The sequence below is a fragment of the Enoplosus armatus genome, chromosome 14, assembly GCF_043641665.1.
Source record: "Enoplosus armatus isolate fEnoArm2 chromosome 14, fEnoArm2.hap1, whole genome shotgun sequence".
NCBI classification, from domain to species: Eukaryota; Metazoa; Chordata; class Actinopteri; order Centrarchiformes; family Enoplosidae; genus Enoplosus; species Enoplosus armatus.
The window spans coordinates 5769058-5905349 of NC_092193.1; the positions used below are offsets into that span (position 1 = coordinate 5769058).

Sequence of the window (136292 nt, forward strand, 5' to 3'; positions counted from 1 at the left end):
ACTTGCGTGACAAGACATGCTTAGCAGCAATGTATTCAATAACAATGTGATTGACCTAATAACTATGAAATAGTTATTAATAGACAAAATGGGTAAATTAGCAAATACAAAGTGGTCACGTGGTGATGAAAATAGTAAGGGCAATATACAGTAAACCCATCCCAAGCGCCATCTAGCGTGTAGAATTACCCTCTACATACATTTAACTAAATAATCCCATGACATCCTTTTAACATCAAAATGTGTTTTGAGGAATAGACATTTTAGGAAAATATTTATTTCTGTTTTGGGATTGATATTATTCCCTTCCTATATTTTTTAGTGATGTGTATTTAAAATGATTTTGGCTGCTTATTTGTAAGCTGACAGGAGGAAAACACAGAAAGTAAGACGGGGGGGGGGGGGGGGGGGTGATATCAACTTGGAAATAAGTAATTCTTCTGTAATAAACAATATTTCTTAAGATGTATGGAAGCCCAAGAAAAGAAATAAATTGATGACAAGAATGATAACAAAAGAAGTCAAAATTCTAAGATAGTAAGTCATAAACTCAAAAGTAAGATATTCTGAGTAATTTTATAAGATAATAAGTCAAAATGTTGTCGTAACCCATACCAAGTCAAAAGTATGACACAAAAAATACTTTAAATTCTAATTATTAGATGAAGAGTCAAAAAGATTAGATATCGCTGCTGACCCCTCCCACCCCGGACACCATCTGTTCGACCCCCTCCCCTCTGGCAGGAGGCTGCGATCCATCAGGACCAAAACTGTTTCTTCCCCTCTGCAGTCAACCTGACAAACTTAGATTGACCCCCCCCCCGACACAAACACAAGTTACACGTTATATTAACGTACATCACCCCTGTCCCCCCTGCGTTACATTAACGCACCCACCCCCTAATGGACACTTATCTGGACACTTTACTTTATTTTGGTCACTGCACTGTTTGTTATTTATCTTATCTTATTATTATTTTTTTTTTATTCTTATTCTTATTTTACCTTTTATATTCTACATATTTGTTGTCAAAACAATAGCACCTTCAGACCACGGCAAATTCCTTGTAATGTATGTTACTTGGCAATAAACAGTTTCTGATTCTGAGATAATACGTCAAAATGTTGACTTTTGTTAAGAGAGTCAGTCAAAAGTTTGAGATAATAATTCCGAATTTCAACTTTTTAGCTAAAAAGCCCTCATCGGTACCTACTTTACAGTAAAAACATGACAGGAATATATTTGTAATACTTAAATTGGCCAAGAGGGGGCGCAAAAACTCCATTAAGGTGACAGGGACCGTGCTTTTATTTTGAAAGTCACGCTAGATGGGCGCGTGTTGCCGCTCGAGTCCTTCACTCGGCAGCAGCTGAGGTCAGAGACAACCGGCTGAACTACCGGGAGCAGAGCCCGTGGAGGAAACCTCAAAATGTACCGGTGATATAATGTTTACTTTCGGCTTATCACATTCAGTTAGAAAATAACCACCAAATTGACGAGTTTATTTGTTAGACTGTTTAATTCAAGCTGGTTTAACACATTTAGCTAACACCACTAGCTCTTATTAGCCTTGTTAGATAAGTTAGCCGTTAGCCGCTCAGCCAGGCCAATAACACTTGAGAGCTATCATTTTCTAACCATGTGCTAATATGATTAACCTGACAGACTGTTTCAGAGCTAGTGTGCTGCTTTTATTCACGTCCGCGTCCCTGAAGACATATTTTAAAACTCTTGAAAGAAATTGCTAATTTACTGGAAGGTGTTTTTGGTATTGTGCTACTGAATGAAAGCTATAAGTTTAGATATTTGAGTCTTTGTAAAGTAGTGATAAAAATAATCAGTATCAAGACAAGGCACGTTTATTTGTATAGCACAGAGGCAATTCACAGTGCTCCACATGCAAATGTCTGATCCTTGTACTAATTAATGTCTTAATTTATAAAGATAACTTCGAAACTAGTTTGAATCTTGATTTTATAGATTGCTAATGGTTTAATGCAGACATTCAGGAAAGGACCAAATTAAATACCCAGATCCCTGCCTCTTTAGCATTGTTATTGTTTACTTGTCAGTAGCATATCCATATTTTTAGGCACTCTCTGTGTCTGTGCTTCTGCAGATTCTCATGCAAACTATCCTCTCAAGATGTGGGACATCATTCATGTTTACAAAATGCAAACTTGGAATTTGAAAACATGTGAAGAGACACAAAAACTTTACTTAATGAGCAATGTTAAATGTTTGAGACAAGAATCAACATTTTCTTTGGGGAAGACTCTGCATCAAATGGGATAATCATCCATGTGATGAGCCACATGAGTCTCTTGTGCAAACTTAATTGGATGTTGCATGTTGTCTTGTCAGGTGGATAAACAGCGGCTTAAAAGATGTGGTCCTATAGTGAGCATGCAATGCTATGTTTGCAGAAAGATAAAGCCTGTAATTTTCATGTACTCAGACAGCCGCTTTGTTCAGGCATGTATATAATGTAAGGTAAGGTTGGGAGTATACTCATACCTTTGGTTGGTGTCATACATTTGACAGTCTCTCAGTTTTTTCCTGATAGTTTTCATGCAAGATAGAACTGAAATTTTATGTAATCAGGAAGTACGATAACAATATATAAGTGGTTGATACTCTACTCAGATCAAGCAAGCAATGCCACTTGCACATACTGTATGTCAGAGGCTTTATGTAATAACATCAGGATCTGCCAAGGTTAAATCCTAGCACTCACTCCTGTCATCTTCCTCAGCTCCAGCAGAATGGTGATGAGGACAAGATAGTTTCCACGTCATGGATAGATCGCCACAATGACACATGAGACCCTCACAAGCTCCCAGCTGTCTGTCAAGGCTGCTGCCCTGCGCATGGTCGACCTACCGCTCTCCGTGTACGGCTCTCTGGCACAGGTGAGGGTGTGTTTGAAAGTGGTGGGTGTTGGTCAACAGCCTTGTTATTGGGAGTTCTTACTGTCTGGGTCACGAGAGGTGAGGCTGTTGATGGTTCTTTCCCTTTTTCTTAACTGTATGTTGCTTCCCTTATCCCTAGACATTTACAAAGTTGTAGCAGTATTGCAAACATTGGCTGTGTTCCTGTTTCTATTTGATTTGCATAGTCCTAATATTGGCCTAAACAAATAATTGGACCAAAATTCGTGGGTGTTGTTCCTCGTAATAGCTTTTTTTGTAATACCTATTAATACTATTTTAAGCAAATATCTGTTGCTTGTACAACTTCAAAAAACAATACAGAGATAGAGTGCCATAAAACTCTTAGTGTTCTGGTATTTGTTGTAATACTTGATATACCATTTCCCAAAACACAATTATGTTCTGACATTTCCAAAAATATGTCACTGATTTATATCAAAATATCCACACTGTCTCCAACATGGCTGATGTCTATTAACTGTTTTACTTTTTTCCTTGAGTGCAATTAAAAACAAATCAAATGTTTCCAGGAGCATTGAATCCTGTTTTATTTCTCTTGGCTGGAAGTGTTCTAGCTCAGACATTTATGGCAGTTTACTGATAATGTAAGAAATGTATTAAATTTGACTAGCCCCACCATAATATTATGCTCCAAAATCTCAGACAGTATCTAGACTCATATCATAGTTAGTCATAGTCATTATCCAGTTAAATGTGAATCGGAGGATTAAACACGAGTTGCATGACTTCACAAATATGTCATTTATTGGACATACCTTTTGGTTATTGGTGAGCTTGCAGTGTTTGGTTGTTTGGAGAAGGGAAGGTGTAGCTCCTGTAGTCACCTGTTTATTTACATCTTCATGCTGGTAGAACCTGCTCAACAAAACCTTCCAGCGCTACTAGTAATCAAAAATTCCAAAGGCTTTCGTTTAACCAGTTTTGTCACATGATGTTTCTTTTTTTTCCCATTTCTTGTACTTTATTAATGTCATTGTGGTCAGAAATGTATCTGCATGTGGCAGAGTGAGTTGTCTGAAGGTCTGATCTGATTGAATTTGGCATCTCCATTCACAGTGTTCCCTCTAAGCCGGTTAGGAGAGCTGTTGGCTGCATCTGTTTAGATGTACAGTACTACTACCTGTTTGAGCAGTTCAGCTCTTTAACACAAGGCTTTGTGTGTGCATGAAATGGGCGTAGAGTAAGGACAGCCAGAACTCAGTGTCTGGCTCTCCATCACCATGACTACTGACTGCACTGTTACTGTAGGTGTGAATACTGTTGTAAAAGCTTATGAACAGTCACTTCAGTATCATGCTAGTAATATTTCTTCATGGATATTTTACCAAACTAGGAGCCAACATGTTATAAAAAATCTACTTAAAAAGAGAACAGTGTTGAATGTGATCTTTTTGAAAGGGGCAAATCAAAATCGAAAATCAAAGTGGGTACTTGTAACTAGAACACAAAGTGCACACATATCATAGGGCCATTTGGAATGAATGGCCCTACAGTCTTCTGTTTACAACAAAATGTAGAGCTAATGCAATTCATACTTAGCATGTGCACAATTAAAGCACAAATTAAAATGGCTGATTGTAAATATTAATATATATAAAGAAGTACTCTTGAACTCCCTTGAATATTTTTTCTTTGTTGGTCTTGTCCTCCTGGATAGTCACCAATATGTTCTCATAGTGACCCTCATGTTACAGTGTTTACGAGTAGTGTGTGTGGCCCGAGTCACGTAGCAGATCTGACATCGTTATGGATCTGGTAGGAGCATGCAGCAACATGTGGCAGGAACAGAGGCCTGCAGAGCCTGTATCGCCATTAATCATCCCTGCCCATTTAGCAGCTTTTCAAAAAAGTCAATATTATGGCTGTTGTCATAGCTCCAAAGTCAGTATTATGTAATCTCCAGTTGTTGGGAATGTGCAGCAGCGGTGTCTGTGTGGATAATCTCCCTTGCCATTCAGTGTTTCTATCTATAGACGGATGGGGGCTACGCACTCTATCTGAAATTTGAGTCTTTAAAATCTAGACGACAGGCTGGTCGCTGATTCTCGGCGCTGCTTGTTATGTCATCAGTACCCACTGTATTTTGAGTTTCATCAGACAGGAAATGTGTTCTGTCAAGTTTTTTGGTATTTTCTAATTCCCTCGGTGAGGAAAAGGGGATGTGATAATTTAATAACAAGATGTGAAGCTACAGAGGAACATGAGCCCTGCCCAGACAAACTAAGAAAAGAAACCAATCTGCTGCTCAGGCTTCTTTTGAAGACACACACATTTAACTCTTTCTCCCTCTACCTGTCCTCCAGGTGAGTGTCAGCGCAGGCACCAAGAAGCTGGTGGCAGCCACTGCCTTCGGTGCCATCTCGCTCCTCTTCCTTGCGCGCCGCTTCCAGAGGAGGAAGGGCAGAAAGAAGGCTCACTCCCCTCAGTGGGAGCAGGCTGGCTTTGAGTTTTTCTCCCCGGCCTCAGCACGGAACGGTACATCTTCCTTTTTCCTCTCAACCAGCAGCTCACTGGTCTGTGATCTCTGTTAAGGATATTAGCCCAGTTGCTGGTTTGTGATGTAATCAGACTGCTCCTGTATTACCTTGAACTGTAAACAGCAGGCTCCAGATAAATGCGTTGCCTCATTTAATCTCAGTTAGGAAGATTTACCACTGATTAGAGTCCCAAAGAGAAATTAACAGAAATGCAGGATTAAATGGAGTTAAATGAGCAGTTGGTCAGGGCAATTCAATCTTTTTAACTACCCTGATAATGATAAATAAATTGATGACTTTTTTTGTGTATGAATTTGGCTTCTTTTTTTTTTAATCTGAGCTGGAAACAGCTCTCAGCAGCAGGTGAACCAGGTCGTGGTATTACAGTCATCAAATTATCAAACATGGCTTAATCTACTGTGTAATCCTGCTACATGCTCATGTAGTGTGTTTGCTGTATTCTGATCTTTCCATTTAGCATTATCTCTGAACTATCATCTCTGTCTACCCAGATAACACCAGTCAAAACATCACTCTCTCCCTCAACTCCAAGAATGGCTGCTCCTCTGGTCTGGTTCTCACTACAGGAGACTACAGGAAGCTGTCTGGGTCTCTGCTGAGCCTGGCCTCGGTAAGACAAAGGCATAGTTTTAATGGAAAGAGTATTATGTTAGTAGATAGTTTTATCCAAAATATCAAAACATAATGCAATAATGAGGGACAATTTTTAAGGAAGGAAAAGTAGAATACAATTTACTTATGCGAATGTGTGCGATCACGCCGACTGATATACTTTCCTCTGTCCAAACCACTTTGGAGAAAGGTCTGGCTTGTTTTTCTTTTTTCTGGGCGGAGCTGAGCAAAATAGTGTCGGGGTGTTGTTTTGGTGGAACATGCGCACGTGGGGAGGCGAGCACCTGCATGAAAATGGTTAAATCTCCACTAAAGAAAAGGCAGCTTAAAATAGTGTGTGATATATGCAATACAACGTTTACTGTTAAAAAAGAAAAACATAACTTGTTCATCAGTGTCCTAGAGGGGAAGCCTTCCTATGCTTAAGTTCTGGAGGAGCTTACTGGACCCGTTAAAACCACCAACGATCCAAAACTTGCCATTGTCAGCATGTAGACTGCTAGCTCGAAGGTTGTTGATGTTGTTTCACGTAGCGACTTTGAAAACAGTAACACGCAGATAGCGGAAGGGGAGGAGAATGGCGACTAGACTTATCCCAGCAGCCCACATCTGGTGAGACAGACTGATACACTCGATAGTGAAAAACACAACTGAAATGCTGAGTTGATGGGGTTGACCTACACTGTGTTTGTGGTGAGGCGCTGCTTGGAAGTTAACCGTGGTCTCCTTCTGGGTCTGTGCAGGTAAAAAGCATGAACTCATCCAGCAGCAGCACCTGCGCAAATGAATCCACCTGTTGGGACAGAGTGGGGGAAGCTGATCTCTGCAGTGTGGTCAACCTACCTGTCACCACACCTGAAAACCTGTACCTCATGGGTAAAGCCACACTATGTCACCTCACTGTGTTTGTAATAAGGAGAATGGACCACGTAATAAATGTGTTGAAATAATTGAAGCATTCAGTCCATCATACTCGTTGAATTTCTTGTAATAATCACTTTTTGGTGAGTTGCTTTGTTTTTGAAATGGAGTTCTTGATTGTTTTGGGAGACTCTTGAGTTTATGTGATGTGTATGTGCAGGTATGGATTTATTTGAGGAAGCTCTAAGGCGGTGGGAGGAAGCGTTGACATTCAGGAGCAGGCAGAGCGAGGACGACGCCAGCTGTGCGTCCGTCAAAACTGGAGCCGGAGACGCCATCGCTGAGCAGAGCATGGAGGTGAACACAGAAACACACTCATCATTTGAAGATATGAATTCCTTACATTTAACACTAATTGCCATGCTTAATTAGGATAGAAGTGAAGGACTTAGCCAGACAATGCTTTTTAGGTTTTAACTTATGTGGAGTTCACATTTCTTTTCTGTCTGTGTATCCTTTTATATCAGAGGAATGAACTGCCCACAGAGACTCCACGACAGGTCACACATATGAATAACCAGCACTCCCACCGGTGTCACAGAGTTTGGAACAGCTAACTCATTAGCTCTCTAACCTGGAAGGGTTTTTGGATTAGTGCGGGTTAAATAGTTAAGCTTGGGCACCCAAACAGACGTCTAGTCTGCTGCTCAGTCTTATAGGGTATCCCCTTCTCTCTTGTGCCTCTTTAGAAAGTTTATTAAAAAGTCAGTCACAGGGGATTCTCAAGAAACAACTGAGAGAGTAAGAGATCTTAAGAGTGAAACAGGAATAAATGCAGTCTCTTTATTTTACTTCTCCCCCAGTCGGCACTTTTCAAAAGGGAGTTGTCAATTTAGTAATGGCATTCAGAATATACGATTTAATTTTAACCAGGCCTGTTTTGTAAATCATATTTGATGCAATTATGTAGTAAACTGTGCACTCTTTATGGGTCATTTCTCCTGAATTAGTTTATAAAGGTAGGTTTTAGGACCTGGCTTTATGAGCCATATTTCCGTATGTCAATTTTAATGTTTTTGTGCGCAGGACGTCATCAGTGCAGAGTTCATCCACAGGCTGAAGTCTCTGCTGCAGAGGGCTTACAGCCTCCAGGAGGAGTTTGAGGGAGTGTTGTGCATGTCGGAGCCCTCATCCCACAGCAACAGCATGGGTGAGTCACTGATACAGTCATTTCCATGATCCACACAGGATATACTACTAAGTCCACCTGTTATGCAACACATTACAATGATTATTCTCCATCACAGATAAAATGGCAGACGTTTTGGCCAGAGAGGAGCTGGACGACGCCTGTCTGAGAGACAGCATCAGCATCGCCTCCACTGACTCCTTTGTGTCTGCTGCTGAGGTGAGAGAAGAACTCACCATCATAGCTGTTTTTATTAATTATCTTACTCACTCACTTTTTGTCCGTCTTTATTTTTCCTACAAAGAACATCCTCTCAAACCTTAGTAGTGTCATAGATAAGAGGCTTCGTAATCCCACAGGTGAGCTCCTGAGTTTCATTAGAAGAGAAACAAGTAAACATCTAAATCTCAAACCGTCTGATGCATCAAATCTACGACCAGCTCACAGCAGGAGTTTGATTCAAATAGCTCTTCCTGTGAGTTCACCACCCGGTGTTTACCTGTACGCAGCTTAACTCTTTTACTCATTAAGTCACTGTGGGGGCTCAGGCTGTGAATCCGGTGCTACTGGTGCACTTGACCCACAAAGTGCAAAAATAAACTGGTTAAGAATGACTGATTTGTTTACTGAAGCGACCAGATAAATTCCTTGAAATGAAGGGGAAATGTTCAGGTAAAGGCCGCCTACTGAAAGCTAAAGGTGCTGTGTATCTCTACGAGGATTGGGTATTAATTATTATGTACATTCACATCATTTGATGTAAATAGTTGTTAAGCTACTAAACTTTCTTGGGCCTGAACCAACAGTTAAGTAAATACTTATTTTTAAAAAGCTTCAAATGAAGGTATTTATCCCCTCAAACCTGTTGAACATGTACAGACCAGTAAAAGTTAAACAGGTGGAGCTGGTAGCAGTCAAACTGGGTCACTCGCACTCTTACAGAGTCACTATAAATAGACCTTCAACATTCTTCAGGAAACAACATACAGCTCGCAATTACTCTGCAGCTGTTTTCACTGTAGCTTCCACTCACCACAACAACAACAACAACATGGAGAGGCCTCTGTCTGCTCGCGAGCTGCTTTCTGATACTGTTCAAAACGGCACAATTTGATAACTAATAACGGTAAAAGCACAGAGGTCAGACATGATTCAAGAAGTAAATCTGTAATCCAGGACAAGGTGAACCTGCATTTATTTTAGATAAAGATTAGACAAGAAACCTCGGGTTCAGCCTTTGAGACCAAGTTGACCCCAATGTTTAGCACCGTGATTAGAATACAGATGAACTTTACAAATATCTTTTCTTTCTCTTGTCTTAAACATTTTGTCAGAAGAAAATACAGAAACAGTGAATAAACGATTATTGTGGGAGAAAAGAAACTATCCGGATCCCACTTTTGTTTTTGTTGTTTTGCCTTAATATTAAGAGTTTTTTGTATCTCTCTTCTTCAGAGGTTTTGGTGTCAGCCCCCAGAACCTGAAAGCTTTTTATTTTTACGTGGGTGTTCAAGAATCATAGGAGGACACCGAAGGACATAATGCACTATGAATAAAGAGCATCACTTTCTTTTTCTAGTGGAAAGATTACACAAACATGAAGCCTTCTTTCTGACAGGAATGGGATTGAAATCATTATTTAATCCACAATAACCTCTGCTGTCTGTCTCTGTGTCAGCTGACGGAGCACAGAGAGCTGAGGAGTGTCCTCTCTCTGGGTCATCACCCTTTCTACGAGGAGGCGCTGCAGATGGCCGAGGATGGCAAGATCTCCTGCAGGGTGCTGCGGTAAATACACTAATGACTATAACACACACATGAAATACAGCGAGCCTACATCCTGGAACTGTGTTGAAAGTTCCTTCATTTTAATCTGGTCTTTTCTTGACTTTCCTGCGTCAGGACTGAGATGCTGGAGTGTCTCGGGGACGTAGATTTCCTGGCCAAGTTGCACTGTGTGCGGCAGGCATGTCAGGTACAGTATAACCTTATGAATTAAAAGCCATCATAATGATGTAAACATAGGGAAACTTGTGTAATAAGTGGATTGAATACACCAGAAAACATTTTAAAAGCTGATTCACTCTTTCAGCCTTCCAGAAGGTTTTCAGCTGTTTGTAATTGGTGTTTTGTATAAAAACACAATTAGTATTCAGATGGAAATTCAACCAAAAAACAACCAGGAAGGAATAAAGTCACTGGAGTTCATTTAACTCACTAACTGAAAGCCACTTTGTGTAGAATTTGAATTTCAACGCCCTTCATTTCAAGCGAAAAAAGGATCCATTTGAGTAAAATGTTTGTGTTGTTTCTCCAGCTCATTCTGTGTGAGAGAACGACCAGGATGTTTCTGGCCGACACGGGAAAGAAAATACTGTCTTCCATTATTGTTAAAGCACAGAAGGTACGACTGAACCTAGTGAGTAATAAGATGCATCTTCAATGAGTGCTTCCCCTTCCTGACGGTTAGCATTTGGTTCTCAGAGCCCGAAGAGATTCGAGGAAGAGTTTGAGGAGATGATTTCCTTCCTGGAGCACACGGAGCACTGGGAAAACACAGAGGTGGAGCTGGCCACACGAGGGGTAAGAGAGCTACCTAACCAAGTTATTAAACTTCACTATAAAATGTCTGATCGCAAACCTCTCTTCTTTTCTTTTTTTTTACATTATAACGTTTCATACTCATCCTCACCAGGTGAAGCACTTGAACTTCTATGACATAGTGCTGGACTACATCCTGATGGACTCATTTGAGGACCTGGAGAATCCACCGATCTCCATCCAGAACGTGATCAACAACCGCTGGCTCAACAGCTCCTTCAAGGAGACGGTGAGTCAACACATACAATACTTGAACAGAGTTTCTCTCAGCCATCGGTGGATCACTGGCAATAGCTATATTCTTTATAGTGTACTACTTAGATGATTATACCACAATAATGTATAGTAAATATTTTACAGAACAATACAAAGACCCCCTAAACAACAGCGCTGATTGTATAAGTGCATATAAATTGTAGATGTTGGTTTGAAAATGACAAATACAAAAAGCTAAATTGAAGGATAAAATGAACAATACTGTTTATGGGTTTCTTGTATCATTAGTCTGCATGTGTTTCACAGGCGGTGGCCTCTAGCTGTTGGTCAGTGATGAAGCAGAAGAGACAGCATATGAAGGTACAACAGCTTCAAACTGTTTCTGATGAACTGGAACAGGACTGCTTTACCTCCTATAGACACAACACTAATTGCCTTGTGTGATTTATTCACCTACAATAATTAATAGACAACAGACAACAAGTCCTACATTTTATTTATTACACAGACAACCAGATAACGGCTATGTTTTGTAGTTCAGGACAGTTCAGTAACCTCTGCTCTGTGTCTCAGGTACCTGACGGATTCATCGCCCATTTCTACGCTGTGTGTGAACAGATCAGCCCCGTTCTGGCCTGGGGATTCCTGGGACCCAAGAGCTCCCTGCATGACTTCTGCTGCTTCTTCAAGGTCAGAAAGTAACGTGATAATGACTCAACTCATGTTTCTACCTCAGCAAGCTTTCCTTTTTCATACCTTTCATTGTAGGACACTGGACACCGATCTTAACTTTTTGTAGATTTTCAGTGGAAAAAGTAGTCAAATGGATTTAAATTGGATTGGAAAGCAGATTTGCACCATAATTTAATCAAAAAATTGTTTCCAATTCTTTCTCCAAGATGAAACTGTTCGTCATACAGGAGAAACTACGTACAAAAGAAGTCTGAACTTCAAATAGCATTTTTCATAAATCTGGCTTTGATCTGTTTTCAAATATTCAAAATAATACCACCCTGATTTATTCTTTTTCTTTTAAACATGAAAACTAAAGAGATCAAGCTCGCTCAGTATCCTCACCAAGAAAAGATGAATGTGTTCAAGTCTACAGAAATACTGAAGAACAGCATCTTGTGTATTTAAAGTGCCTCATTGACGTTTCTGAAGCACCCGTCCTCTGAAAGACTCACAAATGCTTCTCTTGCTTCAGGATCAGGTGCTGCACTTCCTAAAGGACATTTTCGACCTGGACAAAGTGCGTTACTCTTGTGTGGAGAGTCTAGCGGAGGACATGCTCCACCTGCTGCACCGGCGCTCTGAATTGTTGCTGGCGTACCTGGGAGCCGACTCCCTGCGGCACGTCAGCGGCTGCAGTCTCCCGCAGGTGCAGCTGGTGCCCAGCGCCCTGCTGGAGGCACGAGTGCAGTGAGGGACGGGAACTCGTCTCCAAACAGACCCCGGGTCATCAAACACTACACTCGTGGAAATCTCAGCATTTATTCTGGGGTGAGTTCACACCGACTGTCGGACCAATCACATCTCCCATCATGTTGTGTGCCCTCACCGAGGATCCATATAACTGTATTAGACGTCTGCCTTCACACCTGGTCATTGCCTCCTCTCCCAGCCCCCCTTTTCACTGTGCCATGGCAGTGCACGTTAGTTATAAAATATCATAGCAATAATATCTGTAATTTAAATTTGCTGTGGGACTAACAGGTAGGTGTTACGCTGTGTAAATGAAGGTATTTTACTATACAGCTAAATGATGCAGGATTTATTTTTTAGACGTCGTAGTTTTACCTGTATACATCAATAGATATGTGATCAGCTTCAAACATGCAGTAGTATGAATACCAATGTCGTGTAATCAACTTTACCAGATAGAGATTAGATTAGATGTATTTCCACATCCGAATGAGCATCAGCAATGCAAAACCATTAAATGTACTTTGTGTTTTGGTTACAAGCACATGTTGCACAGGGAAATCCCTGAACAGAGGGACATGCAATGTAAGATGTGTTGACTTGATCGGTCATTGTTACTTAAAAGGGAAAGTTTTTTGTTGTTTTTTTTGGCACCAGGACTCAAACTTTCATGCAATATCTAAAATGAAGCCTGGCACATGCATCCTACAAGGCCCTTAATCCCTTCGTACCGTCAGCTACAGGAAATAAAAGATTATACATCAGTGTTGCATAATCTTACAGCTGTTAAACAAGTTGTGCCACTCTGTTCTTCACGTCGGGCAAACACGCAAGAAGCCTTACTATCAATACACATACTCGAGCCTCGTCTTCATCACTGTACGTCAGTCTGAAAATCACTACAATGCAAACTATTGTCTGCTCTGCTGATCAGTCACTGCCGTGCACAACATGAAAGCTTTGAGCAGCAGAGTTACTGCGCGAATAAACAAGTCGAAGAGTTAATTCCACAAAAGCTAGAAACATTTTGGGGACATTGTCAGTTGTCGTCAGCCCTTTTTACAGGATTTCTGTAAACACCCACATGCAGATTAGTACTTCTGGAATCTTCCTAAAGTAATTCCAATGTAAGTGATGGGGGATAAAAAGATCTGTGGTGCAAAGTAACGAAGTACATTTACTCAAAACTCCACTTAATGTTATTCTGAAACTGTCCATTCTGCATAAATAGTACTTTTTACACTGGTACTGCTATGACCACCGATCACCAGATTAATCAACTATTGATTTTTAAAGCAAAACTGGCAACAACCAAATAAGCTCGCTGGTTCCAGATTCTTAAATGTGAATATTTTCTGGTTTTCTTAATGGTCTATAGAGGCATTTTAACATCACCATGGGCTCCAGTAACTTATGCTGGGCTTTTTGTGCTACTCTATAGATTAAATTATCAAAAAGAAAGTTAGTTAGATGGTTTTGGATCTACAGACTAAGGATTTTGTCCCCCAGCTCTTTAAATGGAATCACATTAGAAAGGGACCTTTACACGGCCGGTATCAACAGGAGGAACATAAAGCTTCAATGTTCTTATGGTCATGAGTATCGTTTCAAGAAAGACTTTAAGATGGATCTTATTTCAGGGAAGAAAGTTTTACATTTGTGAGTTCACATTGTGTATAAATTAAGTAAATAAAGACGATAAAAATGTGTTGAGTTTTTGTTGTATTCTTCTTGATAATGTAAAATAAAACTCAAGTAAACAAGTCTGTTATTTGTTACAACTTTATTAATGAACATGGCAACATTTCAAAAGTCAGAACAGTGGATTCAAAAAACAAACAGTAGATTTGATAATATACACAGCACATGAAACCTTTTTACCTCTAAGGCATGCTCCTTGTTTTGTCTTCTACACCCCCACGAACTCTGTGTTGAAACACTGAGCATCTCACATGTACATACAGAGTGAACAGCCTCAAAAAACAAACAATACGTGACCCCCTTAACTACAGAGAAGTGATGTTAAACTGATTACCCCAAATTTACTGCCAATAAAAAGTGCATATGTAACTGAAAGTACATTAGTTCCTGTCCTCATCCAACTTTCTAAAGCACATTCCTATTGACTAAAAGTTACTGATGAAAGCATTCAAGCGATAAAAGAAACCAACAGACAACTCTAAATACACTATGGCATCATGGTTAAAGGAAACAAACAGTCTATCCGAGCTGGAAAAACATGTATCTGACCAACACTTTGCAATCACAGAATTTAAATTTCATTGCGTTGCTGTTTTACCTTATTACTGGAGCTCTTGAACGGTCTACGTTCAGCAGTGGGATTGACTCAAAGGATTCCTCCTTTTGGGGACAAACTACGACAGGGCCTGATTCTATGACCTAAGCTTGCAGCATCCTCCAACACTGTGAGCGAGAAGTGAAGGCAGCAGCATTTCAATAGGAGATTTGCACTGCACTTGAGGGCAGATTCACACCACGACAGAAATTAAAAATCATGTATTTCACCGTTGTTTTTTTTGTGACCTAGCGGTTGAGCACATTGCTGACTTCTGACAGCAGGTTTGCATGGCATGCATTTTAGTACACCGGTGTCAAAGTTGTCTAGAGCATCGATATTACAGTCACTGTCAGACTTACCGGGATGCACAGATAAAGCTATCATCAAATATTATGCACATACGACAATGACAACATTTCCTCAGTGAGCCTATGCAACAACTTTTTCTGGGTAAAGTCACTTCATGTAACAAGACATCATGCAGTTCATTCATGAAAGCAGATCTTTAAAAAAAGGGCTGTTCATACTTAAGATATCCTGGACATTTCTTTACGACTAAGCATAAATGCATTGAGGCATGTTAAAGACACAGGTAAGCATTTCTTTGCATGTATATTGGTCATGTCACTGGACAAAAACACTGGTTTCCTTAGGTTTCGCTTACCTGTGTTATTGCAGCAGAACCTAAGGTGCAAGGTCTGGGACGACACTGCAAAGATCAGATATATTGCACTGTTTGCCATCAGTGAACAATGCAGTTTGTTTTTCTTTTTTTACTATAAAATTAACAGCCTTTCAACAACAGTGCTCATTCAGAAAATGTCACAAATCAATTACTGAACTAGTCAGAAGCTCTTCCACTACTAGCATTCCACATGCTCACATAGGACATTAAAGTAATAACAGCAGAAACCTAAGCATGCTACACTGGAGTAATGCAGTAAGCAATAAATGGCATTTAACATAACAGTCTCAACTAGACAATGGCACTTAGCAGGTCAGGAGTTCAGAAACGCAAAAAAAACCACATGGACATCCTTAAAAACAGTTCCTACCAGAAGTGTAACAGAGTGCTGATATTCAAACCCTCAGTTCAGAAATCCCAACTGGCACTGAAATGCTACCTACACAGAGTCTAACAAGCTACACAAAAGGTATCGACATAAGATTCAAAGTCTGAATGTTGTGCAGTCAGTGGAATCACACAAGGGGAAGTAAGTCTCAGAAACATGTGGTACAAGAGTCTAAAGTACTATTCCTCTCCTCAGAACATTTCATACTTACCGAGAGACATGGGGGAAAATGGCATTTGGACAAAAAAAAAAATCACTACATCTTTTGCAGTTTATAAAGCATCAAAAATAGGGTATCTCTCAAAGTCAGTCACAATTTTGTACTTACAGTATAGGAGGGCTCAACTGAAGGATGAAGACTGCTTAGCCACCCCCGACCCTACAACATCTATGTTCTCATATTGGATAAACACTAACAGAATGGGCACAGTAATAATAAAAAAACGATTTTTGCAATGTTTTTATATTAAAAAAACATTTTTAAAAAACAAATTTATACATGAGAGTTAGTTCGCAATTTGAAATGGGCAAGACACACGTTTCAATGCATTTTTCGATACAGTGGCAATTTACCTGACTGTCCTGGAAAAAGAACAGCACAAAAAGTAAAAAAAAATGTATATAACACTAAAAATGCAACATTTCCTGCAACCACGTTTTTCTGGAGGAACATGTTAAGAAGGATACTTGCTTACCGCTTTTCTAAACTTGCCTGTGGAGGAGGAAGTTGTCTATCAAGGCAAAATACAGTGCATACTACCTCAACAATGTCAGCAAACCAAGTAAAATTCAAAAGAGTGCCACAAAGCAACGCAGTTAATGCATGAGTTACGGGATACGACTTTCTTATGACAAACATCGGTCTACTGCTACAGTCAGAGCAATGTCAGCAAACAGAAGTGTATAAAAAGTGTCTATCAACAAGGACGTTTGTTGGTCTGAACCACTCGGGATCACTGCACGCACATAATGTATCTAAGAGCCTTATAGACAGTTGGAGAGAGACAGGACAGCACAACTTTAAGTCAACCTTTTTGGACAATGAAACCCACACATAGCCTGCATTTTAACCTTTTTTACCCCCTTAAAAAAACAAAACAAAAAAAAAAAAAAAAAACATACAGAAACTCATCACAACCCTTTTGGTTTAAAACCACCCCAACTTACCAACACAGGAGGTTTCAGTTTGTTTTATTGCAAAAACACAACAGGCAATAGCATTTTAAAACTGAGATGATTTACATGGTAATGTCTACAGTTTAATAAACATGAGTTCTAACCACATTTAATGTAGATACAGGGCTGGAATGACCATATGTATAATTACCTCACTAAAAACAAAGCATTTACAAGAAAAAGGAAAACAAAACAAAAAATGAAAGAGGACGTGTTCGCCGGGTAATCTGCCATCTATGTGAAACACTTTCAAACCAAGGAAATTTAAGATCTTCATCAAGGCGTCTGCATCCAAACATTTAACAAAGGATTTTGTTTCGACAATGTAGCATTTACTTTATGTCCACTTCACATTACTGGCCCTGTGCAAAGAAATACATAGAAGATACATTGCATGTTAACAGCAGAAACAGTGGACGCAGCTTCCCAAAATAAAAAGCTAAAAACCTGTGTAGGGAGGAAGTGGTTTTGGTTAAGTTTGTGAAGCTGCTGCAGTCACTGGAACCCTGTAAAAGCCTGAGGGAGCAAGGGGGGTTAGAGCACAAAAGAATTGGGTATTCAGTGGATGTGGCGGGCAGATTCTTATAGGGGGTGTACCTGAGGGGCTTGTGGTGCTGCACCCATCGTCTGAGGGTTGCCTGTGCCGTAGTAAGCGGCCTGCTGACGGTAGTACTCCGCCCAGGCAGCGCTGTAGTCTGGCTGGCCTCCAGGTTGGGAGGCTGCTGCTGCAGCCGCTGCTGTGGCCTGAGGGGCCGCTTGACCTGGAGGGTAAAAACAACAGAGAACCCGTTAGTGCATAGGCCCGTCACTTGAGGTTATTAGATGTTTCTTATGTAAATGCTTTATCGTTGTTTACTTTAGTGTGGACAATAACCAACAAGTCAAAATAAGTTTTTCATTCAAACTTTACATACATCGCGACATATTCAGCAATAATTAGAGTTTCAACTGCTTCTAATCTCACAGTAACAGTTAAGTGTTTGTAACATTTATGAGAAGGCGAACGAACCCACCACCACCTTCTCTTGGTGGCAGGTCAGAAACCTTCTGCCTTTCTGTTGGGCGGCTGAGAGAGCAGGTACTCTACTACAGAGGGCTGCTAGAGGAGCACAGCCGCCCTTAAACATTAAAAAACAGGGGAACACTTCATACTACTGTACATCAGCCATTTTATGGATGTTATTCTTTGTTAAAGAGGCAACTCTGCCTATAACTAGTGTCTCTACTTAGGGACATTCCTATTTCTAGCTAGGACAGATTCTGAATCACACAAGTACAATGTTTCTATCACACATCCTTACTTTTAAAACACCAGAATCACATTTAATTCCCAAATCACTTTCCTCACATATATTGCAAACTGTGTTGCACTGTTTTGAGGTTTGACTGAAATATTACTACCATTGTTGCAACTCCAGTTTCCTGATCTGATTGTTTCCATCATGAAAACATAAGGCAGCGCTGTCATAATGGTGCAGTTCAGTGGTTTAACCTTATAAATGTACAAAAAGAACAGTTCAATGTATACGTTACAACTTCACTTATCTGTAGCTGAGCGATCGAATTTGAAATTAAGGCTTCAGAATGGGAAGTAAAATATTCAGTAAATGAAGTGTGATCCCTGTATGAAGAGTACAAACCTTGTTTCTTGTAATACTCCTCCCAGGCTTTCGTGTAGTCCTGAGGTTGTTGACTCTGTTGACCTGCAAAGAGAAGGGAAAAATGTGTCAATGCATCCAAATGTTGAATGAAATCAAACAACTTCACAACATTGATCCTACATTGCATCATTTAAACTCTACACACATTCAGTAGCAGTAACACATTCATGGCACGTGGCAAAACTCTGCCATCAGTGTTGATAAAACCCTAAGATAAGTCTACATAATAAGCTTCTCTAAGCTCATAAAAAAGGTGGTTCTGTGTCGACAGCTCAGTCCTGTAAAGTGTTGCAGTCTAAACAGCACAGGCGTCAAATGTCAAACCAAGTGGAGGCACGCTCCACAGCAGGCCAGCAATACTGAAAAATACCCAGACCTGAAAAAGAAGCCGATTGAAAGCCCAGTAGCTGTTTAGACTGTCTTGTGTTAATAGGTGTACACTGAAGCTACGTTCGTATACCCATTTTCTTGTAATATTCGTCCCAGGCCTTGGAGTAATCTGCCTGTCCACTCTGACCTGCAGCCTGTGGGTCACCTGTTAAAAAAAACGGTACTTGTAATTAGTGAATCATTCTCAGCCGTTTGTCCTCCACCTGCCTGCGTCGAGCTGTCAGCCTAGGGGGGGGGGGGGGGGGGGGGGCTATCCTGTCCTGGGGTAATATAAAAGTAAAAAAAAGGGTGCTCTGCAAGAGCAAGGTCATTTAAAAGGTGAAACCAAACCAACTCGTCTCCTGTTAGCGACACCAGGAAGACACGAGCATAGTACACTTCTAAAGTAAAGCTAGTAAACTACACTGCTCTACGCTTGTCTTATTGGTTTCTGCTCCTTCTAGAAGCACAGACGCTTCTTCTAATTGAGAAACGCTTCAGTTACCTTGGCCGTTGGTCTGAGTCGTGCCAGGAGCTCCACTTGTCGGGGTCATGGGAGCTTGCGGCTGCTGGCTGTACTGAGCATAGTAGGCTGCCCACGCTGCTGCGTTGGCATCGGCTGCGGCTTTATCTGGACACAATTCGGCTTTGTTACCAAACAAAGGCCAAAATTAAAAACTGTAAGCTTTTTCAATTTCCATCAAATGTGAAATGTACCAGCTGATAGTGGGTACTTACTTGGATCAGGTTGTCCCTGTTGCCAGTGTGGGTAGCCATTGCCCCATCCCTGAGGCTGGTATGGTGCAGGTGGACCACTGATGAGAGAAAATGAACCACCATAAACTTGGGACGCGTTTGTGTTTTGTCTATGATTGTATAAAACTATGGTCTCCATTGTGTTACTCCAAAGTCTTTGTACGTGTTCAGGTCTCAGATAGTTTAGGGTTAGGGTTATACATCAGCTTCTCAGCGTGGTGCATGAGTTTTCATCACGGACCATACACATTCTTAACTGCACCCAAATGACTTTGCCGTGTCCATTAATTCTTGTTATCTCAACAAGCTTAAAAATATGTGGTAAAAACAAACGGCCACTATACTTACTGTGGTCCCGGAGGTCCCTGATTATATGGTCCAGGGTTGTACGGACCCATGGGAGCACCAGGGGGTCCAGGTGGTCCAGGAGGACCATGTGGGCCCGGACCTCCATGTGGACCAGGGGGGCCGTGTGGGCCTCCCATTGGAGTGACTGGTCCCTGAAAACAATCACATCTCAGTCAGTAAACAAGCTTCCAAGAGATAAATGTCTCCATGGGGGTTTATAATCAAACTGTAATGTCATACCCCAATTTTCTCCTCCACCAGCTGCCTGGCGTAGTCGATCTGTTGAGGGGAGCCCCGAACTGTGAACATTTTGATGTTGGGATCAGCGTTGGGTGGAGGATTCCTCTGTAACTCGATCCTGGCTCCAGACTGTTGGCTGATGCCCTTGATTGTCTCACCACCTGAAGAGTTCAGAAACAAACATTTACCTCTAATGAATTCACCAGGCTCCCTCCTTAAGAGGAGCCTGGAGGACTAAACAGCAGACTGAGTAAACATCTAGTGGCCCTGGAATACTAAGTTTTGTTTGTCTATGGGTCTTGTTTGTCCATTTACTTGGTTTTGTTTTCAATTTCTCCTTCTATCCACATTGTTTTGTCTAAGTCTCCTGATGTAATACTTTTTTCTTCATGTAACCACAAAATGAATAATCATCAACTTGGGACATGTTTGTTGTGTCGAGTAATCGTCCGATTGTATAAAACCATGGTCTACATTGTGTTACTACAAAACCTTTGAATGTGTTCAGGTCTCAGATAGTTTAGGGTTAGGGTTATACATCAGCTTCTCAGCGTGGTGCATGAGTTTTCATCACAGACCATACACATTTTGTTTTCAATTTCTCCTTTTAGCAACTTTTTATCCAAGACCTTGTTTGGTTTCCACTTTGTTGAAAGTTTAAGTAACATAGCCTTCCAATAAAAAAAGCCCTGCTGCTGAGCGGTCACTTGCCTTTTCCAATGATGAGGCCGGTCTTCATGGTTGGGACAGTGAAGGTAAACTCCTGCAGGCCACCAGGGGGGCCCATGTTCCAGTTCCCCTGCCCACGACCACGACCTCTGCCACCACCATGTCCTGGAGGCCCGCCAGCCTGGACGCTCCTCAGCAGGTCAGATATGATTTCTGCTGCGTGCTGAGCCTGATCAGGGGGGCCCATGATCTGTGCTATCCTGTCTGGTGTGCTGCCATCATCTGGAGAGAGAAGATAGGACGATTAGAGACTATCGAGACAGTTTGACGTTTGTCTAGTAATCGACTCGATTGTATATAACTATGGTCTCAACCATGTTACTCCAAAGTCTCCGTAAGTGTTCAGGTCTCAGATAGTTTAGGGTTAGGGTTATACATCAGCTTCTCAGCGTGGTGCATGAGTTTTCATCACAGACCTAAATGCCTCTAAATGACTTGGCCAGTTATTTTCATAAATGAGCAACCTTATTCACTCACCTGGTTTAAACTGAATCCTGACGCCGGTGTCATTCTGTATTTTCTTGATCATCTCTCCATTTCTGCCAATAACAATTCCTACTGCAAACCGGGGAACGGGAACCTAAATGACGGCAGAAAACAAAACTTAAGTAAAGAAATAGATTCAAACCCTGGTCTCCAAAATGATAAATTAAACTGCTTATAACAAATACTCACATCCAAGGTATCTCCTCCGCCACCGCCTCCCCCTCCAACTCGTGAACCATACTCGCCCCTCTGCTCCCTGAAGCCTTGATCTCTGATCAGTTCCATCACCATCTCTTTGGCTTGCTGAAAAGACAGTACATCTCATTACAGTACTACTCCACTGGTCTCCATGGAGACAAATAATGTGGCATAAAAAAAAGGACGTGTCTACTGGGGCTTACTTAACAAAAGGGGTGAAAGCAGAGATAGCTCATATATAATCAAACATAAAAAAAAGGTACATCTTAAGCTATCAGAGACTAACTAATGTTAGAAGTGCAATGGGCACACGGGCGAGGACCCACCTGAACTTTGAAGGGTTCTCCTGAAATGCGGAGAGGCTTGTCTGCACCTGTGTTTTGGGGTCCGTCTTGGATCATGACCATCTTCACTCCAGCTCTTTCCTACAGGAAGAACAAGAAACATGCCATCAGAGTGTTTGTGCCAAATGAGTTCCCTGCTTAACAGACCATCTGACTGTGGTCCCTATATCACCCTGCTACTCAAAAACTGACTGGACCCTCACCTGAAGGCTTTTGATGGTTTCTCCTCCCTTCCCAATGACAAGTCCTGCTTTAGAGGCAGGGACCATAATCTCCTGGACAGTCATTCCTGGGCCGTCGTTGTGGTTGAATGCTGGAGCCGGGCGGCCCTTCTCAACAATCTCTGTTAGTAGCCTCTTTGCCGCCCTGGTGGGAGAAAAATGATCAGTCTGAAATCCTTGACAAGGACCCAACAAAAATGAGACACTTTGACACCCACTATAGTAGCAAATATATGGTACACAAGAAGTCATTGTGGGGTTTTTTCTCCCTCACAAAAAGCATCAATCATTTTTGTAATTTTCCCAACATGTCTACGGACAACCCCGGCTCCAAAAATATGTACATGCTTTTAATACTAAAGGTTTTCGCCATTAAAACTTACTGGATGGACTCTGGTGCTCCTGTTAATGTCACAGATCTATCTGGCATCCCTGCACTGTCTACAACGAAAACACAGAAAGAGCAGTTAATGCAAATGTTACAACAAAACAATGTAATTTCTTAGTACTACTGAGATCCACAATATCAGCAAAGAGATCTAAACTTACCAGGTGCAATCTGTATTTTGCATCCAGACTCCTGCTGCAGACGTGATATTTGTTCACCTCCTCTTCCAATTACTAGGGGGGAGAAGTGTGTCAGCTCCAAATATTCAATATCAACAACACTAAACTGATGTTATTGTTGTGTTGGAACAAAAACTTACTGAATCCAACCATTCCATCAGGAACCTTGAATTCCTCTGATATTGACCTGAGAATAACAGAACAAATCAATGTGGGCTTTGCAATAAAAGTGGATAAGTGTGGATGACCAAAATATTTAAATGTAACTCTGGTATCTACCTTGGGGGGCCACCCATTCCTCCCATTGAAAAGGCTGGGGGAAAAAAACATTACAATACATTAAGGGGGTTACAATATATACAAAATTAACCCATGCACCATACTTCCAGTTCATGCTAATTTTAGGCCAATTACTTTAGATGGGGAATCATCAAAAATGAGGCATATTTAACTACAACTATGTCATCCAAGTCACTTACCGTCATTTGTAGCCACTTTCTTTGTCTCTGGTTGGTCTGTGACAACATGACATAATAACCAGCATAAGTATTTCTTATTATACCTATCATTGCATTACTAACACAGTTCTTCATTCTGTAAATGGCCTGAAATTTAAATCATTAGGGACAGAGGGTGTTGAAAATAATTAACTACAGAAGCCTGCATAGCTACAACACATTGAGAGCTGGAATATTCTCTCAATTGCCAGTTTATTAGGTACGCCCAGCGAAACCTAATGCAGTCCTGCAATTAAATTCTACCTCCCTGAAAATTGAATGTTTGATTTTTATTAAACTGCTTAAGAGGAGTGCCTTTACAGTCATTTTGGATCCAGGGTGTGAGTAATAACCTGGACACTCATAATGAAGCTTAATTGCACGCTTTAAACTTGAGTGTTTTAACAAAGTGAAACTGAAACCGACAATGACTCATTCTGCTTAAATTGTATAATGACTCAAAATCCCAATCACCCACTCCCACATTTTTAAAATTAAAATCAAGAGATCAAACATATTTGTTCCCCAATTATTTTCATCACCAGGTACTGATCTGAAACAGCTGTGAGGACAGAGTGTGAAAATATCATCCAACTCTAAACACATGCAATAACTGTCAAACTGCATATGCTAAAACTGAAAACAGCAACAACATGAAAATGAACTGCTCGTATGGTTAGTAGTAATGAATATAATGTTAAAACGTATTGGTGAAAATGCACATTGATATAAAGACACATTTACTGTATATTTAATTTAGTAGCAAATACAATTTAGTAGCTGCTAAAAAACACAGGCAAGCATTAACTATCAAGACTTGCATTGAATCGATTTGAGTCACTGACCGATATTCAGGTTAGGCATGGGAAAATACCCACCAGCGTCCTCCAGGGGCCTTTTCTGGCCTCCGTAGCCAAATTCATTAGTTGGGGGTGCTGCAACGCCATCACCACCGATTTTCGCCGCGATCTGAAACACAAAACAAACGAAGAAAACATAAACTTAGATGATTTCTATGGTGTTAGTGTTAGGTGTGTTTAGACGGGCACGCTGGCTGGGGCCTACACTTCTGTCCGGAAGTCCGGCCCAACAAAGGAAAGCTTATACTTGCACTTTAGCTGATCGGTTAACGCTAAAAAAAACTTACAAATACTGGGTTCCTCATAACTGATTCCATCTGTGTAATTTATTCAGTTCAATATCCGTATGCAGCATGGATCGCTCCTTTTTTCGCTTCTGCAGTGTGGCGCACCGTCTACGTTAGCTAGTCATCGTCCACTAGCTTAGCTTCGCCTGCCGTGGTGCCGTGTGTAACAGCACAAAGCCGCGAAACTCGATGTTTACTACTTACTTCGAAATTATTTTTGGTCAAGCTGATTTAGTAGTCGTCTTACCTGTCGTGCTCGCTGTAGGGCGTCTTTAAAAGCGTCGTTCATTCCGCCACCGGCGTTAGAGGACGGGGGAGCCACGCTGCTGTAGTCAGCCATATCTGCTGCTCTTCTCCTCCTCGGCGCAACAAGATGGCGGGTTTCATACACGGGATGTAGACGGGAAAACTCGCGGTCAAATCTTGTCTCGCGATATACAGTTTCGCGATATCTTCCAAACAGTTTTGTCTAATCTGAGTCTTTCAACTGCCAATGTAGTCGAGTAGAAGTAGCATAAAATGAAAATACTGTAGTAAAGTACAAGTACCTCTAAATTGTACTTAAGTACACCACTCTAGTAAATGTACTTATTTACTTTCCACCACTGACTAATTTCTCATATTATCTGAGATCAATACCCCTTTGTAGCTGGTTCTTCAACAAGAAATAGTTTGTCATGGCAATTGTTGATTGTTATGCTTTAGTCTACACTTCATAACATTGTTATAGCGTTTTCTGTGTGTTGTAATGAGTATTACAAATTTCCATCGTCCTATATTTTTATTTCCAAACTTGGCTGCATATATAAACACGCACAAATATTTGCACACCTGTTAAGATGCATTCAGTTCAAACTCATTACAAAGAAACAAAGAAACTCATGACACTGTTTAATGTTACATGGAAAAGAAGGTGCCTGCCTGTTATGAAATGCAAGTTTATTGCACAGTTCACACGTCTTCATTTACACAGCAGAGTCTCAAGTGGGCAAGTACACTTGGTCACATTGTAAGTTTCAAGTCAACCATGCATCAGCACTCTTGGTCAGCGGTAAACCTTAACTCAAGCTTTAAAAAAGCTACAGTTGATTAAAGGTTGGATCACAGGAATCACAGTTATTATTGGACACTCAAGTAACATTAGAGTTCACAGTTTTCTACGTTTCTTTGTGTTCCTGATCAAATCCTATAGAAATGCAGCACACAAAGAAAGCTACTTCTTTGCTACATGTCAAGACTCTGTTGAGGAAAACACATTTTCAAATGTTCTAGTCAAAGTGTAGTTTATCAGAGCACATGGGATAGCCCTGACGAAGCTGGCTCCCATTCCATTATAATATCCTCTAATTCCACGTCTTTCATATATCCCTATGAGTCCTTGTAATACACCTGAAGCCGGACGTGAATCTGAGCTGAAAGCTGGAAAACGAGACAAATGCAGATGAGTAAAACATCTCAAAGTGTTAAAAATATTCTCAAATGTGTCACAGAAAAGGTTTACAGGTTTACCTTGTGCTTGCTGCTGAGTCCTGATCACTGCCAGTGGGTAACTGGTCATTTGTCCAGAAGCAAAGGCCACAAAACTGAAGAAAAACAGTTTGGAGTCACTGTTGTAGGCTGGATCACTCTTTGCCCAGTTCATGATTGACTGCAAATAAGAAGCAAATAGTTAAAGACAGTATCTGTGACATGAACATGTATTTGATCTTTGAGCGTTGTTCTGTCTCACCTGGTGAACCGCACACTCCACACCTGCGTAGGGGATCATGCAGAGGATGCTCGGCTTGAATCCTCTGTAAAAGGAAGACATCGACTCGTGTCTGTAAATAGATCGAGCGCATGCTACAACACCGTTGTAGGTGCCGGCTTGCTGCAGGTTCAACCTCACCTTCAGCACCTGTAGAGGAGATAAGAGGAGAGGGATTATTAAAATTAACCTCCACTGATACACTAAACACATTCTACATTTTACACATTTTTATGATATTCTTAACAATTAAAATGCGAATGAGGTATTTTTTCATCTTCTTGTGCACATTATAGTCACCCAGCATCTCCTACATACTACATTTAAATTAGCAATCTGTAAGAATCTATATTCTAACAATGTTCGTACAGGGACAGGACAGAAATGTTAAAGCACTCAGACCTGCCACTGATCTCTGATACCTCTAAAGGGTAGAAGACAGCGTGAGCAGCAGCACCGGACACACAACCCAAGCCAAAGCGCTGCTGCACCGTCAGAGTCTCCTGCGTTCTGTTTTGGGTGTACACCTTCATCTGGACAAAGCAGAGAAGCCCTGAGTGCGCTTGTCAATTAGAAATAGGAAACTGGTGCATCAATAATTCATACTAGAGAGTCTGTCTGTTACTGCGTGCCTCACCTGGGCGTAGATAAGACACTGTAGCGTTGACTGTGGTGTTCCTTTCAGCACATTGACGGCGTTGCCTTGCCACATCGACCGCAGACCACCTGCCCTCATCTCCTGAAAGCCTTGAGAGAAGGCCTTGGATCCACGAACCTACAGAGCACACAGGAAATACTATTAGTACTACTATAGGCACTACATTTGTCTGACAGCTTTAGTTACTCGTTACTTCCCAGATTACAGCTGTTCATACCCTTCCTGTCCAGTGAAAACCATGTTTCTCCAAATTTGGTGATTCTGAATGTTAGCAATTAGAACAAGTTACACTGTGAGATGTGGTTGAAAGCCCTGAAAGCTAGTAAGTGCACCTTCTATCGTAGATTATTTTGTTAAATAGGCTTCATGTGAGGTCTCAGATCAAGAATGCTCTCTGTTAAGTCAGGAATAAGTTATACAGTAAATGGTACTAATTCATTCTAGTCACCAATCACACAAAACCTGTGCAAGTCAGAAGCTCAAAGCTCATTGTGCTTCCATGGATTCTGTGTAACTGTCACTGTGAAACTTACATTGCATTGCATATCAAATTAATTTAATCTACTGTTCCATTGAGGACAATCAAAAAAGTGTTGCATGTAACAATTCTTCGATATTTGTTTGCGATCAAACATTCATAAATTCATCAGATCACGTAAAATTAAATAAATCCACTCATGCACTTGATAAAGTAGCACCTGGCAGAGGAGCTGACCTGAAGTTGGGTCTTCAGGCGGTCGATGGGTGCCGTTACACTTCGGGATACAGCGTCTGCCAGTCCTGCTGCGAGAACAAACGTCCTCCACGCACCAAAACCAGACACCTCTTCAGGGAACTCGATGGGCATCGCACGGCTCTCACCCACATCGAAAACCTGCAGACGGACGAAATGAGGAATCTGTCATCCTTTAACACCTCTGCTCTGCTGAAGAGAGAGTGATGCTGCCAGAAGGTCTTACCAGACTGTGTTTCCACGAGGACACCAACTCCCTGATGTTGTCCACAGGGTTGAGGATGACATGGTGCAGGAATTCACCCCAGTCCACCGTCATCGAACTGTCCTTATCCATCCTGGTGTTCGCAAAAACAACGGCCACAGCAAACACTCAGCGTGTTGATGGTTTGTTTCATCACAAACTGCAATGAAGAGTCTAAATGACCGGCTGTGTGTTTCATCATCAAACTGTGTCATCGTAGCATAACTTTACAAAAAGGCATACTAATAAAGGTTTTAAAAGTTACTAGTAATGTCTTTATTGATCAGTAATAAGTAACTGATTTGTGACAGACAGTAATAAACTATTATAATACATAAACACACAACTTTGCCAGGTAGTGAGTCCAAACTGGAGTTTTACAAACCATTCGTTTATTCATTAGTAACTGCAGCTTGATGGCTTATTGTTGTATGTAACACTTATTTTACTTGCATTATGATGTGTATCACTGATCCGTAAGCATGAATAGATGTAAAACAATTTATAAAGTAATCTGTGACAATTATCAACCCTACTAGTATGCCTTCTTGTACCGTGATGCCAAAACCTTTACAATATGACACCTGTTTAAAAAGAGCATGTGAAATGTGTTTTAAACTCAGTTGAACCAAATACTACATCTGTGAAGATTTAACATAATTTATATATATGTTTGTTTAAATGCAACAATGACTCCATGAGGTATGTGGGCAAAAAAATCTTACATTTGAATTATTTGTTTTGCATTCGGCTTTGATATGACCACTCCTAACTCCTTAAACAAACATATGATGTCCTCCTGGTCAATCACCCCTGATCAGAGAAGAAATTCACACAATTACAAACAGATACTGGCACTACTACTTCCTGTTATACTCTGCAAAGTGTCAAGTGATGACTGTGCTTAAGGTCTGATACTGTAAACTCTATGAGTGCAAGGGTCACAGCCTGTAGTGCCGCGCAGTGTGTCGTCTACTGTGTGTACCATAAACAATTCCTCTGTGACCTTGAAATACAGTTTATTGTCAAATAATTAATATTTATGGTAGTTTATAAATCATATGCCCAGGTAGGACTACTCAACTTCTACATCAGTAGTAAAACACAGTATGTTGTTTAAAGGAGAACACAATCGGAGGTGTAACAGATTCAATTTAATCATGACATAGTGCTCAGTTTGTATCCAACAAGGCTATTGTACTTCACAGCATTTTCTAATGTAATTTCATATATAACACTTTTCAAGAGGTAAGGCTCTGACCACTCACCACACTTGTTCTTGTCAAGGTCGTGAAAGTAAATTTTCCATTTCCTCTCTCGGTCCATCATGTAGCTGAGGAACTCTTTATAATCCAGCATGCCATCTTTGTCTTTGTCATAAGAATCAATGATATTCTAGGAGGAGAAGAAACTCTTCCATTAGCAGGTTTGTGGTGACATTAGAGCCTGACACACACACACACACACACACTACATGCTGTTATTCATTAAAATTAAGAACAAGATGATTAAGAATATTACCTGGACCTTGCCATCTGCTGAGAGGATCCCATGCTTCCTCATTTCGTTGTGGAGCTCCGCCACCGATATGAATCCATCCTTGTTTTGGTCCAGTTTATCAAATAAACCACGAAACTGATCCATGGCTCATTTAGAGACAATTCAACCTCAGACTAAAGATTAAGATGTAAAAAAACAAACAAACCCTGCAGCCTGCTGCGGGAGAGAAATAGTGCATTGATAATAATCCGGGATGTCTGACCTGCAGCTCTGCTCTGACGCTGACTCATTGGCTGAGCTCAGTGCCAATGCAGCATGAGCGCTTTTAACACCAGCTCAGAGAAGAGCTCAGTTTCTCTGTGGGACAGCAGGTGGCGCTGTGGCTGTTTCGTCTTCATCTTCAATCATCACTGTGCCCCCCTCCTCTACTTGTGGACCTGCTGACTGAGTTTTCAGAGACAGAAGGCGGATTGAAAATGTGTATCATTTTGAAATTGGGGGGAAAAAACTTCCATTTATCTACAATTAGCACAGTACGTTTCTTTTCTTTTCTGATACTTTATTTAGATTTTGTATTCTATATCAATTTATTGTAATATGTTATGAATTAGGCTGTTTATCTATTGGAAAACTTGAATTACAAAAAAACACCAACGTACAATTAGCTTCTTGTATATATGAGATTGTTTCGGTAGGATTTTATTCTGTTATAAAAACAACATGATTGTTTCCACTGAGGCGCCAGCTGTCATGACGTCATGTTTACAGTGTGTACAGTGAATGACGTGCCTCAGCATCAGTTCCTCTACAAACCAAACAATCAGTCGATTAATGGACAAGATAATCATCAGATTAATCCATAATGAAAATAATCATTAGCCAGCAGCCCCATACATATGCATGAGTAATAATAATCTAATGATAATATATCTAATAGTATAACAGTCACAGGGGACATTTGGTACATTTTCCTGATTATACTTAAGTAACACTTTCAATGCAGGACTTTTACTTGTAGCATATTATTTTTTACAGTGTGACATTAATACTCAGCAGCTAACACACACACACACACACACACTCAGCGGGTCTCTGCTCACCGGAACCAGATTCATTTCTTGTGTTGAACTTGACGTTGGCGCTGTGGATGCAGGAGAGGGAGCAGTCAGCTGTGGCTATTTAAAGAGGTTCATCCAGTCACGGATAAATAACAGAGGGTCCTCGGCGTTGACTAACCGCCTCTAAATGGTTTTCATCCCGCACTGTGTATCTGTCTGCGGCTTTTTGCTGTTTATTAGTCCGGACTGAGGCCGATCCACTGCTGTGACAACCATCCGTCGACCAGTCGACCCAGTCCAGTCCACCAGCTCTCCTCCAAGGGGCAATTCTCCTGTTCAAATTTTATTTCTAATTTTCGGGGATACGTGAGCAATGGGGAAAGATTACTATAAAACGTTGGGCATCTCTAAAGGAGCCACAGACGAGGACATTAAGAAAGCTTACAGAAAACAAGCGCTGAAATGGCACCCGGACAAAAACAAGTCTGCAGCCGCCGAGGAGAAATTTAAGGAAATCGCCGAAGCATATGAAGTCCTCAGTGATCCGAAGAAAAGAGAAGTTTATGATCAGTATGGAGAGGAAGGTAATGTGTTTCTCATAGCTCTGAATTACATTTCTACCCTTGAGTGAGGGTTTTTAATTCACCTTCAGCATACCGTTATAAACCCGTAATAAAGCCTGGATGGTTGGATGTAAAACACAGCTGGCTTTAATTCAAGTCCCTCACTGCAACCAGCAGGCCTGGAAAACAGCTGTTCAGGAGCTCATGGGCCTCCAGTTCTGTGCAATTTATTGCAGGATTAGCTATTACACCATATCTGCAGTTATAAGCCTCTGTTATAAGAGGAATAAAAGGCCTGACAGCATTTCCACCACAGATTTTGTTAAAAATCTGGGTGTTGTTATTGAATAAATAATATATTTTGATGATGTTAAAGCCTTTATGTACAATATGTTGTACCTACAATGTAGTATCTGAACACAAAGGTTTCATTTTCAGTCCAGATGGTTACGGGTGGGAAGCACGTTTGATGTGAGGAAGGGAGAAGCACCACAGATAATCTCTTCATACGTCAAATTAAAGGTGGCATATTGTGCTTTTCATGGATTTAATGTAGCAAACGGGTACATGCTGAACATCTTCACAAAGGGCTGGTAATAAGTGAAGCAAGCTGTTTTTTTCACCAGGTAGTAGAGCCCCAAAAGGAAAACATGAACCCGGAAATGTGGACAATATGGCTCCTTCAAAGGCTCACTCGAGTCATGCAACAGATAGAGCATCTATATGTGTGCTTTATTGGTGATGATGTAACAGAAATATTAGTTCTTTAACATTGCCACTGGACAACCCCATTACCTGAGAAGATTATTTACTGTAATATCTCAAAAAATGGAAGATCTTGAGACTAACTTCAGAATTTGTCCACCAAAGACCCAAGTTCCTTACTGTCCGATAAAAAGCTCCACAATTTGATCCACTTTTGTACTGTAAAGTATTTTAGTCTCCCGATACAGATACTAGTGCTCTCTTTATGCCAAATTTAAAATCTGTATATCACACTTTGTGTAACTCAATGTAAAACCATCTAATGTTTGAAATTTCAGCCTGAAAAATCACATAAACACTTATTCGATTAATCGGCTCATTGTTGCAGCTCTAATAAACTGTACTCAGTGTGGATTGGTCACTTCATGGCTGGTACCAGATCGGCTTAATAAGGTCAGTATCGGGTCTAAAACCAATCTGGTGTATTGGATCGTGTATCATTGTCAAAGAAGGCATCACTCGTGGCAGAAAGCTCTCCCACTGCTGAGTGTTAATGTTGGGATGACTGATGAATCATTTCTGTTGCCCGTCAGGTCTCAAGGGAGGAAACGGGCCCACTGGTGATGGACAAGGCACCACCTTCACCTACACCTTCCACGGGGACCCTCACGCCACCTTCGCCACTTTCTTCGGGGGTTCAAACCCCTTCGAGATCTTCTTCGGGCGTAAAGCCAATGGCCGGGACGACGAGGACATGGAGGTGGACGGAAACGACCCCTTCGGCTCCTTCACCAGCTTCAACCTGAACGGATTTCCTCGGGACGGGCACATCGGCCCCGGAGGGCAGCAGCGCCGGAAGCAGGACCCGGCCATCGTCCACGAACTGAGGGTCTCCCTGGAGGAGGTCTTCCACGGCTGCACCAAGAGGATGAAAATCTCTCGCAAAAGGCTAAACCCAGATGGCAGGACCATGCGCACTGAGGACAAGATTCTCACGATCGAGATCAAGCGAGGCTGGAAAGAGGGAACCAAGATCACGTTCCCGCGGGAGGGAGACGAGTCACCCAGTACCATTCCTGCTGACATTGTTTTCGTCATCAAGGACAAGCCACACCCTCACTTTAGGCGGGAGGGCTCGAACATTGTGTATCCCGTGCGCGTGAGCTTGCGACAGGTGAGGCGATTTCTATTTTGGCACCCACTTTGACTGAGAGTAGAAGTATTAATAGAGTCTGATAGATGGATTAGTCACACACGTGGGGGACTCAGCACAAGCTCACTTTTAGTTTCGAGTGCTGCTTTAAAGCTCTGATGCTCCAAAAAGCCTGGTCACAATCAATAAGCCATAGGTAGTCTGCCTCAAAAGTGTTTTTCCCTGGAAAGTACAGGCCTAGTGAATGAGCATAGTACTGAAGTACACACACACTTTGGCTGCGCACTTATGTAATCTGGATCATCAACATTGAGAAATAGGAGCTGTATCTCAGGGAGGGCGGAGAGGCGGCGCCCGCCCACTTGCACACAGTTCAAGATGTACTTATATGGGTCCTCCTACGCTCAGAGATGGATCTCACTGCCTCAACTCGGAGTTTAAATCACCTTTTAATCACATTAAACGTTTCCAATCAATGCCACTCAAATCGAATAGAACAGTTCAGCATGAAAGTTCATTCTTGACTTTGGTTTGATAAAATAATCTTAACTCAAGGGACCACTTAGTCTCCAGCCTTTTTCAGAGCTTTCCCACAGGATCTCAGTGTTTGTTAGAAGAGAAAAATAAAAGACAAGAGACAGATCAAGGATTGTGTCCAATGCCGAAGATGATCTTTGAATAGAGAGATTACGACCACCTGTTTTCACGTGATGACAACTGAGCCATCTCCACGACAGCTGAGACTGCTGATGTGGTCTGTAGCAGTTGAAAGCTCTGGAAAAGCTATTAAATGAACCTTAAATTGTGATTATTTTGTCAAAATAGTTGCATAATTTGTTCAGTGTTCAAATATCTAAAATACAGAAACACACTCTGATGGATTGGGGTCAATTCCAATCAGACATGTTTGGACCATTTCAATGTTAACTGTCCAACAAGGAGCACAAGCTTCAAGGGTATTTACAGCTGAAGAACTGTCAAAACCAGACGTCAGTATTGGCGTAAAAGAAATCCAGTATTGGTCAGGAAGTCCATCTGAAAATGGTGTTAATAGATGTTTGCATTCTGAGATCAAGGCAAAAGTGTGTAAATATGTTTACAGCAGAGTTGGGCAATAATTCAGAGCTATCCTTTATCAACTTTCAGCTGAATTGTCATGATGTTAAATGAACCATATTACCCAGCACTAGTTTACACACAAAAGAAGCTTTTTGCTTTAATCTCAGCCAAAGAACAGATTCACGTGTTATTTTTGCCCACAGTCGATCATGTGTGGGTTGTTGTTCTCCTGATTCTCACTCCATATTCCTGTCTTTTCAGTCGTTGTGCGGATGCTCGGTTACCGTGTCAACGATAGACGGGAAGACGTGCAACATGAAGATCACGGATGTCGTCAAGCCTGGCATGAGAAAGACTGTTGCCGGGCAGGGTCTCCCCTTCCCCAAAAACCCAGAGCAGAGAGGGGACCTGGTGGTGGAGTTTGATGTGAACTTTCCTGAGACGTTGCCCGGCAACGCCAAGGACGTCCTGAAACGGCATTTACCAGCGTAGGACGAAGGACACGGACTGAACGAGGGGGAGATAACCGCATGACAGCGCTCACCCTCGCTACCAAACACACTCACACAAACACACACACACACAGAGGGACGGCTCTGACAGTTCACAGATGGACCCCCTGACGAATGTGCAATTTCTATTTTTGAGCTATGTGGTGTTTTTATAAATACCATGCATGCTGCCAAGGTGATATAAGTGCAAGTGAAAGACTGTCTGGGTTGTTGATATCTGAAAGCACACATTGTATGTATGTGGGCCTTTGCCACAATCACTTTATCTTTTTGTTAGTTGGAAGTATTAGGTAGTGAATGAGTCTAAAGTTGCCAAAAATAACCATCCCAGTGATCCTGGGACAAATTGCAGTGCCAATCAGTACATTTTCTTGCTCTCATTTAGATTTGACAGGCTTCATTACTGACGTTTTCCTAACTGTCATTCATGTTTATTCTGTCATGTAGAGATACAGGCCTCAATTTGGAGGCTGTTTTAAAATGTGTGTACAGGTTATTCAAGAGGAAAGTGGTTGAATGAAACTGGATTGTCGTGTGCATTTTAGAAACTTACATGTGAAGATACTGAACTTGAATTTTAAAATAAATATTTCCACATGAAGCGATCTTCAGCTGTTGTTGTGCAGTTACGGAGATAAATAAACAGCGTATTAACAATAATCACTTTTAAACCATTAATGCTGTTTAGGCCTATTTATAGTCAGTCTGCATAGAAATATTACACAAAATGAGCACCTGAAAAAGGTTCTTTAGAGTTCTATTTTAATAGTCAAACGTGGAGATTCAGTTGTAAGCCTTATAAAGTAAAATGTCTGATGTGCAAAGATCACATTAAAAATACATTGACTGAATTTAATGCTTACTAATGGTAAAACTATGAATGTGTAAATATAGCTGTCTGGTCTCAGCTGCTGGCTATCAGCTGCCAACACAAAGGCCTTTACATTTTCCCACCAGGGGACGCCACATCACTCATCATGGGCGCAGGGGCCCACAGAGGCGGGGTCCTTGTTGGACAGAGAGGGCCACTTCGCTGCTGCCTAGTGCTTGTGCTCCATTAAAGCCATATATAAGATAGTTATCAGAATCAGCTGTATTAGCCAAGTATGTGTACACAAACAAGGAATTTGACTCCAGATTTAAGTTCCTCTCAATGTACTTACACACAGAACAATTTAGAGGAAAATGTAAATAGACATACAGCTAAAAACAAGGACAACAAAGCCGAACAAATATAGGTACACATAAACAAAGAACTATTGTGTACATACATAGAAATAAGTGAAAAATAGGTGTATAGATGGTAAGTGTCATCAGAAAGGGAGAGCTGAAAACTGAACAAATAAACAAAAACAGAAAAGGTACCATTGAGTGCGGCACAGAGACTGCCATCTTGTACATATGTCTTATTACATGGCTGTAATTACATACACATTTTAATTTAATATCACAAATGAGTATCATATTTTTAGCATATTTTGGAGAAGTTGGAAAATATCTATCTATCTATCTATATCTTGTTTAAAGAAGAATGTTTGGTTATTTTCTCGGAAAAATGATGAACAAAAAAAAGATGGAGACCTCGAGGTGCACAAACTGCTCCTTTTGTGTGTATAAATCACACGTATTAGACATTTGTGCAAATGATGAGTCACTATAATCCAGGGATAGTAAACACACCTGCTCCTTGTCAGTATGTGAGTTTGCCAGCCTAATCTGAATCTTTATGGCATTAAATTATGGTATCATTAAATGGAGTATAAAGCAAAAGCAAAACCCAAAAGCAATGGTGTATCCTGGGGGGCTGGATTTGTAGACACACACATGGATTTAACTCATCCTTACCCAAAACCCTGACCATGAAACCAGCTTTACATATGCTGACTCTCAGCATGTGTACCCCTGGAGAATCGTTTTAAAGTGATGACCCCCACCTGTGATGGTGCACAGGTGCACTGGGACTGAACCTCCAACCGTGTTGAGCCCGGGTTCGTCCCACTGCGCCTGCGTCCCGCCGCACGCCGAGAAACAAACAGAGTGGCTATTGTTAGCCGAGTACCAGCCAGCAGGTTGTGTCAGAGTTTATCCCGTACTCACCACCTACCTGTTGAATATTCACACCATTTATTAGCCAGCGAGGGGCCGAGACGCTGTCGAAGGAGAAAGTCAAATGTAAAAGCTGCGGGCAGGTGAGGAAAGGAAAAGTGCTCGCGGAAGGAAGGAAGACATTGAGGAAAGCTGGGAGGAAAGGAGGAAGTAATAAGGACAACACGACCGTTGGGCTTTGAACTCAACAGGTTAGCTACTTCAATGTTATAGCAGCGGCTCGGACTTTTTAATTTCCACGTCGAAAAACAAACGAAGACGACAAAAAAATGCCGTTGGGACCATGGAGGAAGAAAAACAAATCGACGAAGGAGCATTTGGTGGACAACGAGGAGGTCAGCGGCGGACACGCAGGTGCCGGGAGCTTGGCTAAATCCGCCGTGAACGGAGCGGGGCTCCCGCCTCCACCTGCCAACCTGCGGCCCAAACTGGTCTTTCACACGCAGCTGGCTCACGGCAGCCCCACCGGCAGGATCGAGGGATTTTCCAACGTGAAGGAGTTGTACGCGAAAATAGCAGAGGCGTTTAATATAAGTCCACCTGAGGTAAGAGCTCACCTGTTGTCAAAGGAGTAAATCAAGTAAAAAAAAAAGTGATTTAGTGTTGCGTTCAAGTGTTAAACATCGGTTTTACACGAAGACTTGAAGTATTCTCTCAGATTGTTTGTTTGTAAACTTTTACAGAAGTATAAGCAGTGGTGGAAAGTAAGTAAGTACATATTCTCAAGTACTGTAACTTACTTATGTACGATTTCTAGGTACTTGTACACTACTTGAGTATTTCCATTGTATGCTGCTTTGTACTTGACAACATTTTATAGGGAAATATTGTACTTTTTACCCCACTGCATTTATTTGGTATTTGTGGCAACTGGTTTCTTTCCAGGTTAAGATTATGATATGCTTATAAAATACAATCCATTGTTAAAGATTAAACCAGTGGCTCCAAACCTTTATGGCTTGTGACCTCTTACAAATATACCCCAAATGGGACAAGGGGTCCCAACAGTGTGTAGTTGGGGCCCCTTGACCCATTTAAGATGTCTCTGAGTTGTCAGCAATTACACCAAATTTCTCTTTAAACCTCACAGATGGTTTCATAAAGTGATCCACTATTTATCAAAGATGCCGCTCAGGCTGATTCATCAGTGTCAACAATGTAATAGTGTAATATATAATGATATGTCAGTTACAGGGTCAGTTCCTCTGCAGAATTAGTACTTTTACTTTTAATACTTTAGTACATATTGCTCATAACACTTACATTCTACTTAAATACATTTTTAAATACTTTTGCTTACTCTGTGGTAACACTACTTTTACTTCAGTAAGGAATCTTTAATACTTCTTCCACCCCTGCACACTTGCAGCAAACAGTTTTAAAGTGGCTTTTCTGAGAGATAAGCTCTGTGGAACTTTGATTGTCTTGTGTCAAAGCGACTTGGAGTTTGTAAAGGCACGCCCTGCCAACTCTCCCAGCATACACACCTTCAACCATGCAATATTGAGAGAGATCTGTGTCTACCGTGACTGGATACCTGACAAATTAATTTCACCTCTATTTTTAGATACAGTTTTTTTTACCCATCCAGCAGGGAACAGGGAGGCAAGAGCAGAAGCTGCATGTCTACGAGGAGGTCCCGAAAACAAAAGCAGGTTCTGTGACCTCCTCTTAGCCCAAACTGCTTAAGCTCCTCTTTTCAGAGGAAAGTGTGAGTGGCATGTTTGGCTTTTGTCAGCCTGAATATGACTAGATAGGCCGGTGGGGCCATCTGTTATCGGCCTGGTGGCTCAGAGATACAGTGTTTGTTGTCATGCACCAAAATGACAAGGCAAATTCCTTGAATGTGAAAACTTACTTGGCAATAAACCTGATTCTGATTTTCTATGGGTATTTGTTCCATCATGTCTGTTGATAACACTCATTAGGACTGCTCTGTCTCTGTCTAGACTTGTTTTTAGTACAGAAACTGCCTCACGGCGTGTTCTTTCTGTTCTGACAAGCACAATACTACAGAGGAGCTAAAGAGATTTGAGATTTTAGCAGATTTTCAGCAGGTTGTGTTGGATTCAAACCTCCGTCTCAAGCTGCAAGCACACATACTAAAGCGTCTTTGAACAAGACATTGATCTTGTACCATCTCTAGCAGTACTGTTCAGTAGCTGATCTTGACCTCTGCCAACTCTGAGAGGACAAGAGAGGATCAGTACTACAGGGATCAATAAAGAATCACATTGGTGTTTATTTTTGTAGTTGTCATATCATGAGAAAAGTTCCCTGCTGAAATAATGACCCAAATCTTGCCAAGCAGGTAGCAAAAGAAAAACAATGCAAATGTCAACATATCAGTCTGTCCCGTTAAGCAGTTGTGTCACATGCATTCTGAGCTGCCCTGTTCAGAAATGTGACACAAACAGAGAGACAGCAAGACAGACAGACAGGCGGATGGAGTGTGATGTCACAATGTTAGTTGTTGGACTCCACAGTTTTTACCACAGGAAGTCCCTCACGTCCGGATCAGTGGGCATAGCCTCAAAATCTAACCAGATAACTCGTCCCAGCCACAGCCAGAGGCGTCCCAGAGGACCCAGGGGAGCAGCTCTGTCCAGGGCCTCCTCCCTCCATAAACACCACCAAACCTCCCTCTGCTGCATATGTGACTGTGGTGCCCATGTTGACTGGACGTGACCTGTGATATCAGCGCTGTCATATGAAAATACTTGTTATATCTCCCAACAAAACACAGCTTTTCAGGGAGTCTAATCTACCTGCAAGAAGGGCTGGGTACTGGTTTCACTACTGATACCCAAATTATACTTTTTTTCCTCAACCTACTGAGATATTTTGTCCACCCAATTTAAATCTGTGAGGATAGACTATATGTGAGAAACACCTCTGTCAATGTAACGCAATACAGTTCAACAGCAGTACAAACGACAGCCTCATAAAGTTGAATTAACAAGTCCCTAAAACAGTTTGAACAACCGCACATTATAAATGTCATAAAGGCTTTATTGCAGGGCTGTTGTATTAGATTGCATTAGTTTTAGCTAGGTGTACCTAATAATAAACTGGAATTTGTCTGACAAAACAAATTTTTTTGGGGATTAAGTTTGAAGTTTAATTTCGTATTGATACTTGTAGAGCTGCAACAAGTAGTTGGTTCACCTGTTTGTCGATTGACAGAAAAATAATTAATCTTTCAAGTGATTTTTTAATGAATAATTCTCCGGTTTCAATTTTTCTAATTGGAAGATTTTCTTCTTTATTTTTGTATCATTGGAAATTAATTTTCTTTGGGTTTTGGACAGTTCGTCATCAATTTACATTAACATTAACTTGGACTCTGGGAAATGTGTGTGACGGGCATTTTTCACTATTGATAATTGATAATGAAAATAATTGTTAGATGCTGCTGGGTAGTGCTTCAAATTTTCGATTCTTGTGCCGCTAAGATACCAGAACAATAATGTGTTTAAAACCTTACTTTAAGGAATATGAACATATTTTTCTGCTAAGCCTTGTTCTCATTTAACAAAACGTTTCAGTCTAGCAGTATTAAATGTTGTAATGCAAGCAGCTGAACAAGAACTTTCCCTAAATACAATTAACTCACACGCCTATAAAATACCTGAAATACCTGGTAAGTGAATAGATAAACAAGGCTAAGAATCAGGTCAAGCATTTGATGCCAACCTTCGACACTTGATAGTTTGATACTCAGTGCTACGGGTACATTTCAGTCAGTACTGTGGGTCAGCACTCGGCTCTACCTGTGGGTGTTGGTGAGGAGCAAGTGGACGGTCGAGTGCTCGACATGTTATTCATTACAGAACTGTCAAAAGCAGTCTGCACTCAAAATGTGCTGAGAAGACAAATTTCCCACTGAGCATCAGACATATTTTGAATGTGCCATCTGCTTTAGCTCTTGTATAGACTTGAATCTTTATGGGGAAGTACTGGAAGTAACTGAGCTGTAAAAACATTAAAACATCTCACAAACAGCTGTAAATAAAATGTGATTTAAATATGAACCAGAGACCTCCATATCAAGATAACGCTATAATTTTGGCGCATCCCAGAGAGGATATAATCTAAGATGGCTTCAAACTAAACTTTCTTTCTTCAATCTTATGTGGTTTCATCAGGTCATCAGAGTAAAATTACTGATTCAGTCAAGACAGATGTTGCGGTTTATGCTAGCATCATTGTGAGTTTAAAACACCAAAAGTGAAGGTCTTACAGCTGACTTTCTAACTGTAGCACCTGCCTTCAGATAAGAGGAGTCCCTGTGAAGCTGGATCTCATGGCGTCCAATGTATTAAACCCAACAAATGTCAGAGGTTGTTTGATAAATCCTTTGTTGCAAATCTCATCTTTGTACGTCCAGTGTACAATTAATGGGGCGACCTCATAGTCTCAAGCGCTGAAAGTATAGTTTTGTTCCTTTTTCAGAAAAGAAGTACTGTATTGAAAGTATTTAAATCCTACATGGTTTCATTTTAAACACAATGTTTTTTAAACATGTAATCAGTGTAAACGTACTGATTCAGTTATGACAGGTGTTACGATTCATGCAAGCATCATCGTGAGTTTAAATAATTTGTGTTTATTTCAATTTTTTCTCCCTCTTTTCTGGTTTAATTTCCTTCAAAACAGCAAAAAAATAGGAGTTAAGAGTTTTTCAACACCTGGAAGCAATACTTAAAGTGATCAAAATATGCTTGTGAACAATGTCAATTCTGTGGCATTCTGATTAAAACGGTAGTAAATTTAGTAAAATCAATTCACATCTGTCGCTTCACTGGAAGTCATAGACACAGCTGAGCAGTCTACTCTTATAATCCAGGATGTCTGCTGTGAAAATGCAAATCATTAACACTCATTGAGGAACTGTTCTATCATGCTGCGTCTTGAATTTAGCATAAAGTAAACTGGAGGACAAAGTAGTGGCACATGGAGCCACGCAGACACTATAGCTGCTGTTGTTTGTAAACCAGTGGCTCTGTGATGCTGAGGTTACGTGAGTGCTTGGCTGAGCCTGATATGAATTATGTAATGAACAATGGCGTTGCCTTCCTTGTATTAATTTTCCCTAATAGGTTAGACGGTTCCTTCCAAACAGACATCACATTGCATGAAAGCATGTCTGAATCACTGTGAGCATCTTTTGTTGAGCCTTCATTAGAAACTGGTCCTTCTGTTACACTGAAGCTCAGAGTCACTTTATTTAGGAAGCAGAACTGGCGAAGAGGAATTTGTTTGACATACAAATAACAGTAAATACAGCACAGTAGACACACACATTATTATGTAAACCCAGTTCAGTCTCTGACATCTCAGCCAGAACGCCATGAACATAATGTTGCAGTCTGTAGATGAAGAATTGCATGTTTTTATGTGTTCTTTCTGCTCAGGTCAAAGTCTGGTTATTGGCCCTACAGCTGTAGAGTTTGAGGTGTGGCTCCGTAACTTTGCTTCTTGTCCACCTGTTGCGGTGAGCATGCTCCCCGCTCACCAGAAACACATTTGCCTACAGTTTGAATATCTGGGCTGCAGTCATGTGACAGAAACCACACGTCTTGGTTTTGTTTTGTGCGGGCTGTTGTGCTTCCACGATTGCAGCCAGACATTTCTAAATCGGGGGATTAGGTGAAACAATCTCATTTGATGGAGCTCGAGTCGGCTGCTTGTATTAGCCGGGCTCCTGCACTCACGTCCTAGATGTTGTAAAAACCAACCAAGTGTCAGGAGGAAGTACAGTTAAGGCTACCCAGTTGTGTATGTCACATACTTTGGATGAAATAGGTTGTCTTGAATAGTGGATTGTTTTTTTTTGCTATGCTATGTTCTTTGCTATGTAGAGAATGTTAAGTGAGTGTTTTTCTCACCCATCAAGATGTGAGCACAAGAGCCGTAAATCTATTTTGTGGACAGGTCTGAAACAACACCCAGTTCAGTGTAGCGAACACTTCAGGGCATGTCATTTCTAGGGCGAGGCAGTACAACTGGAACAACATCACAATATTCAAAGTATTTTCCTGATAACAATATACACTCACTGGCCACTTTATTCGGGAAACATATACAGTCTAATGCAATCCAGTACAACAGCCTATTCTACCTTTACGAAGCCTATAATGGCCATATTTTGAATTATATGTCAAATGTCATGTAAATTACAAACAAAAACATTAGGAACACCTCTCAATATAATGCAGTCCTGTTTAACACCACTGCCAACTACAGCATCAATAATAAACATACATTAATACCTCTCTTAAAGTGTCAATCAAAACTTTAATATCTTTGTAGACATAGAAGAGTTGGCCGAGCTGTTGCATTAGATTTTACAGGTGCACCTAATGAAGTGGCCACTGAGTGTATATCACAATATAGGAAATGTAAAAAGTCTGCACACATGAGAAACAAGAACTTCAGTGACTCATTTTGTTAGTTGATAAACAGAATTTGTTTATAATCTTTGTTAAGTTGATGGAATTTTGTAAAACGATAACAACATATATCCATATCATCACAATATGATTCTATAGTAATCAAATAAAGTTTATTTTGTGACTTACAACAATAAAACAGAGAAAAGCAGCAAATCCTCACATTTAATAACCAGAGAAAGCTCAACTCAACAACTCGAACAAGTTTCAAGAGTCTGCTGATTGAGTTCCACACTGAAATGAAATCAATAGCTAGAAAAATACATAAACAAAACAGCTGATCAGTTTATGTGATGTGCTGAAAATGGGCTAAAACATTTAAATAACAATTTAAATAAAACACAAGTAAATGCTTAGTGGGATTATTTTATTGTATTAGATGTTTATTTATACGTCTAATTGATACAACAAACCTTCGGTGTTCAGTGTCTTAAATGTCTTTTTGACCAGTTAAAACCACCATTAGAAAGTAAACAGGCTCAGTTATATTCTATTAGTGCCTAATAACACGTTCTGAAATGATTCCAGTGAACATGTAGTTACGAGTAATGGTGCTTCATTACACATGTGACAAGCAAATGAGCATGAACTCTCCCTGTGTGACTGTGTGCACATCACACGCCTGCGAGAAACAGACCCCAGGTGTGTGTGCGCTCACTGCTGACTGGACTCAATCTGGTTTTATAGAGATTTTAAGTGGTTGTTTACCAGCAGCGATGCGGAGGAAAGCGTTGTCACGGCATCACAGCCTGCAGAACAACAACAACAACAACAACAACAACAGCAGCAGCAGCAGGTTTTCAGAGGCGAGTTCAGGTTTCCTCCGGCCTCTCTGAGGATCGATGTGACGGTGGAGACAAAACAACCACGGATAAAAAAAAGAGAGAGAACCTATATGTGTTATCACCTGTCTGGGATGGGTGTGGTGATGTATCGGAGGAGAGTTTGACCTCTGGTTGTTACACAGGGCTGCAATAAATAATAATAACTGCATTATTTTATCAACACAGCTGTAGTTTAATTCTCATGGATTCCACAGTTTTCTTGGTGCATCCAGAGGAGTGTTTTAGTTTAAATCAGGCTTATTTTCATACATTTCTGTTCATAAAAGTGGTTTAAATAAGTCTGACTTTAGTCGCCGTGGAAACCTATCCTACCAGACTAGCCTGGTCCTGGTTGGGTCAGTTTTTCAGGCTTAGCTTCACCGGGGGCTAAACCAGTGTTTCAGTCAATCTAAGTGAGTTAAACTCAGAGTTTTCTCCCAAGTTTCTCTTCACTGCCTCCGAATGGAGGCTGTTATGTCACAAACCAAGCATGACAATCCAACTGAACTTTAGTTTAGTCTTATTGTTCTGCTATAAAACGAATGACCCGCCAGCAGTCCTATTAGATACTTTCAACTTGTTTAATGTCACGTCTTGCACATCTTGCATACACTATACTCTCCATATTATATATTCAGTATGTGCTGCTCTGTGGATGTGAACATCACACTTTTGTCTTTACACATCTGTCTTCTTCACTGTGAGTTGACGTTTTGATGATCAGTGCTTGACGTCTCAGGTCATGAAAAAGATTCATCGGTTTCATGAAGAGCAAATGTGATCCTGGCTGAGTTTGTCATTCAAGACAGCCTTTTCATAACAAGCTGCTGCTTTTCTGAGGCACATTTTTTATGAAACACACCTCGGCCTCTTAGAGAGTCTCACATCCGCAGTTAGGTAAATGATTACACTGGCTTAAATGCTGATGAATGTGATATCCTGCTGAAAACAGAGCCACACCGCAATACACACAGCTTACATCAGCATTCCCTGTTAACTACTAAAAAACACCCGGCCCAGAAATAGAAAAAGCAGCAGATGAAGACAGGAAATGAGAAAAACATTATTCCACTGTTACACACGAGTAAATCCCTGGTGTAAGCATGATGATCTCTGTTTAATCTTTCTAACCCTCCTTTCTGCCATTTAAAGATCTGTTGAAGAGGCTGTGAATGGACAGCAGATCAGTTGCCAAAGAAACAGGTTTCCCGAACCTTTTAGTCAACAACTCAGAGGGAGAACCACTTAAAGCCTGTATTTATCTAGCCTTTACTTTCTTCAAACAGGCAGGGGAAGTGATTACTGTAGAGAATACATGTAGGCGGAGATTTCAATACCAGTACTTGTATTATAATATTGTACCATGTCTGCTTGACAATTCGCTCTCATTCAGTTGAATTGCAGTATATTTTTAGAGCCGGAGAACTATTAGCACCTATGTGAAGAAGTGAACAAACCTAATGATTATTTTTTCAATGAATAGATTTATCGCTTTGCCAAAAAAATGGCCCTTAAAATTCTCCAGAGCCCAAGGTAACATCTTCACGTGTCTTGTTTTCTCTGACCAACAGTCCAACGCGAAAATAGGATTATTGTGTCGATCGGTTCATCAATTAATCCACTGATCGTTTCAGCAATAGCGGTTAGATCAAAAGCTTTGTTAAAACTAGAAAAGAAGAAAAAAAAAGTCATTTCATGGTTTTCCCAGGAAATGAGTTAGCGGAGGTGGTAAGTGTTGGCCACTCGATATTGGAACGTGCTGCAGAAGTATTCAAATCCTTTATTTAAGTAAAAGTAAAAATACCACAATGTGAAATATATTCCATTACAGGTTTAAAAGGCCACTATTCTGAATTTGAAGTAAAAAGACTGAAGTACTCATTATGCAGAGCGTTATATTATTGTATTACTATTATTTATGCATCAATGTGTAAAAATCATTTCAATGTTGTAGTTTGTCACAGTGGAGATCATTTTAACTATTTCATATACTGTTGTGTATAAAAATGCATCATATATACTATGTGTGTAAAATCTTGATGTACAAAGTAACTTGATGTCAAATGAATGTATTGGAGTAAAAAGTACAATATTTCCCTCTGAAATGTATTGGAGTAGAAGAAATATTAAGCAGTTTGAAATGGTTAAGTACAAATACCTCAGAATTGTACTTAAGTGCAGTACGTGAGTAAATGTACTTTGTTACATAGTACTTAGTACTGTGCCTTGATGAATTACTGCGAAGCAAATGTATGAGGTGATTTAATAAACAATCACCTGCTGAGCTGAATCAGACAGATCCTGACTCATCTCCTCATCAGTGTAGTTACTAGATGACGGTTTAAACAGTCGCCTCATATATTAAATATGTGGCCTTCACTGTGTGATATAACTCCATTGCTCGTTTCCCCTAAAGCTTCAAGTCCCCCTCCGCTGAGGACGGACTTTACAGTGAAGAAGGGGGACGTCTTGTGTCCACCAGTAAACATTTTAAATGAAAATATTTGTGATAAAAAGAGAAGCGAGAGCCTCATGCCTGCAGTGCTGGAGGTGCTGACAACTGCAAGATGGACACGTAATCAGAAAAAAAACACCACAAGTGTTTGTGGTTGAGACTTCGCACTCTCAACCAATACACATTACAATCAATGGAGGAAGGATTTTTTTATTAACACTCGCAACAACAGTGTGTTTCGTTCAGCTCTTCAGGCCCAGCTCAGGAGAGAAGATCCATGATCATATTAGTTTACGGGTTGAGTCTGTATGACAAACATTCTGCATTTCTTGTGCAAAAACTATATGAGACACAAACTATTATTATTTGTCGTAAAACATGTCTGGAGTGAATCTATTTTATAAAAACTTAATTACTTCTGACGTTAATGGAGGTACTGGGTGCCTCCATTATAAAATACTGCGGGTAACCCTGCATTTATACAAAGTAGTACAAGTAGTACAAAATCAAACTCAATTTTAAGTCTGATTTTGTCTGTTTTTTCTCCTGTCATATGTTTCTATTCGTCTTTTGAAAGCACTGACCCATGAATACTCTGTCTTGGGTGATGCTGAACAGATTGCGGTGACTCTCCTTTCACTTGCCCTCTCCCATGTGGTTATCAAGGTTTTGGTCCGTGTGGCGCAGGCAGTGGGAGGTGTAGTATCTGTTGTTGTGAGTCAGGTCGTTAGAGGAGAGGCAGTCACTGCAGTGTGTGACGCTGCTCCCTGCATCCTAGCTACACCCGGCGGTGTGAACGCGCTGCGGCTGTCAGCCCAGCAGGAGGAGAGCAGTGCCGAGAGCTTAATGTAGTCGGCAGCCTTGGTAACGGGTGTAGGCGTCTGCTGCTGTTCCTCCCACTCGCTCTTGAGTAATGCCCTGGCCTGGGGGGGAGGCGACGGAGGGGAGGGTGTGGGCCCTGTTATGGAAAAAGAAATGAAGAGAGCCATCAATTCAGCTACAGTACACCCCTCCCTTGCCTCCTCGTCTCCTCCATACTCTCTTTGCCCCTCTCCTCTAGCGGCCTCCCTCCATTATGATCCCATTCTTTTATAGTCTGGTATCCCAAGGCAACGCATCAGGCCATGTCTGCTGCTAATGTGTGTGTGAACAGCGCCTGTTGGTACACAGAGGGGGAATAAAAGAGGCCCAAACAAGGCAGGCCTCGCTGCCAGAGCCTGATTGGTGCACAAAGGTCATCCTCCTGATGAACCAGTACGAATCAATCCCTTTCTAGCATGCAAACCCGGAAGACGGCCACTAAATCCCGGCTCTGTATTTCTCAAAGCCCTATTAAGAAGCTGATCCCACAGTAGACGTTGGATGCAGAACTTGCATATGGGCATAACTGAGTGGGTTTATCTGAGTAAATAGAAATTAAAGTAGAATTTATTAATAGCTTCACTGACTGTCTGGGGCAGAATAAATGATTCACATCCACCGGTCTCCTCCTCCGGGGTTTCACCGTCCACTCTCTGTTTAAAGTACCGTTTAAATCAGGCCACTTGTGTATCGTGTTCCTGGTGATCACATTTCCCTCTCTGTCCTGCCAAGAGGTGGCAGCCGCAAGGTGTGAAGCCAGATTTCTACATTTCTGGCACAGGAGGAAATATCACCGTCACCCCCCCCCACCCACTGTTCCTGCTTCATCACAGGCTGGTCCAGGCTCAGCTCCGTTATACTGCACAGACACAACACACACTGATGAAACCGGGGGGTTGGAAGAGGACATAACTGCCGGACTTGGCTGCTGCAATAGAGACAGAGCTCCCTGATGACTCCTGTATTTAGCATACTGAGGCAGTGCTCTGTCATCTACAGTTTTATTTTTGAATCTGGCTCAGTTTTCAGGCTGTGACTAAAAACAGGGATTCTTTTTTTGATTGTGTATAAAAGATGCAGATGCTTTTGGGGCTTTCCTTCCCTGTAGGGCCTCTTATTTATTTATTTATATATTTATTATTCTTTTTTTCTAAAAGACAAATGATTAATAGTCTGTTTAAATTTTATTCAGTGCCTATTAGAAAGCTTTTATATAGTCAAAGTCGTTTTTAACAACTTTTCTTTAGCTCAGTTTAATCAAATGTGTGTACTTTTTATGTGCACATTTGTAATGCACTGTATCTGCCTGCTACATGTCTGTGTGTGTACAGATCCTGTTCTGCACCCTCAACACCCACAAGATTGACATGGACAAGCTGCTGGGGGGCCAGATCGGCCTCGAGGATTTTATCTTCGCCCACATTAAAGGGCTCAAGAAGGAGGTGGAAGTTTATAAATCTGAAGATGCTCTGGGCCTCACCATCACCGACAATGGAGCGGGATACGCTTTCATAAAGGTACGAATAAACAGAACTTCTCACCCTGAACACGCCAACATCAACCTTTATGTCACCTCTTAATTCACAGTGATGTCCAGTTACATAACATACTAATTAAATACATCAGTAGGCAGAAAACGAGGCTTGTTTGACAAAGGAATTAACTGGAATTAATTCAATTGAATGAAAAGGAACTGCTGTTGTGTTGATTGTGTTTTGCTTATTTGGTAAATTAAGTCGCATTAAGGGTTAGGATTCATACAAACGGTGAAATGCAAGTTTAATAAGTAAAGTGAAATATTAAAGTGTTTCCTGCTTTCGATTGTCTTTGATTCAGGATAATTAATGACCTTATTGTGGACATCAGAGTGTGTACGAAACAGCAGCAGTTGGTAGACGTTTGGCACTAGATCGACTTGTTTGCATGACTGCCATATTTAAAGTAATCTTACAAGCTTGCTTTCAAAGTGGAAATCATAATTCAACTTGGTATGTTGCCTCTGTTGATGCAGACGGGCCTAATGAGCTTATTTGGTCTCAGTCATCTCACTCCATCAAAACAAAGTGCTCACATGTGCCATCATGTGATCCGAAACAGCACTGCATCCAGATGATCCCTTGGGTCAGTGTTGTGATGCTGTCGTAGTATGTGAACTATTAAAGAGATGCTGTATCTTTGAAGACAGTTTCAAACGAGTCTTGCCGACGTTTACGGATGAATTCATATTTTCCCTTTGATGTCGGAGAATGAAACTACTATATATCTTCTTCATCAACCAACAACAACTTGAGAACATGAATAGCCTAATGCAGCCTTTCCAGACTGTTTGTACACAGTCTCATGCAGGAAATTGTTGAGGTTGAGAGGTTTATGGAGCAAAATGTGGGTCAGGAAGCATTTACCATCTGCCTGAAAAAGAAAATGTATTGAAATGAACACATTTCCTATAAAATGTTCTCTCTTCCGATGGAGAAAAAAGACCAGGAAAGTATTATTCATATTCCAAAACTCTCCATGCAGTACAGACGCTCCTAAGCGGATATATTTGCATCACAAATGTTTGTTTCCTTTTTTTTTTTTTTTTAAAGCTTTTGAAGTCTCGCACAGAAATAAACTGTGTTATTTAGCTTTCCATGGAAGCCTTTTTAATAACTATTTTTGTGTTCTGCCAAGTCAAGTGGTTTCGCATCAGTGAAGAGAAAAGTGATTATCTGGTATAACATGCTGAAAGAGCAAATACAGTACACTCATCAGTATTGCCTGGAATATTTTGTACACACACACACGTCCTCGGTTTGTTTGCTCTCTTATTTTGATCTGTATTTTTGTCTTCAAACAAACCTCTTTTTGTATGGCACTTTTTTTAAATATGTTTGTCTCTGACTTCTTCAATCCATTTTCTGCCCCCCCCCCCTGCATGGCAGCGTATCAAAGAGGGCAGTGTTGTGGACGGGGTGAAGGTGATCTGTGTGGGCGACCACGTAGAGTGCATTAATGGACGCAACATCGTCGGGACGCGGCATTACGAGGTCGCCCGCATGCTTAAAGAGCTGCCCAGAGACAAAACCTTCACGCTCAAACTGGTCGAGCCGATGAAGGCCTTTGGTGAGTAAGAAACAAGACACAGAAGAAGTATAGGTGACGTAAACACATCAGCACGTTACATAACTGACCCACATGGTGAAAGGACGACAGACTCACCTTCAGGATTCAGTCACGAGACACATCTTGTGCGGGCAGAATCTTGTGCTGCAGTGTTTCTCAGCATGGGGATCTGGACACCAGGACACATGAGTCATTTTGTGCATTTACAGAATCATTTGCATGATAAGAAAAACAAAAAAAAAGATGGAAAAGTGTGTCCATGTGCTTTAAAAAGGTCAAATTATACCTTGGTATAATTGGTACAGGACCACAAATAGCTTATACTAACCATAACTGGCGATTTTTATAATGTTCACTTGTGGTTTTACGTGGCTGAACACGTCAGTGTATCGTCGCTTTTTGGAACTCTAGCATGGTTTGCTATCAAGAGCTGGAGCTGGTGATCTACCAGGAGTGACTGTGATGGTCTAAAGTTCAGCAAGGGGACAGAAAACCTGACTTTGTGTAATATTGTTTCCCCTCTGATTGACAGAAATGCTTGAGCCCAGGTCAAAGGGTGCCAAACCTGCCAGCGACAACAAGATCGGCACAGGGAGGGGGACTCTGAGACTTCGCTCCAAGGGCCCAGCTACTGTAGAGGAGGAGGTAAGTGTGCAAGTGTCAGTGGAAGACAATACGTTCTCCATATTATTGTACTCTGACGTTTCTATTGTGGTTGTTCTATACTGGTAGAGAGAGCTTTTCTTCCTTTGGACACGGACACGAAGTTGACTCTGATATAATCTTAAGGGTTCTCTCTGTTGAAGATTCACAAAATATGTTACATACTCAGCATCCACATGTATTACTTTCCGCCTTCATCAATGAAATCTGGAATCATAAATCTGTCAAACTGATCTAATCACATTTTGATTCATCAAAATTTGCAACCTGGGAGGTGTTGTGCAACAAGCCAGCGAGATTCAGTAAAACTGAGGAACTGAATGATTGAAACCGAGTTGTTTGTGTTTTCTAGCCAACAGAGTTTGAGGAGAAGGCAGTGAAGAAAGTGGATGACCTCCTGGAGAGCTACATGGGCATCAGAGACACTGAACTTGGTGAGTTTAAATATTCACACCTGGGCAACTCTGATGTACGTTCATTCATATGTATTCTCACTGTGCTGACGATGACCCAGCACTGAGACATCAGAGAGATCGGAAGATGATTTGCTTCTGCATTTTGTCATATTGAGGTTCCTGCAGAATAATTATCTAAGGTTAAGGTTAAGTCTTTCTAGAATACATGTATGTCAAGTTCCAAGTAATTTTTTATGTCAGAGGTCTTAAAGAAAGTAGCTGATATCTTGCATACTAATTAGTCTCGAGTGGCCTCATTAATATTAATTTCGAGTAAATGATCAGATGGGTTAATATCCAGTTTCAGCCAAGTGATTCAGGCCTCAGGTGTGTTCCCCTGAAACAAAACGGTATGTTATCATGCCTCTCCACTCTACTCTGCAGGCCAGTCCCGTCGCAGTCTGTGGAAATAGTGGATTTAAACGTTGGTTTTTATTATTCAGGGCAGACAGTAGACAAATGCTACGTCTCAGTATGAGTTATGAAAAGCTCTTCAGTTCCTCTGAAGTGTTCTGCTCTTCTCTCTCCAGCTGCTACGATGGTTGAGGTCGGCCGCGACAAGAAGAACCCGGACGAATTCGCCATGGCGTTAGACGAGACCCTCGGAGACTTCGCCTTTCCCGATGAGTTTGTCTTTGACGTCTGGGGGGCCATCGGAGACGCCAAGCAGGGAAGATTTTAAATTTGGTCCTGCCCCACCAAAACACACATACATACACACTCGCGCGCACACACACACACACACACACACACACACACACACACACACACTCCCCTCCTTCCCCAACTCACCTCTTAATATCCTCAGAAGCAAACGGCACAAACGGGGGCGGATGAAGTGTTCTTCTGAAGGTGTAGCCTTGCACGCGGATGGAGCGTCTTAAAGCGTCGACTTCAGTCAAGTGGGTTTACATGAGGAGTTTAACATGTCAGCGTTTCACTGTAATCTTGTAAAGATATCCATGAAATGTGGAATGCAGATTCCAACGCTGGACCTGCCTCCTGCATGCTGAAGAGTTGGTGATTAATTCCAGATGTTGTTTAAACCTTTTGTACACCCCCTGCACCCCCCCCCCCCATCGCTACAGCTGCATCTTAAAAGCTCATGATGCTCATGAGTCAACAGTGGTCTATTGCACTGGTTATGAAACTTAAATTTTAGAAGAATCACTCAGTTTTAATCACACTTTATCGCTGTGTCATTTTGAATATACAGATGTATCACGCAGCTTTTTATAGGCTTTTTTTATATGTGAAAATGCTGCTGATTTTACAGCAGCAGCATTGTGTAATTAGTGTAATTATAGCGATTTGTAGCAATATGTCTCTTATTTCCCTCCAACCTTTTAAAATCTTTTTAATGTCCTCTCAGTGAAAACATGTTGGGGCTTGGGCCGCGGTCACATCCCTAATGTTCGTTAACTTTGTGATTTTCTTTGTAAACTCTTCTCTGTGCCCTTCCACATCTCAGCTCGAGCCTTTCGTCCGTCTTGTGAGAGATGGAGCGAAACAGAGAACAGAGGCTTTTTTCTTTGAATGCCTTTTAGGTTTGACGACACACATTCCACCAACGTTCCTCATCTTTCTCATGTTGTCATAGTCTGTAAACACTGTTAACATGTCATGAAATGAGGCTTATTTAGAGATGCACGCTTCGTTTTTTTTCCCCCTGTAATTTATTTTATCATGAAAAATCATATGCTGTAAGACATTTTTTTACTCTGAGACATGGCTCAGTATGAAAGAGAGTTCTTTCCTAAATAAGCCATTTTGAAGGTCGTGTCTGGAATGGGATCAATTGCAATTCAATGTCTTAAATAAATGCACTCGCATTAATGTAACTGCACTATTTAAATCACCGTCAAACTGAATTTAAATAGTGTCTTGATTAGTGTCATCTACTGATGTTAACTGTTCGCAGCAGTTGCATATTGTTTGACAAACCATAAGGGATCACTATTGTTGGATAGACAATAAAATTTGATATACTGTTATTACAACTGTGTCATGAATGCATCTGGCTCACAATGACATGGAAACAAACACGAACAACTCACTACAACAAACTTTATTTGCACACTTGGCTGTGTACATGTATAAAATACATCAAGACACTTCACCAATGTTTTCATCCCTCATTCAAAGAGTTTAACAAGACCGTAAGAAAGGGAAGAAAAAAAATGAACTGAGTGGTGTCACTTCACGAGCAGCAAAACAAACTCAGAACAGGAAGAAAAACGTATGTAGATATAGCTAAATAAGTACACATAATTTGGCAGGATTAAATGAATAATTCATATTATTTTAAAGGATAATAGAAATCAGAAGTACAGAGCCCATGTCGCAGTGCGTGGTAAATATTGTGACAGATAAAATAACATACTGTAGAGGATCTTTGGAAGCACATCACTGTAGGTGTTGAAATATTTGTCTTGACTAATATGAAGTACTATATCATTGCTGTTGGCTGAAAACTCTACTGGTTAAAATGAAGTACACAGTCATCTGCAGTGTGTTGGTGAAACTCAAATTTCATGGTCGTCTAGTCACGAGTGTCGTGAAAACTTGGCACTTTCCAGATGTGAAGTTTCCACCCAACAGCCGCGCATCTAAGTGAGAGTTAATAATGAGTTAACTTGGCTAGCTGGAGTCGGTTATGTCCTCTACAGACAGTAAGTACAGTACATGGCATTTAATTAACAGTAGATTACAAATACACACGTTTTAAAAACAAAGACAGGAAAATGAGTAGTCGTGTTGGAAAAACCGTACAGGACAAAAAGAAGTACCGAAGCACCGACGTCTTTTTAATAGTTGGCTTGGTTTGGTCAGTGAGATGCAGCCCACTGTCTAACGTGTGAGTATAAATAGTGAAAGGGGTTGTTTGTTTGGGGACGTTACAGGGCGGTTGCTGACACACAGGCTCAGGTAGAGGAAGTGTAGCCCTTACAGCCTGACGCCCGCCTCTGCCTCCTCACAGCTCATCTCCGGTGTGACCCTGCTTGAAGGCGTCGCCCGTCAGCTTCTCCTGCGCCTCCTTCATACCGGACACGACTGAGCGGGATGGAGGGAGCAAAGGCAGAAAACACACACCTTTAATCAATCAACCTCCTTAAAAGGGAATTTACACCTCAAGTTGTCTTTAATCCCAGCTATCATTCTGGAAGCAGCTACATCACATTGTAACATAACATTTTCTGTAGGTAAATGATAATAATCTGGATTGTTACCTTGTTCTGCGCTGCTGTAGAAGTACTTGTAGTTTGGATTTCCGTTCTTATTAGTGATTTCAGGATGGACTTTACCGCTGGGATCTGTGAGGGGGTAAGAAGAGTCCAAATAAAAGGTCTGGTCAAATTAAAGTTAAAATCCAAACAATACAGGGATGAAACTAGCCATTGTTTTCTTTATGAATTAATGACTATTATTTTTTCTCGATTTATTCATTATTTGGTTAATAAAATGTCAGAAAATAGTGAAAAATGCTCCTATCAACACCCTAAAGCCCAATTTCACACCTTCAAATTGCTTTTGTCCAATTAACTGTCCAAAATCCAAAAAGGTTTTCAATTTATTATGATAGAAAACTAACAAAACCAGCAAATATTAGCTTTTGAGAATCTGGAACCAGAACATTTTGGGCACTTTTGCGCAAACAAATTACTTAATTAAATATCTGTAGTAATCGACTAATCTTTTCAGCTTAAAAACTATAAATTAGTTGTGCTTGAGCATGGACATATTTCTAAATGTAAAATGTCAAAATGTTTACTGTTGTATTTAACATCACATACAGGTGATATCTGAAGCCTTTTCTTTAGTCCAATCAAAGGTTGACTCTTTCTACCTAACACCTGTAAAGATTTGGAATGTGTCCGATTATTTTTATCTCTGCTGCCATGCCACTGAAACTTAAATCCATCCCACTGAAACTGTATCAGACGCTGCGTGTTATTCAGTAAGAGTAACTGTGCAATCAGGAATGTTTACATGAAGGTGGACTCAACCCCCTCCGTACCAAGGAAAAGAATCCGAGGAATGTATCCACCATCGGGGCTCAAGGTCTCATCCTTTGGCTCCTCGTCATCCTGTTCAAATAAGAGATAACTCGTCATTTACAAGCCTGGAAACAAAGATTTGTAACCACCTAATAATATGTGTTAATGTTGTCATAAAACACAGAAGTGCAAATGAACAGTTAATATTTCCTTACCTCCAGGTTGATCATAACAAAGTTGTGTGCAAGTTCAGAGATTTCCTTGGACTCAGCAAATTTGGGCTTCAGTGCTGATGTAAGGCAACAAAATACAATTAATCATTATCTTGTATTTCCATCAAATCCAAGACAAATCATATTGATTATCATCACAATACAGTACTGGCCCTGCTATTACCCCAAGCAGCTTTAATAATCATTTCCTGTTTGAATTGTTTGTCCACATTACAGATGGTGATTTGGCCGAGCTTGTAGGCTCACTGATGTTTATTCATCTGCATATGATATGCTTCTTTTTTTATCTAAAGAGAAGAATGGCTCTTATGTCTCACTTTTAAAAGTTGATGTAAACAGTCAGCTAAGAGAAAATATTCATGTCACCTTGAATTTAAATATTGTAGAACTGTTTTATCATTAAGGTCACAAGTTATGCCTTTTACCTGATTTCTGCAAAAACTACTTTCCCTGAAGTATCGTTTATGTACATACAGGAGATAAGTATCAGAGAATATCACTTTTAACAAAACATCACAAGATTGTTGGATATCAATCTTGTGACCTGATTGGTCACACAGTCCAGGCAACCAAACCTTTACCTATTTTCAAGGTCAAGTAAAGACATTTTGACATGTCACAACAGGAAAAGCACAGGTGTACATAATAAAATGAATGACGGCTGAATTGAATTTAGCTGCTCCGGTTTCAGGGTCCTGGTATTGTGCATGCTGGCTCAGTGTCGTGACTTCCTGGGACACTTGAACAGAACTGAGCCATCGTTAATGTTATTAGTAACACTTGCCTTTCCTGCTATGAAAAGTCAAAATTTCTGGAGGTCTGAATGGTCAAAATGGAGGGAGGACTGTTTTACCTTTGCAGGCTCCACACCAGCTCTTGTGGATGATGAGCATGATTGGCAGCCCGCTGTCGATGCAAACACATGAAAACATTTGTCAAGACCAAAACTGAACACAGGCTGAAAACTAGTAACTCTCACTTCAGTTTGTCAGTAAATAAAAATATACACTCAGCAATGTGTTATCTTTGAAAAAAACATTTAGTTACAGGCAGCTGCTGATAACTTGTCAGTCTGCTCCAGTCATTAGTTTCTTTAAAAGCTGTTTTAGGCCTCGGGGGAATAGTTGTACAAAAGGCGGCTCAGCAGGGTTACAGGAAGCATTTGTCATATTTCAGCTCTCAGTGTGAACTCACCTGGCCTCAGCTTCCATCTTGCCATCATCCAGCGTCCTCCAGTGGATGTTGTCTCCAAACCCTGTGGGGGAACAAATTAATGAGCACACCAGCATTGTGTAACTGGTATTATATTTCTACAACTGGGTGGGTCTGCCCTCAATACACCACCAACAGAAAGAACTGTGAGGAAACTATGGAAATTGCAAATGAATGGTGGTAATTTAATATCAAGCTGCAGGGAAATATCCACTGTAGGTTTATATGGCAATACAGCAATAGACTGTATTTTTGGCTTTATCGTTTTACATTTGAAGGTAGTTACATGTTACATGTTAATCTGTGCTTGAATTGGAACAAAACAATGTACCATTACAGAGCCAGCAGCTCTGCAGTGCATGTGGTAACATTGTCTGGTATGACTACTGTACATTTTATAGTATGTGAAATCTATTTCTGCATAAAGATACATTTATCAGAAGCATGTGGGCAAGCAATTCGTTTTTGAAATAACTGAATTCCCTTCACAGTGGGAACTTTAATGTACAATATATGGCTAGAGGATGCAAGCTTTCAATGTAGTTGTCCAGTGTACAGAAATATCTTCGCAAGTAGGTGTCAATAAAGCCAATGAAACATACATAATTAATTGGAGTATTACAGACTGCCACTAAAGTCAAGGCCGTAATGTTCGGGACTAAACGTGAAGGCAAATTAAAATGTCATCTTGACATTGTCGGTATGTGTGTGCAAAGGGAAAGCTTAAAGTCTCACTTGACTGCAAAAATTAGATAATTACTTTTTCAATCTAAAACCTATTTAATGTCTTCTGATATCAGTAATAAGAAAAGTCAGCTTTTGCTTAAGTAAGCAAAAGTACAAAAGTATTAGCATCAAAATGTACTTAAAGAACCAAAAGTAAATATGCAGAATGGCCAATTTCAGAATAATGTATATTATAATATTAGAATATACTTACTGATGCATGAGTGCAGCTGGTAAAGGTGGGGCTTATTTTAACTACTTATTTTAACTACTTTATCCACTAGTCTAGTCTTGACTTATTTTAACCTTTAACAATACATCATATTTTATTTTGTATTTTTAATCTGAATCTGCAAAGTAACTAAAGTTACAGAATAAATGCAGTGGAGTAAAGAGGTACAATATTTGCCTCTGAATTATAGTGGAGAAGTATAAAGTAGCATAAAATGGAAATACTTCAAATTACCTCAAAATTGTACTGCTGGACAGTTTCTTTCGTTGCTTGTAAATGATAACTTGTGCCATGCACCTTAATTCATGTATGTACGGTTAGATTTTATTTGAGTATGTATATATATACACACTATGCACATATTTATTTTATTTTAAGCACTAACCATCTTTGGCATAAAAATGTCTTTCTGGATGAATAAAGTTGTCTCATCTTAATGCAATCTCAGTGGAATAATCGTTAACATTAAACTCAAAGGAAATAGTGCATCTGTAGAGAGGCGTTAACAGTAAAACAGTCGGTTAACCTGAAAAACTGGAAATTCAGAATTCAAGTCTGGCTGACAAAGCACAGCTCGTCACCCTTATTAAACTACCTGTCCAGGACACAGACTTTGTGATCCAGGATGCTGATACAAAGACAGCTATCCCAGCCCTCCTCTGGCTGTGGTAACTAACACAATCAATGACCAGGCTACACATAGCTATCCTGCTAACACTCGCGTCAAACATAAACTCACCTTTCCCGCTGGCTGCCTCGACAACCTCTTGAAAACACGTCAAAGACAATAAAACGTGCAGAGTGGAAAATAAGACGATGTTCACAAGGGACGTTTGCATTTTGACTGGCCTGTTTTTCCTCACAACTACGGCTGGAAGCTAAAGACAGAGGCTGTTCGTGAACCAGGGACCCCGGAGGTATAACCGTAACACTTCACAATAAAAGTCTGACTAATAACGTTGTATTGAAATGTTGTGTGTGGGCGTGCGCGCGCGCGTGTGTCAGATGCCTCCACCCCCTTCCTCCTATTGGTCAGCAGTGTCTGTTCCTATGACGTCATATCCCCACCACCGCGTGCTCCTTGTCTGCGGCCTCAGCCGGTCAAGTTAGACAACGAAATGTCAGACAAAGACCGGAAAGTACCGGGAAAACAAAAGTTTAAAAGCTACAAGATATTTGAAAAATAAACATATTTAGGTATTTCACATATTAAAACCCACTTGAATATATTATAACGGATACTTTCGTCTTTACCATGAATATGGTCACTGCATACGTCAAAAATGTACTGTTGTGTGACACATGGCAATTTTATTGTGAAAAATTTAATAGGACGTGTGTTTTATTGCTGCTGCTTGACGCGGTTTTAACCTGCACTTCTTCAGCCTCATTAGTACCGAGAACAGTTCAACTGGCTGTCATTAAATTCCTCTTCAAAGGTAAAAAAAATCGTTTAATTTTGTATCTAACATCTGAGCCGATGTGTTTTATGATTCGATTTGAAGTTGACCATAGCTGTTTGCCTAGCCGGAAACGAAAAGCCAGTTCGTTTATCTTGATTCTTTAGCCACTGTGCTAATATTAGCTAAATTAGCCGTCTAGTTAGCAACCTAACTAGCAACAGTTACCCTTAGATATAAATGTAATTTTAAAATTTGTCTCAAAATACTTTTCTTTATCATATTCAGTTTATGTTGGTCAACATCGTCAGTATGGCCTCAGTATAACTGTCAGTTGATCTGTTAGCAGTCTGCTAGCTCAGTGCTAATGTGTGGAAATGAGGATTATTGTAGCTGTGATTGCTTAACTTGCCCTCTGTCCAGTAATCGCATGTGCTCCCTTAAACTACTTGTTTTCTGTATTTTCTGTTTGTCATTTGCTCTTATGTAAAAAGCATAAACATAACTCGATGTTGTTGTTTTTTATTTTAAAACAGAACACTATGAATCAAGAGAAGCTCGCCAAACTTCAGGCACAAGTCCGGATAGGTGGAAAGGTACAGCTACTATTTTGGACATACAATTAAATCTCTTGTAGTCTGTTAATTCAATAATATTGCCAAATGTCAAATGCCCAGTGTTGAAATCTCAATCAGGGCTTTCAGTTTTGTCCTGTCGCTGGCTCAGTTGTTGCTCATTTTAAGGAGTGTGATGGCATTCAGCATCTACCAGGTCTTTCCTCCTGACCTCAGCATTCCCTTTATGGGGGAGAGCATTGGCCCCTTCGTGTGGGGCCTCTGTGGCTTTGTTCAAAAGTATTGTGAGGTCTTCAGCCTCACACTAGGTGGCGTTATTTGTTATTTTTGCAGTGACAGGGGCCTTGTGTCCTTTTTCCAGACTGCACCACATCCTCTAACACAACCACATTTACTTAATCCATATTTTACCAGAAATAACAAGAAGATCCCACACACTGTCGGCCACTTGTACTCACAAAGAGAGTTACTTCTCAGTTAAGAGTTTATGATTCTGGGCATTCGTCAATTAGAATTTATGGTGTGCACGATCTTTGTCGCTACTTGAGTAGTAATACTCTGGTTGAGTAAAAACAAAATGTGCTTTAATTAATTCAAAATAAAAGTCATGGACCTCTTTTATTTAAAAAAAAAAAAAAAAATGGAGGTCATTGATGGGTTTGACTTTTGGACTTCTGGAGCCTGCGTTCAAAGTAGTGGAAATTAAGTGAAACAATTAGAAATAGTAAAAGCAAACTAAAGTGTCTAAACCAATTCAAGACAGAGTACTTTTCTTTGCTGCAAATGACCTTACAATGTATTATGATTTGCTGTGTGATTACCAAGTCCCTTTTAACTTACGGAGAGTCTTATTTCTAGTCATGTAGCCACAATAATAAAGGATTTTTTGTACTTAAACAAAGTTGTGTTGCTTGGACTTTTGGGGAATCACTTCCCTTTCTTGCGGACAATATTTAGCTTACTCATGCATCAGGAGCACCTACTTTTTGTTTCATTACTGTCAGATCCAAGTAGTGCTTCCTTCACTGTTTTTCATTGCAGTCATCCACGGCCTTTAAAAGAATTGACAGCATTTGTACGACATCTGTACAGATTTAGCCCAAACACTGTTTGGTAGAAGTGCACTGCTTTAGTAAAAGCTTATGTCAGATTGCGGACTTTAAAAACAGTCTTTAAAAACTGCTCTTTTACAGTGTAGTATGGGTAATTTGTTTAATTGAAACTGCTTCATTACAGCTGTTATCTAGAAATGAGTGAATAACGTGTCCAAGATAGAATGGAAACGTTTCCTAATGTGACCCTGTGACTGCATTTGACATTTTGGTTCATTCAGTCATCTAATCCTTTTTTGGCATCCACACCTGTTCTTTCCTCAGGGAACGGCCCGCAGGAAGAAAAAGGTTGTTCACAAAACGGCAACAGCTGATGACAAAAAACTCCAGGGGTCACTGAAGAAACTGGCAGTGAACAACATTGCAGGGATCGAAGAGGTGAGCTATCAAAGGAAAACTAATGTCAGTGTTGTATTGTAGCTGCACTGATTTGACTTTCTTCCTGATCAGGAAAGATAAAACACAGGGAGAGCCTAGCGTTCTCCACTCATGAAATCTTATTTATTTTTAGAGCGTTTTATCCAACAAGCTCCCACAAAGTGTTTCAGATAAATCAAAACACAAAAAAACAGATACAACTTGAGGATAAGACACTAACCTGATGCCCAAGATTAATTTTGTCTCATTCATTCATGTTGTGGCTCAATTCACCTTTTGTATTTTACAGATTAGGATTCTAAATACAAATTAGAATGAGATCTAATTCAAGGCACTTTTTACCTGTTAAAAGCTTTTATCCAAAGTGAGGCTCTAAGGATCATATTCTGTAATGCCCTTAGAGGCAAATTCGTGATTTTGGGATAAAATCTTGTGTCAGGTTTTATTGGCTCTAAGTCCGACTATGTGTGCTCTTTCAGGTGAATATGATAAAAGATGATGGGACGGTGATCCACTTCAACAACCCCAAAGTGCAGGCGTCTCTGTCTGCCAACACCTTCGCCATCACTGGCCACGCTGAGACCAAGCAGCTGACGGAGATGCTGCCGGGCATCCTGAGCCAGCTGGGAGCCGACAGCCTCAGCAGCCTGCGCAAGCTGGCCGAGCAGTTCCCACGGCAATGTGAGCGTACACACACGCTGAAACACTCATAGTCACTTCACAATGTCAGGGGTCTCTGTGGTCGTGTAATATCAGGGATATTCTTAGAAGTTTGAGAGGCGTCAGCCAACTCATCAGATTTTATGAATACTTAGATGAGCAGGTTGGGTGTTTGTAGTGAGAAAAGCAACCACCTTTCAACCACAGGATCAGAGTGCTGACATGTAAATGACCCCGACATTAAAACAGAATCACAGTAGAATATGCTGCCTTTAACATTTAAGTGTACTTATGAAGATTTGTGTGACAGCGTTTTGTTTGTTTAGAATCACTGGAGAACCAGAACAGGTTAAATCTGTAAATGTGAGCTGGAGAAACTGGTTATAGCAGCGACGAAAACTGAAGAGAACAAGGACTGTGAGGAAAGAGCAGCACCAGAAACAAATTAGCTGATTATTGATAAAGGTGCAGGTATCCAGCACACTGCCCGAGCATCTAGATGATTCAGTTTGAAGCAGTTGACCTTGGTGTTTTGCATGTAGATGAAAATAAACCCAGTGAAGCAAACATAGGAAATAGGTGCAGCTTTTCCACATGGCAACACAACGAATCATGTGACATTGTAGACAGTTGTCCAGTGAAAGCTGATGAGCAGGTTTTAACCAGTACACTATCCCAAACAGTCTCATGATAAGGTCGTGGAATTGTAGATGTTGTAATTTTTATTTTACGGAGCATTTCAGTCCATGTTGACCAGCACCTCAACACCTTTTTTTTCTTTTGCGAAATTGTTAATTAAAAAGTTAAAGCAATGCCAATTTCATGGAATTTTACAAAGAGATTTTGTTGGAAAACAATGGGGCGTGTTAAGTCTTGTTAACATACATCTGCAGTAATTATCACAGAATCTACTTTTGCCAATTTTCAGCTCAACTTTTGATTCACTCATTTTTTTTCTTTATATATTTTGCAGCGATGGACTTGAAAGCAGTCAAGGAGGAAATTGCAGAAGAAGAGGACGACGATGTACCAGGTATAGATGCAGATAATTATTGAATTTTAAGTGTTGATCATCATGCTTATGGTAAAACTCCCGTTAAACGTCACTTTATTAGATTATGATAAAGGGTTTGTTTCTCTATTTGGTGTTGTGAAGGACTTCTCCGACTGAAGAGTTAATATAAACCATTTGAAAACGAGGATGCAGACTAAATTATCTAAAGCCGAAATGGTTTATAACTCTTCAGTTGCAGAATGTTAGAAATAAAGATGTTTTTTGACAATAAAGGATTAAATCACTCACTGTCCTTTCACAAATTGGTCTTGTCACTTTTATCAATCGCCTGCTTCCAGAACAAAATCCTGATGTACTTTGTTGTTTTCTGTCTTACAGATCTTGTGGAGAACTTTGATGAAGCCTCAAAGAACGAAGCAAACTGATGAATCCTTTTTTTCCCCTCCATCAACCGTTTTATTTTTTACCTCTTACGGACTCACAAAGGGCTTTTCCTCTTGTGGGGAAACGGTTGTTAAAGGTGCAGTGCATCATCTCCGGAGACGTGAATCACTTCGGTTTAGCCTGCCACAACAGCAACATGCAGATACAGTAGGTTTTAATTTCAGTAGGCTGTGATATTGTGGACACGCCGAGAAACGAGGATCTGTACGACTCTCAGCACCCAAAGGACTCAAACTACTCTAGAAATAAACTTTCTACATGGTTAAACGTGGCTAGTATTTAAGAGATTGTTTATTAAATTACAATGAAAGTGAGTGAAGAAATTCACTTAACGTTATAGTGGTGATCATAAATTTAATAAAACATTTTTGGGCAATTGATGCTTCTCTTTATTACTTGACTTCTCAGACTTGTTTTGGCCACTAGAAGAATACTTGTCACCTCAATGCCAGCTATTGGGGAAACGCAAGGTCAGCAGTATTGTATTTTCCTACGTGTCTGCTTTGATGAGCACATTTGAAGTAGTGGTTGAGGCCTTTATATGTAAAGTATTTGTAACTGATGCTCATTTTATAAATAGAATAAAGAGTTACGCCTATAAAAAGCCTCACACTGGGCCTCTTCCTTTACACTTCCTTGAATTCATAGATAACTGAGCTCTTATGCAACACAAAAGTCTGATTAAAAACTTGACGCATTTTCACTACAAACGAACAATTACATTTTAAAACTAAAGTTTATTTAGTTAAAACCACACAACTCCTTAAATGTTGCATCAGTTTGATAAATTTGCTCATTAGTTATGTTGCTGTAGCCCGCTTTGAGGATTTGAATTAGTGTTGAATGAATTCAGACGAAAGAACATCAATCAACGGTGGGGGACAAAATATTCAGAAGTAGCAATAGAACAACTACTATATATAAACGTATATATTCTCCACTACAAATAAAAGTCCTGCATTCAGTACTTGACTTAAGTAGAAGTATAGTATTTTCAGCAAATTATACTAATAAAAGTATCAATTTTAAGTATCATATACTGTTGGGTAGTTTGATACACACCCATGCTTAACGTGTTGGAAACTGATCACAGGTTTTGTGTGATAAATCTTAATCTGCAAAGTAATTAATAACTACAGCTGTCAAATAAATGTAGTGGAGTAAAAAGTACAATAATTCCCTGTGACAGGTAGTGCAGTGCAAGTGTGAATTAGCAGAAAATGGAAATACTCGTGTTAAGAACAGTACTTGAGTAAATACTTTAATTTATCATATTAAGTAAAAAGTCCAGACTTTGCTGTACAACTCCACAAAGGTGATGGATTACTTTCTATAGTATATTTTTATTTTGATTTAATACTTAGTTTTTGTCTGTTAATCACAGTAAATACGTTATTCTATTACGTCACCTTGGGTTCCGGTAACGTTAAGGGTCTTTGCACATTGATTTAGCTATTTCACAAAGTAGTTATGAATCAATAATGAAAATAACAGTTAGTATTGGTCTTGATTTTCATCACTAATTACTGTTAAATTTATGATTAGGTGTGTAAGGAGGGGTTAACAGAGTTTGGGTGGGTTGTGCACACATCACTACAACCCCGCCAACACTGTCACATCCCGTTTCATTGATCACCTCTGACGCTGCTCTGCTGCATCGTGCTGATCAATGGGCCGCTGCTGTCATTCTCTGCACAGCTCAGCGGTTGAGGTCTGACAAGGTTACCGGGGATGAATGTGCCATTTTGGCTCAAGTGTGTCGTGCAGTGAGCGGGACGGAGCTGCGGACCCGCCCCGGGGCTCACCACACCACCTCCAGCCCCGGTTGAGCCAAAATGTCCCTGCTGCTGCTGCTGCGGCTGCGGCTGGACTACAGTGCAGGAGCTGCATGGAGCTGAACCGTTTTACAGCTGCGTCAAGGCAGACAGTCACAGCTGCATCACAACCGGAAACTGTGTGTTGACGCCTTGAAAATAAGAGCTCATAAAGAATACTTTTTGTTAATGAATAATGAGATTAGAGGTGTAAAAGAGGAATCGGTTTTTATTGGGCTGATTAGATGAGATGTATTCAAAATAAAGCTTTTAAATGCTGGCTGTAGAATGTATAAAATAGGCTACATTAATTCTAGTACTGTGCTCACAATTTTGAGGTACTTCAAATGTTATGCTACTTTATACCTCTTTCACTACATGCTACAACATGAAAATGCTGCTTACACATTGATGCATCAGTAATAAAAATCAAATGAAATATATCATTTAATACAGAGAGGGGCCATGCTGCATAATTAGTACTTTTACTGTTGATACTTAAAGTATTTTTTTTCCTGATAATACGTATGTACTTACATAGCTTCCATGGTTTAAGACATATAACAAATGCTCTGCTTTTAATAACATTTTTTCCCCACAAAAATATTTTTATACATTACTCAAAAGTACTAAGAACAAGATGTCTCATACTTCACTCACACGTCTATTTTCAGTGTACGTGCACTGGAGACTTTGAATAAGTTTCCCTTTTATACATCACACATGTGTAAGTTGCACACTGGACCACAACTGGCTTCCAAACTATTAGTTGTTATGTCACAAATTCATCTTGTACGTGCGTGTCTTAAACTCAGATTTAACGTGAGCACAGGGGATTTAGCAGGTGAATGTAAAAACATCCTTCTACTTTAAAAACAACATCATTACATTATTATACATCTTTCTGCACAGCGAAGGTCAAATAGCCAAGTGAAGTAACAGTGAGCAACATGAGTGGAGGTGGACTTAAAGTAAGATTATTTTAAGATTATTATTATAAATGTGGGTTTTATTTTGAAATATAACCGGAAGTACAGGGTTTTCACTCTGGTCGTCTTGACGTTGCTCCTTATTTTTCCCAATATTAAACCTTGGGGGAGGGATCCATGAGTGCTGTCGCACAACTACGGTAGACTACAGGCTGTACTTTCCGACTTGCGCTGTTTGAGTTGAGCAGGCAGCGGAGGGTCTACACGAGGATACTCAAAAATAGCTTTCAAAGGCGATTAGGTATGACGGATACTAACGGAGGGGTTCCGCGGGACTCTACGTAAAGATGAGGATTCCTCCGGTGAGTAACTGAATTTGTTTTCATGACATTTCACAGGTCTGTTGTTGCTCTAACGTTACAACCCGCCATTGCAACGGCAAGTGTTAACTAAGCCGAAGTCAGTGTGGATGGGTGTTGTGGTATTTTATGGTCTGTTTAGCTAGCTAAGCGATTAAGGAATACCGAGAAGGTGGTGTTACGGTAACACTATTTTACGTCAATTACACAACACGTTAACGTTCTCCCTAGCTAAACATTCATTAAAAACGTTAGCAGTGCGACGGGAGGCAAAATACTACCAGCGACTATGAGAAATGGACTGAGTTAACCTGAGGAGGAAAGCTTTTTTAATTCCTTTATAACCGTTAAAACTGGCCGTTAGCCACAAAGCCCACCGAGTCAGCGACGCTGTGACTGTCCGTCAGAGCAGCAAGTCGCTGCCGTCACTCGGCGCACGACTACCCGCTGAACCGTTGGAGCAAATACTAGCTACTTCATTCCCCTGATACAGCATGCTGCTATACAGTGGCATTATTTGGTATCTCAATTGTGAATATTTACCATCTTGTTCAATCGGCTTGGTGATAACTGTTTTGAAAACTTACTCGTGGCCTTTAACGGATTCGGTGTGGACGTTAAATTCAGCTAGCAGTCCAGCTAATACAACTATCCAAGTTCTGGTGCAAACAAATCTCAACTGCTGTGATTTTGTAGCTGTTCAGTTTTAACCTACTGCGTTTAATAACACAGAGTAGTTTCCCATGTGTTTACTCAAGTCTACATGTGAGTAATATTTACCATCTGAGGCTGTGCATGGCCTGTAGGCATCAGGAAACAGCCACAATGCCACTTATGTTTGCATAATCCAAGCTAATGGTCATCTATCTTCTCTTGAGAGTTGGTTTAGTGAGGTTTGTAGGTGCCATGTCTTTTGCGTTTACCTCCATCGTTTGGTCTCAGGGCCTCAGTCAAGTTCTGGAGGTGGACTCATGAAGAGATGGGCCCATCCCAGTGCCACCTTGAATAGTCATCACCAGTGAGGAATTTAAAAATGAATTTGTCACAGAAGAGAAAGCCAGATCAGATGATATCAAAGTGTATTCTCTTGTAATTCAGTGCAACATTCACATTACTGGAAAGGCTTAGACTTTATAACACATAATTTTAGTCTGATCTCACTTGGCATGACTCCAGCCTGGACTGACTGATTGCTGGATGTGGAACATTTACATGACATGTGATCAGGCGAATACGATATCTCACTACATCTTCAGGTGGTATTAAAACTGATTGAGTAGACCTATCCAACAGGCTCCCATGCCAAGACTTCCCAGATGTAGGTTACTGTATGCTTTCAGAAAGTATTAGTCTCTCCCTTATGGCAGCCCAGCAGCCTGTCTCCTTTTGCAGTTTTTTTCTGTCTTGTGGTGGTTAAATGTAGATCAAAACATAAGGGAGAAAAGAAGATCATAATAGCTTTTGACACTTGCTGTGAAGCAGAGCAGCTCTTTGTAACAGGAGGACAGCTAGTCTCTTCTTTACCTTTCCTTCTTCAAATCTCTACAGATTTACCTTTTCAACCTCTCTTGTCAAAGAAATTATCTTTTTTTCTTTGACGGAGTGTGACCGTTTGGAGCAAACCTGTGGCATGTTTTTCTTTCATATGTTTTTCTTTTATTTCATAAATCTCTTGCAGTACTTGGAAATTACAATATTAAAAAATACTTTCTGGAGGAGGTAGGACAACTCCCAGTGTACTCCCAGTCAGGGCGTTGAACATTACATAATAATGTGTCACTCAGTCATGCGATCATGTTGTTAGAAAGTGATGTCAGTCCATTCTTAAAGAGAGGAAGTGATCATTTTAGGTTTCCTGTGTTCACCCTAAAGTAGACGGCGTCTGGAGCGCAACGGCGGAGTCGGGTATGGATCTAAAAATGATGTTTATCAGCATGTGAGCTTGCAGCCCTGGGAAGTTTGTAGCACCAGAAAAAAAGGGAGCAGTGCAGAAATTTCTATTCACATGGTGCACAGTCATTATCACTTTCATAAAGAGAAGTTACAGATAAAAAGGGTTTCCCCTAATACAAAACTCATAGTGAGTCATGCAGCAGTTTTAAATGTAGGGTTCCAACTAATAATTATTTTCATTTGTTGTCTATAAATGTCAGTAAGTAGTGAAAAATTCCAATTATAATTTCCCCAGAGCCCACGATGATGTCTTCAATTTGCTTGTTTTGTCTGACCAGTATTCTAAAAGCTAAAGATTTTTAATTTACTGTCTCATATGACAAAGAAAAGCAGCAAATCCGCCCATATCAGAATCAGAAATACTTTATTGATCCTTTATTGATCCCCAGGGGGAAATTATACAATAATAACATACCATATGAGAAGTTGAAACCACAGAATATTTGGCCCTTTTTGCTTGATACATTTTCTGTTGATCGACTAATCAATTAATTGTCTAATTGTTGCAGCTGTAGTCCAAAACAAATATACTTAGTTTACTATCATATATGACAAAGAAAACCAGCAAATCCACACATTGGGAAGCTTGAACCAGAAAATATTTTGCATTTTTGCTTTTAAAATTGACTGGAACAATTGATTGATAGCTGCTGATTATTTCAATTTACCAACAAATCTTTTCAGATCTATTCACATGTACCATTGTCAAAGCTCTGTAGCTGTTAGCAGATGTGCACTACAGCACACTAAGAAAAATAACCTATCGCTAGTACCTCCCTCCTTCGCATCCAACTTGGTGATGTTCTGGGCCAGTAAGTATACAACTTAAGAGACAGTATCTTAAGACCGGCCCTAAGTTTGACTAACAAGTGAAACAATTTTTAGCAAAAAGTACGCAGGTGCTTTCAATAAAGACACTAAAATCTGACGGAAGGACACCCAAGTGTAGTAAAATAAGGAGTGCAGCGATGTCTACCCAAACACCCTCCCTTATGCACTAAATCAGCCAATAGTAGGCCTCCAAAGGTTATGCGTCAAGGCTGCATCACACCATTCATCATGGTTTAATGCTCAGCTTGTCGTGATTAATCCCTTTGAAAGCTTCCCCCTCATCACTCATTGAAACATATGCTTCGGTATATTGAAGCGTGCAAGATTGAAGCTAAAATGTATTTGCCCATGATACTAATTACCGGCCTGTTGACAATATCAGAAATGTTAGCTGAGATATTATTTGTATTGAATTAATTAAGTAGTGTTTTGAGCATGAATGTTCATTCGTGACCTTGGTATCAGAGAATTACTGTACATTTGATAGTATTCACACGTTTTGTATTCAAGAAACTTGATGACTTCAACTTGTTTTTGTTTATATCATCAGATATTTCCAAAACGTATTTTCTTTGCTGGTAAGTGTGTGGACTTCACATCACCTGGCGACTCTTAACCCGGTTATGATTCCTTGTGTGCTCTCTTAAATACTTTAGGAGCTGAGACCAAGTCTGAACACTTAGGAACATTTATGCAGGACATGTATTCTTAATTTGAATAAGAAATCATACGTCACTCTCTGAATTTAGCCGTATTTAAGACCGAACTTTTACTCTTGGCTGGCTTTATACATATCGGCCCAGCTTTTTTTTTTTTTTTTTGACCGATATTTTGACTTGTCAAAGCAAGAAAAGCACAGGTGGAATTGATAACATTAATGATGAGATATTTAAGGGGCCCATGCCAGTGAGGCAGCATGCTACACTACTAGAATCCTAGAAATAGTGTTCTTAAATGCTGTTACGCCATTATTAAAGATATTAGAACTGTAATTTTCTTGCTGTGACATATCAAAATGTATGTTGTCTTGTAAAATAGGGAAGTATTAATCAACTAAACCAGATCCAAAATGTAGTAAATTTCTAAATATATCGCACAACCAAACTACACTAATGATTGTAAGGGAAGTCCACCTGATTGGTGAGGAAGTGAATGCAGCTCCTTCACAGGAAACAACAACAGGAAACAGTCTTGTTCTGACAGCGAGGACTTAATGAACTGCTTTAGCATTCTAGTTTATCCGAGCTTCCTCACTGTGTACGTCCTTGTCTTATTTAATTTTGCTGCCATGCCAGGATGTCCAGTCAGGCATGGTTTATCGTGTTAGTAGTCTGTTAGGCCATTTCATTATTAGCATGTCTGGCTTACACTGGAGGCTGGAGCATGGCTTTAGTGAATGGGGATCAACTGCAGTTCGCTTGATTTAAAAATAGAATAGAGACCGTGGTCTTGTTTTCAGTCATGACAACGTTATGTGTTATACTTCTACACCAATTTACAAAGTTACGCCCTTTTGCGTACATGTTTTCTGCTATCGTTATATCAACACACAAACATGTAGAAAATTAGAAAGGCCACATTTCATAATTCATTGTCTGTGCAGTGACTTGAGCTGAAACAATTATCCTCATCCTCTCAACACCATGAATGTCTGCTCCAAATCTCATGGCAATCCATCTAACTGTTGTTAAGTTATTTCAGTCTGGACCATAGTGGTGGACCGACCAACATTACCCTCCCTAGAGCCATGCCACTAGTATGGCTAAACATATTAAACCTTTACTGATCACGGCTTCACAAGTGTGAAGAACTCCTTGTTTCAGTGTTACATATTATAAGAATTTTGGCAGTTTGTCAGATTCAGAAAGAATTTTAATACAATATGTGCTGTTAAATTTTGATCGATGTTAGTTTGTCTTTAGTTGTAAAATAGTTCATAGATCATTTAGATAACCATCAGGTGAGCTCCACTGGCATGCACCAGCTCGATATTCTTGTTTTACTTCACTTCACATATATTTGCTTGCATAGTTTTCGATCAGTCATTAGTTGAGAAGTTGGAGCGTGTTCATACAAGATCATGCAGCTGCAGGACCGTTTTCCTTTAGTCGTACAGGCTCTCTGACTGCAACACCCTCTCATGCACATATGTCTCCTTTAAAGCATCTTCCCAAGTTTACATGTCTAAAAATACAACTCCTTCACGCACTTTGACTAAAGATGCATTATTCAATGCCTCTGCAGAGTAATTAAATCTTAATCAGGGACGGGCTCCTGTCCTCATGGAGGCATGTCTGTGTGTGTGTGTTTGTTCACATGTGTTTGTGTGGGTGTGTTTTTGCGTGCACAGTCCACTGAAGCTTTTCAGGCTCATGTGGTGCGAGACGATTTAAGAAGCCTTTCATTCAGTACAGAGGAAAACCTATCTGCTAAGTTAAAAGGTGCAGAGGCTGGACGAGGTTAAACTTTGGTACTTAGATGTTGCTCCCATTCACTGGCCGGTTCAGGTGATGTGAAGGTAATTTACTCTAACCAAACTGGATCATCTTGTACTCTTCAGTTTCAGTTTTTTTCCCCTGTTGATTTTAAAAATACCTGGTTGTTTTCCTGCTTTGTCCTGCTGAGGAAATTTCAGTGCGACTTGCCCAACACTTGATATGACTGCTCATGTGTTGTTACATCAACAACATTAGTCTCCAACTTGGAGTTGGTCAATTCTTTCTATGGCTCTGCTAAAATGTCTGCTGTTTTAATTGATCCTGCTTCAATCGGTAGATGTCATAAGTAACTAATTAAGAACTTTAATATTTGTTGGGGGTTTTTTTCCCAGTAGGGCTAATTGAGAACTGGCTCCAAATTGTCCAATCCATCGGAATTGCATACCTCCGAGCTCATCAATTCCTTTTATCGATGCCGGCATGTTTTTCTGACCGTTGTAAATTGCAAAACAATGACATCAAACTTGTGCGTCTACGCTACTGGAAACTTGCAACAAGAAGGAGTCATGATGGAGAGGAAGAAACTGTGCCTTTTTCGGCTTCATTTCACCAAGAAAGATGACAGTGCTAGTTGTAATGTCTACAACTAGCAACTAGTTGTAGACAACTACATTACTACATTACAGTAGACGTGTGCTTAAATTCCAGGAAAGCCATGTATTTGACACTCTTCTCAGCGTCTGTTACCAAGGGTAAATATCCTGTGTCGTAATAACATTAGCGCTATGCAGGCAGGCCTAGCAAATGTTTTCAATCAATAAGGGAATTGATAAAGAATCGGACCGATAAGCAGAATCGATAATGGCATTGGTATCAATAAAATCGTATCAATTCCCATCCCTAATAGCAGCATTCTCCTTCAGCCTCGTGGTGGTTTGACCCACGGTACACACAACATGTGCAGCCTCCCGTCCTGTGCCTTCACTGTGTAGTGCTGACATCTTGCTCATGCTTGCACCTTAAACTAAGCGGAAAATGTGTTGACTCTGCTCCTTTCTCCGAGGCCTTCGCTCTGCGGAATATCTGGTCTCTGGTGTAATCCCTGGTCGCTCTTGTCCTTATGAGAATGACCCTGAAGTTCAGCCTGGCTGTTACTCATTTGCAGCCCTGCACACACACACACCTCCTCACGCCCTACACCATCACATCCTCACTCCAAGGTCCCCTCATCAGCAAGGACAGACTGGGCAGGTTTACTGTGCAGTGATTCAGGCTTCAGCTGTTTTCCATTCATGACTCTGATTGCCTTGTCGATCGTGGATGGATGATGACTCGTTGTGTATGATAATGTGCAAAACACACGATAAGCTAGATGTTTTACTGTATTACCTATTGAAGGCGTTGTTCGTGAACTAGAGTATCCCACACTTTGTTCTGATTCATCATCAGCGTGATCATTTTCTTCAGTTCAACATGAATATGAATCAAATGCTTTTTTATCTTTTCCTGGAGCTCAGGGTGAAATATTTAAATTGCTTGTTTTATCCAACAGTTGCTGATTTGTTTTCTGGCGACTGATTAATTATTTGACTAATCATTTCAGCTCTATTGAAAATACCAAATATTCAAAGCTTTGTCTCATTTTTACATGAATTGTGAGGTTTGACCTTGCCTTGTGTTTTAAAGGCAGTATTATTATTTAAAAAATCCTTAATAACTGAGACTCTCTGTTTGCCAAATAAGTATTTTAATTATATTTATATTTCACCCAGCAAGCATTTAGCTGGCTTTACTTTTCTATAATCTGAAGTTCATATACTGTGAGCATTTAGTTCCCTGTTTTTTGTCGTAACCATACTCATTGTGTCATCCCGTAGTGAAACAAGCTGCATGCTTTGCCACACAGGTTGAGAAGAAGCTCTTACTGAATGGTGTTTCCCTTTCATGTCTAAGGTGTGGGCGCTGGGCGCTTGCCAGACTGGGTGAAGTGAGAACTGAGAGGGAAACCCGCTGAGAAATAACACCGCCTGGGACTGCTGAGGAGGACCTCTGTGCAGGTGAGGACTGATGGAGAGAGAAACATTATTTCAGAGTCAGAAATGTAAAGAAAAGGGTGTAGACATTTCCAAGTCATAAAACAAACAACTCATAATGACAAAGTTCACAATAACTGGATAACCTACTGAGCATGCTTGCCTTGGATGCTTGGCTTTACACTGCGGTAAATTTAGCTTGTGATATGACTTGCATACTGTTCGGAGTTTCATGTAGAGAACTGTCAACAGCTGTCAAGAGAATAATAAGACAATATTGAATATTGAATGCTAGATCTCCAAACATACAGTGCAGGATCTTAATGTCTACAAAATGATGTCCTTTCTCTCGTCCTAACTATTTACCTTCTCCCAAATTAAATGAGAACATACCATGAGGAACTTGGAGAAGTAAACTATTAATCATATACTGTCATTTGGGTGGGTGTGTCACCAAGAGCCGATAAGTTGATTGACAGAAAGTTTATCGGAAGCTATTTTGATAATCAATTTACTGTTTAAGACATTTTTTCCAGCTTAAATTCTTAAATGTGAAGATTTGTCATGTGTCTCTTTTTTAAAACGTTGTAAATGTAATATTTTGGGGTTTTGGACCGTCGGTCAGACGAAATAAGTGAGGTAGAGATGTTGTCTTGGGCTTGAGGAAACTGCGATGAGCATTTTGTTACATTTAATAGACCAAGCGATTAATTTGTTAATTGAGAAGGTAATTGCTGGGTCAAACGGTAGTGAAAGTAATCGTTAGTTACAGCCTTAATGTCATCTTTTTAAATATTGCTGCAACGTATTTTGGGATGACTGAATCTCTTTACGTAAATGATGGTCCTGTGCAACCTTCCTAATCAAAAAGACTTTTTGACCCATACTTACCCAAAACCATACTTCCCTTCCATTATCTCTGTGACCCCAGAGTGATCACACAAGAGAGGACTGCATGGGAGGAAATGAGACGTAAGAGCAAAAGAGAGATAGAGGGGATATTTCTACTTAAACAAATCATATTAAAGTGAGCAGAGGACAAAGATATGAAAAAGGAGATTTGATTCAGGCTGTGGGGAATGTCTGCATTCAGTATGGAAATGTGAACGGGTTTGGTAATAAGAACACGCTCTTCCTGCTTCCAGGTTCACACGGCCGTCGGCAAGGTGGATCTTCCTGACCCATGGAGAATTACTTCCAGGCCGAGGCCTTCAACCTGGACAAGGTGCTGGACGAGTTTGAGCAAAACGAAGGTGAGCTACTGTATTAGAGACAGGGACAAACGAGTCATTGTGCTTGACAAAAGACGGATGGGACAAGGTGTAGCTGTGGTTAGGATGCCTTGACCTAACCTGTGAGTCATCAAGGTGTCAGACAATCAGCCACCACCCAATGAGTTTGAGTAACATTTACAGGTGGTGATTGAGGGTGTGCGGAGAGGGAATAGGACTAATTGGATTATCCATTTCCCTCAGGCTTGTGTAAAACTGTGTTATTGGTGCAAGACAAGAGGGTTGTCTTTTCTTTTTTCTTCTCCACACTAAATGCTCACAATAAGTAAAGAAATTGTGTTAGGGCCTTTTTGAAACAGTGTTTTCACTGAGTTTATATATGGTGATTGTAAAGTAAACACTGCATTACTGAGCTGTGTATCTGCAGACTCCCAGCGCTCCAGTACAAACAGTCTGCTTATTATAGAGGAAAAACTGCCCTTTTTCTGGATTTACGGAAGATGACCCCAGAAAAACGCCAGTCCTCCTCACACAGCATATTTCAATGTTACTGTGAGCTCAGTGTGTGTTTTGGCTGTGAGCGATTATCTGTGTGTCCTCTGCCAGAGATCCAGCTTGGCAGATTAACTCTGTATGAGTGAATGTGTGTGTGTGTGTGTATGTGCATGAACCTGGTACAGCACATACTAAAACAGCTTAGCATGAATTCCAGCGGAGGGAGGAGGAGAGCACTATACAGTAGCTGACATGGCTGTGTGAGAAAGTCGTTTTGAATACATATTATAAGAATTTCCGCCCGTATTACACAGCATTCATGTGTCAGCTTGACTGATGGCTCCCAGGGGTGACCAAGCCGTTTGGCCCACTTTCTCAGAATTTCCCAGTCCATCCATACACTAATTTCCCACTCCACGCCAACCTCATTTCTCGATTTGTCCCCTGGTTTGTTCCTGCCATTTTTAGCTCTTTCGATCACCTGGGAGTGTGCATCTTTGTATTAGTTCTCTGTGGCAGTTCATTTGAGGCTTCCTGTCTTGCTGTTGTAGGTTCATGATCTCTTTGTTGGTAGCCACTTCCTATTTTCTGTTGCAAGTTTTCAACGTGGCAAGAAACCTGCAAGCTATTCAGGCAATGAGGGTAAAAGGTGACTTGCTTGATGCAAGATATGGCTCAAATTATATGCAAAGTGCAGCAAAGCCACGATTGGATCAATTGATAACTTGTAACATAAAGATTAAGGTTTTATGACAAATTGAGATTCATATTAATCGTATGTTTTCATCTCTTCTTTCTCTGCCAGATGAGACAGACAATCCCATTCTCTCGGATGCCAAGTGGACCCAGATCCTGGCCCCGCCAGCTCACCTGCTCTCTCTGAACCCCGCCCTGGCCCACGCAGACCTCAGCCCCCGGGAGAGTCCGCTGCCTTTCAAGACCCTCCCTGACTCCTCCTCCAGCGCCTCCCCGGGGCCAGACCCTAAAAGACATCCTGGTCCTGAACCTCCATCCTGGGTAGAGGAGAGGCCGGCAGACGTACACAGCCCACCCCTCCCCCAGCCCAATATCGGCAAACTGGTGGGCACAGACGACCTCTCGCCGCCCCCTGTGACGGCCTGTAGTGCTGTGGAGAATGGCTGCCCCGCCAGCCCTGCAAGCCCACAAGTGGTTGGGCTCAGCAAAGAAATAAGTTCTCCTCCAGACAACCATCCTGGTGCTTCTGACCAGGAGGCTAAACCTCACCAGGAGGCGAGAGCCGCCTCAGCAGCAGGAGGAGGAGGAGGAGGAGGAGGAGGCCCCACTGTCGGTCACACTCACTTTACCTTTGAGGTTGGATTAGGACAGGAAGAAACCCTGTCTCCTAAAATTCATCCAAATGTTGAACCAACAACACAAAATGGGGAAGATGTCAAAGAGGAGGCCATTACAGCTGTTTTACAGGACAATGGTCAAGAAAATCAAACTGCAAACTTAAAGGAGGAGCAGGTAGAAAGTCTCCTGAATAGGGGGAGAGATGTTCAGGCTGGTTGTGATGTGGAGGAGAATGGTGTATCTCCTCCTGTCAGGGTCGGAGTGGAGGAGAAGGAGAGGAGATGTGGTCCAGAGGGACAGCTAGACCAACTCCTCAGAATAACAAGCCTTCCCAATGGTTTGGACCAGGAGAGCAGTAGCCATTCCAAGCTTAAGGACAGAGAAGAGAGGGGGGAGGAGGAGGAGGAGGAGGAGGAGGAAGGGTTTTCTCCCTCTCCTGTCCCCTCTAAAGAGGACTCTATCACAGAGGAGAAAGAAATGGAGGAGAGCAAGCAAGAGGGCAGTGATGGGGGAGCAGTGGGGTCATGTAGCATCCAACCAAAACTCAACAACAATCGGCTTCAGCCGGTCAGCGTTCCCTACGGAGGGGCACGACCAAAGCAGCCGGTCAGCCTCAAGCTCCAGATCCCACAGCCGCTGTCAGGCCAGGTCCAAAATCAGCTCGGCCCATCCGTCAGCAAGAACAAAAACCTAGAGAACCAGTGTCGGAGAGGCACACCCTCTGAATCTACGCTCGGTGGCACTGATCAGAGTGCAGTCGGGGTGAACGGAGATGGTGTTGTCCACTCTCCTCCCCTGATGCCCTCGGAGAGCCCAGACAATGACCTCCAGGCAGGCCAACAGGGTGCTCTGTGCAGGAAGCCTGCCAGCTCCCTGGGAGAGGTTGCCCCTGTGTGGGTGCCCGACTCCCAGGCTCCTGTCTGTATGAAATGTGATGTCAAGTTCACCTTCACCAAGAGGAGGCACCACTGCAGGGCCTGCGGCAAGGTCAGTGGAGCGCTCGAGCTGCTTTTAAATTAAAAACACTGTAACACACTTAAACACTTGTACCTGGCATTTCTGGGCATTGTCAAAGGGCATTCTGGGAATTGCCAAATGATGTTGGCCTTTCAAGGCAGGTTTAAGGAAAGCTACACACTTCAGCAGAACGTAATTCCTGGAATGCTTTCTTGTATTGTATCTATTGCATTTATTGTAATGGATAAATGTACAAATGTACATTAATGTTTGAAAGTCAAGCAGGTATCATTTTGCAGTAAATCGTCTTGGACAAAGTCAAATAAAATTTTTTAATAACACCTCTGTGGACAAAACAGGATAAATAAGTGCTTAACAAAAGACAAAGATCATGCATACAAGGAGAATAAAAACATGAAAAATGCATTGTAACTTTTAACATACATAACAGAGTAATATTCCAACAGCAACGTAAAAGAGCTTTGCTGGAGTAGGGAGATAAATTAAATGAAGTGCTTTGATAGATGAGTTCCTTTTTAGGCCTTTCTTTGCAGATAAACTCAGTGGGTGTGCAGGTAGCTCTCTAGCATTATGGCCACCCACACATGCAGCGAGGTGTCCGCACAGTGCTTTAAAGTGAAGATGTGGTCGCTGACACTGCACTGGAAAATCGCCGGACTGCTACTTAATTTCCCATGGTGGTAAACAAACACACTCTCTGCCACTTGAGCAGGGAGGAGCTGGCACTGCAGTAATACTGACACCAGCACTGGGGCCGCAAACAACAGACGCAGCGGGATCCTCAATGCATCTACCACCAGACTGTTAGACCCACAAACCAGTTTATGATGGTGCTGTGAGGCTCTGAAATTAAAAGGATCCTCACCCACTGTCTAATATTCTACTAAATACATGTTACTGGATAATGATGTGTAAGGAGGTGCTAATCCATTGAAAGCAAAGTGCCCTGTACACAGCTGCAGCTCATTGGAGTGCTGGCAAAGTAAAGGAAATCAATATCCATAAAATGGTACATTTGCTGCACACTTAATTACAAGTTATTTTCAATTCTACACCTTTAAAAATCTTCACAGTTATAGTAAAATCATTTGGAGAAATATTTTTTCATCCAGCTTTTTTCATCCTTTTGTAGGAATGTGCAAATATGTGAATGTGTACAAATAATCTCTTTCTTTGCGGCTGTCTGTTTTTAAGGTGTTCTGTGCGACGTGCTGCAGCCTGAAGTGCAGGCTCATGTACATGGACAGGAAGGAGGCTCGCGTCTGTGTCACCTGTCATTCTGCTCTGACGAGTGGTGAGCATCATTGCAAGTAGAAAGTTAGTTCTTTCCAACTTACATGTTGCATGTACATGTTTGTATGTATAAATGCAACTGTGTTGCAAAGATGCTGCTCCATTTAAAAAGACTTTAATCACTGAATATTTGATTAAGAGAAAGCAAAGATATGAAAAAAGTTTTAACAAATTAATAAAGTCTATAAATTCTAATAGTGTATGGGAATACTATTAATATTGGCCAATATCAGTTTTAAAAAAGCCATAGACCTTTGAATAGTATGCTCAGCAGCCACCCATCTTAAACATGTAATGCATGTTGGAGAGTTGCATGTAGGATTTGATGAATTGCTTGTATAATTTTCAGACTTTAGACACTTTTTTTCTAACTTTTACTAATAATGTTTTCCGCCTCTGTCAGCTCAATCGTTGGAGACTACGGCCACCGCAAGCAACCACAGTCCAAACCCCAACAACCCAGCGGAGTACTGCTCCACCATCCCTCCTCTGCAGCAGGCCCAGGCCTCTGGGGTGCTCAGCTCCCCTCCTCCTACCGTCATGGTGCCCGTGGGAGTCCTGAAACAGCCTGGCAACGAGGGTACAACCTTTACCAAGAATGAAAATGCCCTTAGCTCTTTTCCCTTTTACCATGACATTCTGTCCTCGCTGCTTTTAAAGTACTTGTTTTTTTTGCTGGTAGGGGTTAGTTTTCATTTACGTAACCTTGTTGTGTTTCAATGTGTCTGTATGTTCAACCAAGACATTGAGGTAAAATGTAATTTTGTGTGGTCATCTCACCTTTAGGGTCCCTGTCACGGGAGCAGAGGAGGGTGTGGTTTGCTGATGGGGTGCTGCCTAATGGAGACACAGCAGAGTCCCCCAAACCTCCGACCTCCAGCCCAGCCCCCTCCCAGTCACTGGCCATCTCCACGTATTCAAACAAATCCTCCACTTCTGAATCCTCAGAGGTAGGCTCGGCATGAACAACATCCCACAGCTAATGCTATTAGGTCAACTTGTATGGTCATATTAGCTACTTTGCAGTTAGCTGAAGGAAGCCACAAAGAACTCTTTCTGTGGGACTCTTGGTGGTTTACTGGCCGGACTGCAACAAACAGGCAGTAAACAGAGTTCAAAGGAAACATTGCTTGGTTGCTTAATCAGAGTGAGAAATCCCAGTAGACTGAAATGCTTAAAGTTAAAGTTTGCCTCACAACAAATATCAGAACAGCAAGTAGAATCTGGTTGTTTCTGTGGTCGTGCTGTACACTCATTGGACTTGAATGCCACGCGTCATGATGATTCATGGCCTGTTGAACAGGATGATTGTTGAAGCTTCTAAATGGCTTCATCTCAGGTGGCCTGATGATGCTATACAGACAGAACTTCAGTATAAAATCAGACTTTCACATGACACAATGAAAGTCATACTGGCATGAACTCAGTAATGCATGGATTTGAATTTACTGCCAAAGGTTTCACTCACAGCAAGTTCACCAGTAGAAGTGACAGAGTGGTGAACCATTGATATACAGGGGCTCCTACTGGGCTTTTCTAACTGTTGTCATGGTTTAGCACCTTTTATAATGTATGAAATAAAAGTGGCTGAAAGGTAAGAGTGAGCAAGAACAGTTCAGACCTGTAGGACATGTCAAAATCAATTTACTGGTCACAGTGAGTACTACTCAGCCTGTGAAAACAATTGTATGATGTCTTCTGTGGCTCTGGAGGAACTTTATCAAATCACTTATTCATCTCATTTTGGACTCTGAGATGACACGTTTCTAACAGAAAGCTTGAGTTACAAACTGGTTGCGAGGAGTTTGAACGTTTCTCACGAGGCTGGGAGGGTCTATCAAAAGATTCTATCAATTAGTATCCAGTGTTTGAGTGAGTTTCTTGACAGTTGTTTTTCAAAAGTGTCCCAACTTTAAAAAATGTCAACTTAGTTGTTTTTGGCCACTAGGGGGCAGCACAACAGATGTAAGAACAACATTGGCAAATTATCACCTTTTTAAAGTTGTATTGAACATGTTAGCAATGATTGCCTATTTACATCAGCGTTCACTTAGAGTATATAATATTTACACTCTCTGTTTGGTCTCCACAAACTCCTGAGAAAAATATCTGGCCTCTTTAGCAGGTAAAAATAATGGAGCATTTAGCAGCTAGTCACTAACTCACTAGCTGCCTGCTGCTGCTGGAGACAGGGTTGATGAGAGTGAAACAAAACAATAAAGCTCACAGTGAGCTAAAAGATGCTATAAAGCTCCGTAGAGGGGAACTGCAGGGTGATAATTCTCTGTGGACCCCATTCACAGTACGCATAGTGATTTTTTTTTTCCCATTGTTAATACACAGTGCAGCTTTAAGGAATGCAGTACTAAAGTACAACACCACCACTTTCCAACATTGATGATAATCCACATAAATAAATGTGTGTCATTGGTTTCTTAGCCAAAAGAAACTGAGAAGCTTGTCAGTAATTATTCTGTGTTTCCCCTGTTTTATTTATATGCACATTACTTTGAAGAACACTGTTCAGATACCACCTATTCCATATGAGCTAAAGCACCCAGATGTACCTAATATAATCACAGCCACGAGAACTCTTTTTGGATACTGCCACTCTATTGTTACATCTCAATGTGTGTTATAAACTACATCTAACCCTACACCCCTACCCCTCCTCCCCACCTCTAGGCAGCCCATACCGCTGTTGCCCCGGTGGGCAGCCCCGTGGGCAGCTCCCTCAGCCTGATCCCAGAGGACGGGCTGCCTCCCATCCTCATCTCCACCGGAGTCAAAGGAGGTACGGGAGGCCACATCACAGGTGCTTGCCCTCATCCTCACCATTCTGCTGCCTCCTCATTGCTCAGACAGCTGCTGTGTTTGTGCTTCTTAAGTGTGTTTTCTCATGTGCTTTGTTATCACGGCTCATGTTTCGACCACTCATTGCCAACAGGGGGGAGGAGAGGATTTGTTCATGCGAGTGCAGTGATGAAGTAAAGTGTTTTAAATAATTGGGAGGGTCTCTAGCTGTTAACTTGGTCTGATCATCATTTCCTTGTGACTCCTTTATCATCCTCACCTGCCCCCCTGATTCTCACTCCGACATCTCCACCTCTCTCTCATCCTCGGGTTCTCTCCTGTTTGTTTATCTAACTTTACCTTGACTCCGCCCCCCTCTCCTTCTTTTGCTCCACCCCAACCCACCTGCTGCAGACTATGCAGTGGAGGAGAGGCCGTCGGAGATCGTTCTCATGCAGCAGCTGGAGGAGGGAGGCCCAGACCCCCTGGTCTTCGTGCTCAATGCTAACCTGCTCGCCATGGTCAAGCTTGTCAACTGTGAGTTACCCAGCCAGTGTCTTTCTACTGTTCAAAGCAGAGATTTGGGGCATTCATGAGATGGAATTTAAAGAATGCAGGTCAAAACATTATTCGCATAAAGAACTTCTGGTGGAGCAAAAATCAGTGTGTGGACCTACTTGTAAATTATTGATTTCATGATGATATAAGGAAAAGGGAAAATATATATTTTACGATATGAATGTTTGATTGTGTCTTATTAAGCCTTTGTCTTGTGAGGAGCCATGCTCAAACATACCAAAAAATCTGATTTTTGTTATGCATGTGGATGTTTTTTATAACCCTTTTCAGGCATGGTATACTTCACCTATCTGTTAAATTAATGCCTTTTTGTTATTCAGACAAAGGAGTCATGTAAATGAATGTTATGGCTTTATTGAGACATGACAGGTCTTTTTACGGAAAGAGCCGCACTGTTCGCACAATATTTGGCATCTAGTGCCGCTGCTGAGTGCAGTGATGAGTTGAAACCTATAAAGATATGAGGGAAGAAGTGTGTTTTCTGTTCTCCTGTGTCAGCGATGGATTTTAAAACTCATTTTGCTGTTGAAACCTTAATTTACTTAAAGACCAGTGCGAGGGATGCTCGGTTCACTTCTTACAGTGACTCTACTAATACATTTTTGGATTAATTAAATCATTTATTTGAGAATTCTGCTGCCTATTGTATAATCTGCAACAGCCCACAAGGATACATTACGTTACGATAGACGTTAAGTTGGGACGTTAATTCCTATTAGCTCACAGGCTGCAAGTGTTTTGCTGGATGGATTCATCCATGCAGTTGGCCGGGATGAACATGTAAAATATAAGGAGGGAGACAGCTTGTCTGATTATTACTGTGGTTGAGCAGGGTAGGTTTTGTTTTTACCTCTTTTTCTTTGGCATCGCAAGGAATAAAAAAATCACTTTTAAAGACTGATCTGACATGAGAAGAATTTTCTCGACTTAATATCGGTTCATTCACAGTGTTTTGTGGTTTATTGAAGTAGGTTAATGCTCTTTGTGCAAAGAAGATTATACTTGAGTAGTAAATTTATAGAGTTATCTTAGAAAGTGGGAGCAAGACGCGACAGTTTCTCTCTGAGCATAATTAATCTTGTTGTGGTGGCGCCTTTATGTCAATCTGACGGCATTCAATTCAGACTTGTGTTATGTTGGAAGTTTTACAAAAATGTTGAACTAGTACGTTTGCCGTCGACCTGAGACAAACTTGCCATCACATTTACAATGAGCTTGTTTGAAAGGAGCTTATGAAATGTTTATGCCTGTGATGTTACTTGGTAACTATCTCCTGCGTGTCTGATATGACTTTCAACCCACAGATGTAAACAGGAAGTGTTGGTACGTGACAACTAAGGGCATGCACGCCGTCGGCCAGGCAGAGGTGGTCATTCTGCTGCAGTGTCTACCTGACGAGAAGACCATCCCTAAAGACATCTTCACCCACTTTGTGCAGCTCTACCAGGAGGCCCTCAGTGGTGAGAACACAACCAACAGCTCCTCCAGGAGGCACACTGTGAAATTAGTCCACCTCCACCGTGGGTCCCTCTTGGGGGAGATAGCAGCTCATTAGTAGTCCTGTCTTGAGGTCCACAGGTGAGTCCACCTGTCTCATTCAGGTGCTGCACTGTTAAAAATGAGCCAACCCTAAAGTAATGTAGTGTAATGAAGGGGGAAAATGTTCCAGCTCTACTTTTTGTTCCGTAGAGACGACAGGTGCTCCTAGTCGTCCTCTATTTGGAAACCAGGTTACTGTCCACCGCTGCCGAACTGTGTCTCAGCCTTTTTCATGAAAAATGGTCCACACGTTAGCGTCCTGCTGTCACGTCGCCTCCCTCCAGGCGTGACACTTCACCACCGCTTGTCTTGCGTTTTTAACTCCGTATGCCGCAAAGCAAAATCAGCTAATATTGGGTGACTTTGACGGCTTGCTCCCCTCTGGCTGTTTCCTTTTTCATATTCACACTGGAGCAGTTTCAGGCGGGTGGAAAGGGGCCATATTGTGTGTGTCGTTCCTGATTAACTCGCCGTCAGTCAGGTCTCGTGAAGAAGTGCTGGCTTTAGCAAGTCCCAGCCACTGAGCTTTGTCGTGCCATTAGAGTTATTGTGTTATGTGGCATCTAAAGCCAGCGATCCCTCCTGCAGATAATTAGTAACATGAACCCTTTGTGGGTAATATGAGGCTGTAGGGCGAGCAGGTGACGTGCGTTTTTATTCATGGTTATAGATCCTAAAACCAACTAAGCAAGGCTCCTTATCCACACATTTATCCCAGGAATAAAGCCTCCGCCTTTCAAATCTACCCCCCTTTTCAGAGGATGAGAATTCTGGTTTCTCTCTTCTTTTTTTTCCCCTCCTTCTCATTTTCATCCTTGGCCATCACATGATTTTTATCTTCATTTTATCTCCTTCATGTCATTTCCTGCTTTTTATACTTTTCCCCCTCAAACTCCTATTATATTACTCCTCTTTTCTCCCCACCTTCTCCCCCACTACCCTGCTGTGTCTTCCCCTCTCCTATTTCACCAACCCCTCCTCCTCCTCCTCCCCACGTCTCCTATATCACTAACCTCTCTTTTCTTCTTTCCTCCCCCTCTTCCTCATCTCCTAAAGGCAACGTGCTGAGCCACCTGAGTCACTCATTCTTCACGCAGAGCTTCCTGGGCAGTAAGGAGCATGGCGGCTTCCTCTACATCAGCCCCTCCTTCCAGTCGCTGCAGGACCTACTGCTGCCCAACCCGCCCTACCTCTTCGGCATCCTGATACAGAAGTGGGAAACGCCCTGGGCCAAGGTCTTCCCCATCCGCCTCATGCTGCGGCTGGGCGCAGAGTACAGATGTGAGTCAGGACTACTGGGGTTCACAATATACAGTAATGTTATTTTAAAGTTTAACTTCACATTTAGTTTTATTATCCATAAAGAAAATGAATTTGGCCTGAAGTGCAAAAAAATCTATTTACACAAAGACACAATAACATAATTGGTTAAGTTAATTCTTAACCTTGAAACAGCAGCAAGACAATCTCACCTCATGGTCCATTTGGTAGCAGTTCTGCAGCTTTCAATCATATCTTTTTTTTCCAGTTGTCATGGAAATGTAGATGTTCAAGTTTCTATTTTCTTATGAGCACTTTTTCAGATGTATTTAGCGCAGACCAGTGAATTCATCAGTGTTATTCATTATTTTCTGCATGTTGTTCTGCAGGATTGTTTGGTTGTCTCCTGATCGAGCTCCAAGTTCCACCTCCTCTCTGTGTGGGGCGGGGAAACATGATGGTCTGCTTTTATTAAATGAACAAATTGTTTTGTAGAAAACCGTTAAATATTAGAAAAAGTAAAGTTAAAATCAGAAACTGATCAACAATGCTACAAATCTGACCATTTGATACCAGCTTTCTGTACTTGTCAGTCGTCGATATTCAGACACACTTTGGTCGGTACCAAGACAGCACCGTCATATTAGTCTACCATTCAACAATATCTCCCAGCACGCTGTCCCACAAAAGGGGGTAATAAATAAATATTGATCTACAGTCACAAACTAAAAAGGCTGCGAGAGCGATGTTGCAGTTTGTAGTCTGGCAGTGTAATATTGCACAAACCACAAAGATAAAACCGGCTAGACTAAACTTGTGCATCAGTGTTTCTATTGGCTGACTGTGCACAAACACAACACTTTGACCTGCAAGTTTGTCAGAGCCGGCTGGAGACCAAAACAGGAAATGCATGCTTGAATTGTGAGCTTCAACTGAAGTGAATTGGAGACAGAGAAAATATTTGTATGACTGGTATAATGTGGCCAGCAAGATGGAGCCTCAGATTTGAGCCTAATTAGCTAATTGTTTCAGATTTACGGTACAGATTTATAGTATTTCAATTAACAAAGATTACATGATTCTGTCAAATGACACAAAGTTAAATTCAAAAAGAGCTTGAGTGTCCTCTAATGGTTTGATGGTTTCTTATTGTAAAATATTAAGATCCACATTGATCTAGAGAGCTTAGCATGTCAGCTGTCAGAAGAAGCCTGTAGACCTCATACCAGCCTGCTCTCATACGTTTCTCACAACTTCCCACGTGAACCAGGAAGTCTTGTGAGGGGGTTTTATCAGAGAGAGCCTCCTCTCCACCAAATCCCCTTCTCTCACAGCCAGACCTGCCAGCACCGAGCGCCGCCTGGCTCTGCTAAGCCTCTTGCCTGCTTCCAGCGAGCACGGATAGAATACATTAACAAAGCCACATACAGTTGAAGCTCTTAAACACAAAATGTTAGCATCACCATGGAATTAATCCTCCACACAAACGGTGTAGTTCTCCACGCTATCACGTCTCACCTTAAGCAGTGACCAGCAGAAGGTCGGGTAGCTCGTCAGCGTACGGATCCTCACTGAACTCCAGATTGAGGCTGAGATTGTTTTTTTTTTTATTACTAATGAGAGTTTGTGGCAAGATCTTATTTCCAGCTGTTTGCTGAGATAAGGCTAAAAATAGTCATCTAAGGAGCTTTGGTTGCTGGAGAAAAAAGCAGCCTTATTTTTCACTTGTGGATTAGGAGCGTTCCTCCTAACTGCAGGCTCAGGATGTGTGTGTGTGTGTGTGTGTGGTGTGTGTGGTGTGTGTGTGTGTGTGTGGTGTGTGTGTGTGGGGTCGCGCGTTCATTTGCATTTATGAGTGAAGAGGATTGAAAACACAGGAAACGCAAGTTGTGCAGTTAATAAAAACATGAGAAAAACCTGGAAACACTTTACGGACAAATTAAAAAAGACCCAGAACCAAGACTGATGAAAGTGATAGTCATTGTAACAACAACAAAGACCGTAAAAGTAAATCTAAACAACCTTCTTCTGTAACCACATTTCTGTAACGTTTTATAGCCAAGGCTGAACCCAAAATATGGCATTATTTTCCTGAGGTACTCGACACATTTCCATGACAACTGAGTGAGTCACTTGAGTCACTTAAGAAACCTTGACATTAAAAACCAAAGGGAACAAATAACAACACATATTGTGGATTTATCAATAACTAAAGGTTTTGTTCTGCAGTTTATCCGTGTCCGCTGTTCAGTGTCCGCTTCAGAAAACCCCTCTTTGGAGAGACCGGTCACACTATCATGAATCTGCTTGCAGTAAGTGCTTTGTGTTTCTCTTCCTGTGCTCGTGTTATTATTTATTTTCAAGGTTGAAAGCTCTGCTATATATTGTTGAAAAATAACATTTGCCTCAAATACATTTTCCAGAATGTAGTAGTGCATTCTGTGTGTAGTGGACAATTTTGTTGAACGAGAAAGTCACTTATGTTACCAAGTGTCCTAAAAAAAAACTTCCTATCCTCATCTTTGTTTTCCGTCCCTGTTGTAGGACTTCCGTAACTACCAGTACACTCTGCCGGTGGTGAAAGGTTTGGTTGTGGACATGGAGGTGAGGAAGACGAGCATTAAGATCCCCAGTAATCGTTACAATGAGGTGAGTGTCCTGCACCATCAGTGTCCTGTAGTTCAATTCATTTTTTGAGTAAAAAAAAAGTGATAACATTGATTTTCCTTTTAGTTGTGGTTCGCATCTTGTTCACATTGACTTTTCACAAATAAACCAAGTTTTCTTATTAGCTATATTGACCTTCATGGGGAAATCACGCAGCACTTTAATGCTACAGTTTTCTGGTGTCGCGAATAAGTGATGATGAGCATTATTTGTTGGATTTATTTATATCTTTTTGCATCAATGTACAAAGTACAGATTAATAGTAAAAAACATTCCCAGAGCCCAACTAACATTAGTTCAACCAACAGTCAAAATTCCAAAGAGGCTTCTTTCACTGTAATATTAGAGGGGGATAGTTACTGTGTGGTCGCTACGTTTCAATGAGAAACTACTGAAATAAATGGACACAAGCATGAAACACATGTATGCACAATGCTCACATGTGGTTAGCTAATGATCTTGCATGTATTTGCTGCTTATACCGATAGCTTCCTTGACAGTTTACGTTCAAAAGAATCATATTTTTCTAACAAAATGAAACCCTCCACCAGACTAATGATAGTGGAGGAGGAGGCTCCTATTAAGCTGCCTGAACATCAACACACACACACACACACACACACACACACACACACATGTTCATTCTGTGTAGGTGATGTGTGACAAACTCCCCAGGGTCCCTGCAGCTGAACATTAGGCGTGGGCCGCCGGCTTGTTATAACGCTGCTGCCTCGAGGGTGTGAATGAATGTCCAACCAGAAGAAGTGATACGCACGAAGCACCATTTGGCCGAGAAAGAAAGCCGCCGCGGAGAGAGTGGTGCTGGTTGTAGCGTTTGGCTGCTGATGCAGTAACAGATGGGAACCCAGTAATGTGAAGTGGGGACCGTTTCTCAACAGCTTGCAGGCGAGCCTTTAGCGCAGCAAGTGGTTAAAGCCCTCCAGATTTTCATTTTATTTCTGATTTGTAAAGGATGGCTTCAAAGAGACGCAGAGGCAGAGGATTTAGTGGAATTAATACGTGGGACCTTTCAACTATTGATATCCACCCATGTCAATGTCTTCTCTTCACAATCTGTCATCTCAGCGCCATCCCATTTTTAACTTGAGGACTTTACCCACAAGCCCATTGCAATTAGGCTTAACCAGGCAGTCTCTGTTAAACCCATTTTCCTCAGCACACACCCCAAAGGGCAGCTTAATTAGACATGGATATTATTTGTCCTTGCAGCTGATGAAGGCCATGAACAAGTCCAACGAACACGTGCTGGCCATGGGGGCGTGTTTCAACGACCGGGCCGACTCCCACCTGGTGTGTGTCCAAAACGATGACGGGAACTACCAGACGCAGGCCATCAGCATCCATCACCAGCCTCGCAAAGGTGCTGACACAGAAACAGATTCATCACACTGAAGACTTCCTTTATCTTCATCTCTGTCCAGCTTGTTGTCTGGAGAGCTCTGTTTACCTGGAAATCCTCCTCCTGACTGTCTGTTATTATGTCTCTTGTGCTGTGTGTTTGCCTGAAAATAATTTGTCCTCGGTTGTTGGTTGAATCATGAAATTGAACTTCCTTTTGTCTCTTTGTGTTTTCTACAGTTACTGGTGCCTGCTTCTTTGTGTTCAGTGGTGCTTTGAAAGCCTCGTCGGGCTTCTTAGCCAAGACCAGCATTGTGGAAGGTGAGAACTGTGACAACGAACTACATGTTGGCTGTAAAAATACTGAAATATCAGTTGAGTTTATTTGTATGAAGCTTCCTCACAAAGGTCTCGATACACACAAAGAACGCCATGTTGGCACAGATTCGTGATCAGTGCTGCAGCTAGGGGGTTGGAGTTGTTGGAGAACTATGACGATATAAACTTAATAAGTGAACAAGATTTTGCTGTAACATTTGTTTCATGGTAGCTATAGTAGCATGGTAGCTAGCTCACATCTGTGGGTGTATTAGGCTGTTGTGGAAACCAACGAGAAAGACTTACGTGATCAATGTGCTGAGGTAATTTGATTTGCCAGGTATTTAATAAACTGGAATACCCAAAATAGATTTTCTGGAAAACTTATATCACTATTTACCCATATTTACCACTGCCAGCTGCAACTGACGATTATTTAATTATCAGTCATTCTGCTGATTGTTTTTTCAATTTGTTTAGTCCATAAAAAGTGTGGAAAAAAAGTTAAAAATGTCCATCACAAGCACAAGTTAATGGTTCAAAAACTCAGAGAAAAGCAGCAAAATCCTCATATTTGAAAAGCTGAAACCTGTGAATGTGCTTGATGAATGCCTGACAGGGGTGCTCCAGTGATTTAGTGTTGTACTTCCATAAAGTTTCTCAAAAGAGAAAATGGTTAAAATATGTGCAGCAGAGGCTGAGATGCCCTGACATTTGGTTCCTAGTGTGGTTCAAGCTCCAGAAATGCTGAATGCTACACTTCATTAAGTCCACAAAGAACATTTTTTCATTTGCCTGTTAAATGCTGACGTCTTTCCAGCTTCACACCTCCAGTTTTTAACAGGCAAGTGTCTCCAAGTACATAAAAGATTAATTGTTGAGTCATTTTCTGTCACTCGACTTCATTTGCTTCAGCACTAATCATTATATTTATGGATCTTTTTTTCCCACCCGTAGACGGTGTGATGATCCAGATCACAGCTGAGACTATGGACTCTCTACGGCAAGCCCTGAGGGACATGAAGGACTTCACCATCACGTGTGGAAAAGCCGACCAGGAGGAGAACCAGGAGCTCGTCCACATCCAGTGGACGGAGGACGACCACAACTTCAACAAGGGGTGAGACAGGAAGAGAAGAGGCCTCGTGAACAGACGAGGAGGAGGAGGAGGAGGAGGAGGAGGAGGAGGAGGAGGAGGAGGAGGAGGAGGAGGAGGAGGAGGAGGAGGAGGAGGAGGAGGAGGAGGAGGAGGAGGAGGAGGAGGAGGAGGAGGAGGAGGAGGAGGAGGAGGAGGAGGAGGAGGAGGAGGAGGAGGAGGAGGAGGAGGAGGAGGAGGAGGAGATGCATTTATGTCACGGACAATTGAACTGATAGCTTCCCAACCGCTGCATTTACTACTTTGCTATAAAAAGTCATTATGCATGCTCGGCTCGGGGGAAGCCCTCTGGAGGAAAATCTTAGCAGGGTGGAGTGATGCAGTTTGACATGGATTTGAGATGCAGACCAACGCAATCAATTTTACAGCCGTTTTGATAAAATCTGCAAATTTAAATGTGTCTTTTCACGATGAAATAAATATTGAGGCCTTTCACCGGATACTGTATCACTTCATTAGCACAGTCGCTGATTTAACTCTTCTCTTATCACCAGAGAAGTGAACATATTAACTGCCTGCATTATATTATATATTATTATTATATTATTATCCACTAGAGCGGGGCATTGTCTTTAGCTCTCCAAAACATTAAAAGCAGCACAAGAACATGCAGCATATAGAACAAATGCGATAACAAAACACCACTGAACACAGTGAAAAGTATGAAACAGTACACCAGTAAAAGATACAAATAAAATACAAATTTTTTGGAATCTGGGTGCAAAAGGCACCCTAATCTATTATGCTTTTAGCATATTTACTTCTTGGCAATTCTCCATTTTAAATGTTTTGGGGGGGTTTTTTATAACTAACTGAAACAACAACCTTTTGGCTATTTTTACATTTACATGTTGATCAGCGTGTGCTCTCCTGTAGAAAATACAAAATTAAGAAATAATTTAAGCTGGCAACCTCAGCCACCGTCTTTGGCCATTGATCTCCAGCCGAGCAGCTGGCAGGTCGGTGCTTTGCTCAGGGGCACATCGAAAGTAGCTGCTGAGGGAAATCTGTTTATGTGCGTCTCCCACCCAGATTTTAAAACCAGCCTGGAGTCCTAATCAGTCTCCACCTCCTCTTTTTACTTTGGTTTTACATTTACTTGTATGCTCAGTTTCTAAATGCACTGTTGAATTAGTTGTTTTGTGTTTTGTATGTTTGGTTATTCAGCGTCATCAGTCCGATCGACGGGAAGTCTATGGAGTCCATCACCAGCGTCAAGATCTTCCACGGCTCGGAGTTCAAAGCCAACGGCAAAGTCATCCGCTGGACGGAGGTACAATACACCTGGATCTAAGCCAGATATGTAGTTCATGTGGCTGCTGTTTGTTGTTTGTATTGTTGAAGCTGTGTGTGTTTGTGTTAAAAGACCATCCCTAAAAACATGATTGTGTGTTTCTGTGCTTCCCCTCAGGTGTTTTTCCTCCAGAGTGAAGATCAACCCAACGGTCTGAGCGACCCGGCCGACCACAGCCGGCTGACGGAGAACGTGGCGAGAGCTTTCTGCATGGCGCTCTGTCCGCACCTGAAGCTGCTGAAGGAGGACGGCATGGCCAAACTGGGGCTGAGGGTCACTCTGGACTCGGACCAGGTGGGGGGGAAAGGAACAATATGCAAGAGCAGAAATTTATGGGGGGAGGGTGTTTCTGTGTTAGTGCTGAAAGTCAGCAGGACTGAATCATGCTGACAGTAGTGAGGATCCAGTCTAACACCTGTCTTCATCGTTGCAGGTGGGTTACCTGGCAGGAAGTAACGGCCAGCCTCTCCTGCCTCAGTACCTGAGCGACCTGGACAGCGCTTTGATCCCTGTCATCCACGGCGGGGCGTGTCAGCTGAGCGAGGGCCCCGTGGTCATGGAGCTGGTCTTCTACATCCTGGAGATCATCTCCTAGGACTCTTTGGAGCTTCACCTCCAAAACACCTTTTGTTTTTTTTGTTTTTTAAACCTTCTAACGTCATCTCACAGCCTGGTCCTCCATCTTCTCCCTTCAACCGTTTGCACTTCAAAAGAGCCCGAAAACTGTGCCGTGCCAGGCGGGGTAGCATTCCTCAAGTCAAACCTATGCATCCAACCACCGTCTGTTCTGCTCCAGAGGCCGCCTGGGGCCTGAGGAAGCTCCGAGCAGGATCATCTGTCACGTGTCCCGAGTAGTGAACCTCGCTCCGATCTCTGGTCTTCTTTTCCTGCTCGCAGCACCTCACATGAGCACCAGAGATCACACCGTCCGACCCCAGTGAGGTGTCCCTATAAAGAGTATCAACCCCCCTTAAAGTTTGCATGTTTTTTATTGATTTACAACATTGAAAAGTAGATTTGAAGTCGCTTTTTTTGACACGGATCAACAGAAAAGACCCTCTCTACTGATCTCCACAGTGATATAAATTAATTATAAATATAAGATACAAAATACATGTTTGCATAAGTGTTTACCCTCTTTAATGGGACACACCTAAAGCATCACTGTTTTTTAGAGACCCCTTGAAAATAAGCAGCAGTGACTTAAGTTAGAAGAGTCCTGCCACAGCTTCTCCGCTCTGCTACAGGTCTGCACTGCGTTGACATTTTATGCTACTGAAAGTTTTTCGTATTTTTTCACTCTGAATGTCCCCAGTAAATTGTCCTCGTAATAGTTTAATCATTTTTTTCTGACTCGGGAATGAAGGCAGAAGTTAGTTTGAGACATTTATGGCAGATTAGCAGTGGTGGAAGTCCTCAGGTCTCCTCAGAAGTCCTCAGGAGAAGCAACACATAATGTAAAAGTCATTCATTCAAAATTTGACTGAAATTAAAGTACAAAAGTATCAGCATCAAAATATACTTAAAGTACAAGTAAAAATAAAAGTACTCATTATGCAGAATAATGTATATTATATTATTCTGGATGAATTAATGTGTATGTCACTTTAATGTTGCAGCCAGTAACAGTGGGGCTTATTTTTTACTGTTTATACCGCTGGGGAATAAATTATTATTTTGTATTATTAATCTGAATCTACAAAGTAACTTAAGTTATCAAATAAGTGCAGTGGAGAGATGATGAAGACGTAGCCTCTCAGACTGAAAGCTACTAAACACTGACTTGACATTAAAGGGTCTTTTTCTGTCGATCAGTGTCAAAGATTGTACAAAACAATAAAACATGAACACTTCCACGAAGGGCGAGTACTTGTCATAGACATAGATTGTGTGTAGCTCCTCGGGTTCCTGCCCCCCCCCCCCGGTCACTCCAACGTCACTGTGGCAGCACTGAACTCTGAATAATATCTGCAAAGGCCTCTGTGTAGCACGGATGCTCTGAAACAAGGGAGACTCATATCCACCGCTGAACAGTCTGGACTGAAGTTTATTACAAAGGAATCATCGAATCATCCGGTGAGGAGCTGGAAGGTGCGTCTGTGTGGTGATTTTTGTTTTGTTTTGCACCGTGGTGCTCAGTGCCTGCAGCAGCGATTCATCAAGCGGAGAGAGAAAAAAAAAAGAAACATTTTGGCTTCACCTCTTAAGCTTTACTCATCGATCACCAGATGCTTTACTTCGTGGACAAACACACCGACCTGTTGTACATATTTTTGTAGGCGTAACAACTTCTTCTCCATTATAACTCTGCATCTGTAGCCTCCAGAGATCCCAGTTAAAGACACTGAAGTGGACTCTGACTGACGCTCTGTGAAAGAAGATTACATGTTAACTCAAAGCCCTTCTGTCCTACAGTGGACAGCTGACTTAAAAAAAAAAAAAAAGGTTCCAATGCTTTATTGATAAACTCAAACAATCTGTACATAAAGCTGAAAAAGCAGCAGCAGAAGAAGGAAATCAGTTTTTAATCTCATCAATCATCTTCAGCATCATCAGCGCTTGTTGTTTTGTCCAGAACTGATTGGAAAAGCCACTCAAGTTATCTTTTTAAATCATAAAAAAAGAATAAGTGTTGAAGATGTAAAGATATATAAACAATATATATATATATATAAATAAATAAATATATAAGAACTGTATTAAATTGCAGAAGCAGTGCACTGGATTCTAAGCCATTAACAGGAGAGTTGAAGCGAGCGTCGGGGTGGAAACTTCTCACGTCTCCTGGAAGACGTCTGTTTTTTCAGCAGCAGAAAAGAAAAGTTCAGTGTTTCTAAAGATCCAGGGTTCCTGCAGAGGCGAGAGTTTGATTGACCTGAAGCTGAATGTATTTCATCTCACATTTCCTGCAACTTATCGTCCTTCCAAATCCCCGAATTCATGAACATCCCGCTCCAGACTTTGCAGACCTGCGTAGGAACCCTGTGGGTCGCCGATGCCGTCGTCTTCAAAGGCCTCAACTGTTTTAGTGTATCTATAAACGGATCGCTGCAGCCCCTCTTTCTCTCTCTCTCTGCTCTGGACTGTGCTCTTCTTCAGCAAAATGGACCTGGAAAAAATATAAGAATGTATTCCTCCTGTTTCTGTTCAAATCTGCAAAGTGTGTGTTTGTTTTTTTTTGTTTTTTTGTTTCTGGCTAGACTTATCACCAAAAACCACCCGTCATGTCAAAATGCTCTGTACAGTAATCATTCTGCATTATGGCAATTTCTCCATCTTTAATCATGCTAATATAAAACCAGAAGGGGCTACACAAAAAGTACTGCTGATACAGTACGAGAGGTTTTGTTACTGGAGGAAAAACAATCTCGTCATCACAAGTGAGAATCAGACAATCACATGAAAATCTGCAGACGAGCCGGCGCTTCGTTTAAATTAGACCTGTAGCTATTCTGTATTTGTTTATTACTCGATTTGAAGTATTTTAGGAGCTACTGTAGCACAGTAATGTTAGCGAAGCTGATTCAAACGTTCAGTAAAGACTGAATGAGAGGTCAAAGGTCACCAGTTCTGGGTTTATTACTGTGATCATACCAGAGTTGGTGAATCTCAATCACTGTGTCTCCACTGTGTGACGTTCATCAGTTCTGTTTTTATAAATTAGCATAATGGAGAGGAGACATGTGGGTTTATTTTTCTGACTTCCTGTTTTCTGTTGCGTTTTATTTTGACGTTTTCTGACGTGTGCAATATATGTCCTAAACCCCCCCCCCCCCAAAAGGTGCAATTTGTTTGACTGAAAAAGTAGCATTTTTGTTTTGTATTCAGTTGTAAGACGTTACTGTCCAAACTATAACACTGCATGCAAACAGAAACAAGCTTGAAATGGTGACGAGAGCAAACCAACTTTTGCATTTTAACAATTATATCTTCTAGTTTGTGGATGAAAACTAGTTCTGTCATTGACTTTCTTTTGAGTTTTGTTAAAATATTTTTTTTTTAATAAACAGTCAAAAATGTTTGAAAAGCCAAAAACCCTGTACATCTTCTTTTTTTTCTTTACACTACAAATGTCAAGAAAAGTGGTCTTTAAAACCCTGTAGTATATGTAAAATAAAAACTTATAGAAAATTGAACTGAGTGCTTAGTTTTTGCCTTGTGTTCAGGGTCAACAGTCCAACAAACGTTTCATTCATAAATCAGATTGTTGTTGTTGTTGTTTCACTGAAAGAAAGCAACAAGTATAAGAAAATACTTGACAGCAAAATTAAAACCAGGTATTTTTTAATTGGTACATTTTTAAGCAGGGTAGGCAAATTCGGTCCACAATTAAAAACAAAATATAGCCTTGATTCTGTTTTTAGAGATTATTTTGTAAATATAAACAACATGACATCATTTATCTTTGTAAACAAGCAGGTGATCAAAATGTTTGAACAGAGGATAAAATGATGAGTAACAGTACGGTGTAATTATTTAGGCTTATGTTAATAATAATCTCAAAACATTATTCATCAGTTACATTGAGTCATGATGTTTTCTAACAAAGTGCCAACAAAAAGGAGAAATGTTGTGACCACAGTAACATTTAGCAACTAAATAATGTTGCAGACAGTCGAGGTAAACCTGTTGGATAAAGATGTTTATGTAGTTGGCTCAGTATGTTTATTATGGCTTATTGTTGCTTCAGATGAAACTAAAAGTGGCCAGTTCACTCAAATTACTACAAAAAATTATCCAACCTTAATTTCTTTTACTCCAATGGCAGCGCATCTGTTCAGAAACAATGTTCTGGTTACTCTATAACTCAAAGCTCACCAACAGTGGTGAAACTACTTACATGGGACATTTAGTGGCTGTTCTGGAGATTTTGTCTTGGAAATTTGAACATAAAATTAACATAACTGTATCTTTCCAATTTTTTTTTCTAAGCACTTTAAGGACTTCTTGACCATATTTAAAGTTGAGATTGGAAGTTCATTATTGTACTTTTCGAATTTTATTTTTAAAAGCTTGATGCCGCGACAGGTAAATAAGAAAATATAAAGCCTTCTCTAATTTGGGTGAACTGGCCCTTTTTAAAAAATGAGGGCTTCATCCCAATATTCAGTATCTGCTGCATAGCTGTAAAAAGTACTTTAAAGGAACAGTTTTGACATTTTGGAAAATGCACTTCTTCGCTTTCTTTTAAAGTGTTTGATGAGAAGATCTTTACCTTGTTTGTGTGTTAAATATGGGGCTGGAGTCAGGAGGCGATTAGCTTAGCTTAGCATAAAGACTGGAAGCAGGGACAAAAGCCTGGCTCAATACGAAGTTAAAAACTACACCTTCCAGCACCTCTAAAGTGGAATAACTGGAGTCCTGTTGTCTCTGCTTGTGTACAGTTTAAACAAGTTAGATACAAGTGTTAATTAGTGAGCTTTAGAGGTGAGCCAGGCTAGCTGTATCCCTCTGCTTCTAGTATTTATGCTAAGCTAATTGTGCCCTGGCTCTAGCTTCATATTTAACACACAGACATGAGAGTGGTATCGATATTCTCGAAGTATTTCTTCTTCTTCTTCTTCTCCTCATCTAACTCTCTGCAAGAAAGCAAATAAGAGTATTTACTAAAGGTCCAACTGTTCCTTTAACTAAATTATGTACAGGATGTAATTTAAGTTCAGTCATCCGATGACGTTTAGTTAAAAATGACCTTTTAACCACCTCATCATCTGTGTAATGATTGATGTTTGCCTTGAAATGAAATGAATATTTAGCTTTTTAGACTGAAACTCACACAACTGAAGATCAGCCAAACTGAGCTGATGTGCAATTGAGTGTAAACAAGACAAATATAAATCTAACACACCTAAAGCCACAGATAAGCTAGAGTGCAGTTTAGTGACCACAGTTAAAGGACTCATTAATCAAAGTGAAAGGTGCACAAAAAAAAAAAAAAAAGTGAGCGTGGTCTTTTAAGTAATTATATAATCGTACCTTTTATCGTATCATAATTTCTTGGCTTACTCCTGTAAAACATCTGTGAGGGAGCTGCATGTGCCTGTGTTCTCACACTCAAAGCCAGATGAATTGTGTGGGAAAATAATAATAATAATAATGATCTAAAACCCCCCCAAAAAACAGCCCGTCACACATTGAGCTCTCGTGTCATTGCAACAGGTTTGGCAGCTAAAGGCGATTTCAAATAACGCAGGATTTTACAGCAACTGTGATTACTTTGGTATTAGTGCATAGGTGCAGTTCTAGATACCAGAGCTGTGTAATAAGAGGAATATGTACACATTCTTTGATATATTATATTAACTAGAGTCATGTCGGGCAGCAGGATCAGGTCAGCTCGACACTGAGCCCCTTCAACATTAGCAGAGGACAACTCCAGGAGATGGAGCGCATGCATGAGGAGACTTTTGGGACAACTGTGATTGTTGCCTGAATAGTTTTCTCTGATTTTAGGAGCCTTCACCTCGTCTGCCTGATGCATCACGAGCACACAGTATATCTGCATTCACCCGGCCGACAATCTGTGTGACTCACCAGCGATGACACAAAGGAGAGAACAACCTTCGATTTAGACCACAAATATTTGTCCATCAGCTGGTGTCATCGGTCGCTAGCTGTTGTCCAGACTGAAGACAGACACGAGGTTCATAACGCCGAGCCAGAGAGCAGCTGACCTGCCATAAACCAGCTCCATGTCTCCTCCTGGTGGACTGCAGTGTGAAAGGGAGCCCTTGTGTCTTGCAAATGTGCAAAAGCTTTGAAGAAGTCAAAGATCCGTGTAGGTCTGTGTCCAGTCTGGACAACAGACTGTCCTCATCACCATCCCAAACTCCGTCCTCTCCTCCTCCTCCTCCTCCTCCTCCTCCTCTTCCTCCTCCTCCTCCTCTTCCTCCTCCTCCTCTTCCTCCTCCTCGAGTGTTTTTGATTAAGTGCCTTTAATCTACGAGACAAAGAAGTTGTTACCAGTCAGGTGAATCAAACACACCTGAACGTCTCCTTGAACGCCTACATTTGGAAGAATCATTTAAAATCACCTCTTGGCTTGTTTGCCAAGAGTTAAACGAGAAGATCGATACCACTCTCATATCTGGACACTAATATAAGAAACAGCCAGCAGCTGCTTAGCTTAGCATAAAGACATAAAGACTAGATAAGACTGCATCAAGACTTAAAACAGCTAGTCCGGCTCTGTCCAAAGGTACTAAAATCTGCCTACCAGCACCTCTAAAGCTCACTAATTAACATGTTGTACTTAGTTTTTGTAACTAACCCTAACCTCCTGGAAGTCACTGCTCCCGGCCAAGAAATAGTCTGGTTCACTGTGTAACTCCCCATACAGATTAAACAAACAAGCTATAGACAGCTTAAGACAGAGCCAGGCTAGCTGTTTCCCCCTATTTCTAGTCTTTATGCTAAGCTAAGCTAACCAACCGCTGGCTGTGGTTTCATATTTGAGAGTGGTATCAATCTTCTCAGAAAAAAAAAACTCTCAGAAAGAAAGCGATTAAGCATATTTCCTACAATCCCTTTAACTAAAAGACTTTAAAATAAAATACCAACATTTTACTTTATTTCCATTCAATTCAGACATTCAGAAAGTACCTTTATCTTGTGAATCATCTTTAATCTTGCAGCAGCATCTAAACAAGAACCTTGGACATAAAAAAGAACCAACATCAGAAGTTTTCCAGTCTCAGGTTTGTCTTTTCAGATAACTAAAACATCAACACTGTGTATTTCATGTTACCCGTTACTGGTCGATCACCAGCCAGCGCTCGGTGCTCGTCTGCATGTCCTGTCCGCTCAGAGGCTCCCGCAGTCGGATCTTCACTTCAACACGACCTCCTGTGGCCTTCCGACCGTCCATCACCTGCCGCGAGAGACACAAGGATCTAAGATACGGGTATTTTCTGGCACACGAGTCGTCAGTGAACGTCTTAGAAAACAAGACTGTTGTTCGTTGGTGTCAGAATCAAACTCACCTCTACGATCTCCCTGACCTCACTCTCTGACTCCAGCTTGTCCAGCTTTACGAGGGCCGTCCCGATCGGCTTGTCGCTCCGCAAGAAACCACTGCGAGACGACAGGCGACGACAGCATCATGTCACGGGCTCAACACGATAACAATGAACTACATACAGCTCGTTTTCAGCCACTCTGTTTTATTATTTCACATCTGCATCAACTGGTTTTCATCTGATTACTTGTTTCAGTGTTTAGAGAAAACTGGAAGTAATTTTACACACCTCTCTCCTTGGTCATGGTCATTGGTCCCGTGGTTTTAACTAAAATGTGCATGCACTTCAGATTACTGCTGACTAATTATAAGATTTTATATTTCTTACTTTACCTTAGAACTGTGTGACACGCCGCTATAATATCGTATAGCTTATCAGGATACTTTGGTACACATTACATTGTGTTTTTTCCCTCCTTTTCTTTCACTCCAGTATGAAAATCAACTTGCAGAAACTTCAAACACACTTAAAATGCATTACATTGATCATTTAGTTGTAGGTCTCTGTGATACCTTTTTAATATTAAGATATCAGGGTTCTCATGTCTAAATAAAGCTGAAAAGTTAAAATATGTCACTGTATGAAAAATATTTTGGTTTTGTTCTCGTAAAAAAATACACATAAACGCTTTTACTTCAGTGGGATGTGCCGATGTAATTTTCAAATATCTTTTTGTATACAATTTTAGCAAATATTGTTATCAATATTGTGACAATGCTGCTGTGATCATTACATTACATTTGTCCATATTGTCGTTGTTGTTTTGACAAAGTTATATTGTTGTCACACTGTGATGACTGAGCAGGAAACTGAAAACTGAAAACTATTCTTTGTTGATGCATTTAAAGAAGCTTTGAATTCTGAGATTTGAGTCACAAATTCCCAAAGAAAAACACACATTCACTGCTTCCCGACCTGCTGCTGTGGTCGATTACCAAACTGCAGTCTGAGCTCATACATTTGTTCCAGCAGCTCAGAGAGGATGCTGCACCGCGGGGCGAGCAGCTGTCTGTGACTCACCCTTTGTGCAGCAGCTCCAGTTTGAGGCCTTTAGACGTCACCACCCTCCTGAAGCCGCGGTGGTTACGGTTGATTGACAGGGTGAAGCTCTGGTTGTATTCTGGCGAGAAGACATCACAGATGAAGAGATGTGGTGTTGTGATACATCGCATCAAGTATTTTAGACAAATACACCATAAATACAGTTTTTATACCTGAAATTCTGAAGTCATTAGTTCAAACACAACCCTTTTAAACAATAAGCTGACTCAACATCCATATTAACCTACAATGGAATATAAATTAGAGTTTATTATTGTCGTTTTATTTGCACATCTGTGAAGCCTCCACATCTTACTTTACCATGAACATTTCATCCTCCGCACTTTAAAACACTATGCAGCTCTTTTCTTTTCTTGATTATTTTGAAATAAAACAATGCACATAGTCCTAAAACATAAATGTGCCATCTCAGAAAATAATTTCACAAATAACTTCAAGAAACAAAGTAAACATATTTAGAATAATTTGAAGAGTTCATGGATGCACTGCAGCATCACAAGAGTTTTGTGTTTAAATTTAGACTAATTGAAGAGATGTTAAAAGGGATGTTAGATAACTTCAGTATTTGATTGACAAAATTAAAAAATATTTAACTAACATTTTTCAAAAAGGAGAGTGCACTAAATTTTTTGAAAACAAAATATCCACATTTATTTGGGAGGAAACGTCACTGCAGATCCACATTGTGGACAAATCTTCAGCGATGTTCGTGTCTCACCTGGGGAGTTAGTGTTCTTGATGACAGCTGTTTTGTGTTTCTGTGGCTGCTCCTGGTGGTAAAACAGAACAGAAACCAAGACTTTAAGGAGAGAAGTCACTGGTATGAATCGTCTCTGCAGCCTGTGAAAATGAAAACGAGCTGCAGTGCGAGTCTCTTACCGTGCTCGGGTACGGGAAGTCAAACTTGATGAAGGCATCCAGATCGTTTGTTTGGATTCCTGAAGGAGAAAGTTTACCACAAAGCATCAACCACTGCGTGCTTTTCCTCCAATATTTTTATTTTTTTAGTATTTAATTCATGACTGAATTTAAACAGTAAATTGTTCAACAAGGCTGTAAAAACATAAAGCTAAAGGTCGCAGCAAATTATATCTAAGACTTCTTAAGACATTTTTACTGAAAACAAGACCAACTTCAAACACGGAGAGGAATACAAAATGAAAACAACTGTAGATCAGCTGGGAGACTTTAATCATTTTTCCAGTACTTGCAGACACCATGTGGACCCACTGTACTGTATTGTTAAGGACTGATAGGTGAAGCGGTTTGTTTTTACCACTTGGAGCAGGAAGATTCATCCCTTTGACAATAATAACAACCATGTCAGTGCTGCTCAGCTCTGGAAATATCCTGAAAAGAAGGACGACAGACAGGGAAAAAGATAATGGACAATGAAATACGATCCAGGAAGTCCAGTTTGAGTAACAGATTTATGTGTTTAAAGGTTTTTCAGACACCAAAACACAGTGCAACAGTTTGTCAAACTCACAGACAGGATTTTACAACTCTGGAAAGTTGTTTTTTTTTATCTTTCCTGCGTTAAACTGTGTAGGTGTGCCAAATAAAGTGGCCAGGGAGAGTATATGTCTAAAGATTTTACTTTAAGTTTCTATTTTCTTACACCTCCATAACTAATGAGTCAGAACTTGTGAGGACTAAAGAAACACGTGTAGTTAACTTTTGCAGTATAATGTAATAAAAATGTCTGACCTGACAGTGTGAAACGATCTCTCCTCAAAGTGATGTTTAGGAGGAGGCAGACCTCTCGACTGAGCCAGCTTCAGGACCTCCAGACTCTTCTTACAGCTCTCCGCCATCTTCTCAAACCTGGAGCGATCGAGTGCGCACACACACACACACACACACACACACACACACACACAGAGGAGGAAACATCTGTGAGACATCAGCCAACTCTACGTGGTTTATAACATCATGCTGTTCTTGTTTACAGTGTATTTTAAGATTGAACTAATCAGGTATACGGTTTAATTAAAGACACAAAAAGAAAAAAAAATAATCTATCAATCCTAATAATAAAGTTTGTTAATCAGGTTAAAATAAAATAAAGCTTTATATCATTAATTGATATGATAACATCACTTTGGGCTCTGATAACACATTTTTGTAATTTCTTGACATTTTATAGACTGGACAATGGAGTAATTTATTATAAAATGGAAAATCAATTTAATGCAAATAGATAAACAGATTTATTGCTAATGAAAATAGCTCTCCAGTGTTATCACTGGGTTTAGAGTTTGTACGTAAAAACTATTTACTGCTTACTTTGTTGTTTCAGCGACGTTCCCCAGGTGTGTGAATTGCTTGGAGTGAGTCATACATTTCTAAAAGGAGGAAAGCCAGAAGGAACCTCAGACATCTCACAGAACAGAAGTTAAAGAACAGTGTAGAGCGACCGGGCTGGGAACAGAAAAACAAAATCTTTTCTTTTTGGCATCAGAATTAATTTAAAACTTATATGTATGCATATATGAGAGCTGAAAATGTTGGATTCTGGAGGGATTTAAGTTTCTTCTGGAATTCTGAACATGATGCACATGACGATGGAGTTCAAACATGTTTGAAGAAGTTTACTTGTATGGTAAAAATGTTGAATTAAACAAGGGAAATACATTTAAGTGCATTAATTTAGACTTGATTACAGTATCGGAGAGTTCTGTTGTTACTTTCTAGACCCTGATACAGCTGTAATCCACATCTTATCATCATGTAATTGATATGCAGGAATTCCCAATTTTGTATACTTATATAATATATATAGAAATCTTGTTTCTAGTTTGTTGCAATGACCATATTTACCCATGAAGATATTAAACATCAATCTTATGTATCCTGGTAACAATCAGCCCTAATTGAACATGATGCTCTACGTAGTAAACTTCACACTTTGGAATTAACATTTTTATTTTAGAAAATGCTAAAAGTTTCTGAAGTTCTAAAGTTTATTCAATTTCAAACATAAGCAGTGGTTGGAAGATGTCAAAAGTATTCATAGATGACAACACTTGATTAACGACCGCGAACACAACAACATGATAATCTGTAATCGTGGAACTCTTTCAGTCCTTGTCCCGCAGTTTTACCTCATGCTGCTCTTTGAGGATCTTGGCCAGTTGTGTGTAAACCTGCTCTGCTTTCTCTGAGATCTGCACGTCACTGTGATGGACCAGGATGAAGTCGTCATCTTCGTCACCAGGGGGCGACGGCACCTACAGGTACAGCACACAGAGGGTCAGCCACAGTCGGACTCCACATGCACATGCAAGCCACTGAAATTTTACCACGGGCGAGTAAATCAAGCTGTGAGATATTTGTTTTTATTTTTTATTTATTTTTATTATTCTAACTGAGCGAATTCTAAGCTAATTTTCTTTCCCTTTCACATTATTGTTTTAACTACTGAATCAAAAACAAGTAATAACTTTATCAACGATCTAAGAATGAGTTCTACTGACTGAAAAAGGCCTCTTTCTAACACCAAGCTGAGTTTATGTAAATCATACAAAGGATTCACGTGAGTAAACCTCCTGTCTGCTCACCGTGCTGATGTCCACAGTTTTGCCGCTGCGCGCTGCCTCGATCATGGGCTCGAAGCCTTTGGCATTGCGGAGGAAAATCTTGGCCTGCTCCATGTCGTTCTTCTGCTTCGCCTGCAGAGCCGCCTTCAAGTACTGCTTCTTCCTGCCCTCCAGGAACTCCAGCTGCTGAACCGCTGGAGGACGAAGAAAGACAGAAAATCCAAAGTAAACATCCAGATGTAGTTTTGAGAGGGGATCAGGTTTTCCAGCAGATGATCGGTCTAAGTTTTGTTGATTTTGGTCTCTTGTGCTGTATCTTAAATCGTAAAACCCAGAACTGTGCTACTTCCTGGCAATATGCGCTGCTACAGAGCCAAACTTAAGAATTACTTTTATATCTTTTGATGTTTTTAATCGTCACAGAAATGAAATGGACTTCTGTCACCTGCTTCACAAGAGGATGAATGAATTGAGTGTTTTGGAGGACATGTAGGGGACAGACCCGTTGGTGAGAGTCCTTCTCTGGTGGTTGTTCTGTCAGGTGAAGCTGACGGAGTCCTTTTCCTTCCTTGACTTGAAGTGGGGACGTCTAACATGGGCTTCTTTGGCTCTTCTGGAACAGCTGGCTTAGACTACAACAAACACAAAACACTGTACCGACAATTTATCTACAAAAACATGATTAAAACATTATAATGTGCGGGTGATAGCCCACCTCCTCCTCCTCATCTTCTTCTTCATCTGCTATTTCGGCAGCATCAGAGGAGACGAGCTTATCGGCGGCCTCCAGAGCAGCGACGAATCCCTGCTCAGCTCCTGTCGCCTTCTGGCCCGGGATTGGAGGAAAACCTGAAAGATAAACACAAATTCTTATCATGTCTGGTATAACAGCGCACACAGTAACACCGCGGGACTACAGAACCAGAAACACAATTCAAATCCAATTTCACGGATCTAAATGTAACTTGGAAAATTACACTGTCAACTCAAAAACATGAGTCACAAAGGAGTCTCACCAGGGGGAACCGGCAGCTCCTCAAAGTTGACCGCTTTTCCTGCTTTGTGAGCTCGGATGGCACTCTGGTATTGCTGCAGGAGGAGAGAGGTTAGATATTTTTACACAGCAGAGGTAATGCTACTGTAATGAGGGAAAATGAGAAAAGTTTTGTTGCTACAAAGTGCTAGAAATATAGTGTTTTTGAGAATAGTGCCATTATTGTTTTGTCATTGTATTTAATGTCTGAACTGGTTTTATTCATAATAAACATGACAAATCTCTGTCATACTGTCTTAAATTGCTAAATATACAAGAACCAACTGAAAAAAAGAAGCTGTAAAAAGATGAAGATCTTTTAACACATTTTACTCAGTTATACTGAATACTTTGTACTTGTTTTTCCTTTTGACTAAACCATGATTTCACAGAGGTAAACTCATATTCATATTTAGTCATAAAGTGCCAGCTTCGTTCTATTTATTACACCTGTAACTGAGAGACGACCACGCAGAAAGACCAAACCTGGTAGCCGAGTTCTGTAAAAGTAAATACAGACATCGGGAGGAGAGTCTGTCCTTGTACCTTGGCAATACGGTCGTGCATTCGGGCCTTGCGGTCGTCTCCACTGGCTTTGGCCTGATTGGACGCCTCCACATACTTGGCTCGTCTCTGCTCGAGAGCCTCCAGCACGTCTTTGGGAGCTGCAGGGGCTGACGAGGGGGGAAGGGCTGGGGGGGGGGGGGGGGGGGGGTTGAGGCAACAATGAGAGTTTCTCAATATGTATGTTTCTGTTTCGAGATTTCAAAACTAATGTTATTATACATACATATACACACACACACACACAGTAGTATGTCGGTTTTCTTCTTTCTGTTAGGAAAACTTCTTTCAGTTTCACACTGCTACATGGATTAACTGACAAGTAGCATGTGTATGACTTTCCATTAGTTCTATTCACCCATTGCAGTCGGCCAGATTATCTTTATCATTCATTATCATTCATGTAAAAGTTTGTTGAATGTATTGTTGTTTTTATTCCAAACAGTCTCTGCAGGCATTCTTATACATAACCATGTTGTGCATGACACAAGCAGTGTGTTTTCATCTCTTTGAAGTCACCTCTAATGTTGAAACTCAAGCTGACATGAGCTGGTTGATATAAATACTGTTACGAGAAGGAAGTAAACAGGAAACAGAACTGCGTGACTGGCCAAAAAGAAGCAAATTCATACGGTTAATAAATGATGAAATGATTACTACCTGGAGCTGCTGCAGCCGGTTGGGTGACTTCTATGTTTTGCCCAGAGGAAGGTTCCTTCACTGGAGAAGAGCCTCCTCCTGAACCTATAAACACAATAACTCGAGATCAACTGAGAAGAAGCAGATACAACAGGTTTCTGTCCGGTAAGATTAGTTCTGTTTCCTGTATATCAAGTTGCTCCTGATGGGATTGATCATAATTCACCTGCACAATTACAAATTACATCTACTTTTTCACTGTTTTTTAAATAATTTTTCATCACTTCACATCAGTGTTTTATAGGTCCATCTTACTGCTACTCAAAGTCTCAGAGAAGCCAAATCAGTACACATCTTTGAAAAAAGCATCTTAAAACATTTTTGTTTTCTTCTGCTTTAATTTTTATTTTATTTTATAGTGTGTTTTACACTTATTTCTCCTTGTTTTATTATGCGTCTTATGTTTCCCCCTTTCCATTTTATTCTTCCTGTAAATCACTTTGTAACTTCTGATAAATTGAAAGTTTGCTTGCTTGTTTACTAAAATAAAAACCTGTTATTCCAGTGTTCCTTACCCTGTCCTGGAGATGGAGGAAGACCACTCAGGTCCACTGCTTGTCCTTTCTCCAACGCCTCAATCACTGCATCAAACCTCTGCACCAAAAAAATACCAAAAACCCAAACTCTGTTAACATAATGACGGTCTTTGTCAACTTCCAAATTGTTGGCATGTTTCACATACTTGAGAGAGAAATCCTGCAGTCAACAGGCTCAGACAACCGACTGCACAAATTTGAACTTTAAATATTACAAAATAAATATTGCTGATACATAAAAGACGTCCAATTTGGTTTAGTTTCAAGATAATGACACAGTACACATGTATCTATTATCAGACAGTGTGTCTATTATCACAAAGCAGGCATGCTGCTACATTCCTACAGCAGAAACTTGCTCTACTTAGCAAAATAGTTTGAATGCTGTTTCCAGTTCCAGCAGAACACAAAGCTTCATTATGTGCATTTAGCTCGTAGTGGTATAAAGGTACATAAAACGTAACAGACAGAATCAAAGAAACTGTTTTATTTTATAGACAGTTGTAACTCACCAACTGTATATTTTGTTTTACGATAATGGAAAGACAAGAGTGATTCATCCTGCTGACATTGAATGTTGTCTAGAATTTCAAGTTTGTGAAACATATTGAAACTGTTTGGTTCAAAATAAATAGATATCATGTGCGTTTTTTATCATGAAATTTTAAAAACTGAATCGTCCATATCCAGATTCAACAAGGAAGTTGTCACATTAGTCTACATTTTAAGCAAATTTCTTCCACACAGTCCTTTCCTGATGCCATGTTAAAACAAAGTATTCACTGAGAATAAAATGCTTAGTTTTAGGAAATTCAAATTTATACAAAACACTCAACACTGCTGATACAAATTTCTGCACAAGAGACAAAGAAATCACTCAGGGTTGAAGTCTTTTTACTTACCTTGCTGGTCTTGAAGTAAAGCCGAGCTTGCTCCAGGTCTCCCTGCTTCTTGGCTCTCAGAGCTGCCATCTTATATTCTTTCTGCCTCTCCAACAGCATCGTCTTGGTCGCCTCATTTGCTGTGGATTCACGGGACAGAAACACTGAACAATTACAGCAGTGAAAAGCCACTTTACAATTTAGAACCAAAAAATAAATCTAATCAACATTTCCTTGAGTCTACGAGCTCACAAGTCTATTTACCAATGCTAAGCACGACCCCCCTTAGTTACTGTTGCTATATCAGACAAGTTTTGGTTTAACAATTTGGCAACGTCTACAACTTTTAGCCACCTTTTGATACCTTGTTTTAGTATTCAGAAATTAAATAAAAACACTATCTGGGATACCAAATGTCATGGTTTCACATCCTACAGGCACATCTTCCGACCATCTTTAAAATGTTACTTCTAGTGTTAATGTAGGCAAGTAGTCTGTGCTTCGCTCTGACTGGTGAACTGAGGGGAATGGGGCAGAATTAAAGATCTGTCGGCCGCATAAAATCATGTTTCCTGTTTTTAATTGTATGTCGTACTTTCTCTAATACGCAAATATTGTCACTGATATAATGTTCTTGTATAATCCAACTCACATGTCTGACTGGTCCGAGGCTGGTTGCTTGGCTCCTCTGGAGATGGGACGCTGCTCAGAGTGTGCTCTTCGTCACTGCTGGGGGTGACGATCTCTGGAACAGCAGGCGGCGGCAACGTGGCCTCTGATTCCCCCTGTTGATCTGAAGGAGTGGATTTAGGAGGTGAGGGTACAGGGGGAGCAGGTCGTGGGGGAACAGCCGGCTTAGAGGCGGCACTCGGGGCTCCGGTGGCAACAGGAGGAGGGATCTCTGCCTCGTTCACTGGTCTCCCTTTTTTCGCAGCAGCTAACATCGACTCCAGAGTCTGCAGAGAGCAACATTAACAATCACTCACTCAATCATTGTATAGGAAGTGTGAATTCATTCATTAATTCACCCATGATAAAGCCATTAGCTACAACTTATAAATCTTTAAACGCCTCATTAGAAACTGGTACCAACAAATCTGTGTAACATATATAATATCCCACATTTCAACAATGACAGACAATAATTCATAATGAAAACGTTGCCGTAACTCTATAATATCTTGTCATCAGGCAGTAGTTTCACTCACCTTCAGTCCGCGATCGTACCTCCTGGCTTTGGAGGTCTCCCCTGCAGTCTTGGCGTTTTGTAGGGCCGTCTTGTACATGGCTGCTCTCTCCTCCAGGGTGTGCTGGAGGCTGCCGGGCGCTGCTGAGGAGGCCTTTACTTCCTGCTGCTTCACCAAAACAACGGGCAGGTACTGTCAACATTATCTGAAAACAGCTGATAAAATCTATGCTAGATCGAGAAATTACTCAGCAGGCAGAACTGTGGGCTGAGAACATAAAGTATTTGTTACAGAGAAACAGGACAGAAAATACTGATAGCAATTTCTATACGTCATCTTTGGTACTTTAAGTACACAGAAACACAGGTGGGATAAATAATGTGTTTATAGACTATTCTACCAGTCACACCATCCAGTAAAAAACTGCTGTTTGGAGATACAGTTATGCTTAAACAAATGATTTAAGATAAAAATAAGCAGCAAGAAGGCAGGCAAGAAGGACAAATACATCTGCCCTTTCCTGTTACCAGCAACAGCTGAAATTTTCTGTCATTTGATACAGATTGTGATGGATGGTGTGGACAATTACAAGGCTGTACTGTACCTGTGGCGGTGAGGACTCTGGTGTTTCAGCTTGAGAAGACTCAGCAGTGGCAGAGGATGTGCAGGAAACAGTAACAGCATCCTCAGCTTCCCCCTCACCCACCACTTCCTGTAGCTCTGCCTGATGGGGAAAAAATACAGCAACTGATCAACAGCCAACTTTGATTGTTCATATGCAAAGCTGGATTTCAGAAGTGCAGAGTGTGAGAAGAGATTTCCGTTGGCCTGTTTGGTAAAACGTGCAGTTGTCTGAGAAATGAAAGTTCTGTAAACCAAAATGTGCAGATGAAAGTAATGGGGCAGTAATTGATAAGATGGACCTCAGCTTCAGCTGTTTAACTGGGTTAAGAGGAGGATCAGTGCCTGGATAAATTAGCCCACCTGTATGTAGGAATATCATCTTTGTGAATACAAAATAAACTTTAAAAGTACAGTATATCAAGAATTAAAAACTTATGTCTTAGCAGGACTTAGAAAAACGTGCGCCTGCTTTTATCTTTAGTAGGCTTGACTACTGTATATGTGCTGCAGAACGCTGCAGAACGAGCCCTCACAAAGACCAAGAAAGTGGAAGACATCACTCCAATACTCAGATCTTTGGACTGACTTCCTGTGTGTACAGTAACACCTAGATTTTCCAGTTTGTCTCCTCCACTACGCAGTCAGAAACTTTACATGTTGACAGTGGGGTTGCTCTGGTGGTTACTGTAATTACTAATAAATCCTTGAAAGTAGCAATTCATCAAACAGGAAAGTGTTTCGAACCAAAGATGTTAAGACGTGATATTCTCACTCAACACTAAACTTTTAGTCATTAAAATAACAGTTACATTTGAAGTGCCTTTCATGTGATCCAAGGACACTTTAAATGAAAGCTGGCTAAAAATAACACCCTGGCTGAAAAGATACACAGTATTAAGATAAATCTATATTTGTGTCAGTAACAGAACATTTTCTTCTTTCAAACAAAGTAGCTCTGTACCACTTGGTTTACAACATAGGGTACTTTGTTATCTCAGTACTATACTTAGATAACCATAAACTTGATATTAAGGACGACTCACAGTGAGTGTCTGAAGGCAAGACTTTTAAACCACACGGCCAACATGCAATACAGTTTTCTTTTCAATGGCTGAACAGTTCATTGAATACATCTGTAGGTTTGTGCAGCAACTTGAATTCATTCTTGTATTTAAAAGAAGTGTCTGGTAAATAACCTACTTTGTCAGAAGCAGCCTCAAACCCTGATATGAGAATTAATACACACAACACCAACCAATAGATCTTCATCGTCTTCCAGGTTACTGTCATCTTCATCGTCGTCCACGTCCCTCATACACTCGTCAGCCATTCTTGCGATGTCTTCCATGGGCAGCGGGCCTACGACACAAACATGACGCCATGTATCCAACAGGGTTTGTATGTGACATCAACAACCCATATCACATTGTAATGAACTAATAATTTAAATGTCAGTAAGTGTCATTAGTGGTGACTTTTCCAGGATAATAAATATGCAGATATGCATTTCTTTGTCACGTTGTTGCTGGAAGTTTTCAGCAGCTTAAGTGCCTTCTTGGATGCCCCTATGGTAGATAAAACACGATAAACTGCCCTCTGCGGTGCCTTTCCAGTGGCGAAACTGTGATAAAGTGCCCTCAAGGGTGCCTTTCCAGCGGAGAAAACACAATGCAGTGCCATATAGGCTGCCGTTTCACCATAAATGCATCACGACTTTCTCCACACTGGTGCTCAACAGCATGCAGCTGGTGCCCCTCAGACTGACTGAAGTCTGCCACTGATGGCTGTATATCCCAGCCGATAAATGACAAGATGTTGAATCACAGAAATGCTAAATATATGTTTTGAGTGTCAAGTGACAAGTTCATTTTTTCATGTCCTCCCCAGGACAATTCTTGGCCGCAATAAAAAAAAAAAATGTAATTTAAGAGAACCTTATCAAAAATGTTATGGGGGGGGGGTAGAGAAACTGTATGATGACAGCCAATGTGTCTTCTGATTTTTTAAACTCTCAAATATCAATATCGGCCTCAAAAATCCTGTATCAGTCGGGTTATATGGAGGCATGGTGACACAACTTCACGTTTCCAGGGGATGTTTACAGGATCATATATAAATATGATTTTTTTGATATATAAATCATAACCACTGCACTCACTTTTCCCCTTCTGCTTGGCTCTCCCTCCAGCAGCAGCTTTATTTCCAGTGATAGCAGCAAGTTCAGCCTCCAAATCCGGGTCGTCCAGATTCCCCTCCATACCCATCATCATCTCCTCAGGGTCCAGGTCTACAAACAGACCCATCTGAAACCAGGAAGTACAAGATGAACTCCACCAGCGAAAACGTTACAATAAACATCTTGCCGATAGCGTTCATCTCACATAAACGTTAATCAGTGTTGTTGTTACCTGCTTGGCTGCAGCAGCGCCCTGGCCTTTAAGTTGCGGTGCTCTCTTCTTTTTACCAAACATGTTGTTGTTGATGTTGTTGTTGTTGTTGTTGTGGCTTGTTGTTTAACAAGCCCCTAAGTGACAGTCCAGCGATCTAAACTACACATACAAACACAAACGGATTGAGAAAATCGGTTTCCTGTTGTGTAATGTCATCGGTGTGATCGCAGTAGTTTAAATCATGTGAGCGGTCGTCAGGAGGCTCACAAACAGACAGTGAGAGGTAACGAGCTGCCAACTGACGGCAACGGTAGCCGAGCGGCTAGCTGCTAGCTAACCATGTTTCTTGCCGCTAACTCGAAAAGTTTGTTCATGAGCAAGAAGACGACTGTTTCTCTCACTGGTAGCAAACATTTAGGGGAGTTTTATCTAGCTTTAAACCCGTGTGTGTGTTTACCTGCTCGTTCAGTTCACTTCATCAGGTAGTTTTCGGAGGAACAGTTTCATTTCTGCGGTTTGACATGGTAATGATTTGTTTGAATACGCATGCGCAAAGCAAGGGAGCGTCCACGCTTCATTACAGGTTAAACCCTGAGTGACGTCTGCCAGGCAGCCCTGTAGTCTTCTTGTACAAAGGGACTCTAAATTTAAAACACAACGTAATTTCTAAATTCGAAATCACAAGAATAAAGTCATATTTCAGATAATAAAAAAAAGAAAAACTACATTAAAATCTTAAAAATAAAAGATTAGCATCTCAGAATTTCTGACTTCATATCAATATATTATCATAAATCTTTAAGAATTCAGAATTATGAAACAAGTGCTGCCAACCATCTTTAATAACTCTGTGTCACACACCTTTTCTACAGTCAATTGTATCCCAATTGGTCAGTAAGTAACTAAGGCAGTGCTGCTACTTGTTTTTGTACTGCATTTTTTTGTGTAATCAGAAATAGTAAAAATTATTTCTGGTAAAAACTGGAACTTTCAGTATCATTTCAGCTCTTGATGACAGCATTTAATGCTGCTTGAGAGGAAGTCTACCTGACAGAGGCCCTACAAATTACATATATATCTATTTTCCTGTTCTGGAAAGCAGACAATAAAAACAGAGTTGAACTGTGCTGCTTTTTTGTTTTATTTCTCTGAATCTTGAGAACTATTTGACCTAATTCCACTAACAGAGGAGAATAAAAATGTCAACACTACTTTGTAAACAAAGGAACATTTATTCAGTCTATAATAGTATACAGAATAAGACAGATTAATGATTAATAACAATCTATATTTTTTTCTTCCATGATATCAGTCCAGATCAGGAGGTTTAGACTTGCTCATTATAGTTTAAGCCTGACGTTTAGTGCAAAGAGAACCTGATCCAGATTTGTTTTCGGTTTATACTGAAAGGGAATGAAATCAAAGTGTAACACAAATTGTAAATGTAAATCTTTACAGCTTGACAGCTGACAGCTCGGGTGGTGTAGTATTACAAATCCCTGTTGTTGCTGCTGAGCAATTTAGGGTAGGATGTGCCGATGGATCGCCCGTACCGATAGACAACCAGTTCCAGCACGTACTCATCCACTTTCACCACCACAGACGTCATCTTCTCAGTCGACATGAGGAAGATGATGGTGAAGAGAGCGACCTCAAACTCTGGACTGACGCCAATGAAGGAGCCGCCAACCGGCTTCACCAAGCCCTTCCAGCTGAACTGCAGGTTCAGGACATGGTCGTCTTCATCAGGCTATAAAACAATGATGAAAAAGGTTCATTAAGGACCTCATTCATTTATTTGCTGTTCAGTAACAGTATGAATAGTTGTAGAGATTTTACAGAAAACCAATGTGCTCAGTATCTTCAGAATGCACTGGGCGACACGGTATTTTCTTACGGTATCTTTGTTGTCTCTTGCTTTGTAGCCTTTGTAATCAACATGGTCGTGTTTTTCCTGCAGGTAGAACTGGACCCAGTTGTGAAGACCCATGATCTCCCGGTCGAACTTGGTTTCTCCCACAAACACATGTTCAAATCCGCAGGAATCCTCACTATAATGAAAAACAACAACATATGTTCATAGACAGGTTTATTAAGCCTCCATGTATGCCCTCATTCATGCTGAGATCAAGTCCTTTTAGAACTTTATTTACTCTTATCTACTGTGTTTGCATTGCTGTCTAGATAAAGGATGACCTTTAAAGAAACAGTTGAATATTAAATACATGCAAATTAAACACATTTTTTTCCAGTATATTAGTAATATTAGTTTGACTAAAAAGGTTTAACTCCACAGATGACAACTGAGAAAAACTCCATTAACTGATGAAAACCATGAGATGCGGTTAAAAGCTCCAGAAAAGCTGGTGTGTGGACATTGAGTTATTATTTTTTTTTTTTGTCAAAGAGTTATTCTTTATATATAATTATAACATTTTATTCAGTCTCAAAACAGGATTACAACATACAACACACTGACTAAAACACTGTTTAAATGTAGATTTGTTGCATGATTATATTTATTCATGTGTATATTTTTAGATTCCTTATTGATTCTCGAGAAAGAAATTCATCCATCTCCACGTCGGCTAATTCAGCTGCAGGAAACCAGTTCTGAAGCTGGTAGAGATCGACCTCCATGAGTTGTTCTGTAGATCATTAAACCCGTGCTCTTTCTGCTGACCTTCAGGCTTGTGTCATTAAACATTACAGTAGCTCCCCCTGCTGTTATTTTGAAACTCACCCTCCGCTCCTGTCCCTGTGGTAGAGGCGGAACCAGATGTCATACAGCTGTCTCTTGAACTGCCCAGGATCTGATGGTGACTGCCCCTTCCTGACCAGATACTTGTGAGCACACTATAAAGAAAAAGAAAAAACACAGTATGACGACATTTCAGGCTTCCAAGTGAAAATGAGATCAAAGAACAGAATAGAAGTATAGTAGAGTGCATGAAGAGAGTTTGTCAGGCTAAAACAGTATTATGTTTGAGACTGAAAGTTCAGTCTTGATATTGGAAACAATGAAAATGTTTAGAACTGTTTCCAGGGTCAAGAATTCACTTTTAAGCCAACATGGACGAGAGGTCCTAAAGCTAAACTTTTGACTTGACTATAATATAAGGAGGCACAGCAGACAAAAAAAATACACAATTGAAAGAAATATAAAAAAATACAGTAGTAATTTTGTAGGTAAAAATAGTTACAGTACATATTATAGTCAGTATTGTTGTAAGTAAACAACAGCTTGAAACTCTGTCAACATTTCGGGAGGTAACCAGGAGAGTACACAGCTGCTGTGTAGGATCTGTGTGTTTGTGTGTTGATGATAGACGTATTAAAGAGATGACTCGCTCTCTCACAGCTACTGCACCTTCATGACATCGGTCTCCATCATGGAATCGATAAAAAGCCTGTTCTCTTTAAGCTCCTCTGACGTCACCGTCTCTGATACACCTGTGGACGTCTCATAGTTGTCCAGCAAGTTGATGAAATCTGCATTAAAAACCAGACATGTGCTTGTTAAAAATGTAGGTGGTTCTAGCAAAAAAAGAAGTGTGAAGGAAAAAAATGGCATGAACCGCTACTTACGTGCAAATGTCTCAATGCTCTTGAGTTTGGCTTCGTTGACGTATGTGAAGAGCGGAGCCCTGGCTCGGTCTCTGGCATAGTTACTGCCCTGAGCCACATAACCTGCCTTCCCCTGAATAAAAACACACAAATACAGAAATCAGCGCGTTGTAACCGCAAAAGGCAGGAAAACTGACTCAGAGGTAGTTATACCGGCCATTCCTTGCACAATCAATCAGTTTTCCAAAACAGTTGAGAATGAGGGAATACATACATCTCTTTTCATGTGGTATACTAAGACAAGAGCATGTATTAGTACTCCATACTGCAAGTGACACTGCACTGTGACTCCAGTCATATGGAGTTTGCATGTATTGCATGTACCTTTGTTTCATCGCAGAGAAGCGACGATGGCAGACTCGTGGTACTGACCTGTAGGGAAATTATGTAATCAGTCCCAGGCTTGAGACGGTTGGTGTCCAGGCGCCACATTTGGTTCAGCACCTCAGTGAGTTCCTGGTTGGCCTGTTGACTGTAAGAAGGCAAAGCACACAAATGCAGTGAATTAGGTGGAGTGGTAGTGACACACAAAACAGAAATGGTGTTTCTGACATTGAAACACGCATTTTGGAATCTATTCAAAGTAGATTGAGAAAGATTTCCAAGAGGACAACAGGCATTAACGCTCTGTTCTAATCACGCCAGCATGCACAATACCAGGACCCTGAAACTAAAGCAGCTGAATTCAGCAAACATTAATTTTATTATTTCCTACTGTGACATGTCTTAGAAGGGCTACAGAGTTCAAAGATTAACATATTTTCTCCATTCACAGAAATGATTAACTGATGTGTGATAACCTTCAATTGATTTTATGATATGTTTATTTTATCCTTGACTGACCTGCATGATCTTTTCAAACATCTACTGCACTCCACTAGTGAGGTTAGAAGTGAGGTTCCTGCTGCACGTTGGACCCAGGGACGAATTCATGATGAAGGCAAAGTGTGATCTTTCTGTTTGTTTTTCACAGCCAGTGTGAGTTTGGGATCCCCCCTTTTTTTTTACTGATTAATTCAACAGTTCCAATCAAATAGTGCCGTTTAGGAAACCCCCTACTCATCATGGTGCCCTTTTATGAGAATGTTGCTTGATTAATTCATTCAGATAACAGGAGTTAACAGGAAGTTACTGCAATATACCAAAACCATCCTCATACAACAAACTCATCCTGTGGCTCAGTAGATAACAGCTTGCAAACACGTTTCAAACAGGATTTTCAACATGTTAATGGTTTGTTATTTTGGGCCATTCATGTACTGTATATGGAGTTTGATAGTATAATAACAGTATAACATTGTCTGGAAGTTAAGGGTCAGTTTACCCAAATCATAAAAGAATACAGTTTCCCACTTCCCCGAAGTTGCGTCTAGCTATAAGTTTTGGTTTTGTTTGATTTTGAGGCGGCAGAAATCTCAAAACCTCTGCAAATGAAATCCGACCACTGCATCTGCGAGGCTAAGTACCACGAAGGGGAAAGACGAATAATGTTTTTTTTATGATTTGGGTGAAATTACCATTTCAAACAAACGCAACTACAGTTTGATCCCAGTGTTTTAAACGCCCTTTTGTCTAATCAACTCAAACATGTGTTGTGTTAAATGTTTTCCATTTAAGTATGTTAATAAAAGGGTCTCGGTGCATGTAAGAACTCCAGGCAAATCACCTACAAAACGTTTTAATTTGCTTCTTTTTTTAATAGAGTCTTGTCTGAAGCCCCTGCAGCAGCTGAAGGCCTTGTGTTGTTTTATCATTTTTGTTCCCAGGCATCTTGTTGCTCCTGGTGTTTTCTTTTGTTTGACAACACAAAGCCAACAGAAAACAGACAGGCCAGTAGGGAAAACCTGACCCCCACCGCCATCATTAGGTTACAACTGCGTGGCTCTAAACATAGGTTGTAACTTCCAGATGCTGTTTTGTGGTGCCACTAACACTTAATAATGTGAGACCATGATCAGTTTCATGGGTTTAAAACCTTTGTATCTGCTCAATCTCATCTTCACTGTACATTGTCTTCAAAAAGTGACAATGGCATTAAAAGTCTCTCAAAAATCACAATAACTGCCGCACCCTTCCTGCTCAATAACCAGAGCAGATGTTTGTCACATTGGAAAAAAGTTGAGTAACTGACAGGAAGGGGGCACATACTAATACAGAAACTTCTCTGTTCTTAATTTAACCAGGGCACAGTTGTGAATATCACGAGGAAGAACAGCTACAGACTTTTATTGCAGCACGTGCTGTTTATAATCAACTACGTCCTGTTGGTTCTGTTGTATAATTCAACCCACTAATCAGTACCAGACCGTCCTGCACTCACATACAAACAACAGCCCTGACTCCTAACACACAACATCCAGAGATCCACTGTGCAAACCTGTAATCTTCACTGACAACAGCTGTTTCTCTGAACCAGATGGACATTTGTGTTTTAGAAGGGAACAAAACATGCAAACTATTACTTATTTGTCGACATTACTACCAAGAAAAGAGAAGTATCATGTTACAGTGAAGCTAATGTTTACATCAAATACTCCTGTCTTGAATAGAAACAACGTGTTAAAACGGAGGAAAGTGTCACCGCTCAGTTGATAAGAAACATGCACATATCAGGTACTGCAGAAAAACTTTAAAAGGACACGTTATTCTGGTGTATCTCTGTGTATTTATTATCTAAAACTTACCTCCTTGACATGATTCCGTTCAGCGGAAAAAGTTCCTCTGTCTTTTCATCCTCTCACAAACCTACCTTTTCATGCGAACAGTTATCTGGGGGCGTCAATCATGACGTTTCCAAGGGAACCAGCCAATTACAAGACAAGAAAAATCCTGCATCCCGCCCCTCTGTCATTAGAAGGGCGGATCCCACCCTGTGGTTGTATTAATAATGTACAGTGGGCTCACTGTAAGTAAAGTGTGCTTTAAACTAGTTATTGCAGGAGACAGACACACTTTAGACTAGAGTTTTAATAAATGTTTTGTCTTATTAGATTGTAATTTCTGTATCCTGAGTTATGGAAAATTAATAAAAGAAATAGGCTATTTTGCTGGGAACAGATAACATGAAGGCCTGTGGTTTCGCTGGACTGAAATGTCTTCTATATGAAACATGTTGTTATAACAAGGGTTAGGATTAGGGGTTTCTAGAGTTAATTTTAACTCTAAACCCCTAAACCTAACCATTAACCCACAGATATTTTCCCAAATGAATATGTTGAAAGAAAATACACATCATCAAAAGTTTGGAAATCAATGCAAGTAAAGCATTTTCACATACAAAAAAACTGCGTATACAAACGCAACTGTTTTCACAACACTGGTTTTATTTTGAAATGTCTATTTCTAGCAAATAGAGGGAAGTAGACGTCTGCGCAAGCGCGACAGCTGCACACGTTATTTTGGATGCAGCAAAAACAGTGATGTTGAAATAGATTCACCCCGCCGTTTACGCCGTTTACTGTCTCGGTGTTTCTTGTGTAGGTCTCTGTTTGGACTGGTAGTAGCTGTTGTTAAGTGTTGCTCAAAGCAGGCGACAGGATTCAGACAGAAAAAGCTGAAGTCTAAAGAAAGCTAAGTAGCCAGCTAGCTTAGCCCTCTGTAGCTACAAGTGGCAGCATGGCAGCTATACTGGAGCTGATTGCTGGGAGCTACGAGCAAATCGCCTTTGGTTACAGAGTGAACACTGATGAGAAAGTAAGTTGGAGTGTCTGATTTTGTACTTGTGTATGATTGTCAATGTCCAAGACTGGTGTCTGTTGTATGATCTGTTCTCTGGCACTTTCTGGCCAAATTAAACCGACCTGTCCCTGGGGTTGATGGGTAGTCCTACTGGGCAGCAACCTGTGTGTAACTGTATAATCAAATGTCCTTTAGTGAGATGATGGACAGTGTAACCTCTGTTTTACTAATGCATTTGGTGACATTTTCCCCCTCAAACTGGCACTCTCAGAAACCTAAATCCCATGTTTGTTCTTCCAGCTTCAACATTTAAGTAAGAATCATTGGTTCCCAGTCACTTCATGTGTTGTTGTTTGTCATGCAGGAGTGGACAGCCAAGGCAAACTTCACACATCATGCCCACACAGCATCCATATCAGCTGTGGCAGCCAGTGAGAGGTTTGTTGTCACAGGAAGCAAAGATGAGACGATACAGCTGTACGACATGAAGAAGAGAACTGAACACGGAGCTTTGCTGCATCATGACGGTGAGTCTGTGTCTTTGGTAGACTTTCTGTTTGACGCCAAGTTACTTATGTTGACTAAACGTACAATGTAGAATAAGTAGCTGTGGCTCAGCGGCCCGAAGATTTCTGGTTGGATTCCCTCAGGGGCTTCCTGTCTGTAGCCAGTGGTAACGTTCATGAAGTCCTTTAAATCCTTGAAAATATTAAGGATGCAGTACAGAGGGGAGATATATGGATGTTCAGAAAGGACATGGATGAAGACAATTATTTTATTTTTTGTGATCAAATTAATTTTAATCTTCACATAAGATTATTTTCTTACGTAAAAAATAAACGTAATTTAGAGATCTGATCTTGAGGATAACTGCTGCGTTATGTTGTGAACTTGACATCCAATTTTTATTAGTATCATCGTAGCATTGACCTTGTTTACTTTTTACAGTTTGTCCATCTGTAAAGACATTAAAGACACTAGCTTGTGATCTGCACACCTGACTCAAACTTCCCTGTATTGCACAGGCACCATCACCTGCCTGGAGTTTTATGGGACGTCTCATTTACTGAGTGGAGGAGAGGATGGACTCGTCTGTGTGTGGAGCACAAAGAAGTGGGAGTGTCTGAAATCCATCAAAGCTCACAAGTAAGAGAGAGAGAGAGGCGCTGCAGAAGCACTGAGATGGTTTTTGTCTTGTACTTTGTTGGATGGGACAAGTCAAAGTAACTTGCTTAATCCTGTCGTCGTCCTCAGAGGCCATGTCACTTCACTGTCCGTCCATCCATCTGGGAAACTTGCACTCACAGTTGGGACAGATAAGACTCTCAGGTAAAATTCACAGCTCTGTAGGAAAGTCTGTGAGGCCGATGATTCTTTTAACAGGGAATCAAAAATGACTGTTGCATCTTTTAATCCTTTTTAGAACGTGGAATCTAATTAATGGAAGATCAGCTTTCATCAAAAACATAAAACAGAGTAAGCCTCCTCTTGGTTTGTGAAGTTAAGGAATGTTTAGCTATATGAGTATGTTTTGAAATGACTTGAACTGTTTTTTCTCAACTCTTTTAACAGCTGCACACATTGTCCGATGGTCACCAGATGGGGATAAATACGTGGTTGTGGTGGATGACAAAGTGAACATCTACGACCTGGAGACAGCCTCTGTGACAGGAACGATGACAAACCCCAAGAGGATCTCATCTGTTAAGTTCTTAAATGTGAGTTCTCTCGCGAAGATTGGGATCTGCTATTACACCGAGATGTGAAGCATCATTAGACTGTGTTCAGATGCATGTTGTAATCCTGCTCGTTTTTCAGAACTCCATCCTGGCCGTCGCAGGAGACGATGAAATCGTGAGGTTATGTGACCTGGGGAAAGAGAAATGGGTGTGTGAGTTTAAGGCTCACGAAACCAGGTAAATTCATAGTTTTTGTTTGTTTGTTTTACTTCACAGATCCACCACCATGTATGTCTGAAAGTTATTAGGTGCAGGTGTTTTTCAATATGTATTCAAAGTATTTGGAGCTGCTTTTCTAAAAACATATTTCTGATGCTGAGAAGAGAACTGGACTTGTCTTTGTAAGAATTAAAAGCTTTGAAACTTACTGATATTTTGTATTGCTAAAATATATTCATGTGTTTATTTTGCATCTCATGTCATATTGGTGAAAAGTACAAACCTACATCCTTTGTTGATTTCAGAGTGAAAGCGGTTGACAGTTTCATTATGGAGGATTACTGCGTGATGGTGACAGCTTCAAACGACGGCTTCATGAAAATGTGGAAACTCCATCTAAAAGAGGCACGTCTCTAGTATTATTTATGAACATGCCATATACTTATAACTAACCAAATTCCTTCAACATTTACAGCGGCAGTGTATATTTTCAAATAATAATTTCCCTTTGTGCCATTTCCTGTTGACATATATCTACTTTACAGAGCAGAATAATAAACTACTTTTAAAGCAATAATAACAACTAAAATAAGATATTCGGATATAGTAGTAATAAAACCTTCTGTTACAAGAATAAAGTTATATAAACATGAAAATGAAGTTTAGCAAAATGACACTGCTGTTACCTGCTGTTTGAACTAGCAATGTTCTCCTGCTGTCCAACAGGAGCTGGAGTCTCCCACTCTCCTTGGGGAGGTGAACACAACGGCTAGACTGACGTGCCTCGCTGTGTGGAAACCTTCGTCAGTGCAGGAGACCCCTAAGGAACCAGCAGCAAAGGCAACAACATCTGAAGGTAGTTGTCCTGCAAACAACATGTTCATCATGTTATGAAAGAGATGTGAGCAGTAGCTGGTTTGGGCTTTCTCCCACTTGAAGATAAATAAAGAGCGTCTTCGTGTAGCTTTTTCTGCATCTGAGTAACGCACTCCATCTGTTTGCCTCTGTCCACAGAACTCGCTCGGGAGCTTTCAAAGACGAAGAGGGTCCGAATTGCAACAGAAGAAGTCATTCTAGAAGATGAGAGCAAACCCAAAAAGAAGAAAAAGGACGGTGGAAAATAAACCGAAAAATAATAAATCAATTTTATTACTCATGGACTGTTTTATGTCGGGTCTTATTTGGTCACATATGTATTTGCTTTTTGTGGTTGCTACGGGGAGGAGATAAGGTGCAGCTTGTAAGTGCAGATTTTATGAATATATTTGCTGTTGAAAAGAAGAAAATGGACAATGGATGGAAAATGAGATGGGCAACAATAAAAAATGTTTTATGATCTATGGACTGCTCTTGTGTGCATGCATTTACTCATGGGTACAACAGGGAGGTGATGAAGCACAGCTGCTGATTGTACTTATATATTCTCTCTTTGTGGCAAGTTAGTCATGAGTCGGCTATGAGGCATCGCTTTCTCCTTTGGCCCCGTTCAAGACAGATATTAAGTTAGAAACAATTAAAAACCGTTGGATACCTTTATTTTGTAATTCTGCTGTATGACACAGGAAGTGACATTTTCAGGGTAACGGCCGGAAGTTGCTAGGTGCAGGACTCGACTGGTGTGAAGTTTAAAATTCAGGTGTGAAGTTTAAAATTCAGGTATGACTAGCTAATGTTTTGGATTAGTTTTAGTACGTTTGGTGTAATATTTTGATAGTAAAACGATCGGCAGTACTTTTGTCGCCATGTTTTAACCGTTTAACTGTTAACACGTTGTGATACAGTGAAGTTAAATCGAGTATTCCTCATGTTAAACTCTGTCTTACTCCAGCAGCAGCAGTAAGTCTCTGGTTTGTGGACATGGCTGTAGACTGGATTGGGTTCAGCTATGCTGCTCTGGTGTCAGTAGGAGGAATCATAGGTTATATGAAAGCAGGTAGGAGAGGCACACCTACATATTTGGTATTTTGTTGTACACTGGCTAACCACAGTGGCTTAGAAAGTATTCAGATCCTTTACCTAAAATACTCTGTTACAAGTAAAAGACATGCATTGAAAATGTTACTTATGTAAAAGTATAATCTGAGAAATGTACTTAAAGTATTAAAAGTAAATCAATGCAGAAAAATGGCCCCTGTGACGTATAATATAGTTGTTTCTAATATTGACCTCATTGATTTAAATGAGGTGGACAGAATATAAGAAACACCTCTCAGTATCAAACTAATGATCAGAATGATCATAAAGTTGAATCAACACATCTATAAAACAGTTTCAACAAAAACATTATAACCTAATAGAGGTAGGGTTTTTAACAGGGATGTCGTATTATAGGTGTACCTAATAAACTGGCAACAGAGTGTACAGCCAGAGGACAAGTTCACACCCTTTTGTCCTGAGATGTTAAAAGACATTCTGGGAAATGTAGGAAATTAGTTTCTGAGTTAGCTGAGAAATTTGATTCAACTCTTCATTTAAAAAATAAAACGTAATTGTGTTTCCTCCTCAGGCAGCATCACCTCTCTGGCTGCAGGGCTCCTGTTCGGCCTGCTGGCTGCAGTCGGTGCTTATCTGGCATCTCAAAATCCCAAGAATGTCTGGCTTTCACTAGGTGAGCAAGTTTAGTTTGATAAACTGTGACAGTCCGACTGCAGCTTTCAGAACACATGGCAACAACTGTTTTCCCTCCACTGAGGAAATGCAGGCACCTCGGGAACTCTGGCTGTGGTGATGGGGCTGAGATTTCTCAACTCCTGGAAGTTCATGCCAGCAGGTTTAATGACTTTAGCAAGGTAATACACTATTTAACTAAGTTTTCTTTTGCAGGTTTTACTTTCCCTCTGACAATCATTTACAATATTCTGCACCATATAGACCCTTGCTTTCAAAAACCTGAGACAAACAGAAATGATGACACATATACTTTTCATTCCTGTTTCAACCGTATCCCAATATAAATGTTTTAATTTATTTCCAGTGCTCTGATGCTGGTGAAGATCATCATTGGAATGCTAAAGAGACCACATAAAGCTTGAAAATATCTACGTATGCCTTTACTGTGTGCCTGTACATATTGTTGACATCTAATTTGTGCTCCCACATACTGTACATTCAAAAACATTCCCTGTGTGGTTTTCTATTACAGTTCTTTATAGAAAGTGTAATGCAAAATATGTGATTTTTAGAGAAAAGGATCACTGACCAACAAAACTGAAGAAAAATCTGTCTCCGATAATACAAAGCAATCTCTATCCAGATAGGTGATGTTTTTATCTGTATCTGCTGGTGTAAAATAATAAATGCACCCATTTTAATAGAAAAATAACTACTTTATTTCATTTTCTAGTCTATTATATAAAAAATACTGACAGTAGAATTGTACAACAATGAACAACATTTAATAACATGGCAAATGAAAGACTAGCAGGAAACACTTATCTTCTGAAATCTGTGTTTCCTGGCAAAAAGTGCAGTGGGGATTATTCCCATGAGTCACTGGTGTGCTACTGGTGGCCGCCTCCATATTTGGCGGTCCAGTCCACTCGTCCGTGCACCGGCTGGACGTTTGGGCTCCTTGAAAAGGCGTTCTTTCCTGCAGCGCTGGTGCTGGATCCAGGGATATGAGGATTCAGAGATCTGCTCCTCCACCCTTCGTAGTCTGGGAAGATCATCGTGAGAGAGAAGGACACTGTGTTTAGCCGATACTCAGAAAGTGACATCAAGAGGCAACTTTTGAATTCATAGTTCTGATTTATGGGTTTTTTTTTACCTTCATTTGAGGTTTTATTTGAGGAGGTCTTGCTCTTGGACGGTTTGATTTTAGACTCTGCTCTTAGATCAGCAGCTGATGACAGATCAACTGCAAGTGGGTAAAAATTGAAAGACAAGAAACTGAACCTCCTAGACACTTCTATATTTAAGGAGGACAGTGACTCCTTTCTAACTCCAGGGGGCGTTTTACTTAAGTATGATGGAAGAGAATGTGTAGTCATGATGCACTCCGAACAAAGAATTAGTTCCCAGTACCGTCTATCTGAGAAAATACAAAGTTCTCTGTTGTGACTCACTAGCAGAGATGCCTCCTATCGGTGCCAGTGTAATCTTCTGTCTAGCTGCTCCTGTTTCCATCTTCTCAAAAGGTGACACGTACGTCTTGCTTGGCTTGTTGGTCATGAAGGAGTCTGGAAGGGACGATGAAATCCATCACAAGTGACAAATGACCTGCTTAAAACTGTAATCAATAATGTAAACCACTCCAGTGATGTCGTCACTGACAGTTACTAATGAATTGCTTTAGCTTGGGAATTTAGAATATCACACAAAACAATATATACTTCACAGGCCGTGGTTTCCTTGAGGGCCTTTGTGTTTTGTGTCTTACAGTATTTTAACAATGTCTATAATCTCTAAATGACAGCAAAGTAGGGACACCTGTAATTCTGTAAACTGCTCCTAAATGTGAGAGATACCTTCGGAAAGATCAAGATCCTCCAGGGTCTTTTCTTTTAGCGGCTTCTTATCTGTTAGTTTAGGGAGACTGATGTCTAAAAACACAGCACAACATAGAGGGAAAAGAGGAGGGGTGAGTGGAAGAGGAAAACAGCTGCAGAACACAACGAAAAGAAAATAGGAAACCCAAAGTGTACTTTGAGTTTTTCCAGCCAGGTATAATTTTTCTCTGGCTGCTTCATACTCTCATAAACAGAAAAGCAGTTTGTGCTTTTTGTGTGAGGGGTGACTCATGAATAATACAGGTTTCCTCTTTTTACACTGTTGGGTCAACAACCATGAAAAGAGCAGAAGAAAAGAATCAGGTTTCCTCTTTTCAGCACGGAAGAAAAAAAAAACAGGTAGCGTGTTACACTGATGTTGTTGTCAGCGTGGTGCAGTAATTAGCTGCTGCAGTTGCAAAACTGTATTCGCGTGCCCTGGGATTGAGTGATAAAAACATGAAATCATAATGGAGTTGTTTCTAACTTTGTGGAACTTGAGTGCCTCACAACAAATTGTCAAATTGTATTTTCAAATAATTAGAAGCATTTGAAATATCAGATGGGATTGGTTTGCGTCAGAACAATCAGAAAACTTTAACCAGGGTCTCAAATTAACTCCCATAAAGCAGAAAAAAGTGCTAAAAGTACAGGATAAGACATGCAGAAGCATGCAAAGTATTTCTATGAAAATTTTGGGCAAAGAAAAATTATACAAATTATACTTGTGAAGTATTTTTTTGTAGCCGTTGCCAGGTGATCCAAAAAAGTAAACTCCCTCACTGGCATTCATCTAGCGTGTCATCTATTAGTTTAATGTTTAAGCTTTCATCGTGTAGCTGCTCACTGACATCTCATATCCAGGTAACCGCTCTGACTTGCTATTCTGAACAGGCTTCAGCACCGCACAAACATTCTCACACGTGTCCTCACGTCTTTCTTACCTTTACGTAGAGGGAACTCCGGCCCCTGTCCTCTGGTTAAACTCGAGCTGCCCCACAGGTTCCTGCCGATCGCCGGGCTTCCTCCTGAGGAATTGTTTTTTGGATTTACACCTGAAAAGGAAAAGCTCGGAATGAACTCGCTGTACCTGAGCCCACACGATTTACCCAGATCTCATAGAACTATGCCACATTTAGATTTAGCACCTACAGTATGTGGAAAGTGCAGCATGTACATTATTAGGCTGTTAGAAGACAGCAACACCAAACGTGTGTAGCGTAAAGCAAGTGATCCAACAGAAACAACATTTTCAACTCTAATGTAATATGTTGATATTTACAGTATCTGTGTTATTAGTGGTTTGTTTTTAGTGTTTGGAGTAAAGTTTATTACTTCACTGTGCAACTTAAGCAACATAAATAAAGTAACATAAAGACGTGAGCCTAACACTCCTTGGGGAGGCAGAGGAAGTCAAAGGTTTGGCCACAGAAACTCATTCATTTTGTCTCACCTGGCAGATATCTGGACTGACGGAGGTAGTGCTGCTTGGCAGACAGGGTGGTGGAGTCGGCTCTGTTCAGCCCACTGTTGCTCGGCAGCTTTCCTACTGTATTTGTCTTTGACTCTGGAAACCTAGACAAAAACTTGTTATTGTCTTTTTTCCAAACTGCGATGAAAACACATCTTTTACAAGAAAGTGAAGATGTCTAACCGACAGCCGGGCCCATCCAGCACCCTGTCCTTCAGAGAGCTGATAGTGGGTTTTTTGGAGATGGAAACTCCAGCGTCTGTGTCCTCACCGTCGTCCCAACTGTCGACGGACTTGAAAGACGTCTGTCCCCATCGTCGACGTCCTGTCCTCACTCCAGCCATGCTGTTCTCTGCTCCTGTGGGAGCTGCTCTTGTAGGCTTTAAAATGAACATACAAAGTAGAAAAACAGTTCTGTGAGCGCCAAGAAGGTCCCATTCTGACATTTAGAGGCTGTGCCTGAGTGATACCTACAGCCTGCCAGCTCATCGGCTGCCTGTTTGTCACCAGGCAGAGAGGCTCCTGCTGCCCCTCTGTCAGGGTGGTGAAACACATTGCTTGTTTTGTGCTTGGCTCCATGTTGTCCTGAGGAAGAGTGATCTGCTGAAGGGGCTGGTGGAGATATTGTCTGCAGGTCTGCAGCTCTACCTGAGTCTTACTTGGCTCGCCAGACTCTAGGTCCGTCTTACAGAGGGACGGAGGCTTTGTCTCTGCAGCTGCCTCGGACATCTTTGCCTGAGCCTTGTGCTGCTCTGAGTACTTTAGAGGAGTTCCGAGCACCTGGCCGACATGGAAGTATGGATACCGTAGAGCCTGGATCACAAATAGTACAAACAAAAGGAAAAATATCTTTTTAGTTCAAGTTCAAGTTCAATATTTAGATTTTCCACCAATGAGAAGCCTGCAGCATGGAATAAAACAGCATATTAATTATAGGAAAAATAAATGATGCACTAAATAAAATGTGGAGCCAAAAATAAAAGTGCAGACAAGAACATAGAAATAAGGCAATGGGTTCCTTGTTTATAGGACATAGAATAGTATATAAGATATATATTGTAAAGAACTAATGAGACAAACCACAACTGCACAGCAGTATAAAAAGTGTGCAGCATTCTCCTTTTTTGTAAGTTTCAAGCTTCAGCGGTAGTTTTTATAATGATGTGTGTCTGTCTCACACTTTGAATGAAGTCAGTGGACGAGCATTGCCTCAGAAGTACATCCAGATGTCAAGTTTGGTATTACAGTAACTGCCAAGGTAAGCTGATTGATTCCCACTTGGGCCTCCCATGCTAAAAATAGATGCACTCAAAGGTACTCAAAGGTGCTCGGGATAAAAGCATTCACCAAAGGACTTGTGTTACTTTGCAAACACTGTCACCTCAACATTAGTCAGCTGTCTTCACTCTAATCTTTGTACGTTTTGTGTTTATTCCAACCAATACATGTTAAGACTTAATGGGATTTAAATGTACCTGAGCAGCACTTGGTCTTTTCTCTGGGTCCCACTGCAGCATGTCTTTCATCAGTGTGATCGCCTCGTGGCTGGCGTTGGGGATCAGGGATCTGAGGCTGGTGGGGACACACTTTGGGAAGCGGAAGTTCATCGAGGTGGCCAGGTTGTAGCCCTCAGGCCAGTCTGACTGAAGTGGTGAGAGACAAGAGTAAGAGTTATACACAAAAACTTCCCAACAAAAGAAATGTGATTAAGTAGTTTGATAGTTTGGCCCAAGCAGAGAGGATGTCGCCACGATTTAAGAGATTCTGTGTGAACGTGAACTGATTTTTGCTGCATCCACCATGACAGTAGAACCACAACATACATATGACACCTGTTGTGATGGTTCACCTTCTTGAGCGTTCCCAGCACCTGACAGATCTTGAAGATCTCGTCCACCTCGCTGTTGCCAGGGAACAGGGGTCTGAGTGTGTAGAGCTCCGCCATGATGCATCCCACGGCCCAGATGTCGATGGGGGAGCTGTAGGAGTTGGACTTTAACAGAACCTCTGGGGCTCTGTACCTGTCGTAACAGCACGGGAGGATGTTTATGGAACATTTGCATATAGTTGATAGAATACATTTTACTCTTTCTTAAATTCCTCTTTTTTAAATTTCCATGATGTATTTCTTTGCTTTTTGTTGCTCAATTAACAGAATTAACATGAAGGTGGGTGGAATTTTATGTTTTATAAATTACATTTCAAGAATTCAACAGTGGCGTGGCTGATGAAAACGGATGACAGCTTGTTCGTTGGATTATCAAGATTAAGGAGTCATTGTTTCTGAAAAGAAAGTTTGCTGTTGAATTTTCTTAATTAAAAAAGAAACACTCGGACATTTGCATATTTTTGACTGACTGCATGTATGAATACATTTTTAATTTTTGTCAAACAAAAGGTGGCGAATCAGATTAGATGACAAATAGTATGACATCAACAGAAAAAGTAACAGTGAAGTTGATAGTAGTAGATTAATGTTATTATGTAGTAATAATAGAAGACAGCGGCCGACTGAGGCTCAATGATCTCAACATTGATTTTCCTCTGTCTAGTCAGTTTGTCTTCCTCTCCTGAACAGATTTATTTTTCTCTAGTCAGTATCAGTTTAATCTAAGAGTCTTTTTAAGGTGCATGCTAGTGATATTACAGCAGGTGTTACTGTGAGTCAAAAGTTTGATTCAGTTCAGACTGCAGATCAACAACGTCTATGAGATGATGTTTCATCTACAGGAATTTCTTGTACATTGCTCTGATATTATCTCGTAAACAAATCAGTCTCACCATCTCGTGGACACATAATCAGTGTAAGGTGGCTGCGAGCGGATTTCTCTAGCTAGTCCAAAATCAGCGATCTTAACCAGCTCTGGGCCCATGCAGAGCAAGTTCTCCGGTTTCATATCACGATGGAAGTACCCTGAAAAAACATGAGACAGTCAAATAAACCTGTACTGATGCTGATATTTGTCTAGATTTGCTTTATTCTCTCAAACAAAACAGTTTTTGCCTCTAAGTTTCTACTACTATCACAACCACTACCACGTTTACACGACTCCCTATTGATGCACATCACAATTTGATGTTTTGTCAGATTTGTTAAGATCTGAAACAGAGTAAAAACATCTGCGTCTTAACGTGACAAAGCACAGTCAAGCCAAGCCTTTGAGGAAGTGGAAAGGAAAAGAGAAAGACAGGAGGAGTCTCTTACCGTGCTTATGCACAAATGCTAAGCCAGACAATACTTGGAACAGAACGTTCCTTATTTCATTTTCAGAAAACATCTTATCTTCCCTGGCAGCGGCAAAGTAGTAAAAGACAAAAGAAAGCAAAAAAAAGAAAGAAAGAAAGAAAGAGGGTATAAAGAAAATATGCAACTATGGAGTGACACCAGCACCCACAAGCACTAAAAACAGGGCTGAAAAAGTTGTTCAGTTACGCTTTGGTACCACTCAGACCTCCTCTTCTCACTGAGGGAGAAGTGAGCCATTTTTGGCTGGAGTAAATCCTGTGATGCCTATCAACCGTCCAGCATTCATATACTTTTCAGGTTTAATTCACTCAATTAACACAATTATACCAAGACAGTGCTGACAGCTTGATAACACAGCATTTTATAAAACAGAAAAGGCAGCAGAGTCAGTTTTTCTTCAGTCTGAAGTCACCTACCATGTTTATGAATAAAGGACAGTCCCTGTAATATCTGAAATGTCATGTTTCTGACGACTGACTCAGGGAACAACTTGTTTCTGCAAAAAACCAAGGCCGACATATGATGACTCAATCTGACCCAAATAATTCTCACATTCCCAATGGTAATAAAAACAAACACTGCAGAATTATATCCCAAAAATAACTCTGTGTACACAGCTGGTAAAAAAGGCCCGTCAATAACGGCCTGATGTGTTCTTACCGTTCTTTCATGAGCTGATAGAGGTTTTCTTTCATATATTCAAAGACAAAGTAGAGGTAGTCATTTTCTCTGATGACTTCCCTCAGTTTCACCACATTGGCATGGTTCAGCTTCTTCAGTGACTAATAACACAAAGCATTTAGGAGACACAACAACAGAGGCATCAGGAATCAGCTCATTATGTAAGAAAATGTGTCTGAAATGAGCTTTTTCACTATAGCACAAAAATAAACTATTATTGGCAAATAATGTATGTTAGATGTAATTTGCTTTACTTGATTCACAATTCTTATGTGATCTGGGGCTTATTCCAGAGGAATATTGCAAAAACAAGGACAGGATTTTATATTGCCCAAGCCCATTAATGCCAAATATGGCACTTATTGCTTATATACTGTATCTAAAGCTGCTGTATCGACTAGTGGAGATTTCTTGTCTGACTATAATGATTCTCACCTTCACCTCCCTCAGATTCAAACACTCATCCCAACAATAAAACTTCCTCTTCATCCTGTTGAAAAAGGTAAACAGATTTGCATGACTATATGTATTAATGTTGACATTTTAAGACAGTAATATTGAATGTAATTAGCATTAGAGATATGAAATGGATTTTCAGTCTGATTATCAGGCTAGTATAAAATATCTATACTGTGTATTCCAACAGTTATATTAAACTAAGTAACGTGAGCTAATAAAGGTAGCCTAGAGTGCTTTCTTTATGGTGATTATGGGATCCAAAAAATGTTGCATCACTGTTGTACCCATAATAGTAGTAGCATCCTGGGCATTACTGCTATATTGACACACACTTTATTGAAATATTTTACATGTGTAACCTGCTTTAACCTTTCTGTCTTACAGCTGGAGACTTTCATTATACGTTTCCCATGGTCCAGGGGCAACACTATGCGGAGTACTTTCACTCCTTTCACTGCCACCGGTAGTATCAGCTTGCACTATAACCTTCATTTACAAACAGTGCCCGAAGGAGCCTCGTGAAACATTCATTATTCATTTCCTGCCAGAGACAGATTCTTAAACAGCTCATCCTTAAAATGTTGTCTATAGGCAAATAAGGACGCACAGCACAGCGATATGTAGTTATAATAAAGAACAAGAAATTACAACATTTTTCTTTTTTTCATGTGAGGACACACCATGTTTGGGTCTAGAGCCTTGAAGCACCTTGCAGCAGTCACTCTAAGGTTTAATCAGCTTAACTCTTCCAGACAAAACAACACAGTGTGTCTCTGGCATGTTTATTGGCGCTACACTCACTTCTTTATGGCCACCAGCTCCCCAGTGTCATTGCTCTTGCCCAGGAGCACGCTGCCGTACGTGCCGTCCCCCAGCTGCTTCAGCATGGTGTAGCGGTTCATCGTCCACAGAGAGCCCTGCCTCTCCTTCACCGCGGAGCCTTGACAGTCCCACACAGTCCAACAGTTGGTCATTGTAAGCACAGAAACATCGCTCCACAGACCAACGGCCCACTACGCTGCTCTATGCTGCTTCTACTGTGAGGCTACTCAAAGGCTTTTACTCTAGAAACACAGAAATAAAACATAAGCGTTCATTCTTTACCTTTCTCTCTGCAGATTGGTGTAGAAGGGTGGAGGTTTACCTGGCGAGGGAGAGTGGAAAACACTACCTCTGATCCTGCCTGTTGCACTGCGTCTCACCTATCCTACCCTAAGCCTTGGCGGCGGACAGAGGAAGGGCGATCTACTGCTAAGGGAAGTGGATTAAAGTTGACATGTGATTAAGAATGTGTGCCAGGAAACGGGCTCACAGGAGAACCTGGAGACGTGGTTTGAACTTCGCAAGTCCACTGAGTTTCAAAATAGGACCATGGTGACACGTTTGTGATCTCTAAAAACCATGAATTTGATCGAGAAACAGAGGGCTTTACCTGCCTTTGTCACTGAACACTGATCACATTTAGGTGAGCCAGTAGTCTTGAGAGGTGTGTGAATGCCATTTCAAAAAGTTTGACTGTCATTTGAAGGACACTTTTGACCAAAGCACCACGAACTGGCTGTTGACTATGATGCTCACCTCCTGTGCTGTCAACCCTGATTATATTCAGTCACTAAGCAATTTCTTCTGCTTTTCTTTTATATCCAATTAACCCACATTTTGCAGTGGCGAGTACCTGAGAGTACACTTTGGCCAGAGTTTAACAAATTAGGGCCAGTGTATTTATAACTGACATGACACTAGATTAGATACTAGTGCAAGAGTAGACTTGTTAGTCAGGATGGCCCCACTTTCTAATAAGGTGCCCTTTCTAATGGGGGTATACGTTGTAACTAATGTCTTTATTAATAGTTAATAACTAATTTACTAATGCTTTATAAATTCTGGCCTTCTCTCTCATTGTGTCTTTTCTAGAATTTGTATGCCATGCCCAATAGCAGCGACTCATGTATCTATTTTATAGCCAGTACATATAATTATTGATTATTTTTTATTACTATTATTTATTATGTAAATGTGTTTTTTTGTTGTTGTGACCACTGTTTTATTTATTTATTATTTTGGACCAAAAGCTCATTTGAGGGTTGTTGTTTTTTCATCTCACCAGCACAGTCTTTGTTTATCCATTAATCGATTACGTTTTATATTATTTAAATAAATAATTTAAAAGCTAAAAAGACAGAGCAAGTGTGCTGCCAGAGGAGGATAAACAACAGTCAGACAGATTTTTCACAACCTGGCAACCTAAAAGTTGTTCTTATCAATGGCTTATAACTGATATATAAAACATTACTAAATAGTATATTAACCACTAATAGTCATTATTGACACTTTTAAAGCACAGAATTGTTAGAAAGTGGTAACTTTAGGATTAGGGGTTTTAGTATATTACCTGATATCAACTGCTTAAATATAACCTACTGTAAAAACCTGAGTACAAACTTGACATTTAACGCTTTTCTCTGTCATTTCAATAAAAAAAATGTATTTGATGTTGACTAATATTAAACAGAACATCACACACTTCAACATGCTGAGTCGGGATTCGCTTTTACACCGTCCGACCTCTTCATTACGGTGTCTGAAAACGTTATCATATAGTTCATTTAGCTAGTTAGCAGCCTCCTAAGGCTAAATACAGTAAGCTAGTAATAAGCTAATCGCCTGTCCGGCCCAACTTTTCAACCATGCGATCTCACAGACAGTTTTGGCTCAATATTTACTATGTTTTAATTCTTTACACTTTAGTAAAGTACACCCACCACAGGAGACATGTCCGTGCTGATGAAGATAACTCGCTGATGCTGGTTGTGGAGAGAGATGCTGCGAGCCACGTCCGTTTGCAAGGGCGGCTTCCTGTCTCCTAGGCAACGCAGAGCATTACAAAATAAAATGAAATAAAATCATACTGATGTACATCACATGCACTGTCTTAGACCTATATTATCATGCAGCATATGAAATAAGATTATAAAAATATGTAACTCAAAACAAATGATAAATGTTTGAAAAATAATGATAAAAGGTGTAATATGATAGCGTATAGATATATAATATAAATACAAACATATGAATTGTAATGACATTATAATTTAAAAATGTTGTGTTATGCCTTTTCTGTAATGTAATCTCACCACCAGGTCCAGAACAGCCTCTAAATGGACATTGTGGTACTTCTGTTTCCAAGGTCAATAATGAAGTTTTAATCTCAATTTTCTAACAACAGTGTATACATAGAGTGAGAAAGAGAGCCTTCATATCGACCTTCATATGATCACATTTAGGTGATTTAATAATACTAAGTTGATGTTGTACTTCAGGGGTGCAAATTCACAATTAATTACTTGACCAAAAGTACAGTGACAGGCCACGAACCTGGAGTTTTAGGGGCCACAGGGAGTCTGAGAGCCAGTTGGTTATTGTATTTGTGTTACAGTGCAAATAAGTCTATTAAAATAGACAGTGCACATTTACTTTAAAACTCCATATGGGTTATTTGACTTTTACCAGCATATATTGTGTGTATGTTATTTGGCTCAACCCCACTGACTTATTATTCTGTACATGTGTTTTACAAGTGCGCCATCTAGTGGTTTATGTTCAACTCTGCATCTGATTGTGATTTAGGCCCCTATAATCCAGGTAAACCCAACTTCTTCTGACCCTTAAATAATTATACATGCCACGAAGGACCCTGATTAGTAAATACTTAATTCCAGTGGCCCAAATCCAAAAAACAATAACACTGTGTTGTTGTACAAACAGTCACAGTTAAGGCAAGGATAAAAATATCCTTATATGTTATATTGTATTGAGTTTTATTGCATTTGAATTTAACTAACAGTAAAATTAAAGAATTCCTTAGTTTCCTGGGTAGCCCCTGAGATCAACCCAAGGACCCTTGAGAGGTCCCAGGACCCCAGTGTGAAGACCGGATATTTCGTCCACATATATTTACTGGGACACTTGGACCGCTTTGAGGCTCAAAATAGGTCCTGCATATTTATAGAACTGATAAATAACACTTGGGTTATGGGAATGTAGAAAACATCACACTGATAAAAAGTAATAAATCAAAAGCCTGAATTATAAACAAATTATATTGAGATGATGAAAATAAATGACATTAGGCTGATATGAACAGATTATATTAGGCTGATGTAAACAAATGATCCTATGTGTAAGTTAGTCTGGTAAAACACTAGACACCAGATCTCAGTGTTAGGTCACACAGTAATGCCTAAATGATTATAATAATCTGTGCG

General features: G+C 40.7%; 12 protein-coding genes and 1 pseudogene across 20 annotated transcripts; 7 read left to right on the plus strand and 6 right to left on the minus strand.

The window, feature by feature from the left end:
* Positions 1 to 1368: 1368 nt before the first annotated feature.
* miga1 (mitoguardin 1) lies at positions 1369 to 14064 on the plus strand. Its single transcript, XM_070918236.1, has 16 exons — positions 1369 to 1432; positions 2757 to 2913; positions 5259 to 5430; positions 5945 to 6063; positions 6809 to 6941; positions 7147 to 7283; positions 8013 to 8136; positions 8234 to 8334; positions 9794 to 9903; positions 10018 to 10090; positions 10433 to 10519; positions 10600 to 10698; positions 10811 to 10945; positions 11239 to 11292; positions 11506 to 11622; positions 12140 to 14064. Exons 2-16 carry the CDS (start codon positions 2815 to 2817, stop codon positions 12356 to 12358), a joined length of 1779 nt encoding a protein of 592 aa, XP_070774337.1. The 5' UTR covers positions 1369 to 1432; positions 2757 to 2814; the 3' UTR covers positions 12359 to 14064.
* A 59-nt stretch (positions 14065 to 14123) lies between these two features.
* Positions 14124 to 24822, minus strand: fubp1 (far upstream element (FUSE) binding protein 1). Of its 3 annotated transcripts, none has more exons than XM_070918232.1 (20): positions 24716 to 24822; positions 24200 to 24290; positions 23304 to 23339; positions 23104 to 23137; positions 22965 to 23011; positions 22807 to 22878; positions 22641 to 22698; positions 22240 to 22402; positions 22019 to 22117; positions 21684 to 21797; positions 21486 to 21588; positions 20991 to 21230; positions 20280 to 20440; positions 20040 to 20191; positions 19674 to 19750; positions 19441 to 19581; positions 19027 to 19101; positions 18546 to 18608; positions 17503 to 17666; positions 14124 to 17267 (listed from the first exon to the last, which is right to left on the minus strand). In XM_070918232.1, exons 1-20 carry the CDS (start codon positions 24806 to 24808, stop codon positions 17259 to 17261), a joined length of 1992 nt encoding a protein of 663 aa, XP_070774333.1. In that variant the 5' UTR covers positions 24809 to 24822; the 3' UTR covers positions 14124 to 17258. The 3 variants fall into 3 exon arrangements, with proteins under 3 accessions (XP_070774333.1, XP_070774332.1, XP_070774334.1); XM_070918231.1 differs by having other exon boundaries at positions 19441 to 19566; positions 24167 to 24290; XM_070918233.1 differs by lacking the exon at positions 19027 to 19101.
* Positions 24823 to 25376: 554 nt separating this feature from the next.
* On the minus strand, positions 25377 to 29494 carry slc25a24l (solute carrier family 25 member 24, like). Its single transcript, XM_070919587.1, has 10 exons — positions 29372 to 29494; positions 29119 to 29245; positions 28576 to 28663; positions 27833 to 27944; positions 27589 to 27747; positions 26853 to 26990; positions 26638 to 26748; positions 26198 to 26365; positions 25978 to 26116; positions 25377 to 25887 (listed from the first exon to the last, which is right to left on the minus strand). The coding sequence occupies exons 1-10, from the start codon at positions 29492 to 29494 to the stop codon at positions 25700 to 25702; spliced, it is 1353 nt and encodes a 450-aa protein (XP_070775688.1). The 3' UTR covers positions 25377 to 25699.
* A 1287-nt stretch (positions 29495 to 30781) lies between these two features.
* Positions 30782 to 34469, plus strand: dnajb4 (DnaJ heat shock protein family (Hsp40) member B4). The gene is made up of 3 exons (XM_070918815.1): positions 30782 to 30992; positions 32270 to 32850; positions 34150 to 34469. Exons 1-3 carry the CDS (start codon positions 30782 to 30784, stop codon positions 34378 to 34380), a joined length of 1023 nt encoding a protein of 340 aa, XP_070774916.1. The 3' UTR covers positions 34381 to 34469.
* A 1982-nt stretch (positions 34470 to 36451) lies between these two features.
* gipc2 (GIPC PDZ domain containing family, member 2) lies at positions 36452 to 53318 on the plus strand. Its single transcript, XM_070918553.1, has 6 exons — positions 36452 to 37051; positions 48433 to 48618; positions 50026 to 50206; positions 50739 to 50851; positions 51222 to 51303; positions 51855 to 53318. The coding sequence occupies exons 1-6, from the start codon at positions 36776 to 36778 to the stop codon at positions 52004 to 52006; spliced, it is 990 nt and encodes a 329-aa protein (XP_070774654.1). The 5' UTR covers positions 36452 to 36775; the 3' UTR covers positions 52007 to 53318.
* Positions 53319 to 53374: 56 nt separating this feature from the next.
* On the minus strand, positions 53375 to 58625 carry txndc12 (thioredoxin domain containing 12 (endoplasmic reticulum)). Its single transcript, XM_070919050.1, has 7 exons — positions 58465 to 58625; positions 56750 to 56810; positions 56409 to 56461; positions 55538 to 55611; positions 55343 to 55412; positions 54555 to 54638; positions 53375 to 54378 (listed from the first exon to the last, which is right to left on the minus strand). Exons 1-7 carry the CDS (start codon positions 58562 to 58564, stop codon positions 54299 to 54301), a joined length of 522 nt encoding a protein of 173 aa, XP_070775151.1. The 5' UTR covers positions 58565 to 58625; the 3' UTR covers positions 53375 to 54298.
* A 476-nt stretch (positions 58626 to 59101) lies between these two features.
* On the plus strand, positions 59102 to 63685 carry LOC139296185 (transcription factor BTF3 homolog 4-like). Of its 4 annotated transcripts, XM_070918524.1 has the most exons (6): positions 59102 to 59164; positions 59662 to 59721; positions 61077 to 61190; positions 61670 to 61871; positions 62824 to 62883; positions 63244 to 63685. In XM_070918524.1, the coding sequence occupies exons 2-6, from the start codon at positions 59668 to 59670 to the stop codon at positions 63288 to 63290; spliced, it is 477 nt and encodes a 158-aa protein (XP_070774625.1). In that variant the 5' UTR covers positions 59102 to 59164; positions 59662 to 59667; the 3' UTR covers positions 63291 to 63685. The 4 variants fall into 4 exon arrangements, with proteins under 4 accessions (XP_070774625.1, XP_070774626.1, XP_070774627.1 ...); XM_070918525.1 differs by lacking the exon at positions 59102 to 59164 and having other exon boundaries at positions 59653 to 59721; XM_070918526.1 differs by lacking the exon at positions 59102 to 59164 and having other exon boundaries at positions 59659 to 59721; positions 61670 to 61877; positions 62839 to 62883.
* Positions 63686 to 74818: 11133 nt separating this feature from the next.
* On the plus strand, positions 74819 to 92903 carry zfyve9a (zinc finger, FYVE domain containing 9a). Its single transcript, XM_070919017.1, has 17 exons — positions 74819 to 74919; positions 76199 to 77694; positions 78880 to 78979; positions 79382 to 79558; positions 79765 to 79928; positions 81664 to 81793; positions 82186 to 82308; positions 83655 to 83810; positions 84946 to 85170; positions 87379 to 87461; positions 87694 to 87798; positions 89047 to 89197; positions 89416 to 89496; positions 90451 to 90613; positions 91817 to 91922; positions 92061 to 92237; positions 92377 to 92903. The coding sequence occupies exons 1-17, from the start codon at positions 74850 to 74852 to the stop codon at positions 92536 to 92538; spliced, it is 3669 nt and encodes a 1222-aa protein (XP_070775118.1). The 5' UTR covers positions 74819 to 74849; the 3' UTR covers positions 92539 to 92903.
* A 5949-nt stretch (positions 92904 to 98852) lies between these two features.
* cc2d1b (coiled-coil and C2 domain containing 1B) lies at positions 98853 to 112564 on the minus strand. The gene is made up of 25 exons (XM_070918902.1): positions 112498 to 112564; positions 112248 to 112392; positions 111345 to 111448; positions 110070 to 110189; positions 109487 to 109633; positions 108931 to 109234; positions 108300 to 108418; positions 107377 to 107455; positions 106820 to 106906; positions 106145 to 106272; positions 105582 to 105654; positions 105281 to 105414; positions 105068 to 105197; positions 104587 to 104759; positions 104131 to 104256; positions 103313 to 103371; positions 102734 to 102850; positions 102300 to 102373; positions 101903 to 101961; positions 101742 to 101793; positions 100982 to 101081; positions 99926 to 100016; positions 99691 to 99813; positions 99546 to 99595; positions 98853 to 98883 (listed from the first exon to the last, which is right to left on the minus strand). The coding sequence occupies exons 1-23, from the start codon at positions 112558 to 112560 to the stop codon at positions 99694 to 99696; spliced, it is 2604 nt and encodes an 867-aa protein (XP_070775003.1). The 5' UTR covers positions 112561 to 112564; the 3' UTR covers positions 98853 to 98883; positions 99546 to 99595; positions 99691 to 99693.
* A 1156-nt stretch (positions 112565 to 113720) lies between these two features.
* Positions 113721 to 118817, minus strand: LOC139296731 (uridylate-specific endoribonuclease C). The gene is made up of 7 exons (XM_070919214.1): positions 118791 to 118817; positions 116479 to 116578; positions 116068 to 116179; positions 115850 to 115971; positions 115223 to 115335; positions 114377 to 114530; positions 113721 to 114229 (listed from the first exon to the last, which is right to left on the minus strand). The coding sequence occupies exons 1-7, from the start codon at positions 118799 to 118801 to the stop codon at positions 113969 to 113971; spliced, it is 873 nt and encodes a 290-aa protein (XP_070775315.1). The 5' UTR covers positions 118802 to 118817; the 3' UTR covers positions 113721 to 113968.
* Positions 118818 to 119486: 669 nt separating this feature from the next.
* Positions 119487 to 123022, plus strand: pak1ip1 (PAK1 interacting protein 1). Its single transcript, XM_070919219.1, has 10 exons — positions 119487 to 119799; positions 120149 to 120311; positions 120810 to 120930; positions 121039 to 121113; positions 121208 to 121260; positions 121357 to 121502; positions 121603 to 121700; positions 121988 to 122087; positions 122409 to 122538; positions 122697 to 123022. The coding sequence occupies exons 1-10, from the start codon at positions 119722 to 119724 to the stop codon at positions 122804 to 122806; spliced, it is 1074 nt and encodes a 357-aa protein (XP_070775320.1). The 5' UTR covers positions 119487 to 119721; the 3' UTR covers positions 122807 to 123022.
* Positions 123023 to 123285: 263 nt separating this feature from the next.
* Positions 123286 to 124995, plus strand: LOC139296262 (transmembrane protein 14C-like). 4 transcript variants are annotated; one of them, XM_070918633.1, is made up of 5 exons: positions 123286 to 123338; positions 123514 to 123615; positions 124189 to 124290; positions 124384 to 124471; positions 124657 to 124995. In XM_070918633.1, exons 2-5 carry the CDS (start codon positions 123540 to 123542, stop codon positions 124712 to 124714), a joined length of 324 nt encoding a protein of 107 aa, XP_070774734.1. In that variant the 5' UTR covers positions 123286 to 123338; positions 123514 to 123539; the 3' UTR covers positions 124715 to 124995. The 4 variants fall into 4 exon arrangements, with proteins under 4 accessions (XP_070774734.1, XP_070774732.1, XP_070774733.1 ...); XM_070918631.1 differs by having other exon boundaries at positions 123288 to 123338; positions 123511 to 123615; XM_070918632.1 differs by having other exon boundaries at positions 123289 to 123318.
* Positions 124996 to 125182: 187 nt separating this feature from the next.
* On the minus strand, positions 125183 to 133001 carry LOC139296261 (serine/threonine-protein kinase MAK-like; annotated as a pseudogene).
* Between the last annotated feature and the right edge of the window lie 3291 nt (positions 133002 to 136292).

Coding starts and splice junctions, on each gene's coding strand:
- gipc2 (XM_070918553.1), top strand. CDS start 36,776: ATGCCGTTGGGACCATGGAGGAAGAAAAACAAATCGACGAAGGAGCAT. Junction 37,052..48,432: donor TTAATATAAGTCCACCTGAG/GTAAGAGCTCAC, acceptor GTGTGTGTACAG/ATCCTGTTCTGCACCCTCAA. Junction 51,304..51,854: donor CATCAGAGACACTGAACTTG/GTGAGTTTAAAT, acceptor TTCTCTCTCCAG/CTGCTACGATGGTTGAGGTC.
- LOC139296262 (XM_070918633.1), top strand. CDS start 123,540: ATGGCTGTAGACTGGATTGGGTTCAGCTATGCTGCTCTGGTGTCAGTA. Junction 124,291..124,383: donor GAATGTCTGGCTTTCACTAG/GTGAGCAAGTTT, acceptor GAGGAAATGCAG/GCACCTCGGGAACTCTGGCT. Junction 124,472..124,656: donor GGTTTAATGACTTTAGCAAG/GTAATACACTAT, acceptor ATTTATTTCCAG/TGCTCTGATGCTGGTGAAGA.
- miga1 (XM_070918236.1), top strand. CDS start 2,815: ATGACACATGAGACCCTCACAAGCTCCCAGCTGTCTGTCAAGGCTGCT. Junction 6,064..6,808: donor CTCTGCTGAGCCTGGCCTCG/GTAAGACAAAGG, acceptor GGGTCTGTGCAG/GTAAAAAGCATGAACTCATC. Junction 10,520..10,599: donor TTATTGTTAAAGCACAGAAG/GTACGACTGAAC, acceptor TTTGGTTCTCAG/AGCCCGAAGAGATTCGAGGA.
- LOC139296731 (XM_070919214.1), bottom strand. Junction 116,180..116,478: donor ATTACATAATTTCCCTACAG/GTCAGTACCACG, acceptor GTTTTTATTCAG/GGGAAGGCAGGTTATGTGGC. Junction 115,336..115,849: donor TGGAGACCGATGTCATGAAG/GTGCAGTAGCTG, acceptor TTTTCTTTATAG/TGTGCTCACAAGTATCTGGT.
- slc25a24l (XM_070919587.1), bottom strand. CDS start 29,494: ATGGATCAGTTTCGTGGTTTATTTGATAAACTGGACCAAAACAAGGAT. Junction 26,991..27,588: donor GCCTGAAGACCCAACTTCAG/GTCAGCTCCTCT, acceptor TGTGCTCTGTAG/GTTCGTGGATCCAAGGCCTT. Junction 26,749..26,852: donor AGTGTCTTATCTACGCCCAG/GTGAGGCACGCA, acceptor TGCTTTGTCCAG/ATGAAGGTGTACACCCAAAA.
- fubp1 (XM_070918231.1), bottom strand. CDS start 24,808: ATGGCTGACTACAGCAGCGTGGCTCCCCCGTCCTCTAACGCCGGTGGC. Junction 23,138..23,303: donor GAAAGTGGCTACAAATGACG/GTAAGTGACTTG, acceptor TTTTTCCCCCAG/CCTTTTCAATGGGAGGAATG. Junction 19,751..20,039: donor CAGGGACCTCCGGGACCACA/GTAAGTATAGTG, acceptor TTCTCTCATCAG/TGGTCCACCTGCACCATACC.
- txndc12 (XM_070919050.1), bottom strand. CDS start 58,564: ATGCAAACGTCCCTTGTGAACATCGTCTTATTTTCCACTCTGCACGTT. Junction 55,612..56,408: donor CTGGTGTGGAGCCTGCAAAG/GTAAAACAGTCC, acceptor GCCTTACATCAG/CACTGAAGCCCAAATTTGCT. Junction 54,379..54,554: donor CTACAGCAGCGCAGAACAAG/GTAACAATCCAG, acceptor CATCCCGCTCAG/TCGTGTCCGGTATGAAGGAG.
- pak1ip1 (XM_070919219.1), top strand. CDS start 119,722: ATGGCAGCTATACTGGAGCTGATTGCTGGGAGCTACGAGCAAATCGCC. Junction 121,701..121,987: donor TTTAAGGCTCACGAAACCAG/GTAAATTCATAG, acceptor TGTTGATTTCAG/AGTGAAAGCGGTTGACAGTT. Junction 122,088..122,408: donor GGAAACTCCATCTAAAAGAG/GCACGTCTCTAG, acceptor GCTGTCCAACAG/GAGCTGGAGTCTCCCACTCT.
- LOC139296185 (XM_070918524.1), top strand. CDS start 59,668: ATGAATCAAGAGAAGCTCGCCAAACTTCAGGCACAAGTCCGGATAGGT. Junction 61,191..61,669: donor ACATTGCAGGGATCGAAGAG/GTGAGCTATCAA, acceptor GTGCTCTTTCAG/GTGAATATGATAAAAGATGA. Junction 61,872..62,823: donor CGAGCAGTTCCCACGGCAAT/GTGAGCGTACAC, acceptor TATATTTTGCAG/CGATGGACTTGAAAGCAGTC.
- cc2d1b (XM_070918902.1), bottom strand. CDS start 112,560: ATGTTTGGTAAAAAGAAGAGAGCACCGCAACTTAAAGGCCAGGGCGCT. Junction 112,393..112,497: donor GCGCTGCTGCAGCCAAGCAG/GTAACAACAACA, acceptor TCCTGGTTTCAG/ATGGGTCTGTTTGTAGACCT. Junction 101,962..102,299: donor GAATCTTCCTGCTCCAAGTG/GTAAAAACAAAC, acceptor TTTCTCCTTCAG/GAATCCAAACAAACGATCTG.
- zfyve9a (XM_070919017.1), top strand. CDS start 74,850: ATGGAGAATTACTTCCAGGCCGAGGCCTTCAACCTGGACAAGGTGCTG. Junction 74,920..76,198: donor CGAGTTTGAGCAAAACGAAG/GTGAGCTACTGT, acceptor TTTCTCTGCCAG/ATGAGACAGACAATCCCATT. Junction 87,462..87,693: donor CTATCATGAATCTGCTTGCA/GTAAGTGCTTTG, acceptor TCCCTGTTGTAG/GACTTCCGTAACTACCAGTA.
- dnajb4 (XM_070918815.1), top strand. CDS start 30,782: ATGGGGAAAGATTACTATAAAACGTTGGGCATCTCTAAAGGAGCCACA. Junction 30,993..32,269: donor TGATCAGTATGGAGAGGAAG/GTAATGTGTTTC, acceptor GTTGCCCGTCAG/GTCTCAAGGGAGGAAACGGG. Junction 32,851..34,149: donor TGCGCGTGAGCTTGCGACAG/GTGAGGCGATTT, acceptor CTGTCTTTTCAG/TCGTTGTGCGGATGCTCGGT.